Source organism: Alexandromys fortis, unplaced genomic scaffold, assembly GCF_014885135.2.
Source record: "Alexandromys fortis isolate MF-2015 unplaced genomic scaffold, M_Fortis_MF-2015_v1.1 scaffold_6, whole genome shotgun sequence".
Taxonomy (NCBI): Eukaryota; Metazoa; Chordata; class Mammalia; order Rodentia; family Cricetidae; genus Alexandromys; species Alexandromys fortis.
In genome coordinates, this window is record NW_026067902.1 from 9,230,816 (window position 1) to 9,373,996 (window position 143,181).

At 45.5% G+C, this 143,181-nt stretch overlaps 3 protein-coding genes across 3 annotated transcripts; 1 reads left to right on the plus strand and 2 right to left on the minus strand.

Annotated features, from left to right (window-relative positions):
* Positions 1-7,490: 7,490 nt before the first annotated feature.
* Positions 7,491-59,477, minus strand: Tmc2 (transmembrane channel like 2). The gene is made up of 19 exons (XM_050134383.1): positions 59,444-59,477; positions 51,970-52,282; positions 47,105-47,257; positions 44,219-44,309; positions 40,594-40,675; positions 40,153-40,259; positions 37,826-37,924; positions 36,710-36,852; positions 34,180-34,327; positions 31,518-31,706; positions 30,306-30,485; positions 28,761-28,910; positions 27,057-27,185; positions 22,472-22,539; positions 21,379-21,618; positions 15,781-15,906; positions 11,589-11,667; positions 10,625-10,742; positions 7,491-7,795 (listed from the first exon to the last, which is right to left on the minus strand). The coding sequence occupies exons 1-19, from the start codon at positions 59,475-59,477 to the stop codon at positions 7,590-7,592; spliced, it is 2,655 nt and encodes an 884-aa protein (XP_049990340.1). The 3' UTR covers positions 7,491-7,589.
* Positions 59,478-71,694: 12,217 nt separating this feature from the next.
* On the plus strand, positions 71,695-79,705 carry Snrpb (small nuclear ribonucleoprotein polypeptides B and B1). The gene is made up of 7 exons (XM_050134381.1): positions 71,695-71,834; positions 73,507-73,658; positions 75,360-75,471; positions 77,395-77,547; positions 78,164-78,302; positions 78,606-78,731; positions 79,373-79,705. Exons 1-7 carry the CDS (start codon positions 71,832-71,834, stop codon positions 79,381-79,383), a joined length of 696 nt encoding a protein of 231 aa, XP_049990338.1. The 5' UTR covers positions 71,695-71,831; the 3' UTR covers positions 79,384-79,705.
* Positions 79,706-93,866: 14,161 nt separating this feature from the next.
* Positions 93,867-120,051, minus strand: Tgm6 (transglutaminase 6). The gene is made up of 15 exons (XM_050132355.1): positions 119,950-120,051; positions 117,767-117,849; positions 115,587-115,666; positions 110,618-110,791; positions 109,848-110,090; positions 109,007-109,125; positions 107,501-107,629; positions 104,965-105,142; positions 104,390-104,528; positions 102,836-102,939; positions 102,526-102,768; positions 101,067-101,408; positions 96,392-96,546; positions 96,012-96,145; positions 93,867-94,850 (listed from the first exon to the last, which is right to left on the minus strand). Exons 1-15 carry the CDS (start codon positions 120,049-120,051, stop codon positions 94,697-94,699), a joined length of 2,379 nt encoding a protein of 792 aa, XP_049988312.1. The 3' UTR covers positions 93,867-94,696.
* Between the last annotated feature and the right edge of the window lie 23,130 nt (positions 120,052-143,181).

Below are 143,181 nucleotides of genomic sequence, written 5' to 3' on the forward strand. Positions count from 1 at the left end.
TTTTCAGGGATGTCACCATTAGTAAGTTGTCCATGATTCGGTAAACACAGTCTCTCACCCATGCACATACAGGCAACCCTAATTGAACTTAGTGGTTTCCTTGTTTGTTTTTTTAAAGACACCAGGGGATTGCAGGAGAGTTTTTAGGGGGCCGGGGAGAGGGATAAAAGGTGAGGGTGTTCCTGATCACAATGCATTGCATAATGTAGGAATGAAAGAATAAAAAGTTTTGAAAAGACGGTCTCACTCTTCTGAGTTACTCTTCCTCAGTTCCCTTTCCCCTTGACAGTTATTTTCTCAAAGACTCCTTCATCTTCTTCAGAGCCAAATACAGACATCCCCAAACTTTCCTATGGCCTTGTTTGTCATCCAGATGTATTTCCAGATGTATCTTCAACTGAAAACTTATTCAAATATTTGTCAAATATATAAGTTGCTTGTAAGTATATCACATATATATGCATGCCATATACACCACAAGTATAATCCGTACCAATGAATCATATAATATTATGGATTAGAAAAAGAAGTGGCCAACTAAAGGCTATTTTGTTGAAAACAGTGTAAGAGGTTGGAGACAGCCGAGTCGTTAAGAGCACTTGCTCTTGCAGAGGACCCAGTCGGGTTCCGGGTCTCACTGTCTGGTGTCTCACAGCCCCATGTAACTTGAACTCTTTTCTGACACCCTTTTCTGGATGTTTCACACACAGTCCTCCACATGGTCATATAGATGCACTCTCATACTCAAAGAAAAAAAAAAAAGGAAAGAAACAAACAAAAAAACCCCAGTACCTGAACTTATTTTCTATTATCACTTCTAAAAGGCAATGTAGCTAAGCATGGTGGCATGTCTCTAGTCCCGGTATTGGGAGGCAGAAGCAGGCAGAACTCTGTGAGTTTAAGCCAACTTGGTCTGTCGGGGTCCAATGTCCCAACAAACTATTTTTCCCTCTCTGGACCGGCGTGGAGGCGCGGGAATAATTGAGACACACAGTTCACACAGAAATATCAGAAGGGAGTCTCAGGGTTCATCCAAATCCTGAAGATCACCTGCATTTATTATCCAGACACCTTTTATCCTCCAAGGTAAACTGAGGGGGGAGTTCATTAGCATTCAGTTTCCGGGGTAGCAGGACTAAAGTCACATCCCCAGCTCTGTCACTAGCTTGGAACTGACTCCTCTTCTCAGGCAGTCTACATAATTACCAAGAAAGGAACAGCATATCCTGAGCTCCTGAGCCAGCCATTTGTAGATGCTTTAAGCATCTCTGTTGCTATGGTGACTCGAGAGGCTGGCTCCTGATATAATGCAGAAATACGCGGCCTGTACAATATTGCCCTACACTGGTCTAGTGAAGTCAAGGCTAACCAGAGCTACATAGCGAGACCCAGTCTTTAAAAAATGCATTGTGCATACCATAGTAGGCAGTTAATGTAGAGACTCTTAACTGTTTGCAGTGACTATGAGCCCTCAGCTGTAGATGGGCTATCTGGGCCATTTTGTCCCCTCCTTCCCCCCATCCTCCGCTCCAAGGCTTGGGGAATAAGGTGGAAAAGGGGAAGAAAGAATGTCAAAGCCAGGGGATGGGGAGGAATGCTGCCCTCTAAACAGGACATGATTGTCACAGACCCTGTGCAGGACCTGACAAGATCAGTTCAGTTAAAAATTTCAGGATGGAGTAGGGAGGGGCTCTTAAGGGCCCCACCCCGCCCAAGGACTTACTGGTAGTTGATGGCTGACACAGGAGGAAAACTCACTTTTCTTTGAGGGGTGGTCATTGGCAGATTTCTCTCACACCAATGGATAACCCAAAGTCAAGCACACAAGGACAGCACTAATTGGATACAGTGGATTATTGTTTTAAAAAAGAGGGCTTAAGGGGAAACAGATATTGGGGAGGTCAGACAGAGGTGGAGGAGGCAGTAGGGGCTAGGATTAAATACACTGTATACTTCTATGAATACTTCAGAGAGTAAAACGAAATTCAAAAAGGAACAATAAATAAACCAGCTCAAATTATATATTTCATCTATCATCTATCTATCTATCTATCTATCTATCTATCTATCTATCTATCTATCTATCTATCATCTATCTATTTAGGATTTTCAAGACAGGGTCTCTCTGTATAACAGCTCTGACTGTCCTGGAGAAAGGATAGGCAGGGCTGGCAGGCAGAGAGAATAAAGAGGAGAAATCTGGAGGAGGGGAAGGAGGAAAAATGAGAAAACAAGGAAAGAAGGGCACCAGGGGCAGCTGCCCAGCCAGCCATGGAATAAGAGTAAAAAGTAAGATATACAAAAGTAAGAAAATGAAAAAGCCCAGGGCAAAAGGTAGTTGAGATAATTCAATTTAAGGAAAGCTGGCAAAAAACAAGCCAAGTTAAGGAGGGGCATTAATAAGAAAGAATAAGTCTGTGTGTGTGATTTATTTGGGAGCTGCGTGGCAAGCCCCCAAAGACCAAAGAGCAAAAGATCTAAGAGTAAAACAACCAACAACACCATTATTTAGAGGGTCTCTAACATTATCACCTCTTCCCCTAGGCCCTGAGGACCTGGACAGTGCCTTAGGGGCTCAGACTGAGCAAGGAAAGGGCCTGTGTGTAAGTGTATATTTGTGTGCGAGACAAATACTTTCATTAGCCCACCAAAGCCATTTATGATGGATGAGCAATGGCCCCCCATTCTTTGGTGTTCCTACCATTGGGAGCTGTAGTCTGTTTCTATCCCTTGGAGCTGGTGAAGAATGTGACAGAATCACATTGTCATGGTCCCAGTGTTCAAGAAACTTTGTCATTTCTACTCTCTACAGAACTAATAAACCTGAGGGCGGTGGCGGCTCACGCCTTTAAATCCTGGTGCTGGAGAGGAAGAGGCCGGCCTGGTCTACAGAGCAAGTTCCAGGACAGCTAGGACTGTTACCCAGAGGAACCCTGTCTCGAAAAAAATGAATAAATAAAAAGAAAAGAATAAGCCTGAGTTAACCTGCTAGAAAGGCCACAGGGGCTACAGAGTGCTCAGAAGAGCCTAGCCCAAAGGAGAGAGCCCCCAGCTCCTGAGAGGCTCAGTCTGGCGCTCACTTGATACAAAGCTGAACAGATGCACAGTTTCTCCTTGCTCCTGGCTGTGGGGTCCTGTTTCACTTTACTTCCTATTGCATGAGACATCTACTTGGGGTGAAAAGGGTTCCTTGCCTTATATTTTGTCCCCACAATCCATTATTTAGGGAAGTCAGGGCAGGAACGGCAGTAGAGGTCATGACGGGTGCTGCTTACTGGCTTGATTGCCATGGCTTGCTCAGCCTGTTTTCTTATTCACCCAGGACCACTTGTCCAGGGGTGGCACTGCCCACACGCCTGGGCCCGCCCATATTAACCATTAATCAATGAAATGCCCCACAGGCCCATCTGATGGAGGTGACCCTCAATAGAGGCTCTCTCTTTCCCGACGACTGTAGCTCGTGTCAAGATGACAGCCAGTACGGATCCCTATTGTATTTCAGAAGATAGTTCTGTTGTGGGGGATAGACTATGACATGTGCTTAGCCATTCCATTTCCCCGCCATCTTTACTTTATTTGAAGCCAAGGGCCGCCATTATAGTTAGCCTAGGACACCTAAATGGAAATGCCAGAGGATATGTCCAGCCTTCTGAAAGTGGTTTTCCTTTCTGATTTAAATTGGCAGGTCCAGCAGACTTGGCTCTTATTCTCCCCAAGCCCCTCATTTCTTCCTTAAACACAGATTCCTGGAGATACAGCAGTTGTCTTCTGACCACGAGGTAAAGAAGCAACAGGAGAAAGGCAAAGCGATTACAGAGAGCAAGGCCTTCCTTGGTCTTGGAACAGCTGTTGGAACAACATGAGCCTAGTTAGCTGTTTCCAGGATTCAGGTTACATGCAAAAAAGCTTCACTTGTTGAAGCCACCATGACAGGTTTTCCTGAACGTCCTAGTCCCTAGTCTGTGTAGTGAGTAATAGGGGACCCTAAAGACAAAAATGGAGGCGATCCTTGTGCTTGGAAATTTAGAACTTGCTGTGCCCCAATCCTAGCACAGGTGGCGCCCAGAGTCAGGCAAAAAAATGAGTAATAGGGGACCCTAAAGACAAAAATGGAGGCGATCCTTGTGCTTGGAAATTTAGAACTTGCTGTGACCAAATCCTAGCACAGGTGGCGCCCAGAGTCAGGCCCCTCCCTGGGTAATAGGGGACCCTAAAGACAAAAATGGAGGCGATCCTTGTGCTTGGAAATTTAGAACTTGCTGTGTCCCAATCCTAGCACAGGTGGCGCCCAGAGTCAGGCCCCTCCCTGGGTACCAAAGGATTCCTGCTACACCTGTCTGGCCTAGCCTGCTGGTGGCCAAGATGTTCTGTCTGGGCTCTGGAAGGTGCTGGTTGCAGGTAACTCAGGAGGCGGCTACCGTAGGTCAAGTGTGGATGCTCCTAGGTGCAACTTCAGGTGTGAGAGGGCGGAGCTGAGGAGTTTGATAGGATGATCTCACTGCAGCTGCTGGCCGGCCAGAGGAGGGGTGCAGCCCCTTAAGGAGCAGTCACCACCCTGACCTCTTTGGCTCAGAGTTGGCAGTGGAGTGGGGCACCCTCTCCAGTTCCTTCTGGACTACATCTGCGAAGCTCTACACGTGAAGGTCCATCACCCGCCTGGCAGGATGAGTGCACTTAGCCCCATGCTGTGGATAAAACAACCTGGGTGGGTGAACCCTACCCACAGCCCTATCGTCAGCCTGCCTCCGCAGACTCTAATGCCTTCACGGAATGCAAAGTGTTAAGAGGGAAGTTGCTGGAAAGTCAAACCCAAGAAAACAGAGCAGACAGCAACATCAGTTTGTCTTCAACAGTAATGCCCCGTCTGGAAGCCCACGGCACAGTAACACCTTCTCTCGCCTACCAGTGTTCTTCCTCCACCCCGTTCCTCAGCTCACTCAAGTAGCTGAGAACATTTATTAAACAATGGGATGGAGAGATCTCTCAGTGCTTAGAGCACTGGCTGCTCTTCCAAAGGACCTGGGTTTAAATGCCAGCATCTTCCTGGCAGCTAATAACTGTAACTCCAGCTCCAGGGGATCTGAGGCTCTCCTGTGGACTCCGTGGGCACAAGGCATGCATATGGTGCATAGACAAACATGCAGACAAAACACCTAGACAGATAAAATAAAAGTAAATATTAAAGCCAGCTGGTGGTGGTACACACCGTAAATCCCAGCACTTAGGAGGTAGAGGCAGGCGGATCTCTGAGTTCAAGGCCAGCCTGGTCTACAAAATGAGTTCTAGGACAGTTAGGGCTACTCAGAGAAACCCTATCTTAAACAAAGAAACAAAACAAAACCTTAAAAAAAAAAAAAGACTGGGTTTATACATTAAATACTGCCAATTTGAACTTCTAGCTCCTGAAAATACCCACAATGCCACAGGACTTTCTTTTAAGATATCCTGAGTAGCTCTCTCTGTCCTAATAAACACCGAACCGTTCTTCCTTCTCCAGACGTAACATCATCCCCTCTGGCCTGTGCGTGCTGTCTGTATTCCAGATTGTAATCCTGTCCTTTGCTTTAGGGAGTGGTTGACAGGGAGAATCAACATGGTCTCCTGTCAATACCCAGGAGGAATTAAACTGCTGCCCATAGCCATCTGTATGAGCAATTATGGGATAATACCTTGTAAGTCATTCCCAGATTCTCCTGTGTGTGTGTGTGTGTGTGTGTGTGTGTGTGTGTGTGAACTCACATGTAAAGATCCATACTCAGAGCTTTCTTCTATCACTCTACTTATTTAGTGAGACAGCATCCCTGAGCCTGGAGCTCACTGATTGAGCTAGACCGACTAGTCAGCAAGAACCCAGGATCTTTTTGTCTCCATTACCCTTGTCCAGAAGACTGGGTTATAGATGCAGACTGCTTCTCCTGACTTTTCCATGGGTTCTGGGGTTCTTACATCCTCATACTTCCACTGTAAACACTCTTCTGATTAAGCTATCTCCCCAGCCTACCCCCAAATTCTTGGCCATGACACTATTCAATCATAATAAATATTTAATTTGCTTTATTTATTTACTTTCTTTTTGGATTTTTGAGACAAGTTCTCACTACATAACCTTGGCTGGCCTGAAATTCACTGTGTTAATGAGAAGGGCCTTGAGCTGGATACAAACCTCTTGCTTTTGCCTTCGAGTGCCCAGAATTATAAGTATGTGCCACTATGCTCAACCCATTTTAGGGCATCAGTTTATAAGGTCATTTGTGTATAGCAATAGACAGCAAACATAGTCACTACCATAGAATTACGCATCCTGTAAACAGGTGATTTATTTGGTTTGTAGTAGGTGTTTATGTGTATTATTAACTGTCAGAGGCACAGCAGTAACAGAGGCTGATGGCTCAGGAGGCGCCTCCCCCTTGTTCTCCTTTCTGAGTTGGCGCTATGCAGGCACGATGATGCTGGAGGCACAGAAGCTGCTGTGGGCTCTGCTGGCTGGCAGGGGTCAGGTTGCCCGAGTTCCTGCGTAAGGCAAGCTTACACCTAGAATGTTTGTCCCCAGAAAGCAGTGTGTGACTTGCAGGCAGTGCCAGATCTGGAGGCTCACAGCGTTTTCATGGAGATCATCATCTTGTTAGGATGGGCTGAGGTGAAGTAACTACCCGGTCTCTCCTGCTCGCACGTCTGCACTCACTCCATGCAGCTCACGAGTGAAGTTCTGTTTGCAAACTGTCTCAGTTATGAAGTCTTCTCGCTACCAGGGCTTCGCCTGATGCACAATTTGTGGGGTGCCTCGAGAGTCCTAGGGGACGTGGGTGATAGCGACAACAACTGGTTGAGAGAAGGGGTTCTCTTCAGAATACTCAGAGACATGGGGGTGAGGTGCTCCCTTGGGTCTGGGAACACCAAGTACTGTCTGTAGAACACTTGGGGTTTCTAGAGAACCCTCAGCTGTTTACCTTGCTAAGCCTTTGGCTTCTAGCAAAGCCTTCCTGGCCTGGCTTCCCTGACTTATGCCTGCTAGTAGACATAAGAACCACCACCTTTAACGGCTTTTAGACAGGAAACAGGTTATCCAGTTCCTTTTAGATTTTGGTTCATGGAAAAGACTTTCCTGTCCTGAGCAATCCTCAAGTTTTCTTGAGTTGGATCAAGAGGGCTCTAGTGCATCTGCCTCTTTTCCTTTCCTTGGACCTATTTGAACCATCCAGCCTCCTTTAGATAGGGCTGGCGTTAGAAACGTAGGCTCTTCCACACCATAGTTCTGCCAAGAGGGGCCGCAGAAACTGGGTTCCAACTTGTACACCATGAAAGTCATGGCCTCATCTCCACCTCCCAAGTCCTGAGCCAAGGGAAATCACTAGTGTGTAGAGTCCAGGGTTGCCTGAACAAGACACTGGGAAGGAAGGCCAGTTTGAGCAAGGTTTCAGCTCCTCCCATGCCCCAAATCATGGGAAGCCATTGCCCTTCCCTTTGAATAGTAACAAGTTCTGAAGCTCAGGGATCAAAGTTCTTGTTACACGTGTGATATGGGCACATGCATGTGTGTGAGAGAGCCTGTGGATCAAGGCCAGGACTGGGAGGCCCACAGATGCCAGCCCTTAGTTGTGAGGCCTCCGGGTACTCCTTCCAGAAGCTGCCCTGCATGTGTAAGCCTGAGGCTGGGGTTGGCCAGAATCTGGTCTGCCTCTCGGTGGCAGAGCTCCAACATGGTGCCGTGAGGCCCTGCCGTCAGCGCTGGAGCTGCCAGGGTCCTGCGCTTTCTTGTCCACGGTCTGGATTTGGCTCGGAGAATAAGGTGCGGGAGCTGGAAAACAAAGACAAGAATGAAGATGTAGGAGATTCGTTCTTTTTCAGTCGGAGCATCGGGAGCTGCCCCACTGTATTTGTAGATGCTAGCCTGTTTGCTGCCGTGAGAACTGTCAGATTGCCCTGGGGTCTGATTTGTTCTCCAATAGGAAGGGATTTGGCTACTGGCTGGGGAACTAGACTTTGAACTCTGGTCTTAGGCTAGCGATTTTGCTCGCTTGTTTGTTTTTAGATTTATTTAAAAATTTTCTTTATATTTGTGTGTCTTTATTTCTATGGATTTGTGCTGGGGGACAGGAGGAGTCATTCGACCCCCTGAGGCTGGAGTCGCGGGGGTTGTAAGCTACGGATTGTGTGTGCTGGGTGAACGTGTGGTCTCTGAAGAGCAGCAAGCACTCTTAACTGCTGAGCCATCTCTCCAGCCTCAAGGGTAGAGCTTTTATCCTAGGTTTTCCACAGTAAAAACGGGTACAGTAGTGACAGAAGCCTCTCAGGGCAATGGCCAGGTCAAATCTGACGGTGGAAGGGAAGAGGCTACCTTAACTCTCAGCGAATAGCCCGATTTCCAGCTCCTTCACTTATTCAACTTCTCCCCTCCTCCACATTCCAAGATGGGGACACGCTCCTTCCTAAACCCAGTTCCTCTTCTTCTGGAACACAGAGATAGACCATGCTCCTCTTGTAGATTTACACCTTCCACTACCAGCTGTGTCTTCTAGACTTTTCTTCTTTCAGAAGTGTGATACAGGCAGAACCGTGGGATGGAAGAAGTCATGCCCTCCTTTCGAGGCAGACAAGCATGGGGATGGTGTATTATTCTGGGGTCCTAATTAGTTTTGAATTACGCATGCCACGCCCCCTCTGGTAATAATGCAGTTGTCGGGTTAGTTCCTCTACCTCCTGGACTGTTAACGCCGCATCTTTGAACAACGCACGTGGCAAACGACTCCTGAGCGCCTACCTGCACGCACACTCCCCTCTCTGAACGATAGTACACCTTTTCCTGGCCCTAACAACAGTTACATTTTGACAGTTTCTATTCAAGAGCACTCTCAACCTATCTGAGTATGATGAATAGAGGAGCTAATTCATTCTGAACTTGTTTTGGGCACATGCACGGTAAGGCAAATATTTGTAGTAGAAAAAATGAACATGTGAATTAATGTACAAATAAAATAGAGAATCCATCAATCTGTGTCTCTAGTAACCAGCTCCTCCTTTCCCATAAGAGACTCCAGGCTGTATGCTAGTTCTATGGGATATCTTCACTCATATGCCTTGCTGTTGATCTTTATTAATATTAATATTATTTTTTGTTTTTGAAGACAGAGTTTGTCTGTGTAACAGCCTTGTCTGTCCCGGAGCTCACTTTGTAAACCAGGCTGGCCTTGTGGCCTCAAGCTCACAGAGATCCTCCTGCCTCTGCCTCTCCAGTGCTGTGGGATTGACAGCCACACTTTATTTACAGTGTATCCCTTTCTAATCTTTACTGTTGCTTCTCTCCCAATAAAGCTCTTTTGTTTGTTTTTGTTTTTGTTCTTTTGAGATAGGGTTTCTCTGTAGCTTTAGAGCCTGTCCTGGAACTAGCTCTTGTAGACCAGGCTGGCCTCGAACTCACAGAGATCTTCCTGCCTCTGCCTCCCGAGTGCTGGAATTAAAGGCGTGAGCCACCACCGCCCGGCATAAAGCTCTCTTAGGACTTCAGTCAGTCTGTGTGAGCCCTTATTCTCACTTCTTTGGCTGAGAGGCCCAGAACCTGCCAAAGCCCAGTACTCATAGCAGCCCCTGTATTTGTGGCCACTAACTGGAAACACCCACTTGGGTTTAGCATTGAAAGATATTTTGGACCTATTTGTTATAGCAGTCAGTATTATTCTGGTTAGTCTCGAAAAAATAATGGTAAAGAATACATGAAATGTAACTGCTAATAAATTGGTACACATAAAAACATGTTAACCCTTAAATTATTAGTCACCTTGTATAGTTCTGCCATCCAAGGTCATCACTATTGTACAGTGGTACCCTTTATTTTATTTATTTATTTAAGTTTTTTTTTTTTGTTGTTGTTGTTATTTTTGTTTTTGGTTTTTCGAGACAGGGTTTCTCTGTAGCTTTGGTGCCTGTCCCGGAACTAGCTCTTGTAAACCAGGCTGGCCTCGAACTCCCAGAGATCCGCCTGCCTCTGCCTCCCAAGTGCTGGGATTAAAGGCGTGTGCCACCACTGCCCAGCCTAGTGGTACCCTTTAAAACAGAGGCTCCTGAGACAACAAGACAACCTCAGACAAGGTCCTTTCATCTTGCCCTTTTCTCTCCCCTGTATTGGAGCCTGGTCTATCTATGACCACTCTTTGGAGATGTGAGACCCTTATTCTATCCAGTATGTCTCTTTAAAAGCTTATTATTATTATTATGATTATTGTATATGCGTGTTTTCCCTGCATGCATGTCTATGTGACATGTGCATGCGGTGCCCAAGGATACCAGAAGGCAGCCCTGGACTGTGAGTTGCCTTGTGGGTGCTGGGACTAGAACCTGATCCCTTGGAAGAGCAGCTAGTGCTCTCACCCTCTGAGCTACTTCTCCAGCTCCAGCAGGTCTCTGATGGAGAAACTACAAGCGACCCCCTCTAGCAGGTACTTGTTAGTTTATTCTGTACCCCAGGGGCTCCGCTAAGCTCTTCACATGAGCTGCTTTCATCATCGCCAGCCCGTGATGTAGGCGCTTCGAATTGCAAAATATCATCAGTGTCCCCATCTTAACCCCACAACAGACCAGTTCCACATCAAATGTGCTGCACGGCTTCCATGGGGACTTGGAAAGAACTTACCTTCCTCAGTGACTTGTAGCTGGGTGGTACTTTTGGAGCTGTTCTTAAGTGTGTCCTCAGAATTGGTGATTATGGCTCTTCCTTTCATGGATTTATGGTTCTTCTCAACTTCACGGAGCTGCAGAAGGAAATGAATTATTTATGCCAGCGAGGGGCATGGCTGTCCTATGCTTAGAGCCCTGGATCGTGAGCCGAGAGTGAGGACTGTGTCCGTAATCTTGCTAGTTACCTTCACCTGCCTCTTGTTGGTTCCATGGCTAATTGGAGACTGCAGCGTTTTGACGGGATATCTAGCCTTTATCTCAGGGTTCTCCTGTATCTGGCCAGGAGCCGGTGAGGCTAACAGAAGGAAGTCTGGGTGGGGAATGGGCGGAAAGATCCATGTCAGTTCCAGAAGCATGACAGGAAGTGAGGATGGCAGGACTCAGAGGTTATTAGAGTTTGCCAGAGAAGGAGAGAGAAAGAGAGTCTGTCTTGCTAGAGAGAACAGTCAGGGTATCTCTGGGCTGCTGAGAGAAGCTGCCCGTGTTTTAAGGAGACTGAGGAGACATCCTGGGCTGAGGATCAGCAATGTGTCGTCTGGCTATTTCTTTCAGTATTTACACTATTAAGATGACTAGGGTTTTTTTTTTGTTTGTCTTTTGTTTTTGGTTTGATGTGTGTGTGTCTGTGTGTGTGTGTGCATGTGTGCATGTGTATGTGTGTGTGCAAATGTGTGAGTGTTAATGACTGACTACAGAGGCTTGTGACTGCTAAGCACTTTCTCTACACTAAGCTGCACTGTCAGCCTCTTAGATGTTCCTACTGCACATGCTCGCTGTTGAACCCTACAGGGCTGCTCCCTGTAGGGCAGGATTTTGGATTTGCCACATCAGAAACCCATTGGGAGAATACACCTGAGATCACAGAGCAAATCCACAAGAAACAAGAACACCGCTAAGGATTTTGCTCCCGAGAGACTCACCGCTTGGATTTTCTTTCGCAGCTGGGCATTAGCTCTGGAGAGACTTTTTGAAACTGAGTTCAGGTAGTAGATGGCCAGACTAAAAGAGAAAAAAGCATACCTCCTATTTTCCTGTGATATTAGAAAATGGCAACAGCTCAGTGCTTTTCCTAGGTCCCGGGATTACCCAAGCTTTTCCTCTAGCAGGACAGAGCTGGCTCTGCCGTCCTAGGTTGTCTGCTCAGCATGGGGAGGGTTCTGGACACCCTCTCCATTTTATTGAGCGTAGGCATGACCTGCAAATGTCTAGTTCTCAGAGTGTTCAGTAAAGGTTGATAGAAGGAATCACCCCGATTCCACAGAGGTAGGGCGTAGCAGGGTTTCTTGTCTGCAGAGGAAGCTGCGAGTGTTTCCTGGGTAGCTGCCCAGTAGCAGGTCTGTGTCACAGTTATCCTTATCTCACGGGTGTTGATGGAAACTTGATGAAGTCATGCTGGGCTGCTAGACAGGCGCTAACCAGCCTGGAGGCCGCTGAGGATGAACACCTCCTTTAAGATCATCAGCTTCGGTCCATTAACTGAAAGCTACATCCCCCAGGTCAAAAGAATGGAATCTAAATTCTACTTCTGGCCCCGAGTACAGACAAGACATTCAAATCTGCTCTAAAGATTAAAGCATCACAATTTATTGCCAGTTTCCCTAGAAGTTAATCTAACTGGGTCTACCAGTCATTTGGACGGGAGAGCAATGTAGAATGAGGAAATCTGATTCATCTAGAGACATTCTGAGGAGATGGGAGGAATGATTATGTCCTCAATGAGACAATGTGCTTATACAGCCCTCACTTACACAGTTGTTACAGATCTCAACTGATAAACCTTAGGACTTTTTGAGATCTAATTCATAAGTATAATTTTTCTTTCTCTTCTTTGGCTACCAAATCAAATTCTAAACGTGCTTGCTCTGATACGCTGGGTGTGGAGTAAGGGGAGCATTTATCCATTGCTGATGGGAATGCTAACTCATACAGCCACCATGGAAGCAGTGGTGGGGGGACTCAGGGGACTCAACCTACTTCGGGTTCCAGCTATACCACTCCTGGGCATACACCCAAAGGATGCTCCAGCTTACCACAGAGACACCTGCTCAGCCATGTTCATTGCTGCTCTAGTCACAATAGTCAGAAACTGGAAACAACCTAGATGTTACTGTTAGCGGGTTAACGGATAAAGAAAATGTGGGGCACATTTACACAGCCATTAAAAAAACTAAATCGTGAAATCTGTAGGAAAACCATCCTGAGTGACGTGACCCATCACCACAAAGACAAATGTGGTACGTATTCACTTTTATGTGGATATCAGCTGTTAGGTCATCAATAAGCAAGCTACACTTTGTATAGCCACAGAGGAGATGTACAGAGTAAGGAAGTGGGTGGTAGCAAGACATTGGTTTGGACTGTCACTCTGAGACTGCCAATAAAGTTTAACCTTGAATTTAACTGGCCAGAATAAACCATAGAGGTTTTGGAGGACTCAAATAGGATAGAGAAACACAGGAAGGAATAGGGAAGGGCTTAGAAAGAGTCTTGGGCCTTTTAGATCTGGGAATGTGGAGAGGCAGGGTCAACTAACCATTTCTCCATCACTCTGTGGATCTATCAGGTTTTACCCCAATATCTGACTCCTGAGTTTTTATTGATAAAAGGATAACTTAGATAAATGCTTCATTGGGCAGAGAAGGGACTGATCTCCCTAGGAAGGGGGAATAGAACAGATAGTTATAGTTGGACAAGGTAGGGACCGGGATGGGAGGATCAGACAGGGATGGGGACGGAAGAGGGGGGACAATAGGGAAATATGGGGAGGGACATCTAAAACTAAAGACTGTTTGAGGGGCCAGATGGAAACAATACAGTAGATGCTTCCTAAAATATATACATATATGAAGCTGATCCAAATAAAATCATCTCGAGTGCTGGGATTAAAGGTGTGCGCCGCCACCACCACCAGGCTCTGTATCTGTTTCTTGTGCTTTTTCTTTGGATCTTTTTGTTCTGTTTAGTTCTATTATTACTTGTTCATTTTTGTTTTTATTTATTTTATTATTATTCCTTATATGCTTGTTTGTTTTCTAATGAGAGTCAGATGTGTATGGATTCGAATGGGAGGGGAGGTGGGGAAGAACTGGGAGGAGTTGGGGGAAGAGAAATCAGTCTATATGCTGGTTGGTATTTATTAACTTAAACTGAGGAAACCTCACCTGAGAAATTGCCTCTGCCGGAGTGGCCCGTGGGCATGCTGTGGGATGTTTTCTCGACTAATGACTTTTGTGGTGCCACCCTTGGGCAGGAGGTCCTGAGTTGCAAGCAGTAAGCAGTATCCATCTCTGCTTCCCAGTGTGCTCCTGCTTGAGTCCCTGTCCTGATTTCCTTCCTTGATGGACACGGGGTCATGTGAACCAAACAAACCCTTTCCTTTTTCATGTGTTTTTGGTCATGGTGCTCATCACAGCAGCAAACAACAAACTAATACAGCCCAGGGTCAGGCTGAGCTACCCTCTATGGCAGTTGCTGTGTCCTTACCGTATGAAGTACCCGAGAGAAACGATTTACAGGAGGAACGATTCTGTTGGTGGTGGTTTTAGAGTTATCAGCCCTCCTTGACAAAGAGGGTGTAAAATGGCTTTGTTATGGTGGGTGGGAAACATCCAGGGGTGCAGACAAGATACAGACCCCAAAGACACGTGTCCAGTGTGAGCCTGACCTGGTGTAGAATCACCAAGGACATGGTAAGGCGCACCTCTGGGTGTGAGCTAGGGTGGCTTCAGAAAGGATCAGCCTAGAATGCGAGAGCCATCTGAATGTAGGCAGTGCCATCCCATAGCTGGGGTGCCTGGGTTTAGTAGAGAGGGAACAGAGAAAGCCAAGCACCAACATTTTCTCTTCCAGTTTCCTAGCCAGCCAAGACAAGAACCGTTCTGCTGAGCCTCTGGAAGGAGAAGCAAAGTGAACCTTCCCTCCCTCAGGTTGTTTTTGCTGAGTATTGTGAATAGAATTTCCTCTGTTTATCCTGCAGGGAAGCAACTCAAGACTGAGGGTGTTTGAAAGGAAGATGAAGCTGTCAGTTCTGCTGACGAGCTGCTAAAACCCAGGAAAACAACTCCACAAAGCTTTAGGACGGTGGACAGTGGTGCATGTCTTTAGTCCAGCACTCAGGAACCAGAGGCAGATGAATTCATTGTGTTCAAGACCATCTGGTCTACCTAGGAAGCTCCAGGCCAGTCAACGCTACACAGTGAGATATCCAAACAGCCTAGGAAGTCCTTGAACTGACCAGATGAACTAGGCTTCCGCCCTCCACGCTCGTAAGCAGTAAGAACTGCTGAGGGACCCTCAGACAGTCTGAGCTGCTTCAGAGAGGCAGAGCTCAGCAGAATCCCTAGCAGAGCCCCTCTGACCGTTGAGCTGCCTGCAGGCTGTGCAGTGAGAGCCAGCTGTTGAGCTTCTGTGAGCTGCCATGCACTCTGGGGTGGGTTTTGGTGATGCAGCTGTCTTTGAACCATTTCTGCATCTGTTAGTAGCCTTGCAGCCGTACTCCCATACGTGATCCTAATCAACTCACTGGTCCACATAGTCGGACTTTGGTGCTGTTCTTAGAGGGTAGATGTTTGCTCACATTTCCCCAGGAACAGTGCCATGAAACACGCGATAATGGCGGCCACAGCGACCCAACAGTCGTAACTAATACATGCAATGACCAACTTCTTTCAGCCAGCCCCCCACTAAAGTTTCTGGAACTTCCCAAAGATGGTGCCAGCAGCTGGGGACCAAGGCTTCAATAGTGGTCCTTAAGAGACACTTCACATCCAAGCGTAACATACTCTCTGCTTTCTGAAAAGTTCAGACCCCAGAGCTCTTAGATATTTCCAGTCAGATAGGCTGGTTTCAAGTGCCCTGAACTCCTTAGTCCTAGACAAGTAGCTCTGAGGCACATTGTTTCCCAGAAAGACTCATAGCAGACTCATCCATACCAGAGATAACCATATCCTCCACCACCCCCACTCCCTGATAAAGGACTTACATTTGACCCTGTCTTAGGGTCTACTTCTGGGGAATCCAAACTAAGAGAGTGAAATGGGGAACCTTGTCCAGAAAACCTCAGCTGCTAGGAGATGTTCCCACGAGGCAGAGCCTGGGCCCTGGGTAACTTACAACATCAGCAGGATGGCTGGGATGATCAGGCCCGGATTGGCAAGGAAGGCAAAGATCTTGCCCAGGAACTTAGGAAAATCATGCTCGATGGTCTCGTGGAGGACGTCATACATTCTGTTTTTCCCACTAGAAAGAGGAGATGACACGTTGTGGCATTTGCAAAGATCCTGTGGCACACACAGTCATGTCCATGACCCCACGGCTCCAAAGCTGCTGCTCACTGCTTTTCTGAGAGAACCAGAGCTCTGCTCCAAACGGACTAAGAAAGAAGATCCCATGAGGAGCTGCCGTTCTGCTCAGGACAGACAGCTGGGGCTGGCTGTATAGCACTCATTAGCTTCCTGCCCCCAGGAACACACGAACCCTTAAACTACACCGCTCTTCTGTGTTTGATACCTCTTCAGCCAGAAAAAAGTGTATTTTCTCACATATTCTTCCCTTTTAGGGGACAGGCTCTTGTCATGCTCCCGGTCTATTCCTGAGCTCCTAGGCTGGAGGATGCTTCTACCTCAGTCCCAGGCAGCTGGACCCTTACACACACATCTCTGTGACAGGAGAAATGGTCCATGATTTAGTTACAAGACAAACACGGAGTCCTCTGGGCTCCTTGACCTGGAGGCAGCCCTCCTAAGATTAGTGTGGAAACCTCACAGCGCCTCTAGAGCACACCTGCAGTTAATCGTCCAACCAGGAAGCTGCACTGCCCCAAGGTGGGCTTCTGCACCATTTACAATAATAGGTTCTTTTCCTTCTAATTTTTTTTTTTAGAATTATTGTGAAGACTGACTCCAAAAATGCTCTCCAGGGACACCTGGATACTGGTGGCACTTAAATGGTAGTTTTGATGCTATGAAGTAGACTTAGGAATTTGAAGATTCTGGTTGAAATTCTTTTTGGGGGGGTTTCGGGACAGGGTTTCTCTGTAGCTTTGGAGCCTTCCTGGCACTAGCTCTCGTAGACCAGGCTGGCCTTGAACTCATAGAGATCCACCTGCCTCTGACTCCTGAGTGCTGGGATTAAAGGCATGCGCCATCGTCGGCGAGCTAAATTCTATAGAACACCATGAACTATCTATCATCTATCCTATCTGTGTATGCATGCATGTATGTATGTATGTATCTAGATATCTATGTATCTATCTACCTTTTTTGTTTTTCGAGTCAGGGTTTTTCTGTAGCTTTGGAGCCTGCCCTGGAACTTGCTCTGCAGACCAGGCTGGTCTCGAACTCACAGAGATCCACCTGACTCTGTCTCCTAAATACTGGGATTAAAGGCGTGCACCACCACTGCCCAGATCTGTCTGTCTGTCTGTCCATCCATCTATCATCTTATTGTTTAAAGATTTCTTTTTGTTTATTTATATATACATATACTATAGACACACCAGAAGAGGGCACCAGGTCTCATTACAGATAGTTGTGAGCCACCATGTAGTTGTTGGGAATTGAACTCAGGACCTCTGGAAGAGCAGCCAATGCTCTTAACCTCTGAGCCATCTACTACTACTTTTCATCTATCTACTTTTCCTGTGTATATGGATGTGTGTGCCTGAGCATATGGAGGTCTGTGGTTGACATCAGGAGTCTTTCTCAATTGTTTTTCCACCTTATTGGAGACAGGGTCTTCCAAACCCTGAGCTAGCCAATATGGCTGCTGGTCTATCTAGCCAGCTTTCTCAGAGAATCTTCTGGATTTGCCTTCAGAGGCTGGGATTCCAGCGGGGAAGCCACATTTACCCAGCCTTTATGTGGGTTCTGGGAACCTGGCTTGTGCAGCAAGCACTTTAATAGCCGAGGTGTCTCCTCTTTCTCTTTATGACTGCATTCATGTCCTGGCTCTTTTCACTAGAGTTGTACCATCAAATGTGACTACTAAGATAATTATAAAAATTAATTAAATGCCGGGTGGTGGTGGCACATGCCTTTAATCCCAGCACTCGGGAGGCAGAGGCAGGCGGATCTCTGTGAGTTCGAGACCAGCCTGGTCTACAGAGCTAGTGCCAGGACAGGCTCCAAAGCCACAGAGAAACCCTGTCTCGAAAAACAAAAAAAAAAAAAACAAACAAACAAACAAAAAAAAAAAACAAAAATAATTAAAGCGCAATTTTGAAATTCTGTTTTTTTAACATATATTTCGGGTGTCTGCCCACAGTCCCGTGGTGAGGAAGACAGCATTAGAAGAGTGGAGACGGGGTGCTCTCGGGACCACGGGGCTTTCTACTGCACGGGCTGAGCCTTCATCTCTGGAGATGTGCTCCGAGTCCCCCTCCTCTCTATCGGCAACAAGGCACAGTGCTCACACAGTCAGAGGGCTCCGTGAAGTCAGCAGGTGTGTGTCATACAGTGCTGTAGCCAGCAGCTTAGTTTTCTCTGTGCAAAGATCAGATTGACATATAATGCCGCAGGGACAGATCAGCTTGTCACCCTCAAGCTAAAATAGTTTTCTTTCTTTCTTTTTTTCTTTTGATATTTTTAAGTGGTTGGAAAAAAATCAAGTATAATATCTTGTGACATATAAAAACTGAAGTATGATTTTTTTTTTACATTTCAACGTCTATAAACTTCTGCTGGAACACAGCCGTGCTCATTCATTGGTAGAGTGTATATGGCTAAGCTAGAACGGCATTATATCACATATGATATACTAGTATACATTATCCTATAACAGCAGAGCTGTGCAGTTGCATCAGAGTCCATATGTGGCAATTTCATTGCTTGGCACTGTTGTGTTGCATGTCAGTAGTTCCAGCATCTAGGAAGCTGAGGCAGGAGGATTGTACAAACCTAGCCTGAGCTATGCAAAGAGGCTCTGTCTCAAAAAAATCAATCTGCAACATTTCAGTTATGACATTTCAGGTGTCATGCATATCACCATGTCATGACATTTATTTTTTTATTATCAGTACATGCTTATTATGTAAAAATAGTAAAAAAAAAAGAGAACTTCATATAGTATGCTCTTAAGTCAAAGTTGAGTGTTCATTATTTTGTCTTTGAAGTGTGAGTGTGGTGGCTGCTACTACAAGTACACATGGATTAGCATAATATGCGTGGACGGTGTTACAGCCCTGGAGTTAACCTAAGCCTGAGGGAGGCCACAGAGGGGGGAATGCCTTGTGTCCCTTAGCTCAAGTCCCCTTCTTTCATATGTAAAGCCAGCATCTGGGATTTCCCAAAACTTTCTCTGCCTTCTGTTCTCCTTTGATGGAGTCTCCCGCTTGCTAGGTAGCCCCTGTGGCTGCTGTCATTCATGGTAGAAATGAAGGTGTGAGCAGATGCGTGAAGAAGAGACTTTACAACAAATTCCTCTTACTCATCTCATCCAGTGCCAGGAGAGAGAACGCGCTCACGGCCATGATTGGTAGACCACTTTCCTGAGAGAATGGCATTGCTATCATTTAATTGATTAGCCACCTTCTAAAGTCCAGGCTTCCTCAAACTGACATAATGGCAACCAGATTCCAACATTAATTTCAGAGGCAACGAATCATACTCAAACCGTAGTAACTTGTAAAGTTTAACATATACATGATCAGGCACCTGCAGACAGACTCAGTTAACCTGGGCTGAGCATAGTCAGAGCCTCCTGCCTGACGGTGGCGCTATGAGTATAAATAAGTACTCTGCTCAGTGACCCTCCCAGCCTAAGCTTTCAGGACACCTTGGTTACCGCCACATCGCTACCTCTGTCTGCACTGGCAAGTGCGTGGTCATTTGGGGATTATCGGGGGTCCTTGGTACCTTTCCTCCTTTTTTGTCTCCCTCATTCTAGCCAGTTGCAAAGGCTGCTGTTGCAATTTCAACAAATCCAGAGAGAGGAGGATATAGTGATATTTTGTTTATGATCTAACAAAGTTTACCTGAAGATCAGAGTGCAAAGCTAGCTACACTAGTCAGGCATATAGGCCAGGTGGTTGTACACACACCTTTAATCCCAGCAGCTATACTAGTTAGCCACAGAGGCTGGTTAGTAGTGGTGCACACCTTTAATCCCAGCACTAGAGAGGAATATAAGGCAGAATGAGACAGTCTGAAGATTTCGTAGAGGTAAGGGCTGCTTTGCTTCTCTAGATCTTTCAGCATGAACTCCTCTGGGATTTTATTAGTCGTGCTACAGAAGGAAGAGTAAATCAAACTCATCTGTCTCCCTTACAAGGTAAAAAAAAAAAAAGGAAAAAAGAAAAAGAAAACACAAAGACCTGAGCTGCAAACACAAACAAATTGCTTGGGAATTTGTGGGCAGCTCTTCTCTCCCACGACAGACACCGCTGTTCTTTCTAGACTCCATGTGCGCTAGGATTTCTTTTTCTCTTCTCTCAAAGGTGAGTGAATTCCTGAGTGAAGAAACTGAGACAGCCTTGAATGCACCATGTTGCTACTCTATAAAGGTGAGCAGCATGCCTTGGAATCCTGGCTGCCACATAGTGATCTAGACCTGCAGCAGATGTCCGAACTCTCAGCTCCCTGGCCACCCATCCTGCGCTACGATAACCACAGGGGGCAGACTATCTACTGTTAAAAGGTTATGCTTGTAACATCTAATATAGAAGTCAGCCACTTGTGGTTATTAAAAAATCAAAATTAATTGCAATGAAAAAAATGAGAAATGTGAAAATCAAAACAACTCAGATTCTATCTTATACCCGTAAGAATGGCCATGATCAAAAACACTGATGACAACTTATGCTGGAAAGGTTGTGGGGAAAAGGGAACACTTCTGCATTGCTGGTGGGAATGCAAGCTGGTACAACCCCTTTGGATGTCAGTGTGGCGACTTCTCAGAAAATTAGGAAACAACCTTCCACAAGATGCAGTAATACCACTTTTGGGTATATATCCAAAGGATGCTCAATCATGCCACAAAGACATGTGTTCAACTATGTTCATAGGAGCTTTGTTTGTCATAGCCAGAACCTGGAAACAACCTAAATGCCCCTCAATCGAAGAATGGATAAGGATAATGTGATACATTTACACAATGGAGTACTACACAGCAGAAAAAAATAACGGCATCTTGAATTTTGAAATGGATGGAGCTAGAAAATATTATTTTGAGTGAGGTAACCCAGACCCAGAAAGACAATTATCACATATACTCACTCATAGGTGGTTTTTAAACATAAAGCAAAGAAAGCCAGCCTACAAACCACAATCCCAGAGAACTTAGACAACAATGCGGACACTAAGAGAGACTTACAAAGATCTAATCTATATGGGAAGTAGAAAGTAGAAAAAGACAAGATCTCCTGAGTAAATTGGGAGCATGGGGACCTTGGGGGAGGATTGAAGAGGGGACGGGAGAGGCAGGGAAGGAAGCAGAGAAAAATGTAGAGCTCAATAAATATCAATAAAAAATGTGTAAAAAATAAAAAAAATAAGAAACTATGTTTCTCAGTTCTTCATTTCAAGCACCCAGTAGCTGCAAGTAGCCGCTTGCTACCATGCGTGGCATCTCCACCGTTACAGAAAACTTGCCGGATAGTTCCGAAGTTCCATAGCCACTTAAAGGCTAGCATGAAATTGGAGCTGGAATTTCCAGCCAGGACCCGTGGGCAGACTGCCTCAGGAGGAAAACTCTGTCCAGCAACAAAGAGTTTACCTGAAGGGGCCACAGTCAAAGGAGGGTGGGAGGGACATGACGGTGTAGGCCACCGGCAGCAGGCTGAGGAAGAGCACCAGCAGCAACAGGCCCATGTAGAAGTTGTTGGATCGTGAGGCCTTAAACACACGCTCGTGGGGCACGTTGCTGCTCATCACTGCCCAGCACTGGAAGTACATGGAGGTCAACAGGCGCAGGACATTGATGCCGACCAGTCCTGGAGCATAGAAGGAGCCCATCCTGAAAGGTCACAGACAGGATATCCGCTTGACCTGGTGGTAGGGCAGGCGAGGGGAGGCTAACAGAAGGTATTGTGGTGGGTGGATTAGGGACATGCAGTCAAGGCACCTTCCTGAAAACTCCAAGAGCAGAGACCTCTGGTTTATCTAAGATATTTGTCATCAGGCCGGAGCCATCCAGTCCCCGAGGGAGAGAGAGAGAGAGAGAGAGAGAGAGAGAGAGAGAGAGAGAGAGAGAGAGAGAGAGAGAGAGAGAGAGAGATCTCCGAGCACTACTGACTGGGACGCTGACCAGGATTTTACCACTGCTTGCCTAGTGGGTTTCAGCAGATCACAGTCTCTGGCCTCCATGAGCAGCCAACAGGCAGACGGGCTTGGAGACAGTCCGTTGCATTTTCAAAGTCTTAGGCTGCTACCATGCAGTCTCCAGAGGAGGAAGCTCCTTTCCTTTCCTTTCCTTTCCTTTCCTTTCCTCCCCTCCCCTCCCCTCCCCTCCCCTCCCCTCCCTCCTTCCCTCCCTCCCTTCCTTTGTTCCCCACTTTCCTCCTCTCCCTGCCCCATCTTTCTCATCTCTTCTTTCTTTCCCCTTTCTTCTCCGCCTTCCTTACCTCTTTGCTTTGCTCTATCTTTCTCTCTCCCCTCTCCTCCCCTGTTCTCTCCCCATGTCTGCTCTCTCTAGCTCACTGGTTAACTTACACTGTTCCGCGTCTCACACTGCTCTACTCTCTAGTTTTTATCAGAAACCGAGCTAAGAGAGCTGAGGAGATTTGCTGCCCGGCCCCCGCCCAAGCTCGTTGAGAGACAAAGTTGGAGGTTCTAGTTTCTTTGCTCCTCAGAAGAAAGAGACAACTCACCAGATCATTCCTTGGTTGAAGATCAAACCCAGCACGTTTCCACTAATATCAAACTCAGCATATGAGGGCTGGAGGGAGAGGAAGGGGAAGAGTGAGGGAGGGAGGAATGGGCGAGCAAACATTAGGAGGTTCCAGCTAGATCCTGTCTAAGTCAAGACAGCTCACCCCAAAATGTCTGCCTTGGGTTCAGGATTCTGTTATTTGTTGTTTTGTTGATTTTTGATAGTCTCACTGTATAGCTCAGGCTGACCTCAAATTTATGATGATCCTTATGCTTTAACTTCTCAAACTCTGAGATTAAAGCATCATACCCGGTAGTAGGGTTGTTTCTTTAATAGATTTAAAAGACTGTTTCTTTTGACATGTATGTATGTATGTATGTATTATGTGTATGTGTGTGTCTCTCTCTGTGTGTATATGAGTTTATTTTGAGATAAGGTTCACGTAGTCCAGGCTGTGCTCTTACTTGTTACATAGCTAGAACTTCTGATTCTCTTGCCTACACCTCCCAAGTACTGGGATTACAGATGTGAGCTATCATATTTGGTTTATGTGGCGCTGGGGATTGAACTCGGGGCCACTGGCATGCTAGGCAAGGATTCTACCAACTGGACTATCTCCCCATCCTTGTCTTCAACTTTCAAAGAGAAGCTTTGAAGCTTTTAATTAATTAATTTTTATCTTATGTGTATGGGTGTTTTGCCTGCACCCATGTCTGTGCTCCACATATATGTAGTGCCTCTGAAAGTCAGCAGAGGGCCTCCGATCCCCTAGAACTAATGTTACAGACACTGTTAGCTGCTGTGTGGGTGCTGGAAACCTAGGTCCTCTGCAAGAGCAAAAGTGTGCTTAACTGCTAAGCATCTCCTCAGTCCCCAAATTTGTGAAGTTATTAAAACTGAAGCTTTGCAACAACAACAAATTGTAATTGTATCTACCTCTTCAGGCAGTAACCTGACCCTTTTTTTTTTTTTTAATTGTTTTCAAGATAGGGTTTCTCTGTGTAGCTTTGGAGCCTGTCCTGGAACTCACTTGGTAGCCCATGCTAGCCTCAAACTCACAGAGATCTCCTGCCTCTGCCTCCCAAATGCTGGGATTAAAGGCGTGCACCACCATCGCCTGGCTTATTCTTTGTTTTGGAGAAGACTTTAGCTCTTAAGAAAACACTTAATCAATGTTTTAATCAGAAATTTACCTTAAAATTACAATCAAGAGAGAAAGCAAATGAAATGAATGAGATGTGAAGAATGAATTGAGACTCGAAACGAGAAGCTGACTTTCAAACAAGCACAGCAGACTCGTTCCCTGCCCTTCCTCTCATCTCCCACAGTCTGACGGGAGTTTGCAGGAAGAGCACAAACAAGTTCAGGTTTGAAGCTGACTCTTGCATAGCTTTGGTTCGCGACAGGAATCTGGAAGGACAGAGTTCGTGAGAGCTGAGTCCTCATGGTGTACTCAGGTCTGCTGCCAGTTTGTCCTGAAGTGGGAGAAGGGCGAGGGCACAGGAGAGGGAGGGTGGGCGACGAGGCGTGAACAAAGCGGCAAAGACATTTGATTTAGAGGCGTGAGGGGTGGATTTTAAAAACTTAAAATTTAAAACTGATGTTACAAAAACAGGCCTGGAGAGATGGCACAACTGGAAGAGCACTTACTGCTCTTGCAGAGGACCCGTGTGCAGTTCCCAGCACCTGCTTTAGGGGCTCACAGGAGCCTGTAACTCAGTTCTGGGGGCATCTAACACCCTTTGGCTTCTGGGGGAATTGCAAGCATGTAGGATATATATATATATAATCAGTCAATCAATAATATTAAAAAACAAAACGGGCTGGAGAGATGGCTCAGTGGTTAAGAGCATTGCCTGCTCTTCCAAAGGTCCTGAGTTCAATTCCCAGCAACCACATGGTGTCTCACAACCATCTGTAATGAGATCTGGTGCCCTCTTCTGGCCTGCAAGCATACACACAGAAAGAATATTGTATACATAATAAATAACAAATAAATATTTAAAAAAAACAAACCCCAATATTAGAAAGAAAAATCTTATCTTCTTGTTTTTGTGTCCCGCTTTAAAAAAAAAACTTCACTCCCAGGATTATGAATGTATATGTGCCTTTTAAAAGAAAAATCTGATTTATGTTTCTGTATTCAGGCTAGGTCTTGTTGCACCTGCCTGTAATCCCAGTACTATGGAGGCTGAGGCAGGAGAATTGCTGTAAGTTTGGGATATCTTGGGCTACATCATGAGTACCAGACCAGCCAGAGATATATAGAAAGACCTGTCTCAAAGTGAAACAGACAGCCAGGCAGTGGTGGTGCTCGCCTTTAATCCCAGCACTCGGGAGGCAGAGGCAGGCAGATCTCTGTGAGTTCGAGGCCAGCCTGGTCTTCAATAGCTAGTTCTGGGACAGGCTCCAAAGCTAGGGAGAAACCCTGTCTTGAAGAACGTTAAAAACAAAATCAAAGTGAAACAGACAAAACCCTGAACCTATTCCCCTAAAAACTGTGATTCACATACAATTAATTTATGTAGGTGAAGGGAGGGATACGGTCCTCTCCCCACCCACGGCTCATTTTTATATTTTGGTTGTGAGAGTAGCCTTTAATGGCTGAGCCATCTCTCCAGCCCCACAGCTCAGTTTTAAAACTGAGTTGTTTTTTTTGGTTTTTCGAGACAGGGTTTCTCTGTGTAGCCTTCGCTGTCCTGGAACTCACTCTGTAGACAAGGTAAAGCGTTTTAAATTTTATTTTATATTGCCTGTGTGTTTGTCTGTGTACCACACGTGTGCCTAGTTCCCTCAGAGGCCAGAAGTGGGTGTTGGATCCCCGAGGACTGGAGGTTCATATAGTTATGATCTGCCATGTGGGTTCTGGGAACTGAACCTTGGTCCTCTGGAAGAACGGCCTTTACTCTCAGCCAGTGAGCCATCTCTCTAGCCCCTACAGTTCATTTTTATATTATGCATCTCTTCCGTACTGATTTGAAACAGTTTCTTTATTAAGCTGTTTTCCCCTGGCTTATACCAGCCTCAGGGCTTTGCCCTCTGCTCTACAGGCAGGCCTGTTCATCCCATTTATGGCGCCACCATGTTCCTTTCTGGAATAGAGTCTCACTATATATCCCAGGCTGGCTCCATGCTCCTGGTCCTCTTGCTTTCTTCGTATGTGTGTGGATGTGAGTGTGATGTTTGCTTTGTGTGCATGTGTGCATATTTATATCACTCTCTGCTTCATTCCTTTGAGACAGTGGCTTTTGCCAAGCCTTAAGCTAGGCTGATAGCTAGCAAGCTCCAGCAACGCAGCGTTGGGATGACAGGTGTGCACGTGGCCCCTGTGTGGTTTCTACATGGCTGCTGGAATCTGAGCCCAGGTCCCTGTGCTTGTGCAGCAGGCACTCTTACCCACCGAGCTAGACTTCCATCTGCCAAGCCTGGCTTTCTAATAGACATTAAGGGAGTGGTCAGTATCGTCCCTTTTTCCTTTCTAAGCAGTTTCCCTTTATGTTCCATATGCTTATTTCCAGCAGATTTTATTATAACTTTGCAATCTTATAGAATTTAGAAGCTACTCTGAAGAGAGCAACGCTGTGCCCCCCTACCAAAGATGTCATCATTTTTTTTTTGGAGGGATTGAATAGGCTTATTTAAAACATCTTAAAAACGTATGCCGGAAACCCGTGACCCTTAGCGTCAGGCTCTACCGCAGGTCGGGTTAAGGGCTACATAGGTCGTCTTTTGCCAGAAACTCGGGTAAAGAGACTTCCTTTCCAAACCCAGCTGATGAACAGAAGAATGAGGTGTTGTGGAAGAGACACTCACTGGGCCAGTGAGTGGGCCTGGGGTCCTGACAATTCATAGACAGTCACGTGGTGAGGAAATGGCATATGCTTGGGACAAGCATTTTACCAGGCAGGTTGGGGAAGAAGGTATCTCGTGGGGAGGTGTTAAGAGTCGAAGAGGCTTCTCAAAGCATAATCAGCAGACAGGGAAAGGGGCATCAGGTTCTTGGTTGTTTTGGGATCTCTAAAATGCTTATCTGTCCTAAGGTTCCAGCCTTCCTCATGGGAGGTCATTTATACGCATTTATACCAGTCACCTGTTCAGGACTGAAGAATGTGGTTCTCCTTCCCCCAAACTGAATGCTTCCACTTAAAAAAATTAAAATAACTCTTTTTATTTCGGTATTTTATGTGTATTGTGTTTTGCCTACATGTATATCTGTGTACCACACAAGTGCCCGATGTCCATGGAGACCAGAAGAGGGTGTCTGATGCCCTGGAACTGGAATTACAGACAGTTGTGAGCTGCCACGCGGGTGCTATGAGTGGAACCCAGGTCCTCTGGAAGAGTGGACAGTGCTCTCAACCACTGAGCCACCTCCTTGGCCCCCATGCCCCCATTTTCTAGATGAAAGTCACACTGGGAGAAGGTTGTGCTGCTTCTGTGAATGCAGAGGACTCTCGGTAAACGTGACAAGCCACACTGCTTCATGGAACACAGACACAGAACGGACGAGGGTGCACCTGAATACGAACGCCAGAGAGGGTGGCGACCGAGCTTACTGCGGAATATACGAGAAAACAGCTTACAAAGCCAGCCTCCAGGTCCCAGCACCAGCAGTGATTCATGAAGCGGACAAAACACGCACGAAGGAAATCCCCCACCAAGATGGTGAGGTATGTCACCAGCATGTCAGACACGGTCAGCCTCATAAACTCCTGCAGGAGGAACAAGGGAAAAGAAGGGGTGCTTAGACGGGAGTTTGTTCACATCTCCCCTACTCGCCCGCATCTGTCTGTGTGGCCTGCTTTTTCCTGGCAGAGCGGCGAACAGAGAAAGTACCCCAGCCTTGGGAGAAGCCTCAGCTCTATAAATCACAAATTAGTTAAATAACTTTGGAATTATATCTGTGCCTTTAGGAGTCAGGAATATGATGCTTGCTGAGTTATTGGGGTGCCTATCTGTCATGTATGCAAATTGCCTGGGTTATTAGTAATGACCAGTGCTCTGTACCTCAGATCTGCTAGATCTGAGGGCTCACCCTTTGCTTTCCCCATCTGCTCTGGTATCCTGGTTGACCCCACTAGGACTAATGTGACCATCAATTACTTGGGACAGCTTCTTACTAATCAATTTTTTTTCTTGGAATATAGAGAAGATAAACCAAAGCATCACATAGCAGAATCAAAAGAACAGAGCTTTTTCTACTTACACAGGATATATATATTATATATTATTTATTATTTTCTCCTGGGAGAGAGGAGCCTAGTCCATCTGGTCAGTTTCAGGGTCTTCCTGAACTTCCTGAATATATATATATATATATATATATATATATGATTCATATGTATATGAATGATTTGTTTTTAACTGGAAGGATCTGCCAGACCTCTGTTATCTAACAGCTTTCTTCCAAGATTGAAATAGTCCATCCGGCAGGGAAGTTCCTTAAACAGGAAGATAAACACCTCCAAATGACTTCAGGAAGTCCCTGAAACTGACCAGATGGACTTAGGCTCCTCTCTCCCAAGTGTAACTAATAAATAAATAATAAAGTCTGCTGGGAGTCACTCTCAAGGGAGCGGAGCTGCAACGATAAGCTAAGCTGCCAAAAGGACCCCAAGCTCAGCTGCTGTGCAGAGGGGGTTTAGATCCGCTGAGGTGTCTGGAGAACTGCCTGCAGGCTGTGCCGTGTGCTCAGGTATCCACCTTCCAAGATGATTAAGAAATGCCTGCTTGACCCCTCTGGTGCCTACACTCCTTTCCCCTTCTCTTCTGCAGGCTTCCTTGCTCCACCTAATGTTTGGCTGTGGGTCTGCATCTTTGTTTTCATCAGTTGCTGGATGAAGGCCCTCTGATGACAACTGGGCTAGGCACCAATCTATGAGTAGAGGGGAGCGGGAGAGGGAGGGGACTGGGAGGAGAGGAGGGAGGGGAACTGAATGGGATGTAAAATAAATAAATAAAAAATAAACATTAAAAACAATGCCTAGGGCTGGAGAGATGGCTCAGTGGTTAAGAGCACTGCCTGCTTGTCCAAAGGTCCTGAGTTCAATTCCCAGCAACCACATGGTGGCTCACAACCATCTGAAATGAGGTCTGGTGCCCTCTTCTGGCCTTCAGGCATGCACACAGAAAGAATGTTGTATACATAATAAATAAATATTTAAAAAAAACAATGCCTATTTAATGGACATTTGAGTGTTCAGAGCTGTTTTCAAAATGGAAAGATCAAAGAAGGCACACCAAAGAACTGAGAACAAGGCACCTTTTCATAGAGCGTAGCTACTCACAATGCCCACAGCTGTCTCCCAGCAGGAACCCCTGGGCACGTCTGCAGGGTGTGGTGGTGGCCGGGGCGCACTCTCATTCCCACCTGAGGAGTTGTAATAGTTAAACAGGGTCCAATGAGTGATGTTCTTGATTTTCTCCTCATTAGAAAGCTGGAAGACATGGTGATGGGAAGTTGGGAGGAGCCATGCATAGTTCAGCTGTTTCCATGGGAACGAGTAAAACTAGCTCCAAGCCTGCCGTTTGGTTTCTCCCTTCGCACTGGACCATCTTTTAAGAAATGAACTTCTCAGGCTTTCAATCCACCAAGAGAAGGTGCAATGGGCTGAAACCCCTGGATCTTTTCCACAAAGTTTTTTCCCTAACTAGCGTCCATCAGTCCGTCCACCCATCCATCCATTTCTCCCTGTTAGCATCCACCAATCCTCTCACCCATCTATCCACTCAGTTGTCTTGAAAAGAGTTTATTCAGGGTATAGTCTGTACATACAAGTGAGTAGTGACATGTGAGTGGCCAAGAGAGGTTTCTCTCAGTTAGTTCATGGTCTAGTGTGTAATAGAGAGACCAACTAGGAAACAAAGTGGTTTGAGCTGTGAACATTTTCTCCGGGGACCGAGGAGCACCCACATCAGATAACAGGGAGCACAGAGGACTTCTTCAAGGCCGTGACACCTGGAAATAGTCAACTAGTCTCGGAGAAAGGCAAGAGGTAACTGTATCCCAGAGTCAAATGTGAGGCCCAGAAGGGTGGGAACACTTTCTTGGGGAAGGAGGGAAGCCAGAGAGGGGGACTATGGACCGGTGCCAGGCGCTCGCGTTGTTAGAACCTTCTAAAAATTTCCTATTACCTCAGGGGAAAGTTCCTGCAGAAGGGTAGCGAGGTAGATGGACGAGGAGACTCATCGGTCCCTCCACTGTCTCCGTTCCTTTCCTTTCTCTCTATCCTCTAGTCATCCTTCGGTTTCCTGTTGGCACCAGCTGTTCCTATGCTTCCTCCAGTATCTGCTGCCACTCCCCAAGCTGAGGATTTGAGGTCCTCCTGTGCTCTGACACACTTCCTTGGACTTGTTCCCGCTGAAACATATTTCCAGGCATACTGTATTGAATGAGTCTGCCTCCTGACCCCGAGCATGAAGCCATTTGGGACAGGACTGTGTCTCATTCCCTGCTGTACCCAAGGACTAAACATGCCTGACAAGCACGGATGAGCAGTTTGGTCAACCATGACATCCCGCATCAGTGGACAAGTACTTGGTTATTGACTAGCTATGACAGCCATGAAGCAACATGGGAAAACCTGCATATAAAATATTAAGAGTTCTGAACGATACAGACATGATGAGGAAAAAGACAGCCTAGGAAAGAACTGGAGCAATTGTTTGCAGCTGAGGCCTTTGTATTATGGGTTCTAGAGATATCTCCGTTTACTATTCCTTCCTAAACTGCTAACATTTATTTAATTAATAGAAATGACGCTCGGTGAAGTTACTCTATTATAAAAGGGAATACAGGGGACAGCAGGCACTGTGGCACGGGTGGGCTTCACCTTAAGGTGGACGTCGTCCATGAGGGCCAGGAGAAACGTGTAGAGGTTTCCCAGGAAAAGAGCAAAGATGCGGCCGAGCTGCCACTTCAGCCCGGTGCGTGGGTGGTAATTCTCCAGGGCGGCGATGGTTTCAAAGAGAGGGGGACAGAACATCCCCAGCAGAGACATCACGATCTCCACCTGAAAACATCGAAAGGAGGGGAACTTTGAAGTAAAAGATAAATGAATAAAGAAGTTTAAAGTTGAGGGCTGGAGAGATGGCTCAGAGGTTAAGAGCATTGCCTACTCTTCCAAAGGTCCTGAGTTCAATTCCCAGCAACCACATGGTGGCTCACAACCATCTGTAATGAGGTCTGGTGCCCTCTGCTGGCCTGCAGGCATACACACAGACAGAATATTGTATACATAATAAATAAATAAATACCTAAAAAAAAGAAGTTAAAAGTTTTAGAAAAATGAATTTTAGATAGCCACACTCAAAAAAGGATATAAGACAAAATTTTAAAATCATAATTCAATAACTCTAAATATAAAACAAAGATACCATTGCCTAAAATTAAAAAAAAATCAGAATGTATACACTATCTAGCTGAGACCCTCTCCTAGAAAAACAAACTCCACGGTATATTTGAGTCAAGTTACTGAACGACAAACAAAGCAGTCTTCCAGCAACAGGAATAAGGAACATAAAATTAGAGTAGCATCAGCCTTTAAAAGGTAATTACTTTATTTATTTTTTATACATTTGAGTGTTTTGTCTGCATGTATGTATGTGTATCCATGATGCTTTGTGCCTGCAGAGGCCAGAAGAAGGTGCTGGGTCCCCTGGAATTGGAGGTACAGATGCTTGTGAGCCCCCATGTGGTGCTGGAACCTAAATGTAGGTCTTCTTCAAAATTGCTGTCAATCACCGAGTAATCACCTGTAATAGTTACTTGTTTTGAGACAGGGTCTCACCATGTAGCCTGGCAGCCCTGGAACTCACTATGTAGACTAGGCTGTCCTTGGACTTTCAGAGATCCTCGTGTTTCTGCCTCCTGAGTGCTGGGATTAAAGGAATGTGCTACCGCGCCTGGCTTAATTTTGCCTTTTAAAGCAAGGTCTGGGACTTAGACTATCAGGGACTCTGCTGAGTCGTCAGACTTATGCTGACAGCGGAGAGATCCCAACACTTCCCCTCAGTCCCGGCTTTACTGGAATGGCCCATCTCACCTCGTTCCTTTCGTACCAGCTGGCGTTCTTCATTTTGGAAAATTCCTGGGACCGCTTCACCACAAAGTAAATGAGGTACCCACTTCCACACAGACAGCAGAGAACGAGAAAGTTGGCCAGGACACGGAGAAATCTTGTCAGGTGGATATTTTCCTCTTTGTTACTCTCTTGTTCATCCACTATAGATTCCTTAGCAAGTAAGAAGGAGATATGAATAACGTCAGGCCAGGAACCCAGTTACTATGGTTGGGAATCCCTGAGAATACTTTTCTGTCTCTCAATAAATGATACAGAAGAGGTGATGTAATACCCCATAGAGGCTTATAGATATTTTTTATAAGAATATAACTTTACTGTTATTGTTATCTTGGGTTTGGTTATTTTGTAATAATGAAAGCTGAAATTTACTGTATGCTAGACATGGCATCAAATATTTTCCATAAATTTTCTTTCTTTCTTCCTTTCTTTTTTCTTTCTTCCTTCCTTTTGTTGTTTTAAACCAATAGACCAAATAAATTCAAATTTGAAAATTAATTCATTTAAGTTTTTTGTTATTTTATTATTTTTATGTGAATGCACATTTTGCCTGCATGAATGTCTATGCCTGTCTGTCTGCCACAGGCCACATGTGTGCCTGTGGAGGCCAGAAGAGGGTTCAGATCCCTAGGTACTGGAGTCATAGACGGTAGTGAGCCACCATGTGTGTTAAGTGAATGAAACCCAGGTCCTCTGCAAGAGCAACCACTGCTCTTATCTGCTGAGCCATCTCTCCAGCCCCCTCAGATTAAAATTTAAATCTTGAGCTCTCAGGTACAGAAGTTGTCAAATATCCTATAAAATTTACATAGTGAACATTATTAGCCTGAAGTCCATGTTTCTATCTCACTACTCACCACTGCCATTATTGCATGAAAATAACCATAGGTAATATGTAAGTAACTGTGCATGGTTTTGTATCAATAAAGGTTTATTTATAAAAGTATCTGGATTTAGTCTCCAGGCTATATTTTGCCAGTTCATGTTCTTGGGGTTTCTTAATACTGAGTGCTGGTTTTGTTTGATTGTTTGGTCTTACATTTTTTTTGGTAGGGGGACTTTATTGATAGACATTTATGTTTTGGTTATTATTATAAATAGAATTTCAAAATCAGTTTGTTTTTTGTTAGTATAAAATACAGTTGATTTTTGTTTGCTGTTTGTGTCCTGCGTTAGTAACTAGGAAGACCTGTACAGTAAGGGGCAGACTAGAAGACATGGTTTCCTGAACTGAGTGCTTGGGATGAGACCTCTTTGCTAATCCCCAGTTACTGATTTCTCTGAGGTTTAGCTAACTCATCAGGCAGTTAGTTATGTTAGCTTGCAGAATCCTCACATCTATCCTGTTTTGTGGAGGAGGCACAGAGGTCTTTGTGTTCACAGATAAGCATCAGGGAAGCCAGGAATGTCTATTGAAGGGGAACATGTATAACCTCTTTTCTGACCAGATACTGGGAATGGAGGTGGTTAATAGCCTGGTGACTTTTGTGTTATCTGTACGACCAAGATTCCACTAGCCCTCCTCTAGACCCTTAAGATGTCGCATGTAGTCAGTCTATAGAACCCATCTTGGAAGCTGTCACGTGTGCTTTACAAAGACTTTCAATGTAGTCCTGTTTTAAGCTGTACTTTGTATATGGGATTGGGTTATTTATCACCAGGAAAAAATTTTCCAAATCATTCTCTGCTACATATGCCTAAAATAAACTACTGGGGTCAGACTCTTGAAGTCTGAACCAACACTGGCTACTGAGCAATCCTTGCTTCATGTAAACCCTTACTCTGCTGGCTTGGTGATCGCAGACTCCCCACAATTATGTATGTGTATTGCCTCTGCTTTCGGTAAACAATGCTGTCTTACTGATAGTTTTAAGAGCTTCATAGGCAGGGCACGACCCTTGATCTGGTCTAGAGGAAGGGTCATAACTGTTCCAGCCTTCCCCCACCCTGTGGTTGCAGATGGCCACAGCCCACTTGCCGAGAGATAAGGACAGAATTGAATCGGCTCCCCATCCACAGCCTGCCAGGTGAACAGGACTCAGGCCCAATAAACCCAGTTAGTGGGTAGTAAACTCAAATTCTTTGCTGGCAGTGAGCAGAAGACCATTTCTCCTCCCGGGGAGGGCAGGGTTAGAAAGGGAAAATGAAAGGGAGCTAAGCACAACTGTTGTACAAGCCAGTGCAGGCCTGGGAAAGGCAGCCTGCCAAAGCAGACAGGAGGAATACACAACTATCAAGAGCTTGGAATCGAAGCCAGGTATAGTGGGATAATTTTCCAATTCTAGCACTCAGAAAGCTGAGTCAGGAGGATCACAGGGTTTCTCTGTAGTTTTTAGGGCCTGTTTCGAAAAACAAAAACCAAAAGAAAGGAAGAAAGAAAGAAAGGAAGAAAGAAAGAAAGAAAGAAAGAAAGAAAGAAAGGAAGGAAGAAAGAAAGAAAGAGAGAAAGAAAGAGACTTAGCCTGGCCCTGCCATGAGCGTCTTTTTAGAAGGTGTATACTGACACAGCTCCTCTCATGGCTGATCTGGAGACCTCATTTCTGCTCACCCAGCTGAGGAAAGCTTCCCAATGGCTGGGGGCACCCAGAGATTCCTCAGGAAGGAGGGAAAGCCCCAGGGTCGCTACCTTGAAGCTGGTGGTGATGGAGACATATTTGTTGTCGGCCGTCTCTGAGTTCCCTATGAGGTAGTCCCAGCTGGTGAACATCTTGAAGCTGAATGTGAAGTTGTCGCTCTCCCCCTCACTGGTGCTGCCTTGGGTGTTGCTGGCCATCCTGGAGGACACATGTCACTGATGTCACACCTGCCTCTTTTCTGCTACATCAGCCACCAGAATCCCTGGCCTAAGTCAGTCTTGGGCACAAGGAGAAGACGACACACAACGGAGGGACAAGCCAGGGAGGACATTAGCTAGGTCAATTTTGTTTACAGTTGAGAACTGCTCTCCCCAAAATTCCCAGTTCCCTACAAGCACCCATGGTGTGTGTTGGAAAGTGAGTCTGTGAGATGTAAGACACCTTGCTGTGTTTTTTGCCCTTGCTTTGGTTTCTGGAGGTTTGACTCGGTTGTTTGATACGGTCAGAGAACTTGGGAACTCCATTCTCAAACAGAAATATGTCTTTCTAAGTCATCTAATTTTCTTGGTTAGAAGTATGCATTTTTCTGATACAAAGCTCAGTAACTTGGGCTGGGATGTCTCCACTGTTAGGAGCACTTGTTGCTCTTGCAGAGGACCCAGGTTCTATCTATTCCCAGCACCTACCCGGTAGCTCACAACCGTCTGTAACTACAGGTCCAGGGGATCTGATGCCCTCTACTGACTTCCCTGGGCACCACGTACACATGTGGTACACATACAGACATGTAGTTAAAAGTGCTCATACACATAAAATAATAAGTGTTTTTTCTTTTATAAGTGTTTTTAAAAACTCAGTAACTCTTGAGGATGCTGGTTAGAGGATCTGGGTGATATTTCCTTTAGCAAGTTTGCATGAAAGCACCCAGATCTTCCTTGTTGGCTACCTGTTTTGATCTCCCTGACCCAGCCTCTCTGTACTCCCTGGAGCTCAGCCCTGTGGGAATCACAGAATTCCAGTCGTGGATTCCATCATAAAGTGTGGGGGTTTTCTGCTCCTCCCTAACTTTGTCTTGCTGTTGACTGGACTTGCTCTCTCACTGGGCCTAGGTAATTTTGGTTCATCACAGAAACATTCCACAGTCATGGACTGGACTAAGAATATGAATGAAGAGGAACAGATAAAGCTGGGGGAGATGGATTTGTTGTTAAAGTGCTTGGTACAGGCAAGAGGACCCAAGTTTGGAAGAGCCAGGTATGATGGCACCTGTCTGCATCTCCAGTCTCCAGGGTCGGGGAGGTGGACACAGGTGGATCCCCAGAGCTCACTGACCAGACAACCTGGCTGAACTGGTAAATTTCAGGTTCAGTGAGAGCTCCTTCTCAAAAAATAAGATGGAGAGTGATTGAGGAAGACACTTATATACATTAAAAATGTATAAAGGCCAATCTTGACCACAGAGGTAGAGAGAGCTGGGACCAGAGAGGATGCCATGGCTAACCACAGCCACACAATTTTTTTTGGTATAGGTGTATTTATTTGTTTCTTTATAAGTGATAGGATTGGCATTTTTATTTACTTTTCCTTCTAAGGAGCCCTGGAGAGAAGAAACTGGCAGAAAACTTCCATCTTCTAAGATTCTATACTCCCTCTCACACTACAGTGGCCCTTTGCTAGTATGGGTAATTGGATGGTTTATCTAGATGGGAATTCTAGAATTGTTTGCTGCCTTCGGGTCTTTGCATGTGTGCTTTTTCCACTCACATTTTACACTTCAAACTTTCAGCATAACTGGCTCTTCTCTGCCTCGTTTAAAGGAGTTTCATTCCATAAAGCTCATCCCCAGAGTTTCACATATTATCTGGCTTATCACTTATATTTCATAATCTGCATTTACTTGGTAGGATCATGAATACTGATTGTATTAGATCTAGAATTGCCCAGGAGACAAGTCTGTGAACATGATAGTGAAGGGTTTTCTAGATTAGGGTAACAGAGTTGGGAGGACCCAACTGTCGGTGACACTGTTCCATAGACTAGGCTCCTGGACTGTATAAAAAGGAGAACGCTGAAGTGCAAGGGACTAGCGGTCATCACTTTGCTTCCTAACTGTGGACACAATGTGACCAGATGCCCCAGGCTCTTGTTGCCAGAACTCCTCTGCCATGATGGAGAACTCATATAAGCCTCTGGCCCTTAAGCTGCCGTTGTCAGTTACTGTGCTTAGCAGGACACCAGGAACTGCTAGGCTTGTAGAGCTGCCTGTTTGCTGCCTCTCAACAAAGTAATTCCCAAGAAAGTAAATACACGTAGAGGAATCGAGGAGCATTGTTTGAATGAAGAAAGATCGCAACCCACAAACAAGGGCTGGAGAGATGGCCTAGAGGTTAAGAGCACTGATTGCTCTTCTAGAGGTCCTGAGTTCAATTCCTGGCAACCACATGGTGGCTCACAACCATCTATCATGAGATCTGGTGCCCTTTTCTGGCCTGCAGGCATTCATACATACAGGCAGAGTACTGTACGTATAATAAATAAATCTTTTTTAAAAAGCCCTACAAACAAGACACTCATACTTACGATCTGATGACAATCATCAAGCTGTAGCCAAACACGCTGACCCCCACCATAAAGTAGGCCATGGGCAGCCTGTACCTCAGCCACCCGATGGTCCTCTGATTGTTGTAGTAGCCATAGAAGAGCGCAGAATATTTCATGTAGCCCTGTAGGAGAGACACGCAAAGTCTCTGGGTTTGTAATCTCAGGGGCGAGAGCGACCGCACACTTCCATTCTACCAGGGGTTTCTGTCTCGGAGTTTTAACGCAAGTCTACAGAGAGGAAGAATCCTACATATTCAGTTCACAGTGTCTCCAGAGGCCATCCACAGTCCTTGTCTGTTCTTTCTTCATTCTTCCACTGCACAGAGTACATGGAGATTCAGGCAGGAGAGGAGAGCGCGTGTCTGTGTGTGAGCATGTGTGCCCAGAATACACACTCAAGAACACACAAAGCTCCAAGCTATTGTGTTCTATAGCCAAGTTCTTTTTTGGGAGTGGGGGTTGGGGAGGGTGCGGTTCAAGACAGGAGAGGATGGATAGAGGGTGGACGAAGATTCCAGGGGCGCCCACTAGCGGGATACTGAAGCACTGCAGCCTGCTGTGTGCTCAGAGACCGCTGACTTCAGAATATGGGGCGCTCACTTGGGAGGACTTAGACAGTCAGCGGCACACTGCTCTTTTGTAAACTCGATGAAGGACATTGGCGTTAATGCCACTGGGAATGGGAAACAGGGGCAGCCAAAGTACGAGAGGGACATGCTCCGGTTTTTTTTTTTTTATGAAGTTCACTTTGGCAGCAGAGAAAATGGATGACGATACCGAGTACACAGACACAAGGCAGGGCATCCTGAGGGCAGCCGTGGCACAGGACAGACAGGAGGGATGGGAAAACGTTGGTTTGCTACAAGGGTCCTCTCTGAAGAAAGCATCGCTTTTCAACAGCTAAATGCAACATTCGCATTATCTACTTACTGCTAAGATGTTTCCCTAGGGTCCCCGGGGGCAGTCTGACTGGGTACCTCGGGAAATCGCTCGGATCGCCCCTCCATTTCTGAGGGGGACTGATACTTGACTGAGAGGGACGGACACCGGCTCTATCGTCACAAAATGGAAGCGCATTGATACCAAGGTTTGTACCTCAAAATCCCAGAGGACGGAGAAGTCCATGGCTTTTTCTTCCTCAGCTCTAGGCACTGTCTTTCTGGGAATGCTTCCATAGGGCATGCCCATCAGCACCTCACATGGGGACGGATGGCAGAGTGTAAGCGGACAAAGCGGGAAGCATAACCCCAAACGCTTTAACAAATCCCAGCTTCTTCTATCTGATGACCCTCCTCACACCCTTTCGACAAAGATAAGAACCCGCCCAAACTTACAGATTGATTTAGGATGGATTGGTTTTCAAAAAATATTTATTTTGTTTTTTTATTTATGTGTGTGTGTCTCTGGAGCTGGAGCGGCAGGTGGTTATGAGGCACCTGAGGTGACCCAACTCCAGTCCTCTGCAGGAGCAGTAGATACTCAACAGCTGAGCTCTCCTTCCAGACTCCAGGTTGGCTTTTGAAAAAAGATTAATTTTTTTCTTCAATACTGTCTTTCCGCTTATCATCTTATTTTCTCCATTAAACTTTACAGTGCCCATCTTGGAAATCTCCCAGTCTGCTAATTTTTAACTAGTTATGTTATAGATTTATTGTTCTTGTGTCGACATAAATCAGATAGTAAGTGTGTAGAGATTTGTTGCCAATGTTTGTTTATTCAGCGACTGTAACCAGCTCCGTAGAATCTTATTTAAAGTCGAGCACTTTTTGGTCGAATACATGGATTTAGGGGCTTCTGCGGTGATATTACTTATAGACAAGTTGTATTTTTTAGTAAAATAAATACAAAATATTCAATTTTTGATCTATTGGCTACAGGAAAAATTTCAAAAAATGTTGGCAGATACTAAAGGTAAAGACATATGATAGATACAACTCTTAGTTTCTGCAGCATCGGTTTTGATATTTCACTACATAAAATTACTTTTTTTGTTAATTTATAGGTTTCTGATTTCAGATATGTTCCTCCCTCCTCTCCCTCCCCACCAGCCCTCTCTGGGTCTGGATTTGCAGTCCTGGCTGGCCCAGAACTTGCAATGACCCTCCTGCCTTTACCTCCCAGTACTGGTACTGCAGGCATGTGTCACCCAAGGTCTTCTGTTTCTATTTCTCAGATTTCAGTTTATACTGTTATTGGGAAATACATTACACATAAAGCAGCATATGTAATACATAGGGACAGTCAGTCATAATGATGAAACTTCACTACTTTTTATTCAACTATTATATAGCTTTTAAGAACCCCACAGAATTGGGGCTGGGGAGATGGCTTAGTAGGTAAGAGTCCTCGCTGGGCAAGCATGAGGGCCCAGCACCCATGCAAAATGTTGAGTATAGTCGCAAATGCTATGACGTCAGTGCTGTGTGTGCTCTGTGTGTGTGTGTGTGTGTGTGAGAGAGAGAGAGAGAGAGAGAGAGAGAGAGAGAGAGAGAGAGAGAAAGAGAGAAAGAAAGAGAGAGAGAAGAGTGAGGAGCAGACCGGAGAATCACTAGGCCTGCTGGCTACCTACCTAACTCCAGGTTCAGCGAGAGAACCTGTCTGTGTTCCCCTGCTTGCTTGCTTAGTCAGGTTCACACTCTGTAGCCCTGACTGACATGGGGCTTGTTTTGTAGACCAGGCTGGCTTTGAACTCATAGAGATCCTCCTGCCTCTGCCTTCCCAAGCACCGGGATTAAAGGTGTGCATCACTGTGTCCAGTTGACAGACTCTATCTTACCCATGGCAAAGTGATACAGATCAGGAAATCTTATGTTTCCCTCTGGCCCCTGTACATGTGCACAGACACACATGTGCTTATATAATACACATGCCCCCAACACATTACAAACAAGCAACAGGAACCTTGTAAATCTCCAGAATTGTGCCCTGTTCCACTTCATCAGAGAGCTCATCTCCTAACTGCTTCCTTATTTTTCCTTGTAATTTACTTCCTTTTGTTTAGTTTTGACTGTTTCTCACTTTTTCTTTCTCAGGGTAAAAAAAAAATAAATGTGATCTTAATTTTTTTACCCCTTTTAAGTACAGATGAAAGGCAGAAACGTGTTATCAGTATGTTAGTTCCATGCTTTGTACAGAACAACCAAGTGAACAACCAAGGCAACTGACATAAATACCGAATTCAGACGGAGCTGTGCATTGTGCAGCACGCTTATAATTCAGGTGTCAGGAGGAATGAGGCAGAGGGATTGTGAGTTTGAGGACAGTCTGGGCTTTATTACAATACCTTATCTCAAAAGAAAAAATTGAAAAAGAATGAGAGATTATAGCTAAATAGAAAAAGAGCACTTGGAAAGTGTAACTGAAGTTGCTGGCTGTAGTAAAACCTCAACGCTCTCTGAAGGCACTGGAGATTCTGTCCTTACCTCTGGGATGATGACTAGACCAAATATTAAGCCAAAAAGGACGAGGTTAACTCCATACATCCATCGGAGAAAGATGAAGTATGATGCCACCGAAGACCCAAAGTGACCTGGGGCAGAAAGATGGCATAGTGAGATGTGTCAGCATGCCTGCAAAAGTGGTTTTCACACCAGCCTGTCAAATAAACACCCAGAGCTCGATTTCCTTGTTCCAGTGAGATAACCTGAAACTGTGGGTAACTGAGCTACCTGAGCTCTCACATCAGAAAGTGAGGAATCTGGATTTAAATCTGGTTCCTACACTCATCCAATGCCCACTTTCCCTCCCATGCAGCAGAATCTATGAAGCAATCTAACCAGAAGGCCAAGTATACTCAGAATCTAAGCCTTGGGAGACTTCTCTGAGGAAACCAATTAAAAAAACAGTGATGCTAAAATACTGACTTTCAATGTCCTTGATCTTCATTTCCCAGGGAATACACTGAGTCTTGAAATTGTCAAAGTCCCTTTTAAACTTGATCCATTTCTGAAACGAAACAGATAAAACCTTCAGTCACCAACATGTTGACCTTAAACACCACGGGGCACAGTTGAGTCATGGGGGATGCTGAGGAAAGCGGGGTAATGGTTTTGGTTGTGTGTGTGTTGTGTGTGCGTGTGTGTGTGTTTGTGTGCATGTGTGTGCGTGTGTGTGTGTGTTTGTGTGTGTTGAAATGTTGAAGTAAGGGGGAGAGAGAAGGGAATGGGCTTAGATGCTAAGGGCAGGAAGCCTGGCCGCAGCAGGGGAGGGTGCTGGGAGAAGCAGGGCAGAGGCAGTGGGGGTGTGGGGACAGAAACATTTGCAGAGCTAGGGCTATGGCTACAGCACAGCGCAAGTCTGTAGTGTGGAAGACAATTCAAATCCGGACATTTTGATATGAATTTTAAAATTCTGCGTACATTTTTCTGGGCCCTCTGATACAACTCTCTCCATATTAAAACAAAAAAAAAATCAAGGAAAAAGAAAGCTCACAACTCACTCACATTCACAGGGAGTCAAGAGCCCCGGTTCACTGGAAGAGTTGCTGAACTGTACAGAGAGATATTGGCCCAGGTCTGCTCATCCTTTTCCTGGTGAAATCACTGACTTTGCTGGGCAGAAGGGAGTTAGAAAAGAATTCCTCCTTCCCTTGGAGTGCTCTGGTTTGGAGCTTGAATGTTCCCTCAAAAGCGCATGTGCGCAAGGTTTGTTCCCAGAGAAGTGCTACAGAGGGATGGTGGAAAACTTAGGTCGTGGAGCCTAGTGGGAGGTCTCTAGGTCATTGGGTGTCCACCCAAACTGGACAGCGAGACCCTAGTCCTCTTCTCCCCCTCCCGTTGTTTTTTTCATCTTCTGTCTCTTCCTCACCCCCTGTCTGAGACAGGGTCTTGTTATGGATCCCAGGCTTCCTGGAACTCAAGGTCCTTCTCCTGAATGCTGGGGTTCTAGACATCATCACCACATCTGGCCTTCTCTCTCTCTCTCTCTCTGTATCCTGGACACATGGTGTGCAGTGCTGCTTTGCTATGGGATCCATAGACCCAAAGTAGCAGGGTTACTCATAGGTTAGGAAACTGTAAGTGTGAGCCTAAATATCCGGCCCTCTTTCTGAGCTATCTCGGAATATGTTACAGTCACACACACACACACACACACACACACACACACACACACACACGAGAACTAGATATAAAATTGATACGCAAATCTATACCTTCCCACATACCTTAATAACTAACTGTTATAGAAATGGAAAATTATACCATTTACAAAAGCAACTAGGATATAAGCTATGTAGAAATAAACTTAAAACATGGAAAAAATCTATATGACAAATCATACTGAAAGATGGAAAACCTTGAGACACATAGTATTCTGGATACAAAGAATACATAGATCAAATCACACCAAGGATCTAAGATAATTTGCACTCACACACGTAACTTTAAGAACTGAACTCATGAGTGTTGAGAGTGGTGGTCCCCGAGGGGGGTTGGGCAGGGTGGAACAAAGAGGGAAGTTAATCAGTGGGTCCTGGGTCAGACGTCTGCAGTGCCGATTGACAGATGCCAGCGTTCTGTCTATCATAAAAGGCTACTAGAAAAGACTAGGAAGTTTTCACCGTAAAGAAATGATATATGTTAGAGAAGATGGATTTATTTAACCTGGTTAATTAATTTATTTAGTTTATATGATGTACAATATACATGTATGTATATATATATGCATGGAATACTATCCCATTCATGCTACACTGTTAATATTTAATTATTTAACTGATACATAATGCTTCTTGTGCTTTTATGTATCAGTTAAAATACAGTTTCAATCAAAATTTTCATGACCCATTTTGGAATCTGGCAAAGTGATTTTAAGAATGAATGTGAAATCATAAACAAGGGAAGAGTTTTTCTTACGTAAAATATTTATTTATTTGGCATCCCAGCTACAGTTTCCCCCCCCTCCTCTCCTTTCTGCTCCTCGGTCTCCACCCCCCTCTGTCCCCATCCCCCAATCCAGTCTTCCTCTGTTTCTGTTTAGGAAAGGGCAGGCCGGCGTATCAAGTTGCAGGCATACTGAACACCTCCCTACGTATTAAGGTTATGCATGGTGACCCAGTGTGAGGAGTAGGGTCCCAAAAGTCAGTTAAAGAGTCAGAGACAGCCCCTGTTCCCACTGTTAGGTGTTCCACAAGAACACCAAGCTACACAGCTGTAACATACATGCTGTGTACCTAGGTCAGTCCCATGCAGGTTCCCTGGTTGTTAGTTCAGTCTCTGTGGGCCCCTATGAGCACAGGTTAATTGATTCTGTGAGTTTTCTTGTGGTGTCCTTGACCCCTGTGGCCCCTGCAATCCTCCCTCCCTCCCTTCTGCCGATTCCCCAGACTCCGCCTAACATTCAGCTGTGGGTCTGTGTCTGTTTCCATCAGTTGTTGGATGAAGCCTCTCTGATGACATTTGGGCTAGGGACCAATCTGGTCGCTGGAGAAGGCCAGTTCAGGCTCTGCATCTGCTATCTCTAGGAGTCTTAGCCGGGGTCATCCTTGTAAACTCCTGGGAGATTCCCTTATGCCAGGTTTTTACCTGACCCTGAAATAGCTCCCCGTTTCCAGTAGTCTCTTTCAGTCTCTTCCCTTTACCTCCCTCCCCCACTGCTCATGTTCCCATCCCCACTGGCCCCCAGTTCACTCACAAAGTGTAAGCAATTTTTTTTCAAATTTTATTTTATTTTATTATTATTATTTTTTTATTTTTGAGACAGGGTTTCTCCGAAGCTTTTTTTGGTTCCTGTCCTGGAACTAGCTCTTGTGGACCAGGCTGGCCTTGAACTCACAGAGATCTGCCTCCCGAGTGCTGGGATTAAAGGCGTGCGCCACCACCGCCCAGTTTAAGCAATTTAAAAACAAAAAACAAAAAAACAAAACAAAACAAAAAAAAAACAAAGCTAAAAGGAGAAAGCTAGAGCTGTCATGATGTTAAATGGTTCTTCATAAAAAAAGCCCCAGACAGGCTCCGCGTAGGAACTAAATGAACGAGGAACCATAGCTTTTAAATCAGAGGTAATTAACTACAATGAAGAAAGGATACCTCAACAAGACCCACACAAAACACCAGCCACTTGAAGCAGGTTCTGACCCAGCTCAATAAAGCAGTGCTGCCAAGCCCTTATGGGGACATCACTGGTTATTCTCATAACCCTGATGATCCCACAGCTTGGCTGTATTTTCATCAAATCAAGATGCCTTGATTTGAGTGCTGCCAGACAAAATAAATACCAGTGATCTTAACACCATTCATTCTGGGGCTTTATTTACTGTAGAGGAAACACATCTCACACACAATGACGTTCCACGGATAAGGGTGGAGTACTTGGTAAGGGGCAGCCGGCTCCCATCCCTGGAGGACTCAGGATGATCTGCCGGACCCCACATTCAGAGTTCTAAGGGGAACCTGGCACTGATGGCCAAGCTGGCAGGTGTTTGTGGTGGTCCCTCTGTGCTCGCGCTGAGCAAGCTCTCCCAGGCTGTTGTCTGAGGAGCCCCCTTACCTTTGCCATCAACATCCTGTAGGCATACAGGTGTTTGCCCTGCCCTTTCCCCAAGGCTCCTTCATACTTCTCCACGAATGCCTGGGCTTCCCTGGTCAGGAAAGAACATGCAGGAGGTGAGGAGAGACATGAGCTAAATCAGAAATCTAAACCGCGAGGCTGAAAGTCTCACATGTTTATACCCTAAGTTAGCATATCCATTTTACGAAATGCTACATTTTATCCACCAAACTTCCCCCAAAGCCACCAATGCCAGGCAAGCGTTTGCTACTGATAGGCACGATTTTGTCATTGCTCTCCAAGACTTTGCCCCTTGGTGTTACATCTGTGAATAAACTGTACTGTGACAGTTTGTTATGATATATATTGTATACATTGATGGCCATAAGCTAAGTAACCTATTAAATCCTCAGCTTTTTTTGAAGCAAGAGCCTTTTAATATTTACTCTCACTAATTTCGACTACACAACTATGATCACCACGATGCTGAACATAAATTTGAATATGTTAAAAACAAACTAAGAGCTGTTAGTCTCACTAGACGTGCGTCTGGTGCTCAAGAGTCGCAAGTGGCTATTGACTGCCATAGCCGCTAATATAGATGTAAGAGATTTCTGTCACACCAGGAGCTTCTGGAGGTCAACGCAGCAGGCAGGAGTCTGGGGCACTGCAGGGAGCTGAGCTGTCTTCCTTGGTCACATGGAAGACTGCAGCAGAGTCAACTCTGCCTGTTAGAACCACTGTCAGGATTTTGGGAAATATTATTTTCTAGGGTGTGACTTTTGTTTACGCTGCATTTGTTTAACTCTGTGAAGCTGTGATTCTTTGCCTGTCTAAAACACCTGACAGTCCCAATAAAGGCCAATAGCGAGGCAGGAGCAAGGGTAGGCGGAGCTAGCAGGCAGAGAGGATAAATAGAAGGAGAAACACAGAAGGGAGCACGAGAGAACAAGGAGAGGCGGACATCAGGGGCCAGCCACCCCGCTACACAGCAAGGCACGGAAAAAGAAGCAAAGAAAGGTATACAGAATTAGAGATAAATAAAAGCCCAGAGGCAAAAGGTAGTCGGGTTAATTTGGGTTAAGAAAAGTTGTCAAGAAACAAGCCAAGCTAAAGCCAGGCATTTATAAGTCATAATAAACCTCCGTGTGTGTGATTCATTTGGGAGCTGGGTGGCAGCCCCCCGCCCAAAAAAAAAACACCAAATTAGTAAAGCATCATACAACACAGGGTTCATACAGTGTTGATGTGGCCAGAATCTTTTCTTTGGTTTTTGAAATAATGTCAAGCTACGACTCCCACATCACTCTCCATAATAATAGGAGTTTAATTTCAGCATGAGGAAATTTGTGTTTGAGGGGAGTCTGGGAAAATGAGATTTACACAAAGGAAGGGGGAATGTGAATCACCGTGGTTGAAAATGGAGATCAGATTTGGGGTACAAAAGGTAATGGTGGGGAGGACCTTTTTCTAGTAGATAACCAGAAAGTATGCATTGTGAATCCTGGTTTAGCTCAGAACTACACAGATATTCAGGAATAAGAAAATATTTGGACCAAGTGGTAGTAGTACATGTCTTTAATCTCAGCAATTGGAAGGTGGAGGCAGAGGCAGGCAGATCTCCAGGTTCGAAGCCAGCCTGGTCTATATAGTGAGTTCCAGGATAGCCATGGCTACACAGAGAAATCCTGTCTCAAAAAACAAAACAAAACAACACCTCCCCCCCCCAGCAAAACCCAAATGGTGTGGGACAATTCTATATTCTGTCAATTATATTTTAAATAAATGCTGATTGGCCAGTAGCCAGGCAGGAAATATAGGTGGGACAACCAGACAGGAACTAGAGGTGGGTCAATGAGAAGAGGAGAATTCTGGGAAGGAGGAAGCCCATTCTTCCGCAGTCCTTTCCCAGCCTCAGAAGAAGGAAGATGTGAGGCAGAGGCAGGCGGATCTCTGTGAGTTCGAGGCCAGCCTGGTCTAGAAGAGCTAGTTCCGGGACAGGAACCAAAAAGCTACGGAGAAACTCTGTCTCGAAAATAAAAAAAAAAAAGAAGCAAGATGTGACAGTCTTGCTGGAAAAGGTACCGAGCCATGTGGCTAACATAGATAAGAATAATAGACTAATATAAGTTACAAGAGTTAATAAGAAGCCTAAGCTAATGGGCCAATCAGTTTATGATTAATGTAGACCTCTGTGTGATTTCTTTGGGACTTAATGATTGTGGGAACTGGGCAGGACAGAAAACCCTGACAACACCAAAATCCAAAACCAAAACCCAGAAGAAGAAAGGAAGGAAGGAAGAAGAAAATATTTGGTGTGCCAGCCTTTCATATGCAATGAGGGAAAGGCTGAGTTGGAAATAAGAGTCAAATGGCATAGTTAGGGAGAGGTATCACAGTTCAAACCCATACCAACAGAGCACCGTTCCCTGTGCTTTAGGACACAATGACGTGCCTGCAGGAGAGACAGACCTTTATACTTGCTGCACGAGTCATTCAAGTGAGAGACAGCTGCATGGGGGGGGGGGTTGTGGGTGTTTAAAGCAGACAAGACAGTTGCCCTTGCTGAGAAGGGACATCATAGACAGTTCCCGGAGAAGGCATTTCTGTGTTGGATCATGAGAGAGCAACCCAGCACATGGGGTAGGGCACAGGGGAGATGGCTGTAAGCAATGGAAGGCCTGGGCACAGATTGATGCCTGTAAATCTTAAAGGTTGTCAGGCTCTAATGCATCTCTCTGTGCCATGCTTACAATGGGGAGGCTAGAAGGTCAGATCTTTCCTGGTCAGTCCCCACCAGGGCTAAGAAGAGGATGGCACACCCCTTCTCTGCAGAAGACAAGCGTCCTCAGTAGCCATGAGAAACATTGCCCACAGCCCACTCACCTGAGCTCCCTCAGCTTCTTTGCCATGGGCCAGGGTTTGTTCCTCATGGTGGAGATGAGCTTCTTCTTTTCTTCCACCTGCTCCAGGATCTGAGCCAGCTCCTCCTCAGACAGGGAGTCTCCAGTAGAAGCACTGGAGGCTAAGGAAGTGGACCTAGGGGCAAAACCATGGCAGATTCAGGTGACGGTTAGAAGGGCTCTGGACAGGGGAGGAATTCATAGGAAAGATGAGCAAGATCTTTGACACTCAAATTGTGCTTGAACAATGATTTTCCCTGGATTCCTAAGTATTCTAATGCACATAATGAGTATTTGTCTCTCTGATTTTTCTTTAAATTCACCTATTTTCTTGGGTTGTTTTTTTTTTTAAATCATAGTGTTATAACTACAATAAAAGTTCATTAAACAACAACAACTCCTTCTGGTCAAGAGAATGGACTCTATGACCTGGGTGGAGACTTAACATTCCAGTTGGGCAGGGTCAATCTCTTGACCTAGGGACCACACTTAGGAAAGTGGGCTTACCATACACCATGCTGAGTAGAATTATTCCTTCAATTCAACAGCCTGCCCCTTTCATCCCCTCTTCTAGGTCTCCAGTGCAATAGCTTACCTGGCTAGAGTCATGCACCTTATTAGTCTGCTTGAGTTTTTTTTTTTTTGTCTTTTTTTTTTTTTTTGCATTTTTGAGTTATCTAGAAAAGTATTGATTTTCTTCTTCCTCTTTTCCAACTGTGTTTCCCCTAGCACTTTGAACTTACCAAACATTTGGGCTTCCTTATGCTTTCTCTGAAGTCTCCCCTGACACCATGGGACTGCTCGTCCATGTGTCTGCCTCCTAGACCATCTTCAGTGGCATGGCTTTCCCCTTCCTCTCCATTCTCTGGGTAGCAGCTGCGGTGTGTAGTTGGCCCGCTCTGGGGTTATTTTAAACCTTAGTAACATTGCCCTTGAGTTTCCATTTGAGCTTATTCTTTAATTCTTTTAATAATGAGACTAAAAATCCCAAGAAGGGACCTTGATTTCCCCTGTGTCAACAGTTTGGTAGAAGCCTTCGTTGAATGTAACATACTACTGAGAATGATCAATGAAATCTAAGTGCACCAGTTGTACGATGTTGAACTATGATCAGAATAGCTATTCATGAGCCCGGGCTCCAGTCAGGGAAACTCTGAGAAGTCCTGTTCAGTGAAGGGCCCAGAGCAGGTGTGTCCTAGGCTGGGGACACTTATCTCACTCCAGCTCAGAGCTGGGTTACAGATAAGTCAGCAAGAGCATGAATTGACACAAGACCCTGAGGGGCCCTCTGTCACACCAGAGACTTCCTATGGCTGCAAACCTCAGCCCAAAAGCTCACAAAATTGGCAAGTTTTTTTTTTTAAATACCAGAAGAGGGCACCAGACCTCATTACAGATGGTTGTGAGCCACCATGTGGTTGCTGGGAATTGAACTCAGGACCTTTGGAAGAGCAGGCAATGCTCTTAACCGCTGAGCCATCTCTCCAGCCCAAAATTGGCAAGTTTTAATTAAAGTTTTTTGGAGGGGGTGTTTTTGTTTGTTCCTTTGTTTGTTTTTGTTTTTTGAGACAGGCTTTCTCTGTAGCTTTGAAGCCTGTCCTGGAGCTCACTCTGTAGATTAGGCTGGCCATGAACTCACAGAGATCCGCCTGTTTCTGCCTTCCTACTGCTGGGATTAAAGGCCTGCACAACCACTGCCTTGCCCAAATATTCTATTAAAAAATCTTTTTGTACTGCTTCACACTCTAATATCATGATACTCTTCATTTACAGTACATGTCAATTCCGATATCAAATTTCCATCTTAAATGTTTGTTCTGGATTTGTAGTTTGTAAAATAATAATTGACAAAGTAGATACACGTACACAAACTGCTTTAGACAAGCTTTAACAAACTTCTTCTGAGCTGGGCGGTGGTAGCGCAAGCCTTTAATCCCAGCACTTGGGAGGCAGAAGCAGGTGGATCTCTGTGAGTTCGAGGCTAGCCTGGTCTACAAGAGCTAGTTCCAGAATTCTTCCAAATCAAGTGATATACAGTTATTTTTCTTTGATGCTTATATCATTATCAAAATATTTTGATTCCAAAGTCAGTTAAGGTCAGTTTCAAAACTCTATTTGTTGGTCTAAGTTAGATAAATTTACTAACTTAGTTGCATTAATGTCAAATTCAGATTACACATTAAATCAAGGAGGAAATTCATTTCTTCGGTCTCCCTGGCCACATTCCAAGTGCTCAGTGCCTAGTGGTTATTGTACTGGCTAGCACAGCTACAGAGAACTTCTGCAGAGAATGCCCATGCTATGCCCCTCCCCGTGCCCTGGTGATACTGGCTGCTCAACTAATACAGGATCCAAATTACTGTGTGTGCTCGGTGCATTCTCTGTGATAAAGACACAATAGCTAACAGGGCAGGCGAAAAGAGTGTGGAGAAAGGTTGCATGTAGCCACTGGAATGAGAACACCCCCCATATGCTATATTCTTGGTCCCCACTCAGTGGAACTATTTGAGAAGGATTAGGAGGCTGGAGGAGGTGTGTCATTGAGGGTGGGCTTTCACTTTTCAAAAGTTCAAGCCAGGCCCATTGCCTCTCTCTTTCTGCTGTCTGTGGAACAGGATGTAAAGTTTTCAGCTACTGCCCTAGAGCCATGCCTGTCTGCTTCCCACTGTGATGATCATGAGATCACCTTCTGAAGCTGTAAGCTCCCAGTTAAATTCTCTCTCCTGTAAGAGTTTCCTTGGTCACGGTGTCTCTTTGTAGCAGTAGAATACGAACTAAGACATTATGTTTGGAAAACCTTAATAAGGCTCATAAAAAGATTAACCGGAACTACTACTACTTCAGGTTTTGAAGATCAGTTTACAGAAATCTCTATGAGTTTTAGCTTCTTAACTCTTGGAAATTTGGATGCAGAAAGCCTAGCCGTAGGCACTGTAGGTCATACCTCACACATTCCAAGCGATCACTGTCATTGGAGCTTTGAATGATGTTTTCCCTCATTGGAGGGAGTTGTCATTGTTTGTGTAAATTCTATCTGTTCTCCAGATACTTACTGATATGCTCACCTTCTCCTTAGAGGAAACACGATGCCCCAGGGCCCCAGTGGTACAACACTATCAAATCTTGTCTTGTGTGCACATTCCTCTTTGCCTTGTCTTAATTGAGGCTCATCTTTCCTCCTGGGCAATCAGCATCTGGGGAACCAGGGCTGAGTATTTTCATCCCCGTCATGGCAGCCAGCTAAAAATGGCACTGTTGAGTTCTTGTCTGTAAGTCCTTCTATTGTGCATGTCATTTAGGGTATGGGTTTCTTGTAAAATTTAAGATGCTCAAGGGCAATCAACAATGCATTTAAGCTTTAAGGTGTAGCTTAAAATGGTAGGGCATGTGCTTATAATGGGAAAGAACCTGGGTTCAATCCTCGGGCACAACAAACAACCAACCCAAAGAAAAATCGAGGCATGGTGGCATGTGATTATAATCCCAGCACTGGGGAACCAAGACCTGTTAATCCTGTGCAGAAGCACAACTCCTGAACACAGACAAATGTGTTGTCAGCATGAGGTGTGTGCATCTGAGTATGATGCACAGGAGGCCAGAAGGGAGCACTGGATCCCTGGAGCTGGAGTTAGAGGCTTTGGTGAACTGTCCAACGCAGGTGCTGGCAACTGACCTTGGGCCCTCTGGAAGAGCAAGCAGTATGTGCTCTTAACCACTAAGCCACCTCTCCAGGCTGGAATGAAGATATTCCAAAGAGACACTGTGCCTTTCCCTTTGGTTATGATATTATTGAAACAATGGACCCCAGGAATTAGAATTTCCAAGGAATCTCATTCTGGGAGAAGCAAAAGACTGAATCCTGGTGCCAGCAAAAGATTTCACATCGTTCTCAGAGTTCATCAGACCACCTTACAGGAGAGATTATCGGACCTGAACCAATGATGGGCGGGCCATGCCTTGGCCAGGACTGCCTAGTTATACTTACCCCCTGCCCTTTATTTAAACTTAAACTTCATGTCAGGGCCTCCAGATAGACTTGGGGTGGAAGGGATAGTGCTACTGGACCTCTTTGTTCCTCTTCCCAAAATGGTTAAATTTTATAAACCCCTTTCTCTTCTTATCTCTTATTGAATACATCAGGGTCCAGGCTTTGGCCCTAACTAACTATGTCAGCAATATGAGCAAAGAAAGCTTGCTGGAACCCAGAAGGAACATCGAGTGTTGGCCATTACCCTGATTTCCATGGCTGCTTCAAAAGTCTCCCCCATCATCGTCATAAGGGATTCTTCAAATATCCCCAGAAGCGAGTAAATCATAGACTATCTCTAATGAGTGACAAAGAGAAGTCACCAAAAGCCACGAAATGGAAGGAACACGACCAGTAGATTCCATCAGTTGCCTGTCTACTGCCCCATACACTAGCGAAACCAAGGACTCCAGGTCAATTACCCAAATGCCCATAGCCTCAGAGCTGGCAGAACTCTTGAAGTTCTAGACGGTCATATTTCTAGAAGTGAGAAGGGTACATGCACACAAGGGGTAGGAGTGTGTGTGATCCCTGTACGACTTCCATATCCTGTGTCATTCCATTGTTTTCAGCTGGAGTCAGGAATCTTGAGATGTTATCTCTACTCTGGCCCGGGCCACCTCCCCACACCCAGAGCTTCACTTGCAATTCAAGCTGCTATAAAGAATAGTGTATGGGGGCCGATCTACATACAATGGCCTGGGAAAGTAGGAGCAAGAGCAGGAGCTACTTCTCCCCAAAAGTGAAAACCACCCCGTGCCAGGGCATGGAAGGGGATAGCGGAGTCGAGGGAGAGTGTCCCAGTGTGAGCTATAACACACCTGGCTTTCCTCAGCTGCTCGTCTGTCTCCTTCCGCCGAGCCTCCCTCTCCTTCTTTGGAGGTGTTCTCCGATCCTTGAGGGAAGTCCTCTGGTCCTTCTTCCTCCCCTGGGAAGGTCTCTCCACCTTGACTGGTTTTTGTCCCCTAAGCCCCTTGTGACAGCTTCCATGTTCCACCTGCCTCTTCCGGGAAGACCCTGACCTGGGGCTACCCTTAGTTGGCTCCTTCCAGCTAGACTGGGCTTGGTGCCTGTCTTGGGGATGTGTAGCTGTGGAAGCTTGTTTCCTTGAGGGTCTCCTTGATGACTTGTCACCTGCAAAAGCAGAAAATGGACAGTGGTGGCTCCACAAGACTCAGCCCACGAAAGCATCACTCCCTTGTAGGGGCTGGGCAACAAAAATCCAACGTGCTTCCTAGAGCCTACGAGCTCTGTTGAGCTCCGAGCATGATGCTCTCAAATATAGAGAGTTGGTATATTGAGAGCTTTATGCTGAAGAAAATTGAGAAATCACAGATGATCATTCTCTTGACCCTCCCTCATATCCCTGGAGACCCACTCTGATAGAGAGGGGTCCTGTCCTACACTATTAGGAAAAGAGAAGCTGAACAGACAGAACTTCCTCATGGCTGACCAATATTCGCTCTTGCGCTATTATTTTTCAACATAGTCCATAAAAGTACAATTCTCGGGGGCTGGGGAGATGGCTCAGTAGTTAAGAGCACAGGCTGTTCTTCCAGGGGACCTGGGTTCAATTTCCGGTACCCACAGGGCAGTTCACAATTGTCTGTAACCTCAGTTCCAGGAGATCTGACACCTTCACACCAATGCACGTAAAATAAAGTTTTAAAAAAGTCCAATTCTCCCTAGAGTTTTAGGTCTTTGTTTCTGAAATTCTTGGGTCTCATAAAACTTAAGTGGATTTGTACAGGTGTCTCTTGTTAATCTGTCTTGCTATAGAAATCTCAACCACGAACCTGTACACCCCACAACCCCAATGACCTATTATGGAAGCTCCTAGTTTGAGAGAGTTACTGTCTTCCTCTAACCTGCTGGATTCCCCCATCTTACCTAAACCTTGAATATCCATCTATATTGGTGCCTTTCTTTCTCCTGTTTTGTGGTTCTTTGGAGCAAGGTAGATTCATGTGCAGACTTCCAATGTTGTGGTGGTTTGAATGAGAACGGCCTCTCTCTTAGGATTTCTACTGCTGTGAAGAGATGCCATGACCATGGCCACAACCGATTAAGTAAGTAAGTCCCAGATGCTCTTTAGAGCATAGGAGAACTTCCATGCAAGCCTTTGTCCTTCGATCTCAATTTTATGATAGAACAGGAGCTATTTCAATTTTTTTAAAGGATTTACTTTTACTTTTATTTTGTGTGTGTCTGTGGGTGTGTCTCTCTGTGTGTATGCATGTGGGTGTGTGTACCAGCCAGAGGCCAGCAAAGGGTGTTAAGATCCCCTGGCGCTGGAGTTACAGGCTCTTGTGATTCAAACAACATGGTTGCTGGGAACCAAATTCAGGTACCCTGCAAGAACAGCAGTACTCTCAACCTCTGAACTGCTTCCCCAGACCATTAAAATGGGCCTGGACATTCACATCTGTGATCTCAGCACCTGGAAGGCAAAGACAGAGGGGTGAGAAGTTCAAGGTCAACCTCAGGTACACACTGAATTCCAGACTGGTCTGGGATACATAAAATCTTGTTTCAAAAGATAGGGCAGGAGCATATCTGGAGAGAGAGGTCGATGGTTAAGAGCATATACTGCTATTGTAGGGGGCCTAAGTGCAGCTCCCAGTACCCATGTCAAGAGGCTAACAACTAACTGTCTATAACTCCGGCTCTAGGGGATCAGACACCATCTTCAGGCTTCCACAGATACTTGCACTCACATGTACAGACACACAAGCAAACACACATGCACACACACACAGACATACAAGTAAACACACACACACAAGTAAGTAAGCATATAAATTTTTTCTTAAAGTTTATTTATTTATTATATATGCACATGCCATAAGAAGGCACTGTACGTCATTATAGATGGCTGTGGGCCACCATGTGGTTGCTGGGAATTGAACTCAGGACCTCTGAAAGAGCAGCCAGTGCTCTTAACCTCTGAGTCATCTCTCCAGCCCCTATTAATTTAAATTTTTTAAAGAGTGGAAGCAAATCAGTGCTTGGCTACATAGAAAGACTGTCTCAAAAAGGAAAAAATTGTATTTTAAGAGGTTGGGAAGTAGTCAAGACATGAGCTTTTCAAGAGAGAGAAAACTGCACTCAAGTGTCTTTTCAATGTCTATATTTATGATCCCATGCCTTTTTGAGTTGTACCTTCAAAGGGTATAATTTACAACAAGATTTTAACATTAAGCAAAGTTTAAAAATTTAAGTGAAAACCAGGACTGGGGAGATGGCTTAGCAGTGAGGAGCACTGGCTGCTTTTCTAGAGGACCTGCGTTCCATTCCCAGCCCCCACATGGAGGGTCACAAGTGTCTGTCACTCCAGTTCCAGGGGATCTGGTGCCCTCTTCTGGCTTCTGCAGGCACTGCACACATGTGGTGCACAGACATGCGGGCAAAATGCTCATACACATAAAATTTAAGTTTCTTTTTTTTTTCTTGGATTTTTTGAGACAGGGTTTTTCCGCAGCTTTTTTGGTTCCTGTCCTGGAACTAGATCTTGTAGACCAGGCTGGCCTTGAACTCACAGAGATCCACCTGCCTCTGCTTCCCGAGTGCTGGGATTAAAGGCGTGCGCCACCACCACCCGGCTATATGTTTAGTTTTTATTGTCAGTTCAGTCTAGAGTCTACACACTCTAGAGTCACCTAGGAAGTAGGAACCTAAATTGAGGGATTTCCCCAATCAAATTGGCTTGTTACCACGTCCGTGGGGACAGTCTTGATTATTTGTTGACGCTGTGGGGAACTATTCCTCAGGAAAATGGTCCTGGCTTATATAAAAAAGCCAGCCAGAGGCCAGGCAGAGAGGAAGCCAGCAAGCAGCACCCCTCATGGTTTCTGCTTCAGTTCCTGCCCCGAGTTCCTCCCTCAGTGATAGACTGTGACCTTTCCTCCGTTAGGGAGGGAGGAATCAGTACATTTTGAAGCATGCTCAGAACATTATGCTGTCTGTCCGGGCTAGTTTTTATATCAACTTGATACAAGCTAGAGTAATCTTAAAGGAGGAACCCTCAATTGAGAAAAATACCTCCATAAGATCCAACTGTACCCTATTTTCTTAATTAGTGATTGATGGTGGACCTAGCCTATTGTGGGTGGCGCCATCCCTGCCCTGGAGAGGATAAACAAGCCATAAGGAACAAACCAGTAGGCAGCACTCCTCCAGCACTCCTCCGTGGCCTCTGCACCAGCTCCTGCCTCCGGGTTTCAGCCCTGCTTGAGTTTCTGTCCTGACTTCCTCCAGTGATGGACTACAGTGTGGAAGGATAAGCCAAATAAGTCCCCCCAAGTTGGTTCAGGTCACGGTGTCTCATCACAGCGGTAGTAACCCTAACTAAGACACTGCCCTTACCACATGCAGCTCTTAACAGGGCCATTTGTTAGAATGAAACTAAGGGCCCCAAGGTCAAAGAAATGTCTGCCTCCATCTGCTTCCAGCCTCTTTCTGTCTCTCTTAAGGGTGAAAGAGATTTGCTGTATGTGAAGGTCACACACCTAGTGGCCCAAGTTCACTACAAGATTGAGACATAATGATGGGGTGCTATTAAGTGAGAAGAAAAGATGAGCTGTCAAGCTATGTGGAGAGCGTGTTGGGAGACCTCGAGGGCACATTTCTAAGTGAGAGTTGGCCCCCGTGAAAACTTCGTTCTGTCCGATTGCAGCCTTGCGATGCTCTAGGAAAGTGGAACTGCAGAGACTATGAAACCATCGGCGGATGCCAGGACTGAGTGGGAGGAGGAGACTGACTAGGTGGGCCACAGGGCATTTGGGAACATGCAGTTCTGTGCAATATTGTGACAGTATACTTTAATAAGGATGCTGTGTAATCGCTGTGAGGTGGGGACCCACAGTTGTGAGCCTGTTCCACCTCCACCTTGACTGGAGGTCAGAGAGTTTGAGCTTATGTCTGCTCTCTTAAAGATGTTGACAATAAGCGTGGCTACAAACGAGAGATTCTGATCGAGGGTGTGGTTAATTAGTATTTTGGATATAGAGGTGGATCCGATCCACCTGGACCAAAGGTTGGAGAATTCAAGTGTATTCCTTATATCATATTAATGAAGTCTGTTGCCTCCCCCACTCCCCTTTTGGGGTGGAATGTATAAGCAGGTGGAAAATAAACGAGGAGGATTCAGTATTCACCGAATGTCCCTCCCAATGCCCTTCTGTGTTTCTGTCTCTTGCTTCTCTTATAGCTTTGTTCTTTTTGCTTAATTCTAAATCTCATGTTCCTACCCTAGAACGTATGAGCTTTATTTATTTATTTTTTATTTTATTTTTTGGTTGAAGCTGGTCTTTGACAGATGGCAGTCCAATGTGGCACCTCGACATTATGCATTTTCAAAACTATAGAAGATAAAACAGAAAGAATGAATCCTAGTGTTAATCCTGAACTTTGAATAGAATGTATCAATATTGGTCATAACATGCAGTAAACTAATGCAAGTTAAAGGAAAGTAATTTATGCCAAGTTTTTCTATAAGTCTAAAATTTCTGTAAAAGAAAATCATAATATTGGGGTTAGAGAGATGGCTCAATGGTTAAAGTCACTGGCTGCTCTTCCAGAGGACTGGGTTCAATTCCCTACAACCATCTGTAACTCCAGTTCCAGGGAATCTGGTGCCCGTTTCTGGTCTCTGTGAGCACCAGGCATGGGAGAGGTGGGGTTAGGGAGGAAATAAGGAAAGGGACAACTAATAAACATTAAAGGCCTTTTGAGTTATTGGCCAAAAGGGTACCATGGAACCTCCCAAACATTACAGGCTATTGGTTGCTCCCCACAACCTGATGGTAAGGCCCTATTGCTTAAGACAACCCTTACTTATGTCGTTCGACACAGAGAAGTGGAGCTGGTGCCTAACTGGAAGCCACAGCCCTATTGAATAGAGTTCATGGTAGCGTAAAGAACTTTTGCCCTGTCAGAGGTGAAAGGTTATCATCAAATCTCCCAGATACAAACCCTGTGACCTACAACAGCAACCTTCCTGCAAGATATGTTGGTGCAATAGTGGCACGAATGTTATGGAAACAATTAACCACTTTTAAAAATTGTATTTAAGGCCCATTGCATGAGTTGGAACACATACCTAACACTGCTAAAGTGGCCAAGAACCTGAGGTTAGATAGGTCATGGCTTAGGGAAAAAACCAAATGCTATTATTCTGATAAAATAACAATAAAATGGCTCCTAATGACATTGCTGCACCCAGAGATTAGTGTGTCACTTAGCCCACATCAAGAAGATTCTTCTTTCGGTAGATGGGGGTCAACGCAGAGACCAACATCTGGACAATGTGCAGACAGTGAGAGCTTTGGAGCACTCAGTCCTAAATGGAATGCCTTCATCAAACCCCTCCTCTCAAGGCTAAGGGGGGAAGAGGAGCCAGAGAGGATGGAGGATTCCGAGGAAACAGTGTCTTCTAAGCACAACACCATCTTCTAGACACATTTGAACTCAAAGAGACCGTGGCAGCACACACAAGGTCAAGATGGACAGGGTTCCAGAATCGAGAGGGGAAGTGGACATGAGGTCTCACCCCCTAACTAAGAAGCTATTTGCAGCTGATACCTGCTGGGAAAGGGAAAATTAGTTTTCTCTAGTGGAGTGTCAGTGAGTGTATCAACCACACTCCATGTTCAGAAGTAGTTGGCAAAAATGAACTCCATGTTTTTTAGTTTTGTTTTTGTGTGTGGATTTATTTCATTTCATTTTTGTTTTGGCATTTTCTGTCTTATTGGTCTTCTGCTTGTTATGATTTTCATTTTGTAAGTTTTTTTTTTTTTAAGAGAAAGATTGGGAAAGAAAAAAACATCAAGTTGGGTGCGTAGGAAGATGGGGTATCTGAGAGGAGTTGGGGGAGGGGAAATGATCAAGTGTATGAAAAACTCAAATTAAGAAAGATTAAAGGAGATTATGGAATTGGCTTATAACACAAAAATAAATGACTATACAAATTAAGTATTTCAAAATATTCCTAAGGAGCTGGGCCTGGTGGCACATGGCTGTAATCCGGTCACTTGGGAAGCAGTCACATGCACAAGGAAACCAGGAAGTGCCAGTGGCACGCAGGACATTAGCATTCATTAGCACAGTCTACTGTGTTTAGGGTATGTTTAATTAATAGGAGAAGTTGGAGTCATGGCATTGGAGGAGAATCTCGCTCTTTGTAGCTTCTAGGGCCTCTTCAGCTTCTCCTGTCTCCTAGGGACTGGCTGGCTTCCTCACAGGCTCCCAGAAATGCTATAATCACATTCCCAGGGGGATCTGCTTGAGCCCCAGATACAAAAGACTGCTCAGAGATGAGAGGGTGCCCTTTGGTGGGAAGGAGGCCTTTGGGTGTGGGTCTGGGCTGTACCACCTGCAAGGTGCAGCGAGTCCCTATGAATGACTATTTATAGCTTACCAAGGCAAAGCTCAGAGTGTCTCTAACTCTGGGAGTGTCCCTGTTGCAGCAGAGACTGAGCAGCAGACCACCTCTGCTTGGCCTAAGGCCTCCTCCTTAGTTAAACCAACTGCTCTCCAGGAAAGACTCAATGCTTGTTATTGAGCAGGGGGGGGGGAGCGAGAGGTGGGGGTGGGGAGAGGACGGAGAATGTGGGATGGTTGAAGTGCAGGGCTAATATGAGCCTGGCACATTACCCAGCACCCAGCCCCCTCCACACCGCCTCACCCCTCCATCCTCATCCTCCATGCAGGAGAGTTGCCCTGAGGACTTTCTCACTTCACCATGTGCCCAAGGCCAGGAGAAGGCAAATGGTCGCCCTCTGGAAAGTCTCCTGGCAGCAGCCCGTTTCACCGTGAGAGCTGCGGACTGGAACGGGGCTCCAGTTACTCTATTCAAAAAGCTCCAAGTCCAACATTTCCCTAATACCTTGGAAAAGTAGTCATAAGTTTAGAACTCTCTCCTATCTCCCTCTGAACAACAGAAAGACAGACATGGTGAATGAGAATTGTTGCGGAGAGACATCTGTAAATGGTAAGCTCCTAAGATCATACAGATGGGTGGCCAGTTCCAGAAAGTTCATTAATGTGGGCTCTGCATGACTCTCTGCACAGGTCATTTTCAGCTCCTCTAGGAGCTCTGCAAGGAAGTGACAACGACCCTCATACCACTGGTGGGTAGGAAGGGGTGAAGTAGCCACCCCGAGGTTGCTCAGCTCAAGCTGCAGGACCTGAACTCAAATGCAGGGCCTTCCCAGGCCTCCTGAGATGGCTTCCCCTATACTCGCTGTGCCAAGAGACCTGGTAGGTAGGACCCTTGGTATCCAGACAAGGACTCACCTTCCTCCTCCAGGCTCTTTAACTGGTGGCTCATGGTCATCAGAATATCAAGGTCCTCACACTGGCTCACATCTTCATGTCCCTCCAGCCTGGGGTGCTCTCATGGTCACTGGCCTCTCTTCCTGGGACTGGCAGCAGTCGGAGCGTCTCTGAGATGAAGGTAGAAGGTTTTCGTGGGGGAGAAAGATGGGGAAGGGAGCAATGAGTTTTCAGCCTGTCAATCCATCCACACATTCCTCTGCTCTGGTTTCTCTGCCAAGGAGCAGCGTGGCCTCACGTTTCAGGCATCACTTATACATGAGGGCCCTGGAGGGGTAGGACCTGCAGGCTCATCTCCTGACAACAATACCGCTTGCATCCAGCCAGGGAAGGTGTGAGCTGTATCGCATGGCTCTTTCCCAGTGTCTTAAGTCCCTGATTGGGACAAAGGTATAAGTTATTGTCTGGGCTTCTGTTTAAAATGCAGATTACGAAAAGTGGACAAGTGGATCTCTTTGCTGCCCGCCCCCCTTGCAGTGCTCAACATCAATCCAAGAGCTGTGTGCATGCTAGGCAAGTGTTTATGGGTGCTGGAATCTACGCTATGGACCTGAGCCAACACCAGTGACTGTCCCCACTGAAGTCACCTGCTTATTCATTCAGCAGCTTTCTCTAGTGCTGCCGGCCTTTAAGGAACGTTCATTTGGCTGATTTGAAAACCATTGTTATCATGTAAGAGCAAGGCTGCAGAACCAGAATGGTACCAAATGGACTGGACAGTGTGAATGCAATTCTTACTTGATATTATTCTTGTTATTTATAGTTTTATTACGTTAGAGTTAAAACCTTTCCTTTTTATTTAGACAGAAGGGGGAACTGTGTGGAATATTCCTTTACATAGTGAAGATATGTTAATGTGATTAGTTTAATGAGAAGCTCAATGGCCAACAGCTATGCAGGATTTGGGGGGAGAGAGAATGCTGGGAAGAAGAAGGTGGCGATGTCAGCCAGACACAGAGAAAGCATGACAATATAAGAGATGAGTTAACAAGCCATGAGCCATGTGACCAGCACATAAATTAATAGAAACGGGTTAATTTCAATTATGAGAACTAGTTTTTTTTTTTTAAAAAAGCCTAAGCTATCTATCAGCTGAGCTTCATATTTAATAAGAAGTCTCCATCCGGGTATTTGGGAGCTGGGAGGCAGGACAGATAAAGACTTCCTACCTGCCACTTTGCTGACCTATGAGTTTTCTGTGGGGATTTGGAATCTCATATTTATAGAAGTGTATCATCTGTAAATAGGAATATTTTGACTTCAACTTCTTTTTTATTTGTTATCTCTTTTTATTTGCATCTCTTTTTTTAATTATTTATTAAAGATTTCTGCCTCCTCCCCGCCACCGCCTCCCATTCCCCCCCCCCCGTCAAGTCCCCCTCCCTCGTCAGCCCAAACAGCAATCAAGGTTCCCTGCCCTGTGGGAAGTCCAAGGACCACCACCTCCATCCAGGTCTAATAAGGTGAGATCTGCCTGCCTCTGCCTCCCAAGTGGTAGCATTAAAGCCTGTGGATCAGTCTTGTTTTTGTATAGCTCTATTACCTTATTTATCTTATGTTAGTTTAACTTTGGCAAATCACATGCATTTAGATTTTTTTTCCATTTAGTGAAATAAGTTTTTAAGGTATGTCCTTGAGATTTGCTTAATTTCCTTGCTCTCTATTTCCTCCCTTTTCTTTCTAATTTTATTAAAAGTCATCTCTCTTTTTCTTAGTTTGGTCAGGGATTTATCAATCTTTATCTTTTTAAAGAACCAACTTTTTATTTCATTGTCTTTTTGTTTCTAACTTATTAATTTCTGCCTTGATCTTGATTGGTTTTTTATATCTATTGCTTTTGTGTTTGGCTTGTTTCTGTTTGTCCAAGGTCCTAAAATACAACATTAAACTATTTGTTTAGATCTGATCTTGTTTTTCATGTAGGCACTTGTAGATATAAACATCTCTTAAAACAGCTTTCATTTTGGCCTATATTTTTGGTATTCTATGTGTTCATTTTCTTTCTTGGATTTATTTATTTATTTAAAGATGTCTCGCTGTGTAGCCTTGGCTGGTGGCCTACAACTCAATATGTAGATGAGGCCTTGAATAGAGATCCACCTACCTCTGCCTCCCGAGAGCTAGAATTAAAGGCATGCACCACCATACCCAGGCCATTTTTACCAATCCTAGGAAAATTTAAATTTTCTTCTTGATTTATTAATTGATCCATTAATCATTCAGTAGCGTGTTGTTTAATCTTCATGAGTTTGTTTATTTCTGTAGTTTCTCTAGCTGCTCGTTTCTAGCTTGGTTCTATTGTACTCAGAATGGCAAAACTTATTTTAATTTTCCTGTACTTGTTGAAACTAATATAGTGTCTGTTTTAGAGAAAGTTCCATGGACTTCTGAGAAAGATGTGTATTCTGCGATGTTTGGGTGGAATGTTCTGAAGATGTCTGTTAAGTTCATTTTTTTTCTAGCAGTATATGTTTCATGAAATTGGGTGTGCTTGTGTTTGGTGCATATATGTTTAGAATTGTAATGCCAGATTTTTCCATTAATCAGTGTGGTGTTTTGAATAGGAATGCCCTCTATAGATTCACGTATCTGAATGTTTGGTCACTAGGGAGTGGCACTATTAGGAGGTGTGGCCTTGTTGGGGTAGGTGTTGCATTGTTGGAGGAAGTGTGTTACTAGGGGCTTTGAGGTCTCAGAGCTCAAGCCAGGTCTAGTGTGTCTAAGTCTCTTCCTTCCTTTTGGTTGGGGAACTGAGACCATTCATATTCAGGTTTTTTGAAGTGTGTGTGTGTGTGTGTGTGTGTGTGTGTGTGTGTGTGTGTGTGAAGGCCAGAGGCATCAGATTCCCCTGGAGTTGGAATTACAGGTGGCTAGGAACAGCCCAGCATGGGTGCTGGTAATCAAACTCAGGCCCTCTGCAAGAACAGTATATGCTCTTAATCACAAGTGATCTCTCCAGCCCCCTCGCCTTAAATAAAATTTTTGTAGTGTTGGTATTTTCCTAATTGTTATGTTTAACAACTGTTAAATTATCATGTTTTCCCCCAGAGTTTCTTTGATATGTTAATTGCTCTCTTCAGTGTGAAGAATTGCTTATCCTCTAGAGATAGAGCTGGCCTAGTGATCATAACTGCCTTTAGCCGGCTTTTCTCATGAAATGTTTTTTTCTCCCCATGAGTTATGACAGTTTTGATGGGCGTTGTGTATAGTAATCTGCTTAACAACAAGCAACTGTGGTCTTCTGTTTTGTTTTTTAGGTTCTCTCTCTCTCTCTCTCTCTCTCTCTCTCTCTCTCTCTCTCTCTCTCTCTCTCTCTCTCTCTCTCTCTCTCTCTGTGTGTCTCTGTGTGTGTGTACAGACTGCAGTGTTCACAGAGGCCAGGAGAGGGTAGCAGATCTCCTGGAGCTGAACTTAGAGGTGGCTGGGAATCACTGCAAGTGGGTATCGGGGACTGAAACTCTGGTCCTCTGCAGGAGCACCGTGCCCTCTTAACCACTGACCACAGCCTGGATCACTTTTTAAAAAAAAAAAAAACTTATTTATTTAAGATTTCTGCCTCTTCCCCGCCACCACCACCCATTTCCCTCCCCCTCCCCCATTAAGTCCCCCTCCCTCGTCAGCTTTTCTGAGGACTGTTCTCCAACAGAGTCTAGTTCAGGCCCTGGCTCTGACTGGTTCTGGCTCCAGCTCCTAATCCAGATGTGGCTTGGTTTGGCATCTGGAAGCATCTCTGGAAGAGGCTTCCTTCCTTCCAGAGTGAGCTTCAGGCAAACTGCTGCAAGGGAGCGGTCGAGTCAGCCTGCTGTTCTTCAGCTTAGCTGACGTGGGCTCTGCCAGCTGCACCGTTCAGAGAGGATAAACGTGAGCAGCCTTTGCAGGGTTCTCAGCGCTGGTGTGTGGAGAAACGACAGTTGTAAGGTATTGCCTGGTGCCTCCTCATCCAGGCTCCAGATTCTCTTTCAGTTGAGTTTGATCCTGAAGGTCTTGTGTTCGAGGAGAGGCTCTTCTCAGCAGATTCCAGTGTACACAACAGCAGGGCTGACGTGTGTGAGGAGAAGCCCTTCCCACTGTACAGCATTCATTGTTGAGGCTGTGTTCATCCAGGAATTGATTTTCATGGCTTCACGCTGTTTCCCTGTGAAAATCTCACCTGATGTAATACATTCATTTACAGACATCTTCCTTTGCAGGAAAAGGAAGCATCGCATACTATCTGAACTGTCTTTGTTTTGTTTTTGAAAGGCTTCTAACATGTGGTCTCACCCCTTCTGTCTCTGGGGCAGCGTCTCGCTGTGTAGTCCTGGGTGACCTGGAGCTTGCTGGTTGGCCAGCTTCTGTACTGCAAAGGAAACCGTTAATTTACTAAGGAGGCAGCCTGCAAAATGGGAAACAAATCTTTTGCCAGCTGTACATCTGACAGAGGATTATTAGTGTCTAGAATATAGCAAGAACTTAAAATTAACCATCAAAACCAACACAAACAAAACCTAACCCAATTAAAAATGTGCTATGGGACTATACAGAGAGCTTTAAGAAGAAGAAATAAAAATGGCCGAGGGGAAAATGCTCCTCCCAGATGCCATTGGTTGCCAAAGAAAACGCCGAGGGCCAGGTTTGGGGTACCTCTCTACATGATGTTGGTCAGAGGGGTCTCTTGCTCTTTGCATGGCCACAGGACATGGAGAAGTCAAGCTGGTACTAATCTGGAAGCTTCCATCCTGCTGGCCAGTCCTCAGAGTGCTGGGAGATGCTCTCCAAACTGCTGGGGAAAAACTGCTATTGACAGTCTTATCAAGCTACGAACCCTGTGGGCTACAATAATGACCAACTAACCTGGCAAAGTATGCCATGGGAAAAATGATGACATTAATGTTATGGGGTTATCGATTGTTTTAGGATTATAAGGCTCACTCCACAGGAAGAGACTCATGCCAGATACTGTAAATCTGCCCAAGCAGATTTGGTTCTGGAGAGCTCATAGGCCAGCAGTGAACTTGCCACTACTCCTTTGCTTCATGAACTTAATATGAAGTTATACACACATTATACATACAGCTCTCAGTCCTCATCAAAGAAACATCTTCGTGTAGTAGATGGCAATTAAAACAGAGAAGGGTTTGTGGAATGCTCCGCCATAAACAGCACATCTCTGTCACATTCTCTCCGCGCCGAAGTTTGTGGAACGCAATGAAGGAGGGGGCGGAAAGAAAGATGAAAAGAGCCAGGACTCAGGGAAGACTGTGACCAAATAGTGTCTCCTGGACGTGACGGGACTCTTGCACGCATAAGCTCACAGCACCTGTGGGTTGCTGCCACAAGACCTGCACAAGATCGAGCTGGTCAGCCTTCCAGCATGGGCGAGTGAGGGGTGTGTTAGCCCCTATCCCCAGCTGAGAAGATATTGACAGCTGGTAGCCACTATGGGAGGGAAAGTCAGTTTTCTTTAAGGTGTGGCCGTAGGTGTGCTGGCAATGCTCCAGGGGATGACCCTGTTCCCAAGTACACGTGGACAGCACAAGTAAACACAGTAGGCTCTTAGCTAGTTCCAGGACAGGCTCCAAAGCTACAGAGAAACCCTGTCTCAAAAAAAAAAAAAGTAAATAAAGAAATAAATAAATAGGTAAGGGGTTAATCCTGGAGAAGTTGAAGGTGGAAGAGAGAGTGAAGAATATATGCAACCAAAATGCATTATTCAAATATGAAATTCTCAAAGACTAAATGCAAACATTATGTTAAAAAGACTAGTCAGCTGTAATTCTCCCTAAATGCACCAAGATAGTGTAGATGTAACATTCTTCATGGTTACACAACCACAATAGAGGTGTCTTTAACACTTTGTTTCTTGGGTGCCCCTCACAGCTAGTTTCCAACACAATTCTAGCTTCCTTGTCAATACTGACAGCCCAAATAGTTCATCAGAACCCCAAATTTTCTCAAAGAGCTTCCCAGCTGCTCAAGCCTGTCACATAAATAGTGGTCACCCAGATGGTTCAAAAAAGGAACCCTGGACAAGGCTAGTCACACAAATGGCGGTTGGCCAAAGGGCTTAATAGAACCCAAACAACTCAAAAGACACCAAACCGGACAAGGAAAGGGAAGAACAACCCTGAGGTGCCCTGACTTACCAAGCGTCAGACGTCAGGGTCTACAGAGACCAGGCACTCATTCCTCTGCATCACTGAAAAGAGATGAAGGCTGAAATGGAGCGGAAAGGTGCTTAAATGACCTAGGAAGCTGTGTGGATCAGTTCCATCTTCTTTCTCCATCTGGTCCATTGTGGTTTGACGATCCAAAGCTGTTGTGTGCGTTTAGGGAGGGATGTGTGTGCATGTGTGCATGCAGTTAGTGTGTGTGGTGTATAAACACGCTTGTGAGCCTCTGTGCATGGTGCCCTGCCCTCTCTCTCCCTTATCTTTTTGAGACAGGGCTCTCACTGAACCTGGACTAGGCTGGCAGCCAGTAAGAGATCCCCCGACCTCTGTCCTCATTGGCTTTTATATGGGTGTGGAGGATTTGAACTCAGGTCCCTCGCTCACGTAGCCAGTGCTCTTATCTAGGGAGAAATCTCTCCAGCCCAACATTCCAAAATTACTGTTGGGAATTTTAGGGTCGAAGATCACAGGCTCTGGCAATCCCAGTAAGCTAAGCATAGTTATTCATGCCCAGTACACCAGTTACAGAGATGCTATTACTGAAAAGCTGAGACATACCTATTCAATGTGGTCACAATGGGAAGAAGAACAAAAAAGGGGTCTAGTGAACCCCTCAATATATCTAGCACTAAATATATATTAGGCACTAACATAATGTTTAGGTATAAATAGAGGGCTAGAGATGTCCAGAGCCAAGCGGTTCTGATCCAGGTGTAGTCCGGCTCACCACTGACCCCTCGTTGTTTCAACTTTGTTCTATCCTATGTAGTGGTCTGAGGAGTGGTTGGAATTGTGTCAATCTCCTGATGGAGAGGAGGTAAGGTCCTCCTCTGGCTGGCACTCGGTTTTAGCTTTTCTCCCTTCAAGCATGAGATTCCCGGGGAGGAATTAATTCTCTGGAGCGCATTGTTTCATTAGTCTGAGAATACACGTGTCTCCCTTTAAAGTCTTTCTTTCTCTGGCCAGAATCGTTAGTTACACCTCATCGAGTTTTGCTATTTAATTTTTGGTGATTTCAGCATGAATTAATTGTAAGTTCTTGAGTTCACACAGTTGCAAGTAAGGAAAAAAATAATCGCACTCGAGAAGCGCAAACCAAAATGAGCTACCGCGAAGACATACCATTCACCCTTCCAGGAAGCTTCCTTCGTCCTCCCCACCCCCCTTAACCTGAAGCTTTAGCGAATTAATATTTGACTTATGCTGACTGCAAATCCAACTTTATAGGAATAAACATTGCCATGGTAAGTAATCTGTCTGGAGGGGTCTCCTTTCTGGTTTGTTATCAGAGCTAAGGACGATGAGCTCCATACTAGCGCCTTTCATTGTGTGGTCCGAGGACGCCGAATGCCCAAGAAAAGCAACCACGATAACAGTGCGCATCAGCTGAATGTTTCAGGTGTCACAAAACCCTTTATCAGCTGAAGCTTCTTGCGTTGTCTTGTTAGTTTATCTCTCCAATTAAAAGTGTATATATATAATTAGCCGTGGGTGTCTGCTTACTAAACATCCACTCACAGAACCTTGTAAAGCAACACAGAGGAGGGATCTGGTTGCATGCAGGTAACGCTGTCCCCGGACAACACGATCCGCTGCTATCGTGAGGTTGTTGCTCTGCGTCTGCTAACCCACACCAGAGCTCATTGCTGGGTGCTTTGCGGTGCGTCAGAGGGAGAGAGAGGCCAGGGAAACCTGCGTGAAAGCAGCACGCACTCGCGTATTTTGGGGTGTGAAGGTGAACAGGTTCTGAGGCTTGTTGTAGTAGTGTTGGTCTCTTAGTCTTTCTCGATTAGCCCTGAAGGTGGGGCACAAGAATCCTGGTAGAGACTTGTAGGGTGGTCGCTGCCATTTTCAGGCTCTTAGAACGTTAAACTCACACCTAGAATCTGATTCACACCTGGGAATCATACAGAGTTCCCAAACTAGGAGACAGACGTCACCTGGTAAAAGCTAAGCAAACCAAGAGGCAAAGTTTACAAAACTCACAATGAATCTCATGACCAGGTGACAAGTACGGATTATGTTTGTTTGTTACTTATTTTTACTTCTTGTGTATAGGAGTTTGCCTGCCTGTAAAGCCGTACACCATGCACTTGCAGTGCCTCTAGCGGCCAGAAGAGGGCATCATATGCCCCAGCGCTAGAGTTGCAGACGGTTGTGAGCTGCCATATGGGAATTGAACAAAGACAGGCTTGTAATGGCATAGAAATAATATGCCTTCCCAGCGCGGAGTCATTCTGCACAGAGACCGGTGGAGGAAACGCTCTTTCACAGTGTTTGTCCTGCTCAGGCTATAGCGCTATAGAGGAGTCAGCCTTGACTCGAAGATTTACCAACTTACGTACACGGCAGGCTTGTGCTGTCCACATATGCTGTCGGCCTTCGATCTCCTCTTGAGGACCCGGCCCCAGCTTACACGCTGAACAACTTAACCAGACAGGAGACAGCAAGTTTGGCCACTTGGGCAGACGGGAGATTTACACAGCAAAGTCAGTGCTAGGGCTACTTCTTAAGTACACCAGTGTTGTTCTTTTCAAATAGGGGTCAGCTTGCCCCTTTTACAGGATTATACTTTCCTCAAGAGGACTGGAGGCTTTATGGCAGGCCAAGACTTAACATTGACGGTAACCCTGCGCTGCCCCTTTGAGCTGCCTGCTAGAGGCATGTTCTTTGGGGATGGACCCAGCGGCTGCTGAATCTGGTGAACAAACATTTATATTGCAATATCATAAATTTCTCTCCAGCAGGCCTGGTTAGGACACTACTTACTGCTGGGGTGTTTTGGCCTTGGCAGTCCTCAAGGGGAGGGGACTCATTTCTTATTGAGCTTCTCATAGTCCAGGGACAGTCAAAGGTATTTGTCCTTTTTGAAACTTGACCTGATCCTGGGTTCCTGGGAGGGAGGTTGGCCTTCTCTCACAAAGGAGAGAGGGACACCCTACTTCCAGTGGTCACCTACTTTGCAGGTAAGATCCCAGGGGAGGACCATATCCCTGTGGCACTCCTAAATGCAATGTCCTGATGAGCCAGGATGACAGCAGAAAGTATCCTTTTCCCTGAGACTAGCTTATTTTCTTTCTTTTCCCTCTTCCTTCCATTCGTCTGTCCTTCCTTCCTTCCTTTTGTAGATTTTGGTGTTCTTCCTGCACATGTCCTTGCACACCAGAAGAGGGCGCCAGACCTCATTACAGATGGTTGTGAGCCACCATGTGGTTGCTGGGAATTGAACTCAGGACCTTTGGAAGAGCAGGCAATGCTCTTAACCTCTGAGCCATCTCCCCAGCTCCCCCAAGAACGAGTTTATGATCATTAGTATTATCTCCAATTTTTTTTAAAATTTCAATTTATTCTTTATGTATGGGTATTTTGCCTGCATGTATGTTTGTGAAAAACATGTATGCTTGGTACCTACATGGAGGCCTGAGGAGAGTGTCAAATCCCTTGGACTGGAGTTCTCTTCTTTCACTATGTGGGTTCTGGTGGTAGGGATTTAACATAGGCGGTCAGGTTTGGTACAAGTGCCTTTAACTACTGAACCATCTCATTGGCCCTATCAGAACTTCTTGCTCCCACCCAACAGTGCCCACTGACCCGCCCCCAGCCTTCTCTCTTCATACATTTTTAAAAATTAGTTTCTTTCTAGAAGAGTGGGTAAATGACTCTTAGCAAGCCGAGAGACTCTCGTTGCTAATCACTACCATTCATTACTAAGGGTCCTATTATCCTTTTATATGTCCTTCAGATATGCATGAAGTGTACAAGTGATTAACTCCATATTCTCATTTTGTATATAGACACGTGTCTTGCTCGTGAACTTTGATACAGAAATTGAAAGAACAGCTAAATACGAATTGCTCTTTAATTAAAGAGAAGTTCCAGACAGGTTGAAACACGATAGTCTAGAATTCTTAACAAAGAAACAAACTAAACAAAACCCCCTAATTTCTAGAGTGTCATCTACTAGTATTCTTGAAAGGGTAAGGCATCTTTGCTTTGAGTGTTGAGGCACATTTAAGGACTGGCAAGGTCTGCGAAGCCTGGTTATGACAGGTTACACTCTGATACACACTCACGCAGACCACAGTCCGGCTCCCAAGTCACCCTGCTTCCTAGCTATAACACCGCTGGCTCAGCAGATGCTCATTCTAGTAGCTACGGTTCGTATCCTTTCCCCACTTTCTACTTTGGGAATTTTAGTGCCACTTAAAGGAGACATTGTTGTTCCTTTTATAAGCTAGGGTAAAGTAGAGGGCTGAACTTTAAGCCTAGTAAGGAGTCACTAGTAGAGGCTTACTTGATTTTTGAGGCGTGTGTGTGTGTGTGTGTGTGTGTGTGTGTTTTGCTTTGTTTGTCTTGCTTTGAGACAGGTGCCTGTATGACCCCGGCTGGTTTCCAGCTCTATGTGTACCCGCCTCACTGTCTGAGTGCTAGGATTATATTGTATGTTACCATGTCCCGTTTATATGGTGCTGGAGACTGAACCCGGAGTTTCATGTGTGCTATTCAAGTACTCTACCAAACATGATATATTCCTGGCACCAGTACTTGTTTTCTTAACAAAACTTTTGAAATGGAGAAGTGGTTTGGAGAAAGAGTAAGTAATAAGGCCAAGAATTCAGTTAAATTTAGTATATCTGCTGGGCAGCAATTAAGCAAGTGGTTTTATATAAAAGACCAAAAGTTAGAGAAAAACAAAAACAAAAACAAAAAAACAAAAAACAAAAGCAAGGTTAGAGGAATTAATTAGAAAGTCCTGGGCATGTAGGCAATAATTAAAAGTCCTGGAATTGAATGAGATTGATTCATTCAACAAACATTTATTGAGGCCCTTGTGCTAAGCAGTGATCTAAGTAAAAAATGCTATACTGTTTATTACATTCTAATGGGGTAATACAATAACTTAAATATATATACAGTAATCTTCTCTTAGCTCAGTTTCAGTTATCTTTGGTCTATCAGTCTGAAAATATTAAATGAAAATTCCAGAAATAAGCAATTAATGCTCTAAGTCGTGCACCATTCCGAGTAGCATGAGGAAATACCATGTTTTTGCCTTAACCACAAATAGTCCCCTTGTGTAGGTGTCCACACTGTGTATGCTACCCACTCAGATTCATAGGGACCATCAGGTTAGCCGACCTGCATCACAGTGCTTGTGTTCCGGAAGTTCTTGTTTTGCTTAGTCCTAAAGCACTTGATTAGCGATGCTGGCAATCACAGGTACCAAAATATGCCTTCTTTAAGTGAAAGAGTAAAAGTTTACCATTAAGACATACGTAGAAAAAATATAGCATATATAGTTTTGGTACTGTGACTTAAGGGAACTAAAGTTTAGCATGTCAGATAGTAATCAATATTAAAGATAAAAAGCAAGCAAAAATCTAGGCGTGAGGTGCCCGGGAAGGTTGCAGTTTTTATTATTATTATTATTATTATCGTAAGAAAGGATGGTCAGGGAAGTCCTCACCAGACTAGTGTTCTTGCAGTCTAAACCATGAAGGTAAGGGCGTGACAAGAACATATTCCTGAGGGTCGAGGGTCTAGCGCTTCTGATGAGACAAAAGCAAGCGCGAAGCTGCAGAGGAAGAACATTCCAAGCCGTAAGAGAAAAGCAAGAACAGTGGCTTCCTGGAGTGACTTCAGTAGAGTGTTGGGTAAGAACCGGGGTAGAAGGGGGCGTTTCGGGGCAGCGGCTTGAGAAACAAGCCACCCCAGTGGAGACTAAGCTGGGAAGGTGTACGTCCAATGAGGACCAAAGGCTTTCAAGGGCGGTCAGTTTGATGTTTGCGACCAAATACCGACGGTGCCCGACCGCACCTGCACAAAGGACGCTATGGGTAGGAGGATTGAAGCTCAAGACCAGCTTAGGCGACGTGTGAGACCCTGTCCAAAACAAAACGAGAGGCAGAACTCAGTAAAATCAAAACGAAGGAAAACAAACAAACAAACAAAACACCAAAATTCAAAACAAAAACAAACCCTTAACTAGCTCCACGCTGACACCTCCTTTCCACGCCCTAATCTCCTCCCAGAAGCCGGAACTACCAAGCGGAGGCCGGACCGGAAGTAGCTTCAAAAGCGGAGGCATTTTGCAGGCTGCATTTCCGTTAGCGGCGGCGGGAATATCGCTGCTGGCTGCCGACTAGGCCTCTGTGGCAGCGAATCCGGCGGGAATCTGAGCCATCGGAGCCGCCACCATGGTGAGAAAGCTCGGGCTGGTCGCAGGGCGCTCGGGGCTGCTGACTGGGGCCGTGGCTGACGGCATCCGTGGGTTGGAGCCGCCCGTGGCGGAGAAAGTCGGGGCCGAAGTCGCTCTCTCCGGGCGCCAAAGGCCTGGGCTGTGGCGGCGCGGCCGGGCCCGGGTGGACGAGAAGGCCGCACCGGGGGCCACGAGCCGACCGCGCGGTGGTTACCGTCCCGCGGCCTCGGTAGCTGGGAACTTGTGCCGGGGCCATGAGTGCCCGGGCTTCTGGAGCCGACGCGAGCCTCCGGCCGAGTAGCGGACTCCGGGCCAGACGGAGGAGAGTAGCGGAGGTCTCCGCCGGGAAGTGGAGTCCAGTGGCGGAGGGGGCGCGACCCTGCTCGGCGTGTTTTTATGTGGGGGTGTGCCAGGCCCTGGCACGGCGCCCCGAAATAAGTCTGTCTTCGGTGGGTTTCTGGCTCGGGGCAGGCCTAAGAGAATTCACGGCGGTAGTTCGGCTTTCGGCTAAAGGAACGGCAGGGGGAGGGGCGGGAGCGCCTTCTCCAGCTCGTGGGTCCCCAGCAGAACTCCCGAGTGATTGGTTAGGAGCGCCCCTGCCCTGTGGGAGGGAGGCTTAGAACTGCGGAGAACCGCGAAAGTGAAGAGGTCGACGGCCAGACACGGTCATGAACAACCTGGTCTTTGCACCTTCCTTATCCTGTTGGTAGCAAGACGTCGCTGAAAGATGTTTTCACAGGCGTAATGAACTTAAGTTGGGGTTAGAAGGGTCAACCGGGGAAAGTGGCCGCTGCTTGAAAATCTGTTTGTAATTTGTAATTTCTGTGCCTAAGTAGGCAGAGGCGCCTGAGTTTTGAGGCCGGTTTTGGCTACAGAGCAAACGTAACAAATAACCTCGAATATCTCCAGAAACATTACTCTGGTTGCGAAGCTGAAGAAATCCGAGGTAGCGAAGATAGGCAATCGTTTTGAGAGTTGACTGAGACAAGTCCTTACTTAACCTTCAGCTTGGGTCATCTATTTTATCAGTAAAAAGTGGGCCCAGTTTTGAGGATTAATACAATCCCTTTCAAGGGCCTGGTTATACGGGGAGCACTCAATAAAATATTAGCTATTACCCGGAAAGTGGACCGATGTACGCTGATCCTCGTGAGCAGCCCTTTGAGATGGTTGCTTAAGCAGAAGACATATCTGGGTTTTCATGTTAGGGCTGGGTGATGCTCACGGGGCACTTGAGTAGGCAGAAGTGTCAATACCAGTTAGGCTTGTGGGAGTTTTAGTGCCTGTTGAATTCCAGTTTTTAGTTTACATGGATTGAGATGTTTGTAGCACTGAGCATACACAGTGGTTGATGGCTTAATGTCTAGTCTGGATGGATTTGATTAGTTTGTGGACACTACACTTCCCTGAGACAGATACAACATAGACAAAGTTAAAATCGGAGGGTGCTTGCCTATTTTAAGGGCAAGGAGAATAGCAAATTAATGGGCAGAGGTCAAGGTTGAAAGCTGGGTGATAAGATTCCCAGAAAAAGACCATGTTTGGAAGCTAGCTGAACTTGGTTGAGAAAGTTGCACCCAGAAAATTAGGCTGTGGTGGAAGATTTGGGGGAGGGCAAGAAGTGTGCGAGTCCAGAAGAGCCTAGCCTCACTGATCCTGCTTCCTTCTTGCAGACGGTGGGTAAGAGCAGCAAGATGCTGCAGCACATTGACTACAGGATGAGATGCATCCTGCAAGATGGCCGGATCTTCATCGGGACCTTCAAGGCTTTTGACAAGCATATGAACTTGATCCTCTGTGACTGTGATGAATTCAGGAAGATCAAGTAAGGAGAGGGCTGGCTGTTGGGGGGGGGGGGCGAAGGAACTGGGGGTGGATGGGTGGGTGGGCGGGCCAGGTGTGGGATGGCCATTCAGCTAGGTTTGCCTACCTGCTTGTGAAGGGAGACACTTCAGTGGGGACATTGGCTGCTAAGGAATCTCTTCCTTAACCCAGAAAACCTTGCTCTCTGATTCTAGCAGAGTGGAACTTGGTGAGGAGGGCGCTAGGCTTTTATTTCTCTGATTTTGCATGCCCCTGGGTACTGGGGTAAAGGGCTCTCATGTTCTCCCCACAGGTGTGTGAGGGGGGAGAGCTTGATTTTCTGGCCTCATTACCTATTTGTAAAGCTGTAGCCTAAAGGGCTCTCCTATTGCAGCCTGGTCTGAAACTGCTTTAAGAAGCCTCTGACCCTCTTCAGGGTAAGTGCTCTGCTCCCCATGTGGGTTTGGGGCCAGTCATTTTTTGTTGGCATTTTCTTAAAAAAAAAAAAAAAAAAGAGAGATTTTCTCATTTGCTGCAATTCTGTAAGTTGATTAGCTAATTCGTTTCAGGACCATTAAACAGTGTGGTCTGTTTCAGTCCTGCTTTGTATATTGAAGACATCCTGAGGCTCAACAACTGGTGTGACTTTGGTCATATGTGCACTCCTGACATGCAGCACTTACGTGTTCTGACCGAATTCCCTTAAGTTCTTTTTGAGATTGTTTTCTTTTGTGGCCCAAGGTCAAGTATAGAATAACAATGCAGAGACGCCTGGGTGCCGGGTGCATGTTAGAGTGGGGCCAGCAGATCAGTGTGGAATTCCCACTTTAAAAATGAAACTGGTTTTCAGATTTAAAAACTGTTGGGAAATACTTTTTCAAATAAAATTAATGAGAAAAAATTTAAATACCTGCTTTTTTAATCATAAAAGGCTAATAATATAAGCTTATTTAACATCTAAGACAATATGAGCTAAAATGGAGGGAAAAAATCTAAGTTTGTTTTTTTAAATTCAGGACATTATTTCTTTATTTTAAAGACTATGGCTGTGGCTCCCTGCTCTCATCTTGCAGTTCCTTTTTCTAGTTTACATTTTTCTTTCTTTCATCCTTTCCAGTTGTGCTGTTTGGGGTGGGTTCTTGTTTGAGGTCACCCATGTGAAATTTCTTTGTGACTCTTGTAAAAATTCAGGCTTATTTAACAAGTAAGACAATATGAGCTGGAAGGGGGGATCCTTTCCCCATTGTATGCTAAATTTCTCTTGCCCTTTCTTCCATCCCTTGATTGCTCACTAGGATGAAGGGTGGATTGTAGCCTTGAGGTTGAATTGTTGCTAGTATGCCACTACATGGATGTGGAGTGGGTGGGATTCACTGTTGGATTGCTTAGCCTGCCTCTTGTCTACGAAATCTTAAACTGAAGGCAGGGAACAAGGTAATATCAAAGAAAACCGGGAAAGGTGTTTGCATCTTCTCCAGGGCTGGGCATTCTTGCTGCTTGTCCTGTCTCCTTGTCTGCATCTTCTTGATTTAGTAGAAGGCAGCCGCCATCTTTCCATATGCGGTCATTTAGCCTGGGATTCTGTCTAGAGGACCTGTTTAAAAAGTTTATAAACTGTTTGTCAAGGTGGTGTAATATAAAGCAAACCTCGGTGGTTCTTAGATAGGTAAACCTAAATGTTTCCTGCCTTCTAATACTTTTCCTTTTAAAAATTCAATTTTAGGCCAAAGAATGCCAAACAAGCAGAAAGGGAAGAGAAGCGAGTTCTTGGTCTGGTGTTGCTTCGAGGGGAGAACCTGGTCTCCATGACAGTAGAAGGACCTCCTCCCAAAGATGTAAGTCCCTCCTGAATACCCCTGGAAAGAAGGTCCTCATGGGAGCCAGGCTCTGTTAGGCACTCTGGCTGTGGACTCCTTTACAGGTAGTAAATGAGTGGAGGGAGCTAGAATTTGTGACTTTTACCTTCTCCTCAGGGAAACTCTAACCAGCAGGAGAGCTACCTGAGACCATTTCGTCACTAAAATTAACAGCTTCATAGATTTATGTAATAACAGTGAAAAAAGATGGAGGGTTTGGCTGGAGGAAAGGGGAGGGAGAAACTAATTTAATCTCAAAAAGAAATAATTTAAGATAAATAGTAGCTCCTGCTGGTTTTGGTGGCACACTCCTTTAATCCCAGCAGAGGTAAATAGATCTGAGTTCAGAGCTAGCCAGGGGTACATAGTAAGACCCTGTCTCAAGAAAACAAAAACAGCTCCAAATCTTAGAATTTATGAAGGCTTTTGTGGTTACAGAATAATAGTATTTGTTGTTAATTTGTGCATCAGGGACATCAGTGTTTTTTTGTTTTGTTTTTGCCAATGTTTTATTTAGTCATTATAAGAATTTTAGTTTGCTCTTGAAAAATTATTCCCACCTTAGGGATGAAATAAACTAAGTTTAGTAGCTTGCCTAAGATGTAGGCAACTAGTAAATGACAAACCAGCCATTTGATCCCAGATGATCTTGGTTCTGCAAACACCAATGTATGTTTATAAATAGAGCTGTCTAAAAGAACCTAACTGAATTTGTTTTCTTTCTTTATTTCAAGACTTTGTGAATCAGGAGAATATGCTTAACCTGTATTTGTATATATGTGTCTGTTTTAATTTTTGCAGAGCTTGGTTTGTACCCAGGGTGTCATGTATGTTGGGCAATCATTCTGCCTCTAAGATGCCTCTTCAGCTCTCCTGTGTTTATTTTTATCCACACGCACATGCTTCTTTATGACACACGTAAAAGCTTGTTCTGCCTTTCCAATTTGTAAACATCTTTCAGTCACCCTCTTGATTTAAGTCCTGCTAATGACTTAGAGATAGTCGCTCTAGTGAGTAGAGAGTAGTTTATCTCATTCCTTTCCTTATTTTGGACTCTACAGGTTGTGAATATGTATCAGAGGTATTATTTGACACTGTTACTTAGCAAAGGAGAGTCAGAGAGGCAGTGGATCTTGTGTCTGTTGAAAGGTCAAGTGCTATTTTATTTTTATAGGAATGAGTGTAGGTATTGAGTGACATGCTTCTCTAGACTTAAGTTATAGTCTCTTTAAGGGATGATAGGTGGGTTCTTAGTCTTTCATAGAAGAAGAATGGTGTGTGTGTGTGTGTGTGTGTGTGTATCTATGTTAGTGTATATAATTAGTGCTGATTAGGTGCCTTATAAATCTGAGGAGGCTCTTAGTGCTGTTCCAAGGTATACTTAAATTTTTTTAGGCCACCAAGCCTTTCACCATCTTTTTTGTACCAGACCCTTTTGGGCCACCAACCAGCTCCCAAATCATGACACAGAGACTTACTAGTTTTGAATGCTCAGCCTTTTAACTTAATCCATTTCTTTTCATCTATATTTTGCCTTGGGGCTTTTTAACCTTTTACTTTCTTGCTGTCTCTATTGCAATGGCTCCCTGGCTTCTGGCCCTGCGCATGTCCCTCATCTTTCTCTTCCTCTTGAGCCTAGAGTTCTGTTATTCTCTCTGCCTGTTTGCCCTGCCTATCCTTTCTCTGCTTAGCTGTTGGTTTTTCAGCTCACTGTTAGACCTATTACACACATTAGCTAGGCAAGGTGAAACAGATGTAACACATCTTTACATAATTAAACATGCATCCCTACATCGTCATATGCGTGCACAGTTAAAGTAATATTCTACAGCATAAACAAATGCAACACATCTTTGCCTAGTTAAAATAATATTCTACAACAGTATTTTTTTTTCTTTTTAGACTGGTATTGCCAGAGTGCCACTTGCTGGAGCTGCTGGGGGGCCAGGTATTGGCAGAGCTGCTGGTAGAGGAATCCCTGCTGGTGTTCCCATGCCCCAGGCTCCTGCAGGACTTGCTGGGCCAGTCCGTGGGGTTGGAGGACCATCACAGCAGGTGAGGCACTGGAAGAGGACTACTGGTTTCTGGTAGCTAAAAGGATAGGGCAGAATCCATAGCTTCAGACCAATCTCATGATGAGTCCAGATTGTCAGACTAACAATGTTTGTGTGAAGAGATGGACAAAAGATATTCCGGCCAACTGAATTGAGCAAAATTCTCTTTCTCTTTCCATGTCACCAGTCTTTTTTTGGATAAGATCTTTTTCAAAAATATTTACTTACTTACTTTTACATGTCAATCCCAGTTCCCCCTCCTCTCCTCCCACTTCTTCCCTTTTCCCCACACTCTACCCCATCTCTTAGGAATGTCTCCTCTGGGAAGTCAACTAAGTCTGTACTATCTCACCTTGTTGAGGCAGGCTCAAGCCAGCGCCCCCTCCCCCCACCAAGTACAAGCAAACATGTCACCATTATTAACTAAAAGTACAAGTGCTTTTTCCCAGGTTGGATTGGGAACACTTAATGTCAGGCTAAGAGGCTAGAAATCGGGCATTTGGGCTTCCTGATAGCTGCCTTTTTACATGGGAAGTCTGACGGCATGAGTTGTAGCATTAGGACTTCAGGCTTAGTGTACTTGAGTTAGTGTTTTGTTTAATTCTTTGTTATTTTAGGTGATGACTCCACAAGGAAGAGGCACTGTTGCGGCTGCTGCAGCTGCAGCCACAGCCAGTATTGCAGGAGCCCCAACTCAGTACCCACCTGGTCGTGGGGGTCCTCCTCCACCTATGGGCCGAGGGGCGCCTCCTCCAGGTGAGTATCTTCACAGGAGACCAGTACTAATCGATCACAAATGCCTTAGCTGGATTCGTGATGACATAGATCCTTGACTGAAACTGGTGATGAGTTTGCATAGTTAAGCAGGATTACTCTGAGATCCAGCCTGGCTGACTGAGTTGGAAACTAGCTGGACGAGAGCAATTAGGAGCCCCACTCTGGCTCAAGGGCCCCTTTGCTTTAGAGGCTGCGAGGATGGATTGTGCTATCTGACTTGGTAAACAGCTTTGTATGCTTCCTTCCAGCTTTTAAGAAGTCTCTTGGGCTTTTTTTCTTCAGGTATGATGGGCCCTCCTCCTGGCATGAGGCCTCCTATGGGTCCCCCAATGGGGATCCCTCCTGGCCGAGGAACTCCAATGGGCATGCCTCCTCCTGGGATGCGGCCTCCTCCTCCAGGGATGCGAGGTAAGTGCCTACAATAGTGGCTTTGGCTTCCTTTCCTAGAGTTTACTAGGTTGGAAACTGAAGATTGGCTTTAGACCAGATCTGGTTTTGGACCTCAAATTTAGGGAAGTGAGCTCTTGGAGGACAGCTGTGTCCAGAAAGTAGAGAGGAGGGAGTAAGCATTAGCGGGTTGGCCTTGTCTCCTTAGTGGGATAGAGGTATGTTCAGTGTCCAGTCCATCAGCCCTGGATGAAAGACGAGAGTCTCTGAGATCACAGTAGAGACTGTCGGATGCCCTTGACTATTTAATTAGAGAATCTCTCTTTTCCTGGGTATGGTGGCTCATGCCTTTAATCCCAGCATTCCAGAGGCAGGTGGATTTCTGAGTTTGAGGACAGCCAGGTCTACACAGTGAGTCTCTGTCAAAACAAACAAAAGCCTAGAGAGCATCCTGACTACCAGCCCTGTGTTCTTTTCTATGAAGTCATGGTAGATCTTAAGATAAACAATGTTCAAATTTCATGATCATCTTATTTCTCTTTGATTTTGCATTTGTGTTTTTGGGCATAGCCCAGTTAACTCACCCGTGTTGTCACTTGCAGAGTGTGGGGAGCTGGGGCTTGGTACAGCTGAGGTTGTGACTGAACTTTCTCTTGCTTCAGGTCTGCTTTGATCCTCGCACAGCATCGTGGCAGTAGTTCCACTGAGGTGTGGGTCCTATTCCCCGGAGCCGAGTTAGCACACACCTGTTTGTTTGTATGCTGTTCATGGAGTCTCCCTGGATCGTCTGGTTTCCCTTTCAGGGCCCCCCTCCCTGGGGAATATGCCCTCCAAGGTTCTAGGCTCATCTTGGTCCTCCTCAGCTCCTTGCCTGTTTCCCAAAAGGCTGTACATAGTCCTTTTTACCCCCACTGTGACCTTTGAAGCTGGTTTATAATAAACTTTTAAGACTGTTAAACATGCACTCAATAAATCTGTTTGTCTTTAGAAAAGCCTTTGATTTGTTGAGTGCCTAATTTACCTTAGAAAAATTAACTCTACTCTTTCTGATAATATTTTACAAAACTGACCTACAATGAGGCTTTTTGTCCATCAGGTTTAAAGATGAGTTTGAGGAAATAGCATATGCTGTTGAGTGTTACACCCTGGGCTAGGCAGATCTTTATGAAGCAAACACTAAAGGAGAGAACCTTGTGGGATGGGGTACTGTTAGAACATTGTCTCGGGTCACACAGACACAAACTGTCACCTGACTTTTAAAGGACTTGCCATGATTTCTTCCACCCGTTTTGGATAATAAGGTAATGAGCAGCATTCTGGTACTTAGCACAGCAAGGCTAGTGGTGAGCCCAGGAAGTGTTGGTTTTTTTTTTTTGTTTGTTTTTTTTGTTTTTTGTTTTTTTGTTTTTTTTTTTTTGGAGCCACGGCAGCTCCAGGAAATCAAAACAATAGCAGAGGTGAAGGTCAGGGTTATCTCAATAACACAGAGAACATTTGATTAAATCCTTTCATGATCGAACTGGCACAGAAGGAAATTCTAAACAAAACTCCCTCAGCTAGGGCCTGGCGGGGTCGATAGCTTAGTGATGGAGTAAATATTTGCCCAGTGTCTGCAAAGCAGGATTGGATCTCTAGTGCTGTCAGAAGGTCATGGAGTAGCTCTACAGGCAACAACATAAGTTCCTGCTTATTCTCTACTCCTTCCACTTGGTGCTGGAAGCTCAAGCTGGGCAGTTGTGAAGAAAATGTATAGTTAGTGAAATAAACTTATCTGCATGTGAACAAGATAATTCATGTGTTCAAGAAGTTGCAAACAATTCATAAGGTCAGTTAGTAGTGAATGAATAAAGCAAAGTTGTAGGGTAGAGGTCAGTCTGAAAAGGAAATTAATTATACTTGGAAATAGTGTATTAGAGTTCTCTAGAACAGAATGTGTGTGTGTATTAGAACATCTTGCAGCCCGCAGTCCAAGTAGTCCAACAATGATTATCTACCATTGGAAGACCAGGAATCCAGAAGTTCAGTCCACAAGGCTGTATGTCTTAGTTCTTTAGTGTTTGCCAGAGTCCTGGAGAAGTAGGCTCTGAAGGAATGGACTTGCCAGCAAGTAGACTACTATATTTATATAGGCTGCCTGCAGGTGTGGCTTAGATTAAATATGGCTCTTTCCACCTCAAAAGGTCCAGATTAAAACTGGGTCTTCGGCTTCAAATGATTTAAGAAAAAAAAATCCCTCTTAGGTAAACTCAGCTGCTTTGGTTTAGCTGATTCCATATGGAATCACAGATAGCAAAGAAAAAGAATCAAAGAGGTCTAAGGTTCCACTCTGAAAGTGAAAACTTGTGAAAGGAAATGAGGACAGACCTGTTTACAAGTTGGAGCTTGATAATACATTAGTTGCACCAGCTCATTGTTCAGTACTCTTAAAATTCTAGTGGTATAGTTAGAAGAAACATGTTAATTTTGTGTGCTGTTCTGAATAGCCCAAATCTTGAAAGTAAGGTGTTTAAGGTATAGTTAGCTGTCAAAGTTATAATAGGAGTTCATTAATGGCATCTAGGTATAAACCTGTGAGTAGAGAATGGAGTTGAGAAGCCTTTGAGGGAGGTAAGGTTGACAGTCATTAAAGTACCTAGAACACGTCATGCTGAGACAACCACAGACCTCTACCTCACTCAGCAATCTAGGAAAGTTACAACTATAGACTAATTAGAAGGAAATACAAACCATTCACTGAATCTACGGTGGTGGTTTTAGATTTGGCACTGAAAGCACAAGCAACAGCATCAGAATTGTGAAGCCAGCATCGAAGGAAGCAGCTTAACGCGGCAGGATGACTTGGAAGACAATGAGTCCTAGTGGTTAATGCTTGCCTTTTGTTTGTGTGTTGGTTGCTTCTTTTTGTTGTTTGTCTTATTATATACTCAAAAATAAGTTTTCCCATTTTTAAAAATACATATTTGAGTATTTTGGCTGCATGTACCTAAGTACACTGTTGTCTGTTCAGTGTCCTCAGGCCAAAAGTTGCCAGGTTCTGTGTAAGTCACCATGTGGATGCTAGGAATGGAGCCCAACTCTTCAGGAGCGGCCAGAACTGTTAACCACTGTGCCATCTCTCCAATTATTACTAAATTTACTATATTAAGATGTATGGACCATGGTGTCAGAGGACAACTTGGAGTCATTTCACTCCTTGTGGGTCCCAGAGAACAAAGAGTCACCATGCAAGCACTTTTACCTGTTGAACCATCTTAACAGCCTATAAAGAAAATTTTTTTGTTGTCCTGGGGATTGACTCTTTAAGGACCCTGACCATACTGGGCAGTTGTTCTGCTGAAGCCAATCTTCAGTCCTCTTTATTTTGAGATAACGTCTAAGTTGCCCACTTTGTCTTTGAACTTACTCAAATCCAGACAGGCCTTAAATTTAATCTCTTTTGCCACTTCCTGCATAGCTGGGATTACAGACTTGTGCCGTCAAAAACATCCTCAAATTTTAAAAACAAACCACTATTGATCCTTCTCTGTGATTGGACAGTTAACTTATTTTTTCATTAACAATATGATGGCTGTATTTGCATAAATATTATTCTATATTTAGCTAATGGGATTTCTGAGTTAAAGGAGGTAAACATTTTAATTATCAAGAAAGTTGATTAAAGTTAATTATCTTGAAAGTTTGAGTTTATTTGCCCTGCTACAAACTGGACACACTTGACAGTTTACTAGGTGTGTCTTAGAATTGGTAGTTACCAAGAAAAAGCAATCTACTCTGACAATCAAAAGATGGTTTGCCATTTATATATGTATTCTTATTTCACAATGTGAAGTTAATTTCATCTATTGTGTTGAAGAAAGGATTGTGGGGACAATCACCATGCTGATGTGTGACTTCATAATGATTGCGAATGGGCATACTTGTTTGGCCATTCCTCCCACTTTGAGAATCCTATCTCTGATTTTTTTAATGACCACAAATCAGACAGTAATGAATTAGATTGTGGGGAAATACTTTTCTTTTGATTTTCCAGTTTTTAGGCGCTGTATTTATGATTTAAAGGCAAAAGTTAGAAGGCAAATGTTGGATCCAGATGCCTGTATCTAAGTCACTGCATCTAAGGAACTGGCCGATAGAGTTGTTTATGGGGGGAACCTGCTTTGAGAGGAACAAGAACGGAAAGGAAAGTCTACACTGAATATCATGGGGAGCCTGATAAATATGTTTATCACCTCGCTTTGAAAATCAGACATATTTAAAACGATGATCTTTGCAAGTTCCACATCCACCAGGAGGCAGCATGGCTCTGCCGTGAGGATTGGGACAGCATGTGTGGGCTCTTGTACCTGGTACGAGGACTGGGGTTTGTGTCTTTGCTGTCTCCGCTGTCTCCGTTTCTCCCTCCCTCCTTCCCTTACAGCATCTTTTCTTTTTTCAGGTGTGAGTCTGTAGCTGTGGACTTGCTGCGGAGTTTGGTTTTCTTGTGCTTGTTGTATCTTTGTCTCTTTCTGTCTGGTAAACCAGTGTTTAGCTAGGTGTCATGAAAAACACGCCCATTGCCAGAATTCCTCGTTAAGGGCTGTGAACATTGCTGGGTGCTTCACTTAAGATGGACCCGAGAGCATGAACTGACAGAACACGAGTCAGTCTCAAGTGGGGATTTTTTTTTTTTTAAGTAAAGTTGATTTCTAAGATTTAGCATTTCAATACTAAAACATGCACCCAATAGAAATGCTGACATTCACAAAAAGACATGTATAAAAATATACACAAAGTTGTCTATATACAAAGCTGTACTCTCAAATTGGACACTACCTAAATACACACCAGTATTAAATTAGACAGCTTATATCTTTATACAGTGGAACATCTCACACCCAAGGAGAAGCACAGTGGGTCTGCAGCAATGCATGGCTGCTTGACTCTTCTATACAGGTTGTCAAGTAGAGGACGTCAAAGCCCAAACTCAAAACATCCGAACAATGTAATTCCATTCACAAAGTGTAAGAATTAACTGTTGTAGCTGAGTTTGACCCACACAGGGTCACACAGATGGCACAGGTGGGGGGCTGGGATGCTTTCTTTTTTTTTATCTGAGTCCTGGTTCCCCCAGGAGTGTGTGTGTGTGTGCATGCATGTGCTAGCCTGTAACAGAATTCGGTGACATGTACCTGTTTTCATTGGTTGCTTTGCTATGTAGCTCAGGCTGGCCTTAAACTCATGATCTTCCAGCTCCAGCCTCCCCAGTTCTGCACATTCTTGACGTGAGTAAATTTCTTTGTGTGAATAAAACCTGTAAGGATGGAAGAGCAGACAACCAAGAGCTCTTGGAGGCAGTCTAAAGAGGCACTGGAAGCGTGGGAGCTGTCCGGATGACTCCGGCTGGTATTTGTCCTCTCGCTATATGGTCCTAACATAATTCATTTATCCATCATTTTCATTGTGCACCTACTGTGTGTGCTAGACACCATTCTTTTCTCTTCAGCTCTGAAAAGTAAGTAAAATCTGATTGCCCGTGCCTGCTATGTAAAGGAATGATGCCGAGCCGTGAGAATCTCCGGTGGGGGAGACGGACTGTGTCTGCAGTGTGGTTCTGTTTCCTTAGTGACTGGAACCAGAAATCTGTAGGAAGCAAAGCAAGGGGACAGCTCATGCGGGAATGAGGCAAGCTGAGAGAGCCTCCCATAGAGTGTTAGTGCAGAAGGCGCTGGCTGGCCTTGCTTGGTTTTTTAGAGAACACCAGGAAGGTTTTCTGTCAGGGCAGCTCCATCTCCATACACCTTGGTTTGTTTTTGTGGTCAGGGGCAGATTTTCAGGTTTGTCAGTAGAGGGTGCTGGAGAGACATTGTAGAGCAAGGCTTTCTCTCTCTCTCTGAAAACGTGAATTTTTTATTTTAAAAACAACCTTTTTAACATACCAATTCCAGTTCCCTCTCCCTCTCTTCCTCCCACTCCCCTCACTTTCCCTACACCCCACCTCCCATCCACTCAGCAGAGAGGGTGAGGCCTCCCATGGGGAGTCAACAAAATCTGTCACTTGAGGCAGTACTAAGGCCCTCCCCGCTGTATCTAGGCTGAGCAAGGTATCCCTCCATATGGAATGGGCTCCAAAGACTCAGTTCGTGCACTAGGGATAAATACTGTCAGTGGCCCCACAAACTGCCCAAGCCAGACAACTGTCACCCACATTCAGAGGGCCTAATCTGGCCTTATGCAGGCAGGTTCCTCAGCTGTCAGTCTCACTAGCTCAGGTCAGCTGTTTCTGTGGGTTTTCCCATCACGGTCTTGGCCCCTTTGCCCATAATCTTGCTCCTCCCTCTCTATGACTGGACTCATAGTTCGGCCCAGTGCTTAGCTGTGTATCTCTGCATCCGCTTCCATCAGTTACTGGATGAAGGTTCTATGACGATAAGATCAACCTGAGTACAAGATAAGGTCATTTCAGGAACTTTCTCCTCTATTATTTAGATTCTTAGCTGGGGTCATCCTAGTGGAAGCAATAAAGAAAACACAAACAGAGGGAATCCTGAAATGGGAAATGTGGGTTAGCAATCGGGAGGCCTTCTCTCTTGCAGCCCAGGTGAGGTGATTTCTCTGGCACCAAGATTCTGCAGGGAGAGGGCTTTTGTCATGCACAGTAGGTAGGCACTGGCACTAAGCACTGGCATTCTTGGGTGGTGTGGTGCCACAGAGCCTGTGGACAGTTCCTCAGCAAGGCTTTCCCCAGCAGATTTACTGCAAGTTCTGCTAAGATGTCACAGGAGCTTCTCCATTGCTCCACAGCCTCCCTACCCAGCAAGGCCTGGCTCTCAGGCCTGTTAGGAGTGGACAGGGGACTATGCCTTTCCTCAGACACTCTGTCTCAGCCATTGAAGTGGTATCAGCTCTAGAAACCTGTGCTTCTGCTCTTTGATGCTCTGTTTCTTACTAACATCCTTACAGAGCTTCTGCCTTCCGAGGAGACCTGACTGGTGGAGATGCCCAGTTCCACAAGAGTTAAATTATAATCAAAGCTGAATTCAGAGGAGTCAGGGAACCCCAAAGGACACTTGCTTTCACTCTGGGTGAAACAGGACCTAAAGGGGAAGTTTCCTGGAGGAGGGATGGGGCTGGCGCTGCAGAATCCCCAGCGAGGTGACAACATGAGTCGGGGTGGAGCTGGTGATGATGAGAAGCATATTCTGGGTGTTTATTGCAGGGAAAACAGAAATAGATTTTTTTTTTTTGAGACAGGGTTTTTCTGTGACACATTCTTGGTTGTTCTGGAACTCGCTCTGTAGACCAGGCTAGACTTGAACTCACAGAGATCTGCCTGCCTCTGCCTCCTGAGTGCTGGGATTAAAAGTGTGCGCCACCACTGCCCGGCTCACATGGGACACTCTTAAGGATACATCATTCTAGGCTGTAAAATAAATCCCAATTACTTTTTAAAATTAAGTCTATTATTTTAAAATGACTAGATTCACATGCAACTGAAAAAACAGTTCAGCTAAGTCCCTCGTATCCTTCAGGAATGTTGGCCCAGTGCTAACATCTTGAAAACTGTAGGGCAAAATTGTAGCTAGAGTGTTAGCCTTGACGTGATCGTGGCAGGGTGGTCCATCCCAGGAGACTTGTGTGTGTGATTCCTTATACCCATTCTCACACTCTTTTCGCTATATCCTAGACTTTGGGCAACTAGAAATCTGTTCTCCATTCCTATCATTTTCTCATTTTAAGACTTTTAAGTGGAATCACAAAGGATGTGACCTTTTAGAATTTTTTTTTTTTTTAGGCAGGATCTCAAGTACTCAAGGTGGCCCTGAATTAACTATTTAGCCAAGAATAATCTTGAATTTCTCATTTTCCAAATGCTAGGATCACCACACCGAGTTTATGCAGGGCTAGAGAGTAAGCTTAGGGATTTGTGTATACTAGGTGAGAGTACTCTACCAACTGAGTGACATCCCTAGCCCCACGGTTGGCTTTTAAAACAAAAATTGACATAATTCTGAGATGTTGTTCCAGGTGTTATTGATGTCAGCAGCTCCTCTCTTTTCAAGGCCGAGTAGCATTCCACAGCGTGGGTATATTACAAGCTGTTTAAATGCCAGGTGAAGGACAGACGTGTTCCACCTTGGGATTATGATGAACAAAGCTGCTGCAAGCATCTACAGGCAGGTTTTTGTATGAACACCATTTCTCTGGGTTAAATGAACTGAACTACAGTTGATGGACTGTATATGTGAAGTTGGGACTTTTTCTAGGGTCTTGGCTGGACCTGAGAATTAATCCCACCCCCAAAGACATAACTTTAGAGGGTGTTCACCAGGAAACAAAAGTGTAGAGAATCTGGATCTTTCCTCTGCAGCCCACATCTATTGTTGAGGCCCTGGAGCAAAGTTTGCATTGTTTAGTATGCTTCAACTCCAGAATTTCTGTGTAATTCTTATATAGAACATCTACTTCTTGGTGATAGTCTTTAGCTTAAGATGTTATTTTCATCATCTTTTAGCTTTTTATATATTTCTCCCGTGTGTGTATGGTGTATGCATATATGTGTGTGTATGGAAGCCAAAGGTTGATTCTCTGCCTTGTTTTTGAGCCAGGGTTTCTCACTGAGCCTGGGGATCACCGGTTTGTCTAGACTGGCCCTGAGCTTCCAGGGAACCGCAGGCCTAGAGCTCACATTACAGGCTTCTGCTTCCCGGTCCTCATGCTTGCATGGTGCTTCACTGACTGCACTATCCCTCTGTCATCTTTTAGCTCTTTGAACATTTCAAACAGCTGATTTTTGTAGGCTCATTGTCTGGGCTTCCTCAGGGACTGCCCGTTTCAGAGGTTGTTGTTTTGGACCTGTGCCAGATCTTGTTGCTTCTTGTATGTAACCTCACCTCTGCCCCGGAACTTTAGCTAATATAGCATGGTGAACCTGGAAGCAAGCTCCCTGTCTCCCCAGTGGGTATTGCTGTGGGTTTTTGTTGTTTGTTGGTGACTTTCTTGACCTAATTCTGTAGAGCTGTGTGTAGAAACTGGAATCTTGGTGTATTGCTGGTAAGTGCCTTAAATGGGAGACTCCCAGGCTCTACCAAGGTTCTCTGTGCTGGGGCACACCTTCATTCTTTGGCAGGAAGTTTGCCACTCCTCATTGTCCCCTATTTCCTGCTCATGCATACCTGCAAAGTCAGCTAGAGGTGGGGTGATTGCTTAGGACTCCCAGTCTTTCCTGGGCAGTGCCCAGTCCTGCCCCGTCCTGGGCTTGTGTGCACTGCTGGGCAGGCTCCCTAGATCCTAGGCCCATGTCAGAGCACATCGAAGTCCCTATGATCAGCTAGTTTCCATATTTCCTCTTTCTAGATCTCCACTCTGATTTTTGTTGAACTCCAACTTTGGGAAGCTATCGTGTTTTCTTACTTTACTGCCCTGGGGACTGCGGTACAAAGCAGGAGAGCGGTATGCTAATGCCCAGATTCCCCTTGGTTCAGCCACACTGGGCACCTGAGAATGTAAACAGAGATGCATCCCAGTGCCACTGTCATTGGACTAGCTCAGGCCTGTGCAATGAAAGGCCTACATTAAGTGAAAAGGTTCGAGACCCAGGTCTAGCATCTCGAGGCTCGCACAGCTCACAGACAGCAGCCAATCCCACAGGCACCTTCCTGACAACTCCTGAGGGAGGAGAGAGTTCAAAGGGACACTGCAGACTGGGCTGTGTCCCTTGTCCTTGTCCTAGTAAGCAGGAGTTAAGAAACCAGCTTTATCCGGAAGTGCTTTAAGTCTGAGGGATACTTGGGGCTGAATGAATAAGAGGGTATCTTCTTGAAAGAGCACCTTTGGGCAGCCAGATGCCATGTGGTGAGGAAGCCCAGGACAGGGGGAGGGATTGTGGGTATGTGTTCAGCCCGGGTGTTCAATCCGGGGAGTCTGACCTGCTCCTGGTTACCGAGAGCAGCTCTCCCCTCCAAACTCCATCCAGACTGCAGACGTATGAGCAATTCGTCATTATCTTAAGCTTTAAATTGTGGGCCTGTTTGTTACACAGCAGTTGGTACCTGAACACAGCAAATGTGTCGTGGCAGAAGTCAACTAGCCAGGTCATTACTGAGGGTTCTGCCATCACCAGAAACACCTTTGCACATTTCCTCCGTCTTAATCTCTAAGGGCAAAGTTCCAGGACATGGCTGTCTGGGGCAGGGTACTCAGCTTGGCCTGTGCTGGGGGAATACTAACTACAAAAGGTTTAGTGTTTCGAAGAGGAAGAGGCTGTTGAGATGGAAGCCAAGAGTCACTTTGGAAAAGATGTGCTTGCTATCCAGGGAACCCTGCTATGCTTTTGATAGGTGTCCCATGGGCCCGTGTGGTCCCTGCTGTGGTACCCTCAGTGGATACTGGAGCTTTTAAGAGGACTTTCCGGAAATCTGGTCACATGAGGACAGACATTTGAAGTGGGTAAGACCCTGGTCTCTCCTCTTAGCCCTTTTCATTTCTTGGTTACCATGGATAAGGAATTTTGCTTCACCATGGGCTCCTTCCCATGATGCACTGCCTCAACATGGACCCAAGAGCGGCAAGGCCAAATAACCACAAAATGAATCTCCAAAACCACGAGCCAAGGTGAGCATTTCCTTTTCTTATTTTTATTTATTTTCTTTATGTGTATGGGTGTCTTGACTGCACGTATGCCTGTTTACCATGTGTGCGCCTCTTCCCTGTGGAGTCCAGAAGACTGATCCTCTGGAATTGGAGTTACAGATATTTGTGAGCCACTGTGTGGATGCTGGGAATTGAACCTAGCCAGTGCTTAACCACTGGGCTGTCTGTCCAGCTCCCAGACATTTCCATATTCATATGTTGATTATCTCTGGTATTTTGTTACGGTAACAGAAAGCTAAGGCAAACCCTAAACTTTCCTCTGACTGGAACAGGGTTTCCTAGACCTTTGTACAGCTGGCACTTCACATGAAACAAACTTCAGATACCACAGCCCACCACTTAGGTGTGTTAAGAGTCTGGGATTGCTCAGAGATTCACCAGTCTGACAATTAAGATTTTTTCCCTCAGGTTTTATTTATTATTATTATTATTATTATTATTTTTTTTTGGTTTTTCAAGACAGGGTTTCTCTGTGGCTTTGGAGCCTGTCCTGGCACTAGCTCTGTAGACCAGGCTGGTCTCGAACTCACAGAGATCCTCCTGCCTCTGCCTCCCGAGAGCTGGGATTAAAGGCGTGTGCCACCATCGCCCGGCATTCCTCAGGTTTTATTAAATACTGGCTAGGACTATGAGAACTGGCCGGGTCCATACCTGAGTCTCATGCTCATGCACAGAAGATGGTGCCCAATGACATTAAGTCAGGGGCTTATAAAGGCAAAACCACAAGGCTACGTACTTCCTTCCTTTGTGCAATCAGAGACAAGCACACGTCCTGACGTACTCCCTGCCTATGTACGATCAAGCACACATCCTGTGCCTTTGGGGGCAACCAGACTTGTTTACAGATGCAAAAATACTGGCTTGTTATCTCGCATGAACAACAGCCCCCAGCATTCCAGTTCTCTGTCCTTGGGCAAGTGGGGCTCACAGGTTAGAGGTATTTTTGTTTTATTAGCTCTCTTAAGCACAGCCATTTAAACTTAATACATAATGTAAGCCATCACAGGTGCTGTGTGATTGTCTGCGAGTCACCCTGTGTTCCTTTCTCAGTTGCAATGAGGGGACGATGAGAGAGCCTTCTTAAGGAGCTGCATTTGTAAGGATCCTGAAGCTGCTCCCAACATGCACACTAGTTTGAGCACTGTTTTTATTGTCATTAAAACCCCAGCCTTCTTCTCAGAGAGTCTTTCTCTCTAAAAATAGGGCCGTCACTTTTAGGGAGGGGTTGTCACTTCTGTTTTTTTTTTTTTTTTGGCACTCGACACTGAATTCAATTAGTTGATGTATTCAATAATCCACTTATGTGTTGATTTTTGCTTCTCCTTCTGTGTGTCATGCTAGAAAATGTCCCAGTGGACCCCCGTCTTCACTGACTAGAGAGTGCGCGAGGGACCTCTGGCACAGTCTTGTCCTTGGATTTACGTAGCATTCAGGGTGGGGACCGGACACAGCCCAGACGCCCTGCGGCGGTGGTAACTGCTCACTGGTAGAGAGCACCGCCAGTAGAGTTATTGTCCGTGTAGCGACATCCCAGCTGTAGAGCCCTCTCTTAACCAGCATCGTGTTCCTAGGCAAATCAGTGATGGCTTCCATCAGAGAAACACAGCCCTGCCCATCAGCCTGGACACTCTGACAGGCCATTCAAGCTCTGGAGCTACCTGAGGTGAGCAGAGGGGGGCGCATTGCCCAAGGCTGTCCCAGGGCCTCCACCTTGGCTCAATTCCTCCCTCTGCTCACACCAGCTCTCCCAAGCCTGACTGTGGGTGCTGGAACCCAGGTTCTACTCAGTCAATAGCTTGTACTCTGAACTCCACCTTTAAAGGGCTTCCCGGGAAGCCCATCCCTGAACTTGGGGATGATTTGTTGGAGGATCCAAGAGCCCCTTTCCACTGCTCTGCAATGACTCCTGCTTTGGAGAGGAGTGTCCCGTTCAGCAGCAGTAGCAGCAGGTGACTTTCTGTCCTGAGCCGGTATTGTCAGTATCTCTCTCTTTGGGGGACAAGCATCAGAAGTTCTGATCAGATGTTCTGTGAGCTGGTGATTTTTGTCAACTTGATACAAATGTAAACAAACCTTGGAAGAGAGATTTTTTCTTTTTCTTTTTCAAGATAGGACTTCTCTGTGTAACAGCTCTCACTGCCCTGGAACTCTCTATCTAGACCAGGCTGGCCTCAAACTTACAGAGTTTGTAGACCAGGCTACCTCTGCCTCCAGAGTGCTGGAATTAAAGCCGTGCACCATCATTGCCCGAAAGAGAGAATCTTGAGGAGTTGCCTCCATCAGATTGTTCTGTGAGAAGTCTGTGGGGCATTTTCATGATAATGACCGATGTGGAAGAGTCCAGCTCACTGTGGACAGTTCCACTTTTGGGTCAGTGGTCATGGGCTGAGCAAGCCGTGGAGAACAAGAAAGACCTCCATGTTCTCTGCTTTATTTTCTGTCTCCGGGTTCTCGTTCTCCTTCAGTTTGAGCCTTGACTTCCCTCAACGACGGACTGTGATGTAGAACTGTAAGCTGAAATAAATCCTTTCGTCGCCATGATGCTTTGGTCATGGTGCTTATTACAGCACTGGAAATCCCGACTAAGACACTGTGGGGACCACACTGGATATGGCTTCTTTCAGGGAGGACTGGGGTGGGCGGGATGGGGGCACATCTCCAAAGCAGGAGTCATTGCAGAGCAGTGGAAAGGGGCTCTTGGATCCTCCAACAAATCATCCTCAAGTTCAGGGTTGGGCTGAAGGTGGAGTTCAGAGTACAAGCTATTGACTGAGTAGAACCTGGGTTCCAGCACCCACAGTCAGGCTTGGGAGAGCTGGTGTGAGCAGAGGGAGGAGTTGAGCCAAGGTGGAGGCCCTGGGACAGCCTTGGGCAATGTGTCCCCCTCTGCTCACCCCATATCCTTGAAGAGAAAGAAGGGTGATGCTTAGAGACCTGGCCCAGGTAGACAGTCCTTTGCGCTCAGTGACTGGGACAGCAGATTTGGGTCCCATTTTATTAGAAGCCCAGCTTTGGAGAGAACAGCTGAAGCCAAGGCCTAGAGCCAGGTCTCACCGAGGCTAGGGGGCAGCCTAGGGTCAGGAGTCAATAAAGAGGTTAGAGTCAGATCCTTGTGTCGGGTGGGAACTATAGTCTGGCCTCAGATTCGCTGTGGAGTTGGTCCAGGGGCAGTGTTAGCATGGATTCTGTTTGGTCCTAGCCAGGTCTTGATTTGAGGACAAGGGTTAGGATCTGGTTTAGTGTCGGAGTTAATGATCCAGCCCCAATCTGAATCACAACTCAATTTAGAGTCCCTGTCCCAAGCTGAGAGTTTATCTCCTTTCACTCTGGAGATCCTCAAAGCTTGCCTTAGCCCTGGTTTGAGCTATCATTTGAGTTAGCCTGCTGTTCTGCGGAAGGGTTGGACAGCTCCAACCCAGGGTGGGCTTGGCCTGCAGCCTGTTTTAGATAATGTTTATCATGCCACATATCTGGTTGTGCGCCATCTGTGCTAACTTCAATGCTGTAGAATCAAAGTTGAGCAGTTACAACAGAGGCCTCCTGGTTTGCAAAGCCCGAAAAACTTATGCTGGACCTTACACTGCTTAACAAACCCTTGGGAAGGGAGGAACTTGACTGTAGAAGACCAGATCCCTCACCTCTCGGCGTTCAGAACTTTCTAGAAAGCAGGTGGTCTTTCCTGAAAGCTGGAGCGGCTTACAGGAAACAGAAAATCTGAATCTTACATAAAGCCTCCATGCTGCCAGTGAGGACGAGACCATCGTGTGAGGTCAGTTTGGTTCCATTAAAGTCCTGTCTCAGGTCAGCCGGGACGCACCATGGGAAACAGCTACCTAGCAAGCTATCCTCGTCCCCTAAACACAACATTATCCCACTGAGTTTAGTCGCAGAACTGTGCAAGTCCCCACCCCTCCTGGCTGCCACAGGGCCTTCAGCAGGGAGAGGCTGCTCCCCGTTTACTTCTGCTCCCTTGACCTCTGCCAGTGCTGATCCCGGTTCCTTGTTGTCAACATACTGTGGCTCAGGCTGGCCTGAACTTACTATGTAGCTCAGGTTGGCCTTGAACTCATGGCAATCCTCCTGCTTCAAGCCTTTGACGCATCTACTTATCTGGCCACCACATCTCACATTTTGTAGACTTGTCAGTACTTGTGTGGGGGCGCCTCAGGAATCATCTAACAAATACTGTGTATTCACTTGGCTCTCAACACAAATGATTCTCATCTGTATTTTAAAAAAGGTTTTATTTTATTGAAGTTGCAGGCGTTTGTGGGGAGGGTGTATGTACATAAGTGCAGTTGCCCACAGAGACCAGAAGTGTTCGGCCCCTGGAGCCGGAGCTACAGGAGGTTGTGAGCTTGTCTGCCATGGCACCTGGGAACCACACTCAGACCCTCTAGTAGAGCAGAAAGTGCTCTTAACCACTGAGCCATCTCTCCAGCTCCCTCATCTTCATTTGTATCCAGGAGGCACCACACTGCTGATACACCTGCTGCGTTCTCCAAAGTTCTTTAACTGTAGCTTGATTTTAATTTCTTGGGCTGTCCAGGGAATTTCAGCGCTAAATTTCATATCCAGTGTCATATTCTTCGTGGCCCCGTGGTGACTCTGGTCCTTACCCCGGGTATCTGGGTCCCGCTTCAATTCCAAGTATAGGGTCTGCACAGTTGCGAGCCATCCTGGTTCCAAGAAAGGGTGACTGGCTGATCCAGGGTGATCCTGTGAACTCCACGACGGCCATACCCAGAGCGTATCTGTGCTGCCGAGTTTAGGGGAGAGTGCCTTTGTCTTCTTCAACTGCTCCCAGGCAGCTTTAGCCCCTCAAATACAGAGCCAGTGTCTCTACTGAGGGGAAAATCTGTGCTGAAGGTCCAATGCTTTTTCTTAAGACCATGAGTTTGGGGTAACAGTTGGGTGAATGGCGTGGTTCTCATCCCTGCTTCTACTTTGCTTTATGCCTTCAGGAGGGTTCCTCTATCATGGCAGTGTTTTGGCCTGGAGAATTCTTGGGCCCAAATGTGTCCAGGACATTTGAAAAAAAAAATTGAAAGGAAAAGCAAGGAGCAGTGAGTTGCCTGGGCTGAGCCGGCAGAATTAACGAGGCCGGGGCTCTCAGGAGGCTGGGCCATGCCATTTTCCCAGCAGAAAGGTGACGAGTGTTGGAGGATCCCTCAGCGCTTGCATCACCACTTGTCCTGAAGGGGAAGGATTACTGAGTCCAGCACCTCAGTGCACTGGGAGGACCTTGCCTAAACTTGTAAAGTAGAGCAAAGACAGAAGCTAACCTAGGACTCCTGGATCTTATATGGGAGAAACAAGCAAAGGGACAGAATCCTCCCAAAGTCACTCATGGTCCCTCACTTGGCTGTAGCCACGTGGATGACCACAAAGCCCTTGATGTCTGGGAACTGCGGGCTGACAAGGTCCACCTGCAGCTGCCTTGGGCCACTCTTGGAGGGGGTAATGTTGAACTGGATCAAGGCCCTCTCTTGAGGCTGCAAGCTGGGCACCCTGGAGGCAAGGGCGGGGGAAAAAGGCAGATAGTTAATCCTCTCTCCTTGAGTCTAGCTTGCCTGGCTTGTCTCGACCCTCGGGGTCAACAGCTTTACCCTCATCTATGGCTCCCATTTCTCCGCTTTGGCTATGTTAGTCCCCTCCCTCACCGGTTCTGGCCCTGAGCATGCCTTGCGCTTCCCTCTTTGGCTCTGGATCTAGCATTCCTTCCATCTTACTGCCCCTTTTCTTTCCTAACACACCAGGAACCCAGAACCAGATTCTCTCCCTAAAGAGCCCTTCCCTTTGCATCAGAGGCCTCTGCCTGGGAACCCCGTCTTCCTTCTCTGTGCCGGAAAAGTGCCTCATGTTATCCTTATCATTTAGGGACCAGCCCAGATGCCAGTGGTACCAACACTTCTCCCTAACCCCACCCCACCTTCTCTCAAGGACTGCCTCTGGTCCCCTAGAGTGTGAGGATTCATCCCTCACACTCTTCTCATCCATCAGCCATTTTAATATCCCCAATAACATCCATGTGGCTCAGAGCACAGATTAGCATGGCCAAGGACTAAATGTGCAGAGAGTCAATGAACGCGTGAATGAAGGTGGGCAAATGAGAGAGCAAATTCAACAACGGAGGGCTAGGTGAGCGGACTGGTACACACTGAGCTGAGCGGCTGAATAACTGATGCGTGGACTATGAATGAAGGGGTGGATAATGAATGAATTAAAAACAGACAATGAGGCCGGGGAGGTGGCTCAGAGGCGAAGAGCACTGGCTGCTTTCTAGAGGACCTGGGTTTTATCCCCAGCACCTCATGGTGGCTCATAGCCAAATGGAATTCCAGATCCATGGGATCCTAATGCCTTCTTGTGGACTCAGTGGGGACCAGGGTCACACATGGCACACAGGCATGTGGGTAGCACAACACACTTATATATAAATATGAACGATTAGATGGCAAGTGCATGTTAAGTAAGTGGGAAATTGAATGAAAATGAACGATATGTGTGAATGTCCCGAAGGATCTGCTAGGCAAGCGAAGGAATGATTAAATGGATAAAGGCTGATGTTACGGGCAGTAGGTGTGTCCCTGAAGCACAGAGTTTCTCCTGCTGCCTTCTCAGTACCTTCTTCTTGGCCCTGTCCTTGTCAATCAACAGTCCAGCACTTACTCGATACTGAGCTGCCCTTGGAGAAGGCCACTGCCCTCTACCATCAGCGTACAGTCCTTCACGCTCTCCGAGAGGGGGTTGATCACCATCACCTCCACAGCGACCGCCACTCCTACCACCGCTGGGCCCAGCACCTGAAGAGGCAGCATCCATGAGTCACCCAGCATCCTCTGCATCCCCACTTCCTGTAGCCCACGGTTCTGACTGGGCCAAAGAATGTGGCACTAGTCACCCACCTCTGCCCTCACATGCCCTGTTAGAATAGCACAGGCTTCCCTACTCTCGAGAGATGGAGCTGGGGCCCGAGGCTCAGACCCCAGTTTTGGATACCCTGCATCAGCCCTGTCAGAGACAGGGTGGTAAATGTGGACAGGAGTCACCTTGATGGTGATGAAGTCCTCCAGAGTAATGTCCTTCTCCACCAGGAGCTTCTCCCCTTTACTGACAAGACACATGGCAGCCAACAGGATCTTCTTGTCCTCTGTCAGATCTTCTTTGTATTGAGAGTAAGATATTGTGACTGGGATCTTCTTCTCTGAAAGGCGGAGCACACAGGAAGCTAAACCCAAGGCTCAAAGAGGGTATTTTCCGACCCAAAGTCACACAGCAAGTACACCGAAGAATCCACATACAACCGGGTTCAAACCTAGGCCAGTGAGTACCAGGATACCAGGCTGTTTCTCCAAGGATGCCCAGACATCTGCACAAACTCCTCATAATTATGTAAGATGGAACTGTTTGCTACACCATCTGTCCGCACCACCTGACATTTGTCTACTGCTTACTGAGTACTTATTATATTTCAGGTCCAGAGGAGCAAGAACAGTGCCCTTCAACTTCCAAGCTCATGGGGACAACTTCCTTGCAATGCCTCCAAATATTGCTTGGCCATGAAGTGTTGGCTTTAGTCAGCTCCACCAATGGTGGGCAGGCTTCACAGCTATTCCTTGCCTACACTCTTATACTTGAATTCCCATGGTCCAGATCTTCTGTGTCTCTCTCTCTCTGACCAACTACACACACAACACCTAGGCTACACACACATCACCTAGGCTACACACACGACACCTAGGCTACACACATGTCACCTAGGCTACACACACGACACCTAGGCACTCTCTTCTTATGTAGCTCCCTAAAGCCATAGGTAGGTCTTGGTTCTGTTCAGATACATCTTATATGTGTAACCACACACAGATGCAAGGAGTCCTCTTTTGCTTGGCCCAGGCTCTATCATAATTCTATTGTTCTGCCATTTTATTTCCCTTTATTTCTGACCCCGGAAGCATTTGGGTTTTTACTTAGGGAAGATCCTTAAATGTCCCCATTGGTTGAGAGCTTTGCACATAGCATGCACGCAGCATCCTATACACCAGGTACTTGGTCTCTGGGTTAGACGCTAGAAGGCACATCATATTGGCAAATTTTCGTGTGTTGTTCAGCTCACTGAGAAGCTAGAAATGTGGTTGTCCCCGTCCCCATTTCAGACACAAACAAGTTTGTTTCAAAGTGTCCTCCAAGGTCTGGGTATAGACTGCTCTACCCCGATCTGTGACAGGGAGGGGGAGAGAACAGCAAAATATCGGCAGAGTAAGACACTCTGTCCTTGAGAAGAGCTGGAAGGCAAACAAACTGTTTCCAGAAGACATCACCAGTGTTTTCACACATTCTGAAGGAGCCTGGAGTGGGAAGAAGCTCCACAAGCTCAGCTACAGCGCACTCAACCGTGGAAAGAAAACTCAACCGGGAGTTCCAGCTGTCAGCCTCAACTTCCCCTTTAGTTTCTGTTGGGTGTTGTGAACATCAGTATTGGCAGTGGTATCGTTTTAGCTGTTGCTATGCGTTAGACACCTCACCAGAGGAAACATTACTCTGTCCTGACTCTCTTGTTCGGGAATTTCGTCTGTCTGCCTTAAAGGGGCTTCCCTCTAGTGCTGGGATCGAAGGCACGACTCCCTTGTACTGGAGTTAAAGGAGTAGGCCACTGGCACCTGTGGATTTGTTTCTGCATTGATCTTGTGTAGCCCAGGGTAGCCTTGAACTCACAGAGATCCACCTGACTCTGTCTCCCATATCCTAGGATTAATGGTAATGGTGTGTGTCACCATTACCCGACCTCTAGTGGCTTTAGCGTTGCCTGGTCTTCAGGGAAGATTTATTTATTAAAATACAAATAATATACCACTATAGTATATTCATTAGATGTTAGGCATTATGCCAAATACTTTATATTTATCCTTTACTTCCTTCATGGTCATAGACCATGGTTCTCCAAGAGTGGTCCTGGGAACCTCATTGGAATGCAAATTCCCGAGTTCTCTCTTGGAGAACCAGCGTATGCTACCAGAGATACGCTTGGGCAGAGCGTTGGCACCAGTTCAGAGCCCTGAGAAAGGTGGCCCCTCATAAAGTGCAGATCCCGAGTCACAGATCTCATTCTCCTTTAAGAACTCCGAGCCCCTTTCCCCAGGTAGTGATTTGCCACAGCACCTCAGTCAGACAGGAGAGATAGACAATGACCGACTATCCACCTAACACAGCAGACACACTTCCTTCTCAAGCTCACATGGAACGTTCACCAAGACAGCATATTCTGTGCCACAAATAACATATCAACAACTGTAAAATATAGAACGAATGCAGGGTGGCCCTCAGACCACGGCGAATCTAACAGAAAACAATAACAAAGAGAACTGGAAAATCCAAAATGCTGGCGATGAAAGGATATAATGCTTTAAACAAAAAGATAGACCTGCTACTCAACTCAGGCTGGCCTTGAACTCTGGCTCTGCCCACTTAATCCTCTGACCACTAGGATTAGATGTTCTGCTGTGCCTACACTTGTAAAAGCATACGAGCCAAAGCAGAAATGTCAAGATAAAATTTAAGTATTTTGAACAAAATGAAAATAAAAATACTTTGTGAGGAATGTCATAAATAGGGCTCAAAAGGAAAATTTTTATTTTATGTTTATAAATAAATAATCATATATATATAATGACAGGTTTAAAATTATTAATCTAGGTATTATTAATACAGGAATATTATAATATTATATATATGTATAATTTATATAATGTTATATATAATATTATAATAACAGGAAACAGAAAAATTAAAGCCACCATATACCAGAGAATAGAAATAATAAGATCTGGGCCTGGTAGCATATAATCATAGCTGAAGTAGAAGGATCACACATTCAAAGCCTTCTGAGTCTACAGGGTGAGCCAAGGCTAGCCTGGGAAAACTGGTGAGACTGTCTCAAAATAAAATAAAAACCTGGAGGGGGCAGGGATGGCACTTAGTGAAGAGCCTTCAAAGCATAAAAACTCCACACTCCTTCAACAGCATAACGGCAACCACCAACCAGAGAAAGAAAAGAAGGAAGGAATCATACAAAAGGCACACCACAAAAGAAAGATAAAGGGAATAGCACTAATTAGAGTAGAAATCAATGAAAGCTAAAGCAAAAAAGAAAAAAAAATCAGTATTGAGAATCCACCAAATCTAAAGCTGGTCTTTGGGGGAAAAAATTACCTTGAATTTTCTTTTTTAAATTTAAACCAAGTAAAAGGATACCTAAGAGGAGCTTTTTAAAACGATCTGTAATATGCTGTGTACAAAGGGCGCGCAGCGTGGCAATATTTAATTAGGGCTCTGCTTTTCAAAAGGCAAACAGGCAGTGCACATTTAGAAGGAAAACCTGTCAACAGTTTGTAAGCAGGCGGTGAGATAAGAGGCGAGCTTTCTCTTTTGCTTTTTGAGTTCTGTAATGAATATGCATTATTTTGAACATGAAAAAAATGCTACGAGCCAGGAGATGTTAATTTATTCCATTACAAAGTGTCACTCTGTGATTTAGAGTTTGCGACAGGAAAATGACAAAGAGCTAAAATCGCGCGGTGCCTCCTCCGTGCGTTTCTCTGCCTAAGTCCTCAAGGTGTCTGTGCGAGGAACTGGTCCAAAGGGATGACGGTGGTTAAACTGCGTCCAGCTGTATCCTTAGAATTCAGACAGTGTGGGAGAAGTGACAGAGACAGACAGGTGCCACACACAGACATACACAATGCACACATGTGTTTAGAGAATTAGGGAAAGACAGAAATGGGAGCCGAAGAGACAGAGACAGAGAGAACAGTGACACGCAGCTAGGGAGACAGAAAGAGGGACGATGCGTGTGAAGAGTGAGGCAGAGACAGAACGAGAAGGAGAGAGACAGATTAGGAAAAGGAAGGAAGGAGAAACAACTAGGGTCCATCTGGGAATTCACACATGAAGCGTGACGTGTTCAAGGCTCATGAAAAACATCCCTGACTGATTAACAGAAAAACAACAAGGCCAGTTAAAATTATTCAAAAAATAATTTCTACAGGATATTCACAGTGAAGTTCCAAGGATGGATTTTGGGCACATGCCCCACATGGGACGAGCCATCCACTGTGCAGCCTGGAAATAAACGACTGAGTGCCGAGGTGCTGGGTGCTGCAGTGCTCTGGGTGTGGAACCCTAGCCCCTCTCCACCCTGGGTAAGGAGTTCCTCTAAGACTGGCTGCCTGGGTTTGGGTCCTGCCTCCACATGCACCAGGTGTGAATTTGAACTCTGGGCGTGGGTCTCCTTCTCTGAAGGATGGAGCCATGGCTGGTATCTGGGATGTCTGTGGACTTCAGGAGAGCGACACAGAGCGTGTCCTGTGTCTGGTGACATGCTCCCAGCATGTGCTTATTTGGTCTGTAAATAATCACATTGTTTGTGATGACTAGGTGATAAGTCACCTCACCCTCAAGGCCAGTTTGCCACCAGATGACCGTGGACTTGAATTGCCATGCTAGTAAAGTGAACTACAGGGTCATGATTTCCTCCCCTGACCTTCAATTTTCTTATCTGTAGAGTGGGGATGAGAGGTGGGGCACTGACATCAGAGCTTAGAGCTATCCTTCCTGGGGGTGAATGTCAATCTGGGAATCTCCCTCTCCCCTCCCCCCGCTGCTCATCCCCAGTTAACCTGGAAAAGAAGGCTATTGACCAGATCCCACGAGGCCACCTGATCTTACCTTCTTGTGGCCCCAGCTTCACTGTGTGAGATTCACGCAGGATCTCTGCCACTGGCTTGCGGGTATAGAGGATGGTGGCGCCACTCAGATTGACTCGGACCCGCTGGGCCCTGGTGGTGAGGCTGGTCAAGCACAGAGCTAGTTTCAGATCCTGGCCAAGCACCAGTGGTTCCAGCACTTTGAACTTGCCAGTGATGCTGGGTTTGGTGGCCGGTTCCAGGAGGTCATCCAGCCAGACAGCACGCAAACCGGCCCTGCGGATCCGCCTCCTCCTCCCCCAGGGTTCCAAGCTGAGCAGTTTCTTCATAGCTTTGCTGTACACCTGCCTCTCCTTCCGGGACCCTGCAGGGCATCCTTACATCAGACACAGGCAGCACGCGCTCCCTCAACCCAGGTCCAGACTCTGCTGCTCAGGGCAAACCAACCGCTTGTCACCACTTTGTATTCCCAAGGCTCTTGGAGGGCTCAAACTGGAAGCCTGAGAATCATAGGGAGCCCTTTGCCAAATGCCGGTGTTCACTTTTCTCTTTTAATATCCTCTACAACAGTTGCTAACACATTAGGTCAGGAAGTTTCACATAAAAATGCAGGTTTTCAGCATCTCTGACAACTGGGGGAAAAGAAACTCATTATTGCCATCATTTTTGGCTGACTTCTTCTCGGGCCAAAAAGCATCCCAAGACTCCACATTCTGAATTCCAGAAGTCTCTGCAAATGGCAGATCAGCTTTCCCCCCCCTCCCCCCAACATCCTACCCTGACTCACACGCAACTCCTATAAGGCAAGCTTCCCTGGGTTGTGTTCAGGGAGCAGCAGGGATAAAGTCTGATTCCAGTTTGAACCAGATCTTAATCACTTGGTAGCGTTTCTTAACGAGCATCAATGACTGGCCTTATGGGGTAGATTACCACCCACCCCATCCAGGGATCTACTTCCCCATGGGAAAAGGAGACCTTTAGAGTAGAGTGTTGGAGGTGGCAAGGAGAATAACATTCACCTGTCTTGTTTTTGTACCCCAACAAGGGCAGGTTCTTCCATAAACCAGGGACTGGGGCTGTGGCAGAGGCCTGGGAGGCGACAGACTCCAGTGGCTGCTACTGCTGTTTTGCACTGTGCCCAGTCCATGTTTCCTGCTTGTGCTCTTGCTACCACCTGCTACTGTTCCCGTGATCACTCCCTGTACAATTACTATCCCATTTGCATAGCTCCGCAGTCCTTGGCATATGGCTAATGCGTGAGGAAGCAGCACTATCATTGCTGTATATGGGAAAGCTAGCCCAGGAGAGGTGGGTGGGAGCAAGCAGAGAAGGCAGATGCTGGCAGCACAGCCAACGCAGAACTGCGGTTACGGTTGCCATGCTCACATTCGGAAAGGCTCCGGCTCCAGATTTTCCGTGGGCCTCCTGCAGCCCACAGACCATCGTGGGGAGGCTGATAAAGTCTACTCCACGGCCCTCACCTTCTGGATACTTGTAGAGGCCCGTGATGTCCACGCGAGAGTCACTGCCCACTGCCTTGGTACTGATGCACCTGCCAATCTTCTTCGTGTCTGAGTACACGCGCTCCCGCCTCTGGTCCTCATGCCATAGCCAGGTGATGTAGTCTGCGTTGACCTCGGCAAAGACGAAGGGGCCATCGTGGGCTAGGTGGACATCACCCTCGCGGATGGCGGTGACTGAGGCAGGGCCGCACTGGAACGTGCCTGGGCAGGAGGAGGAGCATGAGCAGCGTGCTACCAAGGGGGTCTGGGTCCACCCAACCATCCCTACCTTCACTCTCCTCTTGGGGCGTGGCATCCAAAACCTGCCAGCCATCGTAGGATGGGCCCAGGTCCTGTCGTGCAAACCAGCTTTCATTCCAGACATGGAAATTCCTGCCAGAGACACATGGGTAAGGCAGCTGTGTGGATGCAGAGGCCCAGAGGACGGAAGTCCTTACTGCAGACCAGCCAGGGCTGCAGCTCATAGACCACCCATCTGCTCTGATGGACACATATTCACATTTGTGTATGCATGCTTGTGTGCACACATACCAACAACCTGCTTCCAAGATACCAGAACTCTAACTGTAGATAAGACCAAAGATCTTGCCCTCACGCAGCTTACGCTGTCTCTGGTTAGTGTAGGCAGGCTGGTCTGTAATTCCCTACATACACCAGGCTGAACTCAGACTCCAGATCTTCTTTCCTGAGACCCTTAAGGGCTAGAATGACAAGCATGTGTTGCCGTGCCAGGCAAAAAGTCAGGGCATCATAGTAGCAATTGGTGTGTGTGTGTCTTTATGTGTGAGTGTATGTGTGAGTGTTTATGTGTACATGTGTGTAGTTGTGTATATGTAAATGTGTGTGCATGTGTGTATAAGTGTGTGTTTATATGTGTGTATGTGTGTGTTTCTGTGTTCCTATATCTGCAAGCTTGCACATTTGTGTGTGTTTATGCCCTTGTGTGTATGAGGGCTTGTACGTTGATGTATATTTGTATATCTGTGTGCTTGCATGTTTGTGGGGTTTTTTGGGTGTGCTTATGTATCTTCTTACTCGTATGTTGGTGTATGTTTCTGTGTGATTGCATGATGTATGTATATGTATGTCTGAGTGTATTTATGTGCATGCGTGTCTCTGTGTGCAAATGTATGTAAGATGTGCATATGTGTGTATATCCTTGTGTACATATGTATGTGTTTTATGTTAATGAAGGGGACAGAGAGGAAGACAGGGAGCCTCAAACACTATAATAAATAGTGTGTAGAAAATGAAGGGCTTGCACTGGAGAATGGCTGCTGGAAATCTGCTCTAGGTAAATGATATCTAGGATGAGGCCTATGTTCTAACAAATTAGCCAGAGAAAGACCGAAGGGAATAGTATTCTGGATAGGAGGAACAGTATATACAAAGGTCAGGAGGCAGGAAGTTATGCTCAGGGAATGTGTAAGTGTTTTGGGTGTGAGAAACAGGAGGGTAGGTAGGGTGCAGGCTGTGCAGACACTGTGCAAGCCCTGGCGAGGAGGTCTTGACTGTTCTCAACTTCCTGTGCTCACAGTGAGAATACGAGATTAGGAACCGTGGTGTTACTTGCACAAGGCTACATAGGAAGCAAGCAGCAGAGGGAAACCAGATTCCTGCTTTAACTGGGCTGGTGTAAGGGGGCAGTAAAATCCTTTGGGGAGGTCACTCTCATTGAAAGATACACCAATAAACACCTAGGGCTGGAGGGAAGTGACCGCATCAGGAAGAAAGGTTTGTATGAGGAGAGGAGAGAAGGATCCGGTATTTAGGACTAGACTGGGCAGCTCCTGACCCCGATTCTCAGTGGCCCGGGACCTACCACATACTGTCTTCCGTCAGGTCCTCCAAGGTCCGGCCAAAGGTGTCCACATATTTGTCCACACTCAGATTGCCATCAGTGTCATGGGCTGAGTTGAAGTTGGACACCACCCTGGTGGCGATCCCCAGGCACCTGAGGACTGTGGAGCAGAGGGTCAGAGGGAGGTGCCCAGCTGGCTGCAGGCTGCTCTGCCTCTCTTGCCTCGGCCCCTAGTCTCTCCGCCGTGGCTCCCCTGTTTCAGAACCACCAAGCCCTCTGGGGTCTCTCAGAGGACTTTTCTGGAGATACTCCCGTCACCCTCGTCTGGGTCGGCAGGCTCTGGATCCACGCAGCAATGCCATGTACCTTTCTGAGAGGATTCCAGGACCCCGGCACTGACCCACGACACCCAATGAGATGGAGGCAGAAGGAGGATTTATGCCAAATAAACGAACTGTTAGTTTTCTCTCTTCTTCAACCGGGTTTCCATGTCTTCTCCATTAATGGGAACCGATTGAGGCATGTGCGAATCTATGCAAACACACGACGATCAAGGGGCACGTGTGCCGTGCCGATGAGCGCTTCTCTCTCCATACCTGTGCACAGGACTCCAGCAAAGACCCAGCACTGGCCGTATTTGACTGGCTTGTATCTGCTCTTGAACCACTTCTGCAGGATGGCCACACTGCCACGCCAGTTCAGTGGGCTGGTGCCACCGCCATATTTGCCCTGCCACTGGCCTTGTACCACACCACGGTCATTGTTGCTGTTCACCTGAGCAGAGAAGGCCTGAGTCAATCACTGGGCGGCCACGCCCACTTTCACTGTAAAATCATTTTCAAACGTCGGGATCCCAAGTCAATGAGTCACTCTTGGCCTTTAAGTTGTCTGAAAATGAGAATACTCTGCTTTCTTAAAATACCTCTTTGTGTGTGTGTGTGTGTGTGTGTGTGTGTGTGTGTGTGTGTGCATGTGTGTCTAGAATGTGGAACACATGATTAGCATGCAAGAGGCCTGGGATTTGATCTCAAACACCTCCCCAAACTAAATAAATCCCATTTTTGTACTACTTATAACTCCCAATTATCTTCAATTTGGACAGTCTGTTGTCAAAAGTCATCTATGATTTGGGAGCATTTCCTGCTTTAAATAGCCGTTCGTTAGTTAAATTTGGGACTATCAGTGATACTGCAATCATAGTGGCAGTCTGGAGCCTGTCGAACGCTACTCTGTGTCAGGCACTGTCCCAAGGAGTTTCCGTCTAGAGGGCTAATTTGTTTTAAGTCTACCGTGTAAAGTCTTTCATCCTCCTGTCTCCCCCACCAGAGAAAAGTGAAATGCCAAGGGATTAGGGGACCTGTCCAACTCGATTAGCAAAGGGGTGATCCACGAATTCAGGACTTGGACTTGCAGCCTGAGTGGATGCCACTGGACTGCAGTGTGCCAGGGCTGGGATCCTCTACTGGTGTTGACTCTCTGACCTCCATCTTCGCTCTGAGGTCTTGGAGGGAACTGAGGGCATAGGAGAAATCCACCTCTACTTTTAGAATCTCACGACATTGACACCTGCACAGGGTCGAGGCTGCCATTAGTAACAGACCAGAGGACCAGGAAAGCTGATGTGAGATTGTGTCTCCAAGAAACGATAGGGAAGCTACACCTATGATACTGCAACAGTATGGCAGCCTAAACAGGACCTGAACTAGTATAACCCCCATAGGTATGCTAACAGAGAAGGGGGAACTCTCACGGGGCCCTACCTTTAGACAAAGAACTCTAGACAACTAAGAAACAATGAGACTGGGAGAAATGGTTTCCCCAGGGAGGAGCTCCCTAATCTGTTATGCACTACCAAGTGGTGAGTCCTAAAATCATACATACACAAGACACACTAAACAGACTAAGCAGGTTGGGTAGTGATATTTTGTTTGTCATCTAATAAATAAAGATTGCCTGAAGATCAGAGCGCAGAGCTAAGTCACTGGTTATCCATAGAGGCCAGGGAATGGTGGCGCACACCTTTAATCCCAGCACTCAGGAGACAGAAGCAGACTGATTTCTATGAATTCAAGACCACCCTGGGCTACACAAGATTGAATCTGTCTAAAAAAGAAACAGCTCACACAAAGGTGATCCCAGTACTTGGGATTCCATGCCTGGACAGAGAGAGGAATATAAGGCCGGAGGAGACAGGAGCTCAGAGCAGTCTGAGGTTTCATAGACAGAGCTTTCAGTCTGGGGTTTTGTGGAGACAGGATCGTGCCCTTTCCCTGTGAAGATTCAGTAGGGGTAAAAGGTCTCTCTAGTGGCTGGCTCCTTTACTTCTCTGATCCTTCAGCCTGATATCTGACTCCAGGTTTTTATTAATAAGACCAATTAGAATTCATGCAACAAGGTTGTATTTGTATATTCAAATATTACACATTTTAGCTTTACATACACACAAACACACACACACACTAAAATGGAAGAAAAAGAGGTCATGCTTCTGAGAGACAGAAAGGGTAATGTTACATCGGAGAGACTGGAGGGCAGAAAGGGAACGGGTAGAATAATATAATTGTATTTTAATTAAGAAAGTGAAAAATAGTGGGCTCTCTTCTGACACAATGCCTTCTGAGGCATATGGTCTCTCGCTTGTGACCAGTTAAAGTAGGCATTCCCTTCCTAGAGCAGTGGGATCTGGGCCTGTCCCCTTTTGCCTGAAATGTCCTGAAACTGCTTTGATCTCAGAAGTGAGATCACTGGCCAGAACACCAGCCTGGAGGTCTGGCTGGGAAGTACAGCAGGCATGACATGGGGCAGGAAACATGGAGCTACCAACAACCAGAGCTAAAGGCTTGAGATAGATGACTCTAGCCAACAGCCTTGGGGATCCACAGCCATTCAGGAATCCCCAGCAGAAGCAACTAGGAGCTGGGCAAGCCAGTCTCATGGTGTCCTGCCAAATCCTTGATCTACAGAATTGAATGTAACACAGGCTTTGATAGCATGGACTTTGGGTGCGGTTCATCATGCAGCAGTATGGAAACCTAGAAGTGAGTTGGTGAGATTCTTAGGGTTCGGTGCTGGGGCTAGTTTGGGGGGTATCCTTGAAGGAAAGCTATGTAAGGACTGTAGTGGCCTCCTTACCATAGCACTGATGATCCTGGTGACATAGACTGGGTCATGGCGGTGGGACACATCGGTGGCCGGGTCATCCTGGTGGCTAGGACTTCGGTCCAGGATGGAGAGGCAGATGTTCAGGATGTCCTCTTCAAACTGTTCCCAGAGAGTGAGAGAAGCTACATTCAGAGGCCAGAGTCTTGCCCACGTCCCAGGCCCTCCCACGGCCCCACCTGATCGGCTGCCTGTGTTTGTGTCAGCTGGCGTCAGCTGCCGCTGGGGACATTAAAATCCTCTGCGAAGGGTCATCTGGGAACCAGGAGTTCACTTTCCCATGATTCCCCATGATGGTCCTTGAGCTACATACCTTCCTTACTGACACAATCCTTTGCTTCACATGTTTCATGCGTGTTTGGATCAGCTGACAACACTTAAGAACTAGGACTTTTTTTTATTCAAATTTTCTCTGACATTCTGAAAGTTTTAACAATGCTGGGCTCCCGGTTAGGAAGAGGCTGTGGCTAAGGGCTGTGACTCTCTAGATGGACCCTAAACTGGGTGTCATAAGTGACCAGTCCCTGAGCTCTTAGTGCTTTTGACCCCCAGCCTGTCCTTAGTCGGGCAGTCAAGTCCCACGTGGCACCCGGAGCCTACACAGAAAGAGTCCTTTAGTAGACTCTACACTCCCTTGATTTCTACCCCGAGTTGCTCTGGTGCTCCTCCTCCTGCCTATCTGGGTCTCGCCTACCCATGAGGACCCTAACCTAACCCATATGTGGTTCCTTTTCCCTTCTGAGCTGCCTTTGCTCCATACACCCCCATTTCCTTCCCCCATTGTCACTGGTCTTGTAGCTACAGTCAGCCCTGTGTGGTAGGTTCTGTATCCTTGTGTCTGAATTGGATATATGTTTTTTTCCCTTGCCATTCCTTGAACAAGGCAGCATAACTACTTAGCATTTCCACTGGTTTGGCGTTAGGAGTGACATAGAGAGAGGCGGAACACACACAGCTCAGGCCCCACACAAATCTGTCTCTTAGAGAAGGGACTTGAGTGTCTGTGGGTTTTGGTGTCTGCAGTGGGTACCAGAACCTGTTCTCTACGGACGTGGAAGGGCTCTCAGAGCACAGACCCAGACCAACAGGGGCAGCATGACTTGGGAACTTGTTTAAAATGCAGGTTCCTAGGCCTGGCCCTACAGCAGCTCTCATGGAACCCAGCTACCTGTGATTATAGGAGATCTCCTATGACTCTGACGCGTGCTCTTGCTTGAGAACCACGGATTTAGACTACTTATCTTTCCACACAGAACTGAAGTCTAATTCGAACTGTATCCAAAGCAACCCCCACTTTTCCAAGGGTCCAGGACAGGCCTTGGCACAGGGGTGGTATTTGAGTGAACGAATGAACGGATTCACCTGCCCTTATAGTCAGCCGGCTTGCCCTTCCTAAGGAGGAGGTGGGGAGACAGAAGTCTCCCAGGCTGCCTTACCACCCAGCCCTGGTCCACCCCCTCTGGTTGTGCCCCTGAAGACCTGCCCGTAGTTCCAGCCCTGGGCCCGGATGTGCTTCTCCACGCCTCGGAAGATGATGCCACTGTCATTAAGCACATACTCCTGCCTCTCCTCCTCTGAGTCCAGAAACACGTCGTCTTCTGAAAAGCAATCAGCAGGCCCCATGTGGGTGGAGCTTCATCCCTATTGGCCTGGGAAGGGCTTAGCAAGATGAGAGAGCCTGGCGGATGTCTCAGGGAAAGTGGCTTGCTGGCTCCTTTCTTCTCTCTACTAAAACACCTTTTCTGAGCGTTTCCCCTCCCCCCTCCCACCCCCAAGCAGGACCTAACCCCTGGAATCCTGATACGGTAGATATCCCACCTTGATGCCAACGGCAACTTTATATTTTCTAAACATTAGTAAAGTCCTGATCCTAGCTACCCCTTGCCAAGGCCTTGTCTTGTGACTGACTATGTTGCAGGACTAGCCGGATGAATTCCCAGCACATCTACAAGAGTCAGGCACTGTTATTATTCCCACCATGCAGGTATGGAAACGGCCTCACGGAGGGATGCAGCTTAGAACTGCTCCTCTTCTCCCCCAGCGCGCGCATGCTCTTGCCCACTTTTGAGCCTCTCCTACTTTTCTCAGGCCTCCTTTGACCTCCTGGATTCTCACATCAGAAGCCTCTATTTTCCGACCCTTTTACAAGTTCTGTTTTATGCCTGATAGTGTGGGCCTTCTACCTGGTCTCAGCTCTTGGTTTTTGTCTTCCTATCCCTTATCTTGCTTCCAAGGCTCCCATCCCAGCCCCCCTGCAGATAGACCTGCCTCTGAGGATGGTTTCCAGGGGACCCTTGGTCTCAGTTACAGCAGTTCCTACCTGGGCACCAGGGATTGAACAGGAGAATAAACTGGCCCAGCTTGCGGTCACTGTGTTTCCGGCGGGAAGAGGCCCTGGCACTGAGCGTGTATCGGCCAATGACTGCCTTGGGAGGGCTCGCGAGGGTGACGGTGACAGTATTCTCCGTCTGTTCCTCTTTTGCAGCTGTCCAGGTGTCCCCCATTTCTAGCTCTGAAGTCTGGAAGATGGCTTTGGTGTGGAGAGCCTCAGATGCGTGGGGTCCTGGCAGGGAGGAGAAGGGATCTAGAGACCCTGCCTTTTAAAAGTGTTGCTTTAGAAAAACAGAACGGGATCGGCCTAGAAGCCCAGAGTTTATACCCCAGATGCTGGAATGCTTTAAAGGGAAGGATGGGGCAAGTCCCTTCCCTGAGGGGAGGGGCAGGGGGATAGTGGACCCCTCTCAGCTGCCCTGACTCCCAACTATCCCTTGGGCAAAGAGAAAGTGACAGCTGAGCTCTTATCTGGCTGGAAAAAGAAAGAAGAATTTGGGCTCTGAAAGTAATTGGGTATTTTCCACGTCCTTTACGTATAAAGGACTCTGGAAAGGTCACCTCTCCCAGCTGGCTGCTGTGTGTCTGTGGTTTTTCCACCTTTCCCTTGGGAATGCGGTTAGAAGCCCTCGGGACTCAGCCCACTTCCCAGGCTCTTGTCTCTTTCCAAAGCCTGGGCTACTCACTGAAGAATCTCAAATTACTGGTCATAAAATCAGTAGTCTGTGAACCACTAGGGGTGCCAGCAAGACCAGTTACCTGTCTCCACAGTGAAGATGAGGGCCTCCTCGCTGTCCAGGGCTCTGCTTAGATCCAGGGTGAGACTGAATAGCTGGCCTCTTCGAACCACCAGCTCTGGGCAAGGGTAATCTTGGGTGTGGTGGGCAGCACCATTTTCTGAATGCTGCCAGTCCACCTTGGTGACTCGGACCCCTGAGCAGGGAGAGGAGAGAAGTGAGGTCAAGCTTCTGAGGCTACTTCATCCATCCCCGGTTCTGTCTTCCATCTGCTTCATCCTGTCAGTGCTGGTCCACTTATTAATGACATACCATTGGTTCTTGTTAGCAACACGATTTAAATTCTGTAAAGTTCTTAGGCCTTGAATCCCAGTAGAGGCAGGTGGATCTCTACGAGTTTGAGCCAGCCAGAGCTATATAGTGAGGCCTTGCCTCAAAATACAAAAACAAAAAACAAAGCCCTAAGCCCCAAATGAACTAACAAAACAAGCAAAAAAACTCATACAAATAAAATGCAAAAATATGAAAGTTGAAGCTAGAAAGCAGTTTTTTGTTCAGATTCACCTGAGAATATGGATGTACTACCTCAGCCCTTTTTTTTTTTAAATTGTCTGGAGGTCTGTGAATAGCTAAGAAAGTGCCAAGAAACTTGATTATAGAGTTAAAATGAATTTGAGCAGGTAGGCTAATTCCTATCTACAGAAAGACCAATGCTGAGAATTGGTGACATAGTCTTTGCATCAGCTTGGTGTCTGGGTGCTGAGATAGACTGATGAACAGGAAGACACGGTGTGGTCTTCAGTGATGGCACGGTGAAGCTCAGTGCTCATGGGCAGGGCCTCTGAGTCAGCTACAGTGGCCAGAGCTTGACCTGAGCATCTATTGGATGAGCTGCTTTCTTTTCAAGCTATCTTTATCTTCATTTCCAGTAGAATGGGAATAATGATGCCATCGGGGAGGTTGTGAGGACAACTTCTTGTCATTTAAGTCACCCAAAACACGAGAAATAAATGTTCATCATTATGTTCCAAATGAGCAGGTGCATCACCTGAACAGCTGAGTCCACTCTGGGCTAATTACTGTTTGGATACCCTCTGTCAGGAGCACAAGGGCTGAAAGGACAATGACGGAAGGACCTGATGAAGTCTACAGAGTGACAAACAAGATCTCCTTAGGAAGGTGGCATTGGGGCTAAGTCTTCAGTTGGTGGGCCTGTCCAGGGGAGAGAAGAAGGATGAATCTGATCTTAATCCCAGAATCCTCACGCTTTGTCTATTTGAGTCCTGTAGTTTCAGTATTGCCTGTCATACTGGGTACTGGGGACCCTACAGTCTGCAGTGCTTCTGACATTTGAGGAAGCTGCTGTGAGGGTAGATTGTTACCAGCGACAGACCACCAAAACTTGGAGGGAGACAAGGAATGGACTGTGGTACTCAGATATCCATGGGTAGTGTTGTACTAGTACGTTGCTTCTTGTATCCCCCGACCCCCGCTTCCTGTCTACCACAAGGGGAACAGTCCTTTTCTGCCACACATTCTCGTCACCAAGTCGTTATGGTCAGGCACGGGTAGGGCCAAACTGAATCTTCTGAAACATGAATTAAAAATAAAGCCTCCCTCCTTTAGGTCAGATATTTGGTTAATTTAATAATACACACATTGTTGGAGCTTTCCAAAATGTTCTGCCGTGAATAGTGGCACTGCTTGAGTTGGATTTGGCCTCCACCACACCCCACAGGAGTACGTCTGCATTTGTAGCTAATAACTCCATGGTACTTTACATGTTGCCTGACCAGAATGCCTTGTATTCTGATAAAGCTGTGATAAGCATTCATATAATTAGCTATATTGAACTAAAATCTGCTGTGGAATAATCCATCTGCACACTGTGAAGATGAGTTGCTCTCATTGTTAATTAAAAAAAAAACTGGCCAATGGCCAGGCAGTATTTTCGGGGAAGAGAGAATGCTGGGAAGAAGGGCAGAGTCTTAGGAGTTATGAGGAGATGCCATAAAACACAGAGCGAACAGGATGGGGAGTATGTACATGAGGTAAACCAGCCTTGGGGCAGCACATAGATGAATAGAAACGGGTTAATTTAAGTTATAAGAGTTAGCTAAAAATGAGCCTAGGCTATCGGCTGAGCATTTATCATTAAGTCGCTGTGTAGTTATTTGGGGACTGGCTGACAGGACAGAGAGGTTCAGTGGTCTAGATGGAAAAGTCCACTCACAAAAACTGATCTCTTATTTACCTTTTATAGTACAAGTAGAATTCAATAATTGTGAAATGATAAATGGAGCCAGTAATATACATCAAATTAGTTTCAAGAAATTAGTGATAAGAAAACTGATGTATTAGTAATCTATTGCTGTTTAATCAATTTGCTTAACTCAGAGTTTGGCTGAGGGAAGCCAGAATTCCTGTGCTAGAAATTTCTTTGTCAGCTTGACACAAACTATAGTTAACTGGGAAAATAGAACGTCAGTCAAAGAATTGCCTATGGGACATCTTCTTGATTGTTAATTGGTGTAGGAGGGCCCATCCCACTCTGGTTAGTGCCATCCTTAGGCAGGTGGGTCTGGGCTGTATAAGAACGGTAGCCAAGCAAGCCTGGGGGAGCAAGCCGGTCAGTAGCATTCCTCTCTCTTCCTCAGTTCCTGCCTCCAGGTTCTTGCCTTGAGCTCCTGCTCTGGTTTCCCTTGATGATGGACTATGACCTGGAAGAGGAAGCTAAACAAACCATTTCCTCTTTAAGTTGGTTTGGGTCAGTGTTTTATCATTGCAGCAGAACCCAAACTAAGACCTGCCGTTTCTGCGCATCAGGAGCTTGCTCAGTGCTCATCAGGCCAGTGTACGTCTGGAGTTCCTCATGGGCCAGATCACACATCAGCTGGGCTGTACTTGTCTGAAAACCTGTTTGGGGCTGGAGGACCCGCTTCCAGTGTGCTTGACTCACAGGGTTGGAGAAGTGGATCTAAGTCGAGAACTTTAGTTCTCTACATGGGACTCTCCCTGTGTCTAATTGTCCCAAGACTGGGGACACCTGGTTTCCCTCCAGGAAAGTGATCTAAGAGACCAAGGAGGAAGCTGCAAAACCTTTTATGCTGTGACCTAAATATTCTATTAGTTATGGCAGTTACAATGGTCTGCCCAGATTCAAGGAGAGGAAACATTCTCCCTCTTGAAGAAAATGTCACTCATATTTTTGAAGAGACCACAGAAAGTTAAGAACGGCAATGATATGTGAAACTCAAATAATATTGTTATGGGTTAGATATAAAATGCCCACCCCCAAATGTGCTGGGGCTTTGTCCCCAGGTGCTGGTGCTATTTTGGAAGATTCTTTTTTTTTTTTATTTTTATTTTTTTTTATTATGTATACAATATTCTGTCTGTATGCCTGAAGGCCAGAAGAGGGCGCCAGACCATCTTTACAGATGGTTGTGAGCCACCATGTGGTTGCTGGGAATTGAACTCAGGACCTTTGGAAGAACAGGCAATGCTCTTAACCACTGAGCCATCTCTCCAGCCCCTTGGAAGATTCTTGAAGCCTTAGGAGGTGGGTTTTAGGTAGAGAACATAGGCCACTCCCTGGGTGGGGTGTGAGTACTTGGGAAATATTGTCCTTCTTGTGTCTGTTTCCTGTTTTCATGGAACTACTGGAGTTGACGTTTTCCTCGCTGGGTTCTGATCTTTCTTTGGTCCAATGTTTCTGTACTATGTACCCATTCTACCCTGTTGGGATGGTAATGTATAGTCTATGCTATTATATGTTGGAAGTATGTAATTTGCTTTTTTATTTTACAGGAGGTTACAATTAAAAGATTGCCTGAGTCTCAGAAGAGACTTTGGGCCTTTAAACAGGTTTGAGACTGTGGAAGACTATGGGGACTTTTAAAGTTAGATCAAACACATTTTGCATTCTGATGTGGCCACAGACCTCTGGGGACATGGGAGTGGAGTGTGGTTGTTTGAATGAGAAAAGTCCTCCAAGATCGAGGTATTTGAGCACTTGGTCCCTAGCTGGTGGCACTACAGAAGAGGTTTAGGAGGTGTGGCCTTGTTTGTAAAAGTGTGTCACTGGGATGGGCTTTGCTATGCTATTGGAAGCCTCACACACTTTTAGTTTCCTCTCTTCCTTGTGCTTTGTTTTGAGATGAGCTCTCGGCTCCTTGCTCTGGATGCCATGCCTCCGCTTGCTGCCTATGCCTCCCGACTATGCTGGTCTCTGGAACAGTAAGTCAAGTAAACTCTTCCTTGTATACATTGCTTTTGGTCACGGTGTTTCTAATAGCAGCAGACAAGTAGCCAGCACAGCAGGTAATGACGCTTTCCTTTTTAAAGAGTAGTTTTTTTTTTTTCTTAGCTCAAGGACCATTTTATTAGAGTTTTAAAGAAAAAAATAACAGGACAGGCGAGCTGTCAATCTCAGCAGTGCTGGGAGGACAGAGTTGGAGAGGAGGAGGAGGGAAGCCACGCTTCCTCAGTTAGGGTCCCAGGAAGCAGGCACATTTGGCAATGGACCTTGGAAGCCACTGTAGAAAGAAGCAGGGTTCTTCAGAGAAACAGAAAGAAGGTCCAAAGGAGACTCTGATCCCCCAAATTCCAAAAGGCAGTCCAGATGTCTCAAAGTGAGCTCAGCCTGGACTATAGGGGGATTTATGGGGGTTAAATAGAAGCCAGCATTCCTCAGGAACTTGTGAAGCTGGTTCCCTTCTACCAAAAGGAGCCATTTCCCTTATCGCCGGTAGAAGGGACAATGGCTACCTATGTGTACCAACATATACAACATGCATGCTGGCCTCCAGCCTCATAAGTACCTGTTACACATTTCTGAGCCCACATCAGTCTCCTGGTCCTTTTCACCTCCCCTCCCCTGAACTCCCTCCAGCTCATGAACTTCCATCCTCCAGCTGCTCCTTCTCCCTGTAACCCCGCTAGTCTCAATATCTGACCACACCCCCTCTCTACTTGCTTTCCCCTCCCACTTTCCCCCTCATCCCGCTGGCTCCCGCCTATCTGTGAGAAGGACGCAGATGCCCCAGAAGGTGACAGGAGCTGGTGTGATCTGGGACAAAGAAAGAGGAAACCAGCCCAGATTCCAAGGACCCTCACCAAATCTCACCCCCTTTTACCCACCCTGAGCCGTGACAGGGTTAAGATTAATTACCTCCCAATAACCTTTATCTCCTACTCCTGGGATGAGTCAGGACCACCGTATCATTACGCCTGAATCTCAGAATCATCTCTCTCATGGCTTCCTAGACTAGGGTCAAGCTTCTGCAGCTGACCTACCGCCTACTTTTCTTCCCTTCCTCACCCCCCTCCCGTTCTCCCTTTCTCTCTGACAGTGTTTCGTGCCATCCAGGATTCCCTCAAACTCACCATGTAGCCAAGGATGATCTCGAATTCTTTTTTAAAATTATAGTTTTTAAAAATTTTTTGAGATTATATTTCAGTATTTTCACCAATTTCCATCCTCCACGTTCATATGCCCCCTGCTCCTTTAAATTCATGACCTCTTTGTCTTATTGTTACTTACACATACACACACACACACAACACACACGCACACCGCACTCCTAAATACATAAATATATAACCTGCTCAGTCTACATAACATTATCTGTAGGCAAACTTTGAACTTTATCCTTACTTCTGCATCCTAAGTGCCAGCAAAGGCACCTGTCATTAATCCTAGCTCCCTCGGCTGAATTTTTTTTTAAAAAATATTATTATGCATGTTTCTATACTTGCATGATGTGTGTATAGGCATATATGTGCATGCATAATGAATGTATGTGTGTGTGCACGCATACACACATGGACGCGTAGTATACATGTAGGGATCAGAGGACAGCTTTGTTAGTTCTCTCCTTGCACCTTTACATGGGTTCTGGGAATTGAACTCAGTTTTCCAGGCTTGCACAGTGAGCACCTTCATTGCCTGCACCCGTTGAGTTATCTCACTGGTCCTCTGAGAATTCTTGCAGCTCTTGAAGAGGTAGCTTACCCACCTAGACACGCCAGCAAGCTCCTCTTGTCATTCTTTCAGCGTCTCTCCATTCCCTCTCCAATACGGCTCTTTCTTTTATGCCTTGGTGGTTCTTCGGGGATATTAGCCTAGAAACCGTGACCTGCCACCTCGTTCCAGCTTTATCCCTCTTTACAGTCCAGGAGGTCCCCGTCCCCATCTCTCTATGATCTGCCCTTGGAGATGCCCCTGAGGTGACCTAAGTTATCCAGACCCATTGGCATCATACCCTCCTGCCTTGCCATCTGTGAAATGATGGTCAGGACTCTATGAGCTGGGGGGTGGGAGAGGAAGCCACAGTTATGGTGATTACATCCAATTCTATCCTAGCTTGTGTCTCCCTAGTTGAGGGAACAGTGAGACCAAAAGCATGGAGGAAGGAAACTTACACACAAAGCGGCCTAAAGGAGGAAGCAGTTACATACGTAGGTCACAGTTGTCAAGAAACTCAGTGACACTTCCCCTTCAGCCCAGCTCAGATCCTGCTCTGAAACGAAAGCTTCTGTTCATAACCTATGTTCAAGGATGTTTCACACTTGTTTTCTCTCTGTTTCTTTCCTCTGAACTAAGAGCTCCATAAAGCTCAGCCCTGGTTCCTATCCTCCCTGGCCCTCGAGAGTCTGAGTTAGGGCTTGGGACCTCACAGATGCTCAGTGAATTTTAGGTAAGGGGTGAACCTCTCTCTCTGCCCCTTGGATGGGGTATGATAAGGAATATAATGCTTACAGAAATCTGGGGCTATCCTTGGTGGACCAGACCCCCCTACATCATGCTTATCCCATACCCCCCCCAAGCAGTCCTGTGCTGATCCTGTCTTTCTGCCCAACTTCTTAGTTTTGCAAAACCAAGGAACAAGCGGCAGGGTATCTATGTAGCCCCCGATAAGACTGGCAGACCTGCTGCTGAGTCCTGGTGAGACCTGGGCAAGCTGTTCCCTCTCTTCTGAGCCTCAGTGATTCTATCTGTGAAATGACCCAGAAGGACCTCACAGTTTGGGAAGTCTGTGGCCAGCTGCTGAAACAAGTACCTCTGGTTCCCCAACTGCTCCTTTTGGTCTTCTAATCAGCGTGCAGATGTGAAAATGGTTACACAGCTCCTTGCCAGGTGCCAGGGAGGGGCTAGGGCAGGCAATACCTGATCTGGAACTTCTCTGGTTGATAGAACTTAACGCCTGAGGACAGCGTGGAGGGCGTATTACCAGTTCCTAGGCCTTCTCCCTTAGGGAAATGCAGGGTGAGCCTTCAGTCCCAGGCTCAGAACCCACAGAGGCTCTGTGTCAAAGACTGTGTCCATCAGGCAGAGAGAAAGAAGGGCCCAGTGTATGTACTGTGAACCCCGTAGACACCCGTCCTCTCCAAGGCTTTCCTACTTCCTCTTTCTCACTCACTGTCTCCCCCTGGTCTCCCTTTGCATTTTTGTCAGGCACTATGAACATAAGGTCAGAGGTACACAGCTGAGTTCCAATGTAGGTTGTGCTCCTTGTGGACCGTGGGAACTGGAGCAAGTGAGTGAGCTCAGTCTCCTGGTGGGAACGGTTGGCTGATGGTTCCTGCTGTGGCCTATTAGGGGATTAAATGAAATGATCCACAGTAGTCAGAACATGACCTGACACACACTAGGAACTCAGCAAATACGCTGTTAATCACCTTACTACCATCAGTGTGTATACACCAGCTGCTGGCTGCCACTCCAGTGTTCTGTCAACCAGTGCCCTTCTGACTCATGTGCTCGCTGTCTCTGTGGCCCTGTGAAAATTGTTGGGTCCTTCTGAGGTTCAGATGCGCTTCCCTAGGAAGTGGAGGTTATAATGCCTTCCTTCTATGGTTTTGAGAAGCACTGAGTAAGGTAGACAATGACCAACTGTAACTGAGTAAGTTAGACAAGGAGATTTCGAGAGCGGAAGGGGAAAGCCATTAACAAACACTGTAGAACCACAGGCTCCAACCAGAGGGGATGACGTCCCTGGGAATGGGGCACTTAGTTTGAGAGTCACAGTTAGGGGCTCATGGTGGGGGGTTAAAATTGTCATCTCCTTTCCAAAACCACTCCCTCTCTCCCTGCCCCCCCCACTCCTTTGTGTACACACTCTGGTCTTCATTTCACTCTCTCTTCTTCAGCTCTGGCTGAAGCTACTGCCCCGCCAGCCTTGGAACAATTTTTAGCTCATCCTATTCGATCTGTTCTGTTGCTATGGAGACACCAAGGCTCACGGTGAACAAGGGACTTCTCTCATTGAGTGAGTGTCAACATGCCATTCCTCCAGCTCCAGGGACAAGAGTTCTAGACACAGTCTATTGCACTCCAGGTTACTCTCAGTTTGGCCCTCGCCCACTCCTGGTCCTGCCAGCCTCACTCCCTCCTCTTCTAGCTTACGTGTTTACCAGCTAACAAGAAGCCCTGCATATAGAAAGTTGTGTCCCACTCACTCCCTTGCTCCCTGCCATGATCTCCACACCTACCCTAGATTCTCACACTTTTCTTCCACACCACAGTGACACCACAGAGCTATGTGACAATTCTCTGTCCTAGCCTGAGATGGCACCTAGCGAGACTGAGCATAAAAACCCTACCGAAGCTGGGCATATCGTCCAGACTCAGGCCTCGGTGTAATTGTTTTTTAATGGGCCTCATTATGGCTCTGCCCTGAGCATGCATCATGAGCACCTGAGCTCCATCACTAAATGATTAATGGGGAGTTGCCCAAAGCCTTCCTGGAGTTGCTGCTTCATCTCCCTTTCCTTCCTGGTCCTTTGGAAGCCAACATCTCTCACTCAAGGTGATAGTGACCCATCAGCTTCAACTAATGGGTTCTAAGAGCCAGTCCCGCAGGGAGCATATCACCAAGAGTTCTGAACTGAAATTGTTGTCATTCATTGATGCCTAAAGGGTCTTGCATTTGATAATACTGATCAACTGTTACTAATACCAAAGACCCATGCCGAAGAGAATTCTGGGACCATATCCAGACCAGAGCTCTGTCAAAAAGAGCTCTGGGACCGACTAGTGATATCTGTCTGAACAGGACAGGAGGGAGGGTCTTTTTTTGTAATGGACATAGTCTCTATCAGGCTCTGGTGTCCCATTTACCTACGATCCAAGGAGGGAACACCCCAAAGAAGCTAGGAGAACCCAGAAAGCATGGGAAATTGAATCCAATACAACATTCACTTTGTATGCTGGGCATCTTGGCTCTGACTCCGGCATTTCATTTTGCTTGTGGGTATGTGTATGACATGTGCCTGCATGTTTGCGTTTGTTGTATGAATCCCGGCACATGCATTGGAGGACAAAGTACATCTTTAGATGTCAGTCCTCACCTTCTGCATTGTTGGGGACAGGGTCCATTTGGTGTCTGCTGCTGTACACACCAGGCTGGCTGGCCTGTGAGCTTCTGGGGATTCTCCTGTCCTCATCTCCATCTCGTTGTAGACTGTTGGGATTACAAATGTGTGCCACTCTGCCTGGCTTCACATGCCTTCTGGGGATTTGAACTCAGACTCTTACGCTTGTGCAGCAGGCCTTTACTTGCTAAGCCATTTTCCCAGCTCCTGACCCCAATATTTTACAGATGGAGACTAGTGGTCCCGCAACAAAATAGTCACAGATCTGATACTGGTGTTCCACACATTGGCTTTGTTCTTCCTCAGTAATAAAGTTTGGCCTTGTTAAATCAATGCTTACAGAAAGAATATGCAGGTTGTGAAAAAAATCTAACCCGGAGAGAAACAAAGCCAGCTCTCTCTACATCAGCACTGGATGGGGAAGCAGCCTCAACTTAGGAAACAGCACCCGCTAGGAGCCAGGCAGGCATGACTGTCCACTAATGCTGCCCACTACCATGAAGAAATATGAAGTTAAAATATGACAGGGAGCCGGGCCGTGGTGGCGCATGCCTTTAGTCTCAGCACTCAGGAGGCAAAGGTAGACAGATCTCTGTGAGTTTGAGGCCAGCCTGGTCTACAAGAGCTAGTTCCAGGACAGGATCCAAAGCTACAGAGAAACCCTGTCTCCAAAAACAGAAACCAAACCAAACCAGAATAAAACGACTAGGAAAAGTCACCCGCATTTGAAAGAATAAAACTAAGTAAGAGTTGATTGACACATTTTCCCATGATGCTGAAGTGTGGGAAATAGCAGGTGTAAAACTGAGAGCATCCCTTAGAGATCTCCGATTGCAGGCTCCTGGTTCTTCTGCCTGGTTCCCACTGGATTTCAACACCTAACAGGGTTTGCTGATTCTATTCCCTGTGTTGGAGCTGTGCTGTGGGGGAGCTGTGGGGACCCATTTCCTGAGTCTACTGTGTTTTAGGCTCATGCCAGTTATTGTGTGACAGCACAAAGTTCCCTGGGTCCCTCACAGCAGGCCTGTGAAGTTGTTTGCATTGTAACTCCCATGGTTCAGATGAGGCATCAAGGGGAAAGCTCCTTGCAGGGGTCATACAATTCTTTTCACCTCAGAGAGAATTGCTCTTGCTCTCAAGTACGTGGGTTCAAATTAGGAGAGGACGTGGCTCGTGAGGTTCCTCATGAAGCTTCTTTCTATGTCCCAACTATGTCCAGTAATGTCTCTGAATCTGCATAGTGTGTGTGTGTGTGTGTGTGTGTGTGTGTGTAGATATGAGTCCTTCCCTCTAGTTTCAGTTCCTGCCTCCTCCATCAAAGCATATGGAGCAGGTCTGACCCTAGCTGAGCCTTGGCAGTGATTCACAGGGTGGTTTGGGGCTAGCTCTTCCATCTCGTGGTGACTATGAGAGAGTACCTTGTGGACTAACCAAATCCAAAATCTTAACAAGAAATGATCAAAGCTTGATCTCAATCAGCACCCCTCCCGCCCCACATGTGTGAAAGCTCCTCTCGGGGACACCCATCGCCTGGGGTCCCCAGCCACTGCTCACTCACCTGCCATGCAACAGCCAGATGTACGCCTCGTCTCTGTGCAGCAGTGTGTCGAGGGTCAGGATTGTGTGCTAGAATCTCCAGTCAGATCCACGTTAATGAAAGAACATCACAGGGCACTCCTAGGCAGCGAAGTCAGAGCTCAGAAGAGGCGTGGCCTCCTCACCCCAGCAACGACATCCCTGAGACACGTAATCACCCCGTAATTGCTTTAGTTTGCACCTAGAAGGTGTCCGGTGTAGGAGTGGCTCCAACCAAGATGCCTTTGAAGGATGGAGGTGAGGGCGTCACTACAGGAGGAACAGGCCCAGGAAGGTCACAAGATGAACGAGGAGTGAACCAGGAACACGGGAGGGAGGTAATGGTTACCATAGTCAGCCATTCTTACCACTCATGGCCCTCAGAAGAACCCAGGAGCTCAGAGTCACTTGAAGGCACGTGATAGTAAAGCTGCAGGGTCCGAACCAGAGTCCAGGAGTCATGGTGCTCGGTCTAGGCTTTCTCTTCTCTTCCAGCCAAGATGAGAAGAGACCTGGGACCACAGATATCCTCTAGGTCCAGAGGCATGGACCTGAGATTTTACAGGGACAGCACCCTGTGCTCTGTACCCTCCGCGGCACCTGCGCACGCACCCGGTACGGCCTCGCTTCTGCTGAGGAGCCCTGAGCTCTGGAGGGACAGCCTGAACCCACACAGCCAGCCTGGCCTGAAGCTCAGGTCCTCTCCGTCCTTGAGTCTTAGCCAAGGGAGTATACTCTTCCCTTGTTAGTAGGGCTCCTTGTTAGTAGGGGGTTATCAAGATGACCAGCAGGCAGAGACAAATGCTTTGGAAGCTGGACTTAATTGTTCCTCCCCCATCACAGACTATGTGTGCTCCCCACCACCGGGAATCTGGGAGTTGGGGTGTTCCTCTAGTGAGTCTATCTAATATTTGTTCTCTAGGAGAGGTCTGAGCTTTGAGGGAGAAAGACAGAGTCGCGAACATCTGGAATACCTACCTGGGAATAGTCTTGCATGGTTTTGGACTTGTAAGATTTCCCTAACACAGCTCACCTGCTGGGAGGAGGGGGCGGTGACCTGGATTCTTGGGAGCATGTAAATATGAAGGGAAAAGTTTATTACTTGATTAAAAGCCAAGGCTGATCTGCTGATTCTCTGAGACGGCCCTAGCCTGAGTCTTGCACGGCTGTGGCTTCTGGCAAGCTTCCTCCCCTCCCGGAACCTTAGGGGATCTCTAGCTACAAACAGAATGGACAGTATTCGTTTTAGAGCCGTTCTAGCTCAAAGGTTCTGAACCCTGCCATTCGAGCCCTCTAGATTTTTATGTGCAATTAAATAGAGGAATTTTATTTTTATAGAAGCTGGTCGGGAAGTTTCTCTTTGTAGGGGAAATGCTTTGATGGGTAACTTGAACTCGGAGAGCCCGAATGTGGTCTGAGCCAAGGCAGGAGGGGCAGAATCTGTGAGGGATGCTCAAGGAGGGGTGAGTGATGGTGGTGTGCCTGTTATTTATTTATTTATTTATTTATTTATTTATTGAAAGTGACAGAGGGCTTGAGCTCTGCTTGGTGCAACGCAAACACGTTTAATGGGCCACTTCCAGGCCCACGTTGCCTTATAATTAACTAACTCCTGGCACTAGCTCAGGGAAGCACCTCTGCTAATGCCCTGGAGCCTGCTGCCTGGGCAGGGTCCGGGCTCTAATGAAGCTGCTTTTCAGCCTGGCAGGGTCAGGCTCCTCCCCACTAATGACAGTCTATCTCAGGTCCCTTTTATGTTTGTTTCATCCCAGGTTTGCCCAGACAAGGTCTCCCAGGGCATGGTCCATTTAAGATGACTAACCGGCTCAGAAGGGATCCACACTCAGATTTGGGGACCAGCAGCAGTTTGGTTGAGTGCCTGCCTTTTGGAGATAAACAGCTGTGCAATCCTCAGTAAATTAAATACCTTGGTGCCCTCACCTGTCATATAAGGGTCCAAACTATATTTTACAATCCTAACATTTTCTGATTCTAAGCACTCAGGCTAGAGGTGAGAAACAGCAGCCAAAGGCTAGTATCAGTTCAGAGTACCCCAGTGCAAACACCTGCATCAGATCCAGCCTACCGCAGGTGCATGCCTTGCTAAGAACCCATGCCTGTGGAGTAGCCAGACACTTTAAGAGAGCAGTTTAATCGTTCTTGCTGCTCTGAAGAAATACACACTCATGTAGAAAACTCAAGCAGTATGGAGAGAGAGAGACGAAACATGCATATGTATCACCACAAACATATAAATGGGTTTATAGAAACCTAATTGCACAAAGAAGCTATTTGTAAGATGACCTTTTTAGTTAATCACACACTGTGCTCCTCATTGTGAAAGCACAGACCGGAGGCAGGCTTGGTCAATGTCAGCTTCTGTTTGTCTTCATTTGTGTGATTTAGCTAGCCACTCCCTAGTTGTGGGAATTTAGGTTGTTTCCGGTTTTCAGTCCTTATGAAGCAATGAAATATTTTCCTATGTGTTTTGTGTATTTTTAAGACAAGGATATATTTTTATTTATGTGGAATATATCTCCCTGTGTGTGTGTGCACGCGCTTATGCCACGTGAATGCCTTTGGAGGGCAGAAGGCCTCTGGTCCCTTGGAGCTGGAGTTACAGGCAGTTATGAGCTGCCCAAAAATAGGTTCTGGGAACTGAACTCAGGTCCTCGGGAAGAGCAGCAAGCTCTCTTAACTGCCGAACTCTCTCTCCAGAGGTTTCATTATTGCAATAACTTGCAGGAAGTAAAATTATTGAAGTGCACCCATTCTTCAAGTAGCAATTGCCCACACAGGAATTTGTCTGACAGATATACTTTTGTTCAGACACTTATATATACAAGGTATCTAATACAACATTAATCATGATGGAAAGAGAAAATACCTTTGTTGACCAACATTTTCTGTCCTGCCTGGTCCTGCAGCCATTAAGTCTCAAAGAATCACACAGAGGTCTACATTAGTTATAAACTGATTGGCCCATTAGCTCAGGCTTCTTATTAACTAATTCTTACAAATTACATTAGCCCATAATTGTTACCTGAGTTAGCCACGTGATTTGGTACCTTTTTTGGTGAGGCAGTCACATCTTGCTTCCTTTGCAGCTGGGTCACGACTCCAGAATATGCTTCCCTCTTCCCAGAATTCTTGTTGCCCTGCCTCTACTTCCTGCCTGGTCGCCCCACCTATACTTCCTACCTGGCTACCGGACAATCAGCACTTTATTAAAAATAATACAAATGACAGGATAAAAGACTATTGTCCCACAGCATGCCTTTGTCTTGCATCAGATGTATTCATGTGCGAAACTGTGATGCAGCCATTCAGTAAAGGGAGGCTAGTGGATAAATGCTGATATGAAATAGTGTCTTAGATACACTGCAAAATTAAAAACAGAAAGTTAGGTGTTAAGCAAAGGGGGGGGGAAATGAAGGCCAGAAGTAGGTAGAAATGATTTTGGAACTCTTTGTAATATTTTACTGTGTGTCTACACTGTCTTTTCAAAAAGATTATTTAAAAGAATAGTAACACCACGGTGTGCTTAGCTTTCCTTCTTGTTCCGTGCACACTTACTTCCACAGTGCCATGTCTCATATAGCACTCCTGTCCTGGGTGCTCCAAGGTGCATCGTCATCTGTAGAGCCCACTTTTAAGCCTTGCTCTTGGCCTTCCATACCTTCTGCAGCACGATTCTAATGTTTGCTAAGTAGTTTTCTTTCTCTGTGTGAATAGCCTGCCTCACACAGGGTCAGAGCAGCTACCACATCATCCCAACAGCACCATGGCAAGAAGATGCTGAAAGAACTGTTTCCAAAAGTAATACTTAATCTTAAGTGGTGTAGTAGAGCCAGGCATGGTGGCTTACGTCTGCAATCCCAGCACCCAGAAGGCTGTGAAGCAAGAGGATTGTTGAGTTCAAAGCCAACCTGGGGCCACAGTGTAAGACCCAATCTTCAAAAAAAGAAAGGATGAAATACTATATACTACCAACTGAGTTTTGAGGCAGGATACCACAGTGAACAGTGCGGTATCAGAACCTGAGTTACCTAGTACTTGGCAGAGGTCGTGTGTTTAGAGAGGCATGTGTCGTGCCCTTTGCTTGAGATCTTTGTTCTAGAGTCAGACTACCTGACTCAAATTTCAGCTCCACCACCCTGTTGATAAATAACTTAACCTTCGGTGCCTCAGTTTCCTCACGTGTAAGATGGAGGATGAAAACATCTGTCACCCACGGTTGCTCTGAAAGTTAAGTTTCTGTAACGTCAAGCATGGAGAGGCATGCCCGGAATAGAACCGATAGCTGCAGGCATCCTTTATGGGCTGTTAGGCTTTGGGGTTTGCTGTGCTGGGGATTGAGCCCAGGGACATCGCAGGCCAGGTGTGGAGCCTGCAGAACCTCAATACTGCTGCTGTTGCTTCCTTCTTCTCACATCTGAGCTAGGCTTTTCTACGTGGATTTGTTCTATCTTTAAAGTCAGAGGAAGAGAGAGCCGCAAAGAAACCGTGTGCACCTTTGTTCTGCTCTTTTATCAGCACACCTTGGGTTGGACTGGTCCTTCTGCCTCATGTCTGTCCTGTGTTTGTGCAAAACACAAACAGCTGAGCTCCCAGCCTGGAAGCCTGACCTGGCTGCAGGAACTTCAGGGCTCTCAGCTCTTTGAAGCTCCCTTCACCCATCTGTCTCTCTGTCCACAAACCTCATATTGCAGTGGGTTATTTTGCTCCACTTGAATCTCATCGACAGAGGTTGATACGAGACTTTGCATTCTGTAGTCCTCCCAACATCAAACTTTACATTCTACAGATAGTAGATTGTGCCAAAATCCTCCATCCTGTTGAGGAGAGTAGAGAGGAACAAAGACTTCTTGATGGAAGATGAGAGAGGTAGGGACATCTCCAGGGAGCCTTGCGAGTCCTCCCCTTGGAATAGTGATGAGGGCTTCATGTGCTTACTCAAAGCAATCACCTTAGAGAAAATAGGGATTTTCTTGAGTTTACTTACTTCTGAGTTTACTGTTGCTTTGATTATTATTGACTGGACCCTATAGTATTTTCAGGGCCTATGATATCTATCCAGCCCTGTCTCAGAGTGTCACAGGCTTGGTTATGACTCAGGTAGTGTGTGGTCCTTGAGCTAACAGTCTCTGTATCTCTAGATTGCTGAGTAGAAATGCAGGCTATGTCTTAGAGCCCTTCCTGTGGCTTGGGTCTTGTCTTCTAAAGGCCCATGTATTAAAGACCTAGTATCCCCCTTCCCCACTACTGGGAGATGGTGGAGAGGTGGGGCCTAATGGAGGGTTTTAGATCGGGGAGTAATGGAACCCAGCCCCTCTTCTATTCTTTTCTTGTTCTCACCAGTCCTAGTTATGAGGTGAGTGGTTTTCTCCAGCCATGTGCTTCTGCCATGATGTAAGCCTTATAGCAGGTCTATAGCAATGGAAGCAACTGATCATAGATGGAAAATCCCAAGCATGAGCCAGAATGCCCCTTTCTTTCTAAAAAGTTCATCATCTTAAGTACTTTTTATAGTAACGGCAGGCTGCCTAATACAACTACTAAATCAGAATCTTTATTTGAGTAATCCATAGGGTGATACACACACACACACACACACACACACACAATTTGGGAAGTTCTAGTCCTCAGAGAAAGATTGAAATTCCTAAGACTTTTAATAAAATTCTGTAAAAAAAAAGTGTTTGGTTGTTGTCTTTAATATTTTTTCTCATGAGTGAAGTTTTCTAGTGGCTATATAAAATGCAATATATATATATATATATGTGTGTGTGTGTGTGTGTGTGTGTGTGTGAATGGAGACTTCTCTTATGGGAATATAGCTGCTCTCAATTAAGCCTTCCATTTAAGGAGCTATGTAAAAAAAAAAAAGCCAAAATGTTCTCCCCCAATACAATACAAAACCAAAAGAAAGTAAACAAATTGCCGAGCCATCTCCCTAGCCCTTCAACACATTTTTAGAGCTGCGGCCGGAACCTGGTTCCCTTATGGGACTCCAGAATCATTCGTTTAGGGAAAATGACAAATTGACCCAACTCTCAAGGGATGGGAAGTAAGGCTAAGTATGAGATCACCCCCAGAAAATTCAAGGCATTATTCCCTGAAGAGGCACCCCAGGCCCCCATGGTGTTAGGAACCCCATTTCCAAATTCTGAGGCTCTAGCAGCCATAGACACGTTGATGCCCATGAAAAGACTCCCAAGTCTGAGCATCCAGCTGCTGTGTACTCCAGCCAGGCGTCACCTACATGGTCTTGGGGACTCATCCTCACAAGACAGTGAGTCAGAGGACACATCTGAACTGCTCTGTTAGCAGGCCATCCTCTCAATGGGTCTTTGCTAATCCAGCTATAAAACACAGATGACACCGATTTCTCCAGCTCTGAATGAAGTCATCGGATAACTAATAAAAGTCTATGAAGCCTTAACTCATTTCTTCATTGCCTTGCCGTGATCCTGTTGGGTGATTGAGACAGCCAGACTTCAGACCTTGGGGAGGGAGGTGCTCATATGCAGGAAGCCAAGAAATTCTTGTATCATGTTCAGAAGACCTGTGTGTGGGTTGGTGCTCATGAAGAAGTTAGGAGAAGAAAGGTGGCTTTGCCCCATCCCCAGTGTCTAGACATTGCCGGATTGCCCATCTCTCCATCTATGAAACGTCATTGTGAACCCCAAGCTGCCATAGTAGCTACAAAATCTCATGCTTTTATCAGTTCATCCATTTATTCATTCTTGCCCAAATCCATTTCCTGTGGCCACAAAAGAGTCAATCATTGGAACGTAAAATGCCTGTGTTATCTTTTCTGTTACTATCCAGTGTCATTTGGTTCTAAATCTTCTCCTTAGTTCATATTGGTTCATACATTCCATGACGGAAACAGTGTTTTTGAGGTAATTTTCACTGAACCCATGGAAGACAAAGGCTCAGTAGCTTGGGAAGAGGGAAGAGGAAGCAATCACATCCATCCAGAATGGACCGCTTTGTTAGGTGTTTTGATTTCATATTTTTGTTTGGTGTGGTCTCTCCTCAGCTGATGTTGTCTTTAAAAGCAGGCCCTGTCAAGAGAGGGTTTAGTAGACCCTACACTTCCATCAACAGTGAGAGAGATTCTAGTAGCCTAGTAGCCTTGATGACGAATGTAACTATAAAGCTACAGTCAGAGATCTTTGGACACACCATTCACAAATGTTCTTCCCACCGACCGTAGATGAGAAGTTCATCTCTGATCATGGTGGGAAGGGAAAAGGAGACCAAGAGGAGAAACAGACAAGTTATTTGCCTGATTTCACTTCTCTGGGCCAAATTCCCAGAGACAGGAAAATAGAAGTAGCTACGGAGTTTCAGAGCAAAGCAAAATTAAGAGGGTTTTTGTTTAGTAACTAGAGTGGGAGAAATGGAGGAGTGGGTGCCTTCTTTGGGGTGGGCGTGGGGGTAGAGGTTGATGGGGGGAAAGGCTGAAGGAAATTGCTGTAATAATTTATTTAGCAAATATACTTAGGGTATGTATATGTGAGCTGGAGGATGACTCAGTAGGTGAAGGTGCAGGCTGTTAAGCCTGATACTTGATTTTGATCCACTAATCCACGTGGTGGAAGGAGAGAAACCAATTTCTGCAAGTTGTCTTCTTACCTCCACACATGTACTATGGCATATGCATGAACTCCTGCTGCCCCCCCACAATAAAATTGCTATGTGTACAGAAGAATCCATGTTTCATTTAAGGTGAACCAAGAATATTGTCTGCAATTTATTTTGAAATCCACGCCAAAATAAGGTGGCTGGATGGCTGGATGGGCAGATGACGAAACAGGTATAGGAAGATGTTAATGGTAGGACCTTAGGTGGTGGGCAAACAATATTCCCTTTACTCGTTGAAAGTTTATTTATTTTAAAATAACTATCTTTTCTCATTTTACATACTAATCCCAGTTCCCACTCCCTCCCCTCCTCCCATCCCCTCTACTCTTCCTTACACCAGACCCCCCATCCACTCCTCAGAGAGGGTAAGGCTTTCCATGGGGAATCAACAAAGTCTAGCACATTACTTTGAGGCAGTACCAAGGCCCTCCCCACTATATCTAGGCTGAGCAAGGTATCTTACCAAAGAGAATAAGCTCCAAAAGGCCAGTATAAGCAGTAGGGATCAATCCTGGCCTCACTGCCAGTGGTCCCACAGTCTGCCCCAGCCATACAACTGTAACCCACATTCAGAGGGCTTAGTTTGGTCCTATGCTAGTTCCCTTGCTGCCAGGCCGGAGCTGGTGAGTTCCCATTAGCTTAGGTAAGCTGTTTCAGTGGGTGTCCCCATCATGGTCTTGAGCTCTTTGCTCATATTCTCACTCCTCCCACTCTTCAACTGGATTTTGGGATCTCAGCCCAGTGCTCCACTGCGGGTCTCTGCCTCTGTTTCCATCAGTTGCTGGATGAAGGTTCTATGGTGACGTTTAAGATAGTCATCAATCTGACTACAGGGCAAGGCCATTTTCAGGTATCCTCTCCACTATTGCTTAGGGTTTTAGCTGGGGTCATCCTTGTGGATTCCTGGGAATTTCTGTAGACAAAATCTCCTGAGAAAATTGGAAACATGGTTGGGGGGGGGGAAGGGTGGACAGAAGGGGAAGAGGAGGAGAGAAGGGGAGAGAGGAGAACTTGAGAGAATGGAATGGTTGAGATGGGGGAGGCAGAGACCGAGAGCAAGGAAAAAGATATTTTGATTGAGGGAAAGCCATTATGGGGCTAGCAAGAAACCTGGCACTAGAGAAAAGTTTTATAATTAAACAAAAAAAGGGATTGGGCTCCATGGAGTATCATGTTGTTGAGCTGCCTAATCTTTTTTGGTAAAATTAAAAAAAAATTGTATTTGTGTGTGGTGGATAGTGTATAGTATGTGGATGTGGTGTGTGTGTGTGTGTATGTGTGTGTGTGGTAGGCTGTGTATAGTATGTGGATGTGGTGTGTGTGTGTGTATATAGTGTATAGTATGTGGATGTGGTGTGTGTGTGTATGTGTGTGTGTGGTAGGCTGTGTATAGTATGTGGATGTGGTGTGTGTGAGAGAAAGAGAGAGAGGGAGACAGACAGACAAACATCTGGTATCCTGCTCTATCACTTTGGTCTTTGCCTTGAGACAGGCTCTTTCTCATTGACCTTGATGCTCACCATTTAGGCTAGGCTGGTTGGTCAGTGAGCTCCCAGGATCTGCCTGGGTTACAAACATGCATGGCCACATCCTCCTATTTTTATGTGGCTGCTGGGGATTCACACTCAGCTTCCCACACTCAAAGAGCAAGCACTCTTACCCAATGAGACATCTCCCAGACTCTGCCCAGCCCTTTTGAATGCTCTTGCTGGATGTTATGAATTTCTATTTTTAGACTCACTACTCAATGTTAGAACACCGAAGCTCAGGTCCCAGCTTCTCTTGTGTGTAGAATCATTGAACTTTGACTTGTACTTGTCCAATTAGGTCCAGGCAAGCAGGATTCTGTGCAGAAGCCCACAATTAGAAGATATCAAAACCAGTATTGCTGGCATTGATGGAACGGGTATCAGAAGGCTTTGTAGCTATTAATTTCTTCTTTCTCAGGCCATTTCGGAGGTTCTGAACATCACTTGGAGACTGTGAGCTGTTGCTGATTCTGTGGTCTGTGGGCCCTCTTCGTCCTCTTGAGATAAGTCCTGCTGTGCATCTAGGCTGACGTCAGCTCAAGCTCCTCCTTGTTGGACCCCCCAAGGGTTGAGATTCCAGATATGCACCTGCACAACTGGACCTCCCCATCCTCTCAGTAGACAACGCATCCACATAGGACTGGTACAAGTCTCATGTCCATAGCAGGTAGGAGTTCAGAAATTTCACATAACAAGGAAGGGAAAGCAGAGATGCTATATAAGCATCTGTTGACAAGGAAAGGCCTGGGTTTGGTGCAGAAACCATGCGGCCTGAGAACCTCTCAACTGGAGGCCCGCGGGAGGACCCGCAGCCTCCAGGCCTAGGAGCTAACCTTATGACCTGAAGGCCAGGTGGAATGAGGCATTCATCAAATGCTACCGGTCATGGATCAGAGCAGATAATGTGACTCTTAACTTAGTCATGTGAACTCTCCAGATACAATTATAGAGAAGAACAAGTCTGATAACCTGAGCATCCATGTTGTCAGCCACGTCTTCTCGAAGACCTTATGGAAGGGTCAAAGGTGCAACTGATACAGGTTGGAAAATATTTTCCTGGTACCCCACAGGACCAGGGCTCATAAATATTAGATTAGTGGTTTAAAATTATGTTCTTCAACCCTTTGAGGAATTATGCTACCATTTGCTTTGTGGCGGAGGCTGCTGGGATCTGCTTCTCCTGGAATCCTGGAATCTGAGTCGTTTTTAATTGTCAGCTCTCAAAGTTGCAGAGCTACTAATGGAAGCAGTGAAAGCTGGAACTCAGGGAGCTTGAGCTTAGAACACATTATTTTCACTAGTGCTTATGAATTAATTGTTCTTTATTCTTTTTTCTTTTTATTGATTTTTATTGAGCTCTACATTTTTCTATGCTCCCCTCCCTGCCTCTCCCCTTCCCCTTTAACCCTCTCACAAGGTCCCCATGCTCCCAATTTACTCAGGAGATCTTGTCTTTTTCTACATTCCACTTCCTATGTAGATTAGATCTATGTAAGTCTCTCTTAGTGTCCTCATTGTTGTCTAAGTTCTCTGGGATTGTGGTTTGTAAGCTGGTTTTCTTTGCTTTATGTTTAAAAACCACCTATGAGTGAGTCATGTGATAATTGTGTTTCTGTGTCTGGGTTACCTCACTCAAAATAATGTTTTCTAGCTTCATCCATTTGCCTGCAAAATTCAAGCTGTCATTATTTTTTTCTGCTGTGTAGTACTCCATTGTGTAAATATACCAGATTTTCCTTATCCATTCTTCGATCGAGGGGAATTTAGGTTGTTTCCAGGATCTGGCTATGACAAACAAAGCTGCTATGAACATAGCTGAGCACATGTCCTTGTGGCATGACTGAGCCTCCTTTGGATATATACCCCAAAGTGGTATTATTGGGTCTTGAGGAAGGTTGTTTCCTAATTTTCTGAGAAATTGCCACACTGACATCCAAAGGCGTTGTACCGGCTTGCACTCCCACCAGCAATGCAGAAGTGTTCCCTTTTCCCCACAACTTCTTCAGCATAAGTTGTCATCAGTGTTTTTGATCTTGGCCATTCTTACAGTTGTAAGATGGAATCTCAGAGTTGTTTTGATTTGCATTTCTCTGATGACTAAGGACGTTGAACATTTCCTTAAGTGTCTTTCAGCCATTGTAGATTCCTCTGTTGAGAGTTCTCTGTTTAGGTCTGTACTCTATTTTTTTTATTGGATTATATGTTCTTCAGGTGACCAATTTCTTGAGTTCTTTGTATATTTTGGAGATCAGACCTCTGTCTGTTATGAGGTTAGTGAAGATCTTTTTCCATTCTGTAGGCTGTCGTTTTACCTTGTTGACCGTGTCCTTTGCTTTACAGAAGCTTTTCAGTTTCAGGAGGTCCCATTTATTAATTGTTTCTCTCAGTGTCTGTGCTGCTGGGGTTATATTTAGGAAGTGGTTCCTTGTGCCAATGTGTTCAAGTGTACTTCCCACTTTCTCTTCTGTAAGGTTCAGTGTGGCTGGCTTTGTGTTGAGGTATTTGATCCATTTGGACTTGAGTTTTGTGCATGGTGATAGATATGGGTTTATTTTCATTCTTTTACATGTTGATATCCAGTTATACCAGCACCATTTGTTAAATATGCTTTCTTTTTCCATTTGATTTTTTTGCTTCTTTGTGTGGATTGATATCCAGTTCTTCTATTCGGTTCCATTGGTCCTCCTGTCTGTTCTTATGCCAATACCAGGCTGTTTTCAGTACTGTAGCTCTATAGTAGAGTTTGAAGTCAGGGATTGTGATGCCTCCAGAAGTTCTTTTATTGCATAGGATTGTTTTGACTATCCTGTTTTTTTTTTTTCTTTTCCATATGAAGTTGAGTACTGTTCTTTCGAGGGAAGAATTTTGCTGGGATTTTGATGGGCATTGCATTGAATCTGTAGATTGCTTTTAGTAAGAGTTCTTTATTCTTAATCATGCTACAACAAAAAAAAGTGAATTAGCTTTCTAGTCCAACAATTTTTTTCAAAGTGCCTTTATTTCTTTGATGTACAGATTGTGCTGCTGTGGCTAAGGACAAGCCCATCAGAAGTACCCAGAGGTGGCTATGCTCCGGCTTCACTGGTCTAGATACTGCTTTGATTAAGATTCCACAGTTCATCTTCTCACCACCCCATTTCACCCCCACACATATACACGCACACACACAAGCACACACACCACACACACAAGCACACACACATATGCGCACACACATGTATGCACACAGACACCACATACACACGGATACACACAGACACACATGTACACACACACGCACACACATGCATACATACACACAGACACTACATACACGCACACACACATGCATACACACAGACGACACACACATGTACACACACACACACACACACACACACACACACACACAGATGCCAGTGCTGGGTAAGGCACTACAGAGTAGCGGGAGGTTAGGCACAGCCCTGCAGTTTCCTTGTTTGGTAACGTGCCATTCTTCCAGGCATCCTTTTATAAAAGGTTTGTTAAGACCAGCTTTTGTCAAGATGATAATGGGTAGGGGAAGATAAAAACGAGCTATATACAATCCCTAGCCTAAAGAAACTCAGTGTTATGAGAAAGAAAAACAAAGACATAATAGATATGACAACACAGCAGAAATTGACCATTTCTAAGAGCTGCATACACATCTCAGAATTGGGAGAGGAAATTTCTTTTTTATCAAAGGTTTCCTAGGAAACAGAATAAAAGTAACTTAATTCTGCTGGGAGAATGATGTTCTTCCTCTGAGTCCTAAAGTCATAAGTGCTTTTTTATATTGTTATTATTGCATCCCAAATTGAATTGGCTGGGAAAATATTCTTACAATCAAACTCCCATTATTTCTTGTCCTTAGAGAAAACTCCAAGTGCTTAAGGAAGACGAGAATGAAGAAAAGAAGAAGCATTTGGGCGTGAGACTCCGTTCAGGAACATACAAAGCCATGCTTAGCCTCACACCTCAGACAGCCCAGACACAAAATGTTGGCCCTGAGAGCTTTGTTGGACAGATAAGTTAAGGGGTGTGGGCATCAGAAACTGAACCGGATATTTGTGGCCATTTTTTGAAGTCTCAGCAAATGGCAGGACAGTTGTAGCGTTCTGTAAATAAATAGCACTGTGTGTATGGAACTGTGAGTAAGGAGAGCCCGCTGCCTGCTGCGGTGTTTCCAGAAGAGGGACTTCATGGGTTCCCAATACTAAGAAATGGTAGCTACTTGTGGTAATGAATTTACTTTTTTATCCGATTCAATCATTACATACTGCGCATATGTATCAAAATGTCACATCATACCCTAGAAATAGTTCATGAACAATTATTGTGTGTTGGTTAAAAATAAAAAAGAACTTCTCCTATAAAGGGCATAAATGCACAAAGTTAGGCAAGCCTAGAAGAAGGTAAAAATAGCAAACATTTATAGCTGGAAATTTGAGGGAAGTTCAGGAAGTGATTTAGCATATATGAAAAATGATTCTTAACCTGGTAATGGGGTGGTCCAGGCAATGATGCAATCCTACACAGAATTCACTGCAGAATCCTCTTAAGATCTCTGGAATTTAACAGAGGATTCTGTAGGTGGAGGTTGGAGTGGGGCTGGGCTGTTTTTAATAAAATAAAAAGAAATTGTCTGAAGGTTTGTTTATGAAATAGTTAATCCCAGGTCTTTTCACTCTGTGGGCCGAATGCCCTTTTCTTTCTCAGGTTAACAGAATTCTAAGACTTAATATTTTTAGAATGGGTAAAGCAGAGCTGAGGGTTTGTGCCTGAAACACAGCAAGAGCTGCTACAAGCTGGGAGGTCACACTGAAAACGGAGGGGCACATTCGCAGTGACTGCTGCTACTGAGGCTCTATGTTCTGCCTGTAGGTTACAGCCACGAAGCTGTGGTCAGGTGTTTACCTTCCAGACACCTCTTGGGAGGTAAAAAGAAAGATGGAAGAACAGCGAGGGTGTTCCCAGCTGAAGGGCTCTCGGCAGTCACCCCACAAAGATGCTCTGGTTCAACGAGTACACCCTGAGAATGTCTAATCGCCTTTGTGGTCCCCACTCTGAAATGTGAATAGGCAACCACTGCTAGTGACCAGAAGAAACCATACACGGAAGAGGAAGGAAGAATGACAGACAGCAGGATGGAAAACGGAGGAACAGCCCTATTTGATGAGAAGAAGCTTCATAAAAAAATGACTGGTTTTGGTATCTAGTTTAGAGTGTGAAAAATTACCGCTAGCATAAAGCAAGAACTGGGTTTGCTATGTAAGCATCTAAACAAATGTCTTTAGAAAACTGTGAGCATGACAACAGGAACATCTCAGTACACAGATAGTGCACAGGAAGAGGAGTAGTACTCAGTACACACACACACACACACACACACACACACCCTGTACTCTACAAGGTTCAAACGTGTGTGTGTGTGTGTGTGTGTGTGTGTGTGTGTGTGTGTGTGTGTGTGTGTGTGTGTGTGTGGTGTATGTAGGGGGGGGTGGGGAGCAGAAGGAAAATTATCAACAAATCTCTCTCTCTCTCCCTCTCCTTCTCTCTTAATGCTGGAGATTGAACTCCACCCTCTCATATGCTTAGGCAAATATTCTACCACTGGGCTATGTCCCTAGCCCCCATTTAACCTTTAATTTCAAGACAGAGTCTCACTGGGTTGACCTGGAACTTGTACCCCTCCTGCTTTAGACTCTCTAGTAGTTGGGATTGCAGGCTTATGCCATTGGGTCTGGTTTTAATAAAGTACCTTAGGAAAAAAATAGCCAAAGGGTATGATGTTTATTTTTGAACATGGCACATGCTCATATCTTCACACACACACACACACACACACACACACACACACACACCCTGTACACTACAAGGTTCAAGCGTGTGTGTGTGTGTGTGTGTGCTTGTGTGTGTGGTGTATGTAGGTGGGGTGGGAAGCAGAAGGAAGATGTGTATCTTGGAGGCAGCAAAAAGATGGATTCTGTTTTCTAATCCAGTCTGCTAGTCTACGTCTTTTTTGTTTGTTTATTTTTTGGTTGTTTATTTTTGAGAACCCTGGCTGTCCTGGAACTCACAGATATCCGCCTGCCTCTGCCTCCTGAGTGTTGGGATTAACGGCGTGCACCACCACTGCCCAGACTGTCTGTCTTTTTATTGGGGGAATCGAGACCACTGATGTTCAGAGTTACCACTGAAAGGTGTACATTGACTGCTGTAGCTAGGATAGAAGTACACAAGGAGCTCCAGCTTCTAGGGATGTGGGAACATCTCAAAGCCTCAGAGCAGGCCAGTCTATGGTTTGGAACAGTACAAAGGCGTCCACTCTCTGCACTCCTATTTGGTACAGTGTTTGAAGACCAGGGCCAAACAAGAGAAGCAACTGGGTAAAAAAGAAAGAATCCACGGCATCCCTTTTTGCAGATGACATGATTTTATATGTAAGAAGCCCTAAAGTTTCCATAGATAAACAAATGACCTCTTAGAGCTGATGAATATGTTCAGCAAAGTGATAGGATACAAAGTTAACATGCAAAACTGAGTACCTTTCCTATATACCGATGGCAAATACGTTAGTAAAGAAATCAGAGAAATAATCCCATTCACCACAGTTACACACAAACAATTAAACATCTGGAAAGAGACATAACCAAGTAAATATAAGACCTCTACAGTGAAAGTTTTAAGAGACTGAAAAAAGAAATTAGAAAACTGAAAGAAACACTAAGCTTATGCATTGAAAAAATTAATATGAAAACAACTTTCTTGCCAAAAGCAATCTACAGAATCAAGGCTATCTCAATAAAATTGCAAATCCATTTTTTCATAGACATAGAAAAAACAATCCAAAAATTTTTATGGAGGCACTAAAGGCCACGGATAGCCAGAATGATCTTGAGGAAAAAGATCCTTCAGGAGGCATCACCATGCCTGGGTTAAAGTTATACTACTGATTTTTGTGTATTAATTTTCTATCCTGCCACTTTGCTCAAAGTGCCAATCAGTTCTAAGGGGTTTCAGGTGGAGTCTTTACAGTCTCCTGTGTGTAATTATGTGATCTACAAAGGGGGCTACTTTGATTTCTTCCTTTCCTCTCTGTACCCCTTTTATTTGCCTCTCTCCTGAGCTTTGTTTGGAAATGTTTTGAAAATTTCCCCCCATTTAATATAATGTTGACTGCAACTTGTCAGATGTCACCTTTATTATATTAAGATCTATCTCTTCTGAGTTTCTTCAGACTTTATTATGAAGGAACATTGGATTTTGTTAAAAACCTTTGTGCCTCTGAAAATGGGAAGTCTTTATGTATATGTGTTGCTTTATTGATTGATGAATAAAGTTGTTTTGGCCAATGGCTTAGCAGAGTAAAGTCAGGCAGGAAATGTGAACAGAGAAATAGAGACAGTAGGCTGAGTCAGGGAGACACCATCTAGCTGCCAAAGGAAAAAGACTCCTGAATCTTACTGGTAGGCTACAACCTCGTGGTGATACATAGATTAGTAAAAATGGCTTAATTTAAGGTTTAAGAGCCTAGCTAGGAATTGGCCAAATAGTGCTGTAATTAATACAGTTTCTGTGTGATTATTTGGTTCTGGGTGGCCGGGAAACTAAAGTGCAGTTATGCAATTTATAGTATTTATTGATTTATATGTATGGAACCATTACCTGTGTTTCTGAAAATGAAGCCTTCTTGATTATGGTGAATGATCAATAGGAGAAATTTTTGGATTCTATTTGTGTGTGTGTCTACATTAACCATGGAAGCTGATATGCATTTTTTTGACTGATATGCATTTTTTTCATCGTGTTTTTCTATGGTCTTGGTATTAAGGTAATACTGGAATTACAAAGTGAATTTTGATGGTTCCTTTATTTTCTATTTTATAAAATATTTTGAGAAACATTGGTATTAGTTTCTTTTTGAAGGTCTGGTAAAACTTCAGAGAAACATCTAGACCTGGGCCAGGAGATGCTTCAATACTTGTTAGAGATCGGTTTAATTGTTTGTCTCATTTTGGTTTAGTTTTGGTAGGTGATATTCTGTTTTTATGTACTTTTTTGTTTTGTATCTCTTGTTTTTTGATTATAATAGGATGAGTGCAGATTCTTCTCTGGGTCCAGCTGTCTGATGTCATAAATGCCTCCTATATCTGGACTAATAGCTCTTTTCCTAACTCTGGGAAATTTTCCTTTATGAGGCTTTTTAGTTGGTTTCCTATGTGTATTCATCTGTAGATTTTGTCTGTTTCAAGTGTCCCACGTATCTAGGAATTCCCACTGGGAATGCCTATGCTCCTATTATTGCCTTGCTTGGTTGTTCCAATCCCTCTGTCCTGTCTCTGTTCTCAGATATTTTGTTCTTCCCTTAACACATTCTGCTGGTGGGACTTTCCACAGAGCTTTTTTTCTTTGACTTACTGCGTTTTTTATTTCTAGATTTCATATCAGTTTGTCTGTGGTATTTCTATCTTCTTGATAAATCTTTCTTTTATGCCTCACATCTATTTCTTTATTTCACTTATTTTTTATTTCATGTGTTTGCAATAATGAGCTTAACTCTGATTTCCTTGAATGTACTTACAACCTTTCTTTTGAGCGTTCTCTCTGGAATGTTGTATAACTCACTCTTGTGAGATGCTATTATTGTAGGATTAGTAATTTTGGGAGCAGTTATGTCTTGGTTCTTTGTGTTTCTTATGTTAATGTCTTGGGATTTATGCATCTGGTGTTATTTCTTTGCTTTTAAAAAATCAGCAATATTCTTTCAGCTGAAGTCTTTGCAATGTTCACACCACATTCTCTTTTTGTTTTCTCATTTTTATTGGTTCTTTGAGAACTTCATACAGTGTATTTTCTCTCTCACACCCCCACTCCTCTCAAATCCATCCCTCCTTCTCTACACAATTTAGTGTCCTTTTTCTTTCGCTAACCTATCAAGTACAGTTTATGCTGTCCATCTACCCTAGGATGTATGGATTTCACTGGAGGGCAGTCCACCCACCATGGGATTTACCCCTGAAGAAAACCGACTCTCTTTTCCAGCAGCTGTTCATTGCCTATGTCTCCTTAGCTAGGAGTCTGACTTTGAGCCCACTTCTTCTTTCTTTGGCCTGATCCTGCACAGAAATTGTGCATGCTATCTTGACTGCTGTGAATTCAATATATACTAATAACCTTCTGTGTCCAGAAGACAGTGTTTTCTTGTAAGCACGCACCAGCTATGGCTTTTACAGTTTTTCTACCACCTCTCACTCTGCATAATTCCTGAGCCTTGGGTACAGGGCTATAATACAGATGTTCTGTGTTGTTTTACCTTCGTTACAGCGGCCACACTTTAAACTGCTGGAGTCCCAGCTGCTAAGGCCGTAGCCTGGGGGATTCTGATACCCCAGGTGGGCTCTGTTGCTGCCACTAAAGGTAATTCTAACTAGATTCCTATTCTTCTAATAAAACTCAATATTCAAAGGCTAGGGTGAAAACCTGTGAGCTCAGAGAGTTAGAACAGCAACTGGCTACTTTCTTTGTTGGCCTCCCTTCTACACCACCTCAACTAAAAAACAAACACACACACACACACACACACACACACACACACACACACACACACAAACTAAACCAAAAAACAGGCTAAGCTCCTCCCGGCTGCTTCCTGTCAACCAGTTGCTAACCCTACCTCTCTGAACCCAGGTTAGTTTTATAATTAATGCAAATGAAACATATCTTTACATAGTTAACAAATGCAGCGTGAACAAAGGCAACAAATCTTTGCCTGGCTAAACAAATATTCCACAACAGTTCTGTGTAGGCCCGAGCATTCTAGTCTCTTATTCCATGTACCTTGGTCAGCTGTGGGTCTCTGTGTTAATTAACATTTACTACATGAAAAAGCTTCTCTGATGAAGGATGACTGGTGCAGTAATTTATGGGTATAATGATAAGTCATTAAGAGATGTTTAATACTATGTCAATTTAGCAGAGTAACTATATTAAGTAATTATATTAATTATATTGTATCCCTTAGGGCCTATGACCTGTCTAGCCACAGGTTATTGACCATAATAACACTGCCAGGTAAGGGTTTCAACTTGTGTAGCAGGCCGTAGGTGCAACAAGAAAATGATTGGTTGCTCCCGTAACATTCCTGCCACTATCGCCCCAGTGGCCATGCCTTGCCAGGCCGGTTCATTGGTGTAATTCACAGGGATCACACCTGGGTAAGATTTGTGATTCCTTTTCTTTTCTGGTAGTGTGAGTAACACCTTACAGCACCACGAAAGCTAGCCAGTAGGATGGAACGTCCAGGTGATTATCAACTTGATTTCTCCATGTTATATGAATCTAGTGTATGGTGTCCTCAACAACAGAGTCTTACTGCCAAGTTCTGAAGGGTTAACCAAAAGCATTGGCGATATCCCGTGAAGTTTAGGGGTCCATGGGCTCTCACTTGCCAATGAATTCAAAAGAGATAACCCATTCTTGGAGCTGATCTTTTTATTTGTTGTTCTGTGATGTCTTGTGGAGGCACTGTTGCCCTATCCTTCCTTTACCCTCCATTTTTTAAATTAGGTTTGTTTACTTGATGTTTATTTATTTTTTGAGTTCTTTATATATTTGCGATATCAATACTCTGTCCAATGTATATAGCTGGAAAGGATTTTTTTTCTCCCCATGTAGGCTATATGGGTGATTCTTAGTTTGAACAGTCCCACATATTGCTTGTTGATCTTAATGCTTGTGTTCTTAGAGTCCTGTTCAGAAAGTTCCTTCCTGTGCCAATGAGCTCAAATATATTCTCTACTTTCTTATCATCTATCAGATCTTTTGTTGAAGTTTGACCCATTTCATGCCAAATTTTATTTCAAAGTAATTCTGGCTTCTTAAAAAAGAATCTGGGCTGGGCGATGGTGGCACACACCTTTAATCCCAGCATTTGGACGGGGGGGGGGGGGGGGGGGGGGGGGGGCAGAGGCAGACAGATCTCTGTGAGTTTGATGCCAGCCTCATCTACAGAGCCTCCAGGACAGCCAGAACTTATATAGAGAAACCATATCTTGAAAAAAAAATTTAAAAAAATTTGGAAATGTTCCTCCATTTTCTATTTTGTGGACTAGTTTGAAGAGTATTGCCATCAAGTCTTCCGGTGGATTCTGTGCTGAATGCATTTTCCCTGGGCTTTTTTAGTTGGGAGATTTTTAATTACCATTTCCATCTCATTGGATGTTGTGGTTCTTTAAAAATGTTTTTGTCATATTGATTTAGCTTTTGCAGGACAATATATCTAGAAATCCATATATTTCTTTTAGATTATCCATTTTGGTGAAATAGTGATTGTAAAATATATCCCTATGATTCTCTGTCTGTTGTTATCTTTCCCTTTTCATCCCTAATTTTATTAATTTGGATACAGTAGCAGACTTTCATTTGGGCCACCAATCAGCTCCAAAATCAGGAAGTGGAGATAGTTATTAGTTATGAATGCTAGGCTTTATTTGAGCTAATCTTATCTGATCTTATTTAAATGTGTTTCTCTTTACCTATATTTTGTCTTGGGGCTTTTTACCTTTCTTTCTTTCTGTATGACTGTAGTGAGGAGGCCACTAGTGAGTTCTTGGCTCCTCAGCTCCAAAATAATCACATAGAAACTGTATTATTTAAATCACTGCTTGGCCCATTAACTCTAGCTTCCTATTGACTAACTTTTACATCTTAATTTAACCCATCTCTATTAATCTGTGTATCACTACGAGGTCATGGCCTACCAGCAAAGTTTCAGCACGTCTGTCTCTGATGGGGCTCCATGGCTTCTCTCTGACTCTGCCTCCTTTCTCCCAGCATTCCGTTCAGTTTCCCCCACCTAGCTCTGTTCCTCTATAGCTCTGTTATAAGCCCAAATCAGTTTTTTTTTTAAATTAATCAATGATATTCACAGCATACAGAGTGGAATCCCACATCATATGACCTATTTTCTTGTGTCTGTCTGGCTTCTGGTCCCAGGTGCATCCCTCTCAAAAAGAGGGAAAAACCCTTGATCTCTTCTTCTTCTCTCTCATTCTTCTCAAGCCTAGATTTCAGATTTCACCTCCTATTTATTCTCTTTGCCCACCAGCCCTGCCTATCCCTCTCTGCCTAGCTATCAGCCATTCAACTCTTTATTAGACTCATCAGGTGCCTTAGGCAGGCAAGGTGAAACAATTGTACATCTTTATATAATTAACAAATGTAACATAAACAAATGTAACATCATTAACAAAGATAGCGTAAAAAAATGTAACACACCTTCACACAGTTAAATTTTCCACAACAGGATACCCTCTCTCTTTTTATTGGTTAATTGGGTCGATGTTGTTAATCTTTTCAAAGAACTAGTTGTTCGTGTCATTAGATTCTTTGTAATTTTTTGGTTGTTTCTATTTCACTGATTTCAGCACTCATTTTGATTATTCCT

What these genes read in the sequence shown, in the direction of transcription:
- Tmc2 (XM_050134383.1), bottom strand. Translation starts at nt 59,477, where the DNA reads ATGAGCCACCAGTTAAAGAGCCTGGAGGAGGAAG. An exon ending in GGGACCTGGAGGCTGGCTTT is followed by an intron (nt 22,540 to 27,056) that starts GTAAGCTGTTTT and finishes CTCTCCCTCCAG; the next exon opens with CCCTCATATGCTGAGTTTGA. An exon ending in GCTACAAGTCACTGAGGAAG is followed by an intron (nt 7,796 to 10,624) that starts GTAAGTTCTTTC and finishes TTTGTTTTCCAG; the next exon opens with CTCCCGCACCTTATTCTCCG.
- Snrpb (XM_050134381.1), top strand. An exon ending in TTGGAGGACCATCACAGCAG is followed by an intron (nt 77,548 to 78,163) that starts GTGAGGCACTGG and finishes TTGTTATTTTAG; the next exon opens with GTGATGACTCCACAAGGAAG. An exon ending in CCGAGGGGCGCCTCCTCCAG is followed by an intron (nt 78,303 to 78,605) that starts GTGAGTATCTTC and finishes TTTTTTCTTCAG; the next exon opens with GTATGATGGGCCCTCCTCCT.
- Tgm6 (XM_050132355.1), bottom strand. Translation starts at nt 120,051, where the DNA reads ATGGAGATGAGGACAGGAGAATCCCCAGAAGCTCACAGGCCAGCCAGC. An exon ending in AGGGCTGGAACTACGGGCAG is followed by an intron (nt 107,630 to 109,006) that starts GTCTTCAGGGGC and finishes CTCTGGGAACAG; the next exon opens with TTTGAAGAGGACATCCTGAA. An exon ending in CCTCTACAAGTATCCAGAAG is followed by an intron (nt 101,409 to 102,525) that starts GTGAGGGCCGTG and finishes GATGCCCTGCAG; the next exon opens with GGTCCCGGAAGGAGAGGCAG.